Source organism: Asterias amurensis, chromosome 21, assembly GCF_032118995.1.
Source record: "Asterias amurensis chromosome 21, ASM3211899v1".
NCBI classification, from domain to species: Eukaryota; Metazoa; Echinodermata; class Asteroidea; order Forcipulatida; family Asteriidae; genus Asterias; species Asterias amurensis.
The window spans coordinates 11,855,052-11,985,972 of record NC_092668.1 but is presented as its reverse complement, the minus strand read 5'-3'; the positions used below and the strand labels follow the sequence as shown (position 1 = coordinate 11,985,972).

General features: G+C 38.6%; 6 protein-coding genes across 10 annotated transcripts; 5 read left to right on the top strand and 1 right to left on the bottom strand.

Moving 5' to 3' along the window:
* Positions 1-14,449: 14,449 nt before the first annotated feature.
* Positions 14,450-25,208, bottom strand: LOC139952947 (non-selective voltage-gated ion channel VDAC2-like). Its single transcript, XM_071952284.1, has 9 exons — positions 25,089-25,208; positions 23,618-23,718; positions 22,192-22,241; positions 21,447-21,531; positions 19,869-19,989; positions 19,080-19,190; positions 18,347-18,463; positions 17,903-18,111; positions 14,450-17,023 (listed from the first exon to the last, which is right to left on the bottom strand). The coding sequence occupies exons 2-9, from the start codon at positions 23,682-23,684 to the stop codon at positions 16,932-16,934; spliced, it is 852 nt and encodes a 283-aa protein (XP_071808385.1). The 5' UTR covers positions 23,685-23,718; positions 25,089-25,208; the 3' UTR covers positions 14,450-16,931.
* Positions 25,209-27,547: 2,339 nt separating this feature from the next.
* On the top strand, positions 27,548-42,233 carry LOC139953313 (uncharacterized). The gene is made up of 3 exons (XM_071952807.1): positions 27,548-28,305; positions 37,795-38,696; positions 39,097-42,233. The coding sequence occupies exons 1-3, from the start codon at positions 28,017-28,019 to the stop codon at positions 39,283-39,285; spliced, it is 1,380 nt and encodes a 459-aa protein (XP_071808908.1). The 5' UTR covers positions 27,548-28,016; the 3' UTR covers positions 39,286-42,233.
* A 5,283-nt stretch (positions 42,234-47,516) lies between these two features.
* Positions 47,517-69,256, top strand: LOC139953017 (uncharacterized). Of its 3 annotated transcripts, none has more exons than XM_071952406.1 (15): positions 47,517-47,672; positions 47,839-47,913; positions 50,663-50,802; positions 52,852-52,973; positions 54,417-54,575; positions 56,675-56,757; positions 57,486-57,612; positions 59,069-59,176; positions 60,278-60,436; positions 61,032-61,160; positions 61,796-61,966; positions 62,786-62,965; positions 64,103-64,183; positions 65,807-65,961; positions 67,795-69,256. In XM_071952406.1, exons 3-15 carry the CDS (start codon positions 50,730-50,732, stop codon positions 67,859-67,861), a joined length of 1,614 nt encoding a protein of 537 aa, XP_071808507.1. In that variant the 5' UTR covers positions 47,517-47,672; positions 47,839-47,913; positions 50,663-50,729; the 3' UTR covers positions 67,862-69,256. The 3 variants fall into 3 exon arrangements, with proteins under 3 accessions (XP_071808507.1, XP_071808508.1, XP_071808506.1); XM_071952407.1 differs by having other exon boundaries at positions 47,517-47,676; XM_071952405.1 differs by lacking the exons at positions 47,517-47,672; positions 47,839-47,913 and adding an exon at positions 48,714-48,871.
* Positions 69,257-72,369: 3,113 nt separating this feature from the next.
* On the top strand, positions 72,370-83,949 carry LOC139952916 (uncharacterized). 2 transcript variants are annotated; one of them, XM_071952227.1, is made up of 11 exons: positions 72,370-72,573; positions 73,056-73,258; positions 73,445-73,564; positions 74,248-74,789; positions 75,388-75,585; positions 76,433-76,561; positions 77,054-77,458; positions 77,596-77,712; positions 78,606-78,716; positions 79,209-79,411; positions 79,960-83,949. In XM_071952227.1, the coding sequence occupies exons 2-11, from the start codon at positions 73,060-73,062 to the stop codon at positions 80,027-80,029; spliced, it is 2,094 nt and encodes a 697-aa protein (XP_071808328.1). In that variant the 5' UTR covers positions 72,370-72,573; positions 73,056-73,059; the 3' UTR covers positions 80,030-83,949. The 2 variants fall into 2 exon arrangements, with proteins under 2 accessions (XP_071808328.1, XP_071808329.1); XM_071952228.1 differs by having other exon boundaries at positions 72,371-72,573; positions 73,059-73,258.
* A 551-nt stretch (positions 83,950-84,500) lies between these two features.
* Positions 84,501-88,192, top strand: LOC139953267 (uncharacterized). Its single transcript, XM_071952740.1, has 4 exons — positions 84,501-84,646; positions 85,673-85,838; positions 86,678-86,781; positions 87,976-88,192. Exons 2-4 carry the CDS (start codon positions 85,680-85,682, stop codon positions 88,055-88,057), a joined length of 345 nt encoding a protein of 114 aa, XP_071808841.1. The 5' UTR covers positions 84,501-84,646; positions 85,673-85,679; the 3' UTR covers positions 88,058-88,192.
* Positions 88,193-90,599: 2,407 nt separating this feature from the next.
* Positions 90,600-106,114, top strand: LOC139953113 (vesicle transport through interaction with t-SNAREs homolog 1A-like). 2 transcript variants are annotated; one of them, XM_071952527.1, is made up of 8 exons: positions 90,600-91,325; positions 93,139-93,197; positions 94,743-94,853; positions 96,044-96,130; positions 96,727-96,811; positions 101,489-101,559; positions 103,199-103,260; positions 104,055-106,114. In XM_071952527.1, exons 1-8 carry the CDS (start codon positions 91,223-91,225, stop codon positions 104,146-104,148), a joined length of 672 nt encoding a protein of 223 aa, XP_071808628.1. In that variant the 5' UTR covers positions 90,600-91,222; the 3' UTR covers positions 104,149-106,114. The 2 variants fall into 2 exon arrangements, with proteins under 2 accessions (XP_071808628.1, XP_071808629.1); XM_071952528.1 differs by having other exon boundaries at positions 103,199-103,256; positions 104,055-106,113.
* The last annotated feature ends 24,807 nt before the right edge of the window (positions 106,115-130,921 follow it).

Genomic DNA, 130,921 nt, shown 5'->3' with positions numbered 1-130,921 from the left:
GTGGGTTTACAACGGCGTTCTTTTCGGAGTGAATAATGCGACTGCCTTGAGCAAGGCTATATAATGTTTGTATATTAAAGGAACACGTTGCCTTGGATCGGACGAGTTGGTCAAAACAAAAGCGTTTGTAACCGTTTTTTATATAATGCATATGGTTGGAAAGATGTTTTAAAAGTAGAATACAATGATCTACACAAGTTTGCCTCGAAATTGCGTGGTTTCCTTCTACTGTGCGAACTAACACGTTCGGCCATTTATGGGAGTCAAAATTTTGACCCCCATAAATGGCCGACGTGTTAGTCGACGAGGTAAAGGGAAAACCACGCAATTTTGAGGCATGTTTGTGTGGATCATTGTATTCTACTTTTACAAGATCTTTCCAGCCATATGCATTTTATAAAAAACGGTTGCAAACGCTTTCCAAAGACCAACTCCACCGAACCAAGGCAACGTGTTCCTTTAATGCATGAGTGCTCAAGTCACTTTCAAAATGTTGCAATAATACTGTAATGGTCTCCGTAATTATCGCGGGTTTGTTTTCCAGTTGAATTACTCTCTATGTCGATTGTTCTCCCTGTATTAATAATTAAGTATGTTTGAAATTGGGAAGATACGTACATATAGTCACTTGACGTCGAACGACCGTAGTGTGGGCTTAACGGTACTGTATAGCCGATTTCACAAAACTCTAGGATTAATCCTAACTCACGTTAGGACGAATAACCCGTCCTAACTTAGGATGGGTTCAATTCTTCCTACGTATTTGGATGCGGGACTCAACTCATCCTAAGTCCTGAGATTAATCCTAAGTTAAGAAGAGTTTGGTGAAATCGATGGCTGCCCTTTTGGTAATTGTCAAAGACCAGTATTCTCACTTGGTGTATCTCCATATGCATGTGCACCCTTTGCATAAAATAACAACGTTGACTCATTTGTCATTAAAGTTGCATAGGGACAAAACAAAAACAAAAAAACACCCTTGTTGCACAAATTAATGTGCTCTCAGCAGCCCATTAAAACGCTTCAGCTAAAGTCGTTCATTATTCGAGTGAGAAATTACCACTTTCTCAAAAATTATAATACGTCATTTGTTTGTAAACAGATGTTTACAGAATTTGTTCACACAATTTTTGTGGTCATAAAGTATGTCCCTTTTGCTCCTCGCGGAAAAAGTTGTGAGTGTTTCGAGGCTCATCATACTAGCTACTAAAAACCTCTTTCCAAACCCTCCTCCCCACCGCTTTTCCTAACTTAGGACTAGTCCTAGGAGATATTAAAAACTTATGGCTATAGTTTTATAAAAAAGGACGAGTTACTCGTATTAAAGACAGTGGACACTATTGGTAATTGTCAAAGACTAGTCTTCTCCTCACTTGGTGTATCTCAACATATGCATAAAATAACAAACCTGTGAAAATTTGAGCTCAATCGGTCATCAAAGTTGCGAGATAACAATGAAAGAAAAATAACCCTTTTCACACGAAGTTGTGTGCTTTCAGATGCTTGATTTCGATACATCAAATTCTAAACTTGAGGTCTTGAAATCAAATTCTCGGAAAAAAAATTATGTCTCAAAAACTATGTCACTTCAGAGGGAGCCGTTTCTCACAATGTTTTATACTATCAACCTCTCCCCATTACTCATTCACAAGTAAGGTTTTATGCTAATAGTTATTTTGAGTAATTTCCAATAGTGTCCACTGCCTTTAAGGCTAGTCTTAACTCTTTGTGAAATCCATCCCTGACATGTCTTTCATGGGTTGCATATAGTTATTGTATTGAAGTCCGTTGTTATATATAGCGCATACAAATCTTGTCCTTGCTCTATGATAAAGCAGTTGCTTCACTGTAAAATCCGTAAAAAGTAGGGTGCCAGCAGAGTGCAGTAAATTTCACGGTGGAAGTTTTGTAAATTACCCCGTCAATGCACGAAACGAAACTTCCCTTGTGAAATTTACGGCACTTTACCACATAGCACGCGAGCAGCCAGGTAAAGCACCGTAAAGTTTACGGAGGTTTTTTTTGTACAGTGTTGACGCTAAGAGCTTTTACAAAACGACACAATGTGGAACATATATGGTGCACGGGCCCATAGTTACAAAATGCTAAACATGTATCTTTAAAGGGAAGGTACACGTTTGGTAATTACTCAAAAGAAATATAAACTTAAAAACTGACTTGGTAACGAGCCTTTGGGAGCTGTTGGTAGTAAAGCACATTGTGGAAAACGTCTTCGTCTGAAGTAGCATAGTTTTTGAGAAAGAGGTAAATTCTCACTAAACTATTAAAAGACTTCTAGCGAGAAGTCTTTTATTCCTATCTGAAAAAAAGAAACAAAAATCGTCCAATTAACAAGGGTGTTTTTTCGTTGACAAATTGAGCCCAAATTTTCACAGGCTTGTTATTTTATGCTTATGATGGGATACACCAAGTGAGAACACTGGTCTTTGACAATTACCAAACGTGTACAGTGCCTTCAATGTAACTAAACGTCTTCTTTGGGGAGCATTTAGCCAACATCAGGAGAAGGGTTTAATAATCAAATGAAAGAACCTGTTTTTTTTTGTACATTTGCGTGAATGCACTCAACAGGGGCCGACTAAACACTGATCTAATAAGTGCACCTTAAATGCTAAGCAGATCGTGCTATCACGATGCAAATCACCATTAATACTGACAACCCTTCTTGATTAATCTTAGTGCTCTGTGAAATTGATCCCATGGTGACATAATTATTCCATTCAAGGTACATTAGCAGTAACTTGATACTATGTAGCTGAATAACTGAACACTGTGTTCCATCTCCAGGCTGATTGTTCCTTTTTTTCTTATAAAGTGATGTTTAAACCTGTGGGAGTTTAGGTTGACTGTGTAAATTTGTCCTGCTGCATCGCCCATTATGAAGATTAACCGAAAGACGAAATGAGTTTTTCCACAGAGCTAGATGGCACATTTTTTTTTTAAGATAACAAAATATGTATAAAGGTTCTTTCGCTTCGTCAAGCGTAATGATCACGAAAGAAGATGGTCATTATGATAACCGAAAACATAATAATTATTATTACGAACTCGTTCATGCATGCATGCAGCTCAGTTTCCCATCATTTCACTATAAGAGCCATATCAATGGGCTAGTAAGTATGACTTATTTCTGGGTTAGTGTGACTCATTTCTGAGTTAGTATAACCCATTTCTGGGTTAGTATAACCCATTTCTGGGTTAGTATAACCCATTTCTGGGTTAGTATAACCCATTTCTGGGTTAGTACAACCCATTTCTGGGTTAGTATAACCCATTTCTGGGTTAGTATAACCCATTTCTGGGTTAGTGTAACCCATTTCTTGGCTATAGTATGACCCATTTCTGGACAAGTGTGACCCATTTCTGCGGTAGTGTTACCTAAATATGGGTTAGCATGACCATTTTGGGGCTAGTATGACCCATTTATAGGCTAGTATATGACCACTTTCTGGGCTAATGGCCTATTTCTGGGTTTAGTGTGACCCATTTCTGGGTTAAGTGTAACCCATTTTTGGGCTAGTATTATGACCCATTTCTGGGCTAGCATATGACCTATACCTGGGCTATTATGACCCAATTCGTGGCTGGTATATTCTGCTCGGGGGGTCAGATTCGGTTACTTTATTCTGACGTCATTATTTTATGCATATTTTAGGATACATGAAGTGGGAAAACCGGTCTTTGAAAATTACCGAAGGTGCCCAGTGCCTTTATGTTTTTCCGCCATACTTGTATTCCTGCCACGTTCAGGTTCCTTCTTCTCCAGACACAAGATAATTAATTTGCAAACGACGCTCAAGTTTTCTGCAGATTGGGTTCACGTTTTAGCAGTTTGCAAAGGGTCAATTTAATTGCAGGTAAATTGTACCTACAGTAATAGAGTACAGGTTGTGTTTAATGCATGTCGAGGAAACGAGAGCTGTCAGAAAGCCATGGATGTATTCAATTTTAACTTACTTCTTGGTTACGAGCAATGGAGAGCTTTTGATAGTACACCATTGGTGAGAAAACGGATACTTCTGAAGTAACGTAGTTTTTTAGAAAGAAGTAATTTCTCACTAAAATCTTTGAATTGAATGGTGTTTTTCTTTCATCATATTCTCGCATCTTCGACGACCAATGTTGAGCTCTAACTTTCACAGGTTTCTGTTATTTTTTGCATATTATGTTGAGATACACCAAGTGAGAAGACTGGTCTTCGACAATTACCAAAGGTGTCAACACAGTGTTGAGGACACGAAGGAAAAGGTCAAAGTTAGTGTAAAAAAAAAAATCTACACCACTATAAGAAACAAAATAAATAATCAGTTATAACAAAACCATACCTGACGTTTTAAGTGAAAAGAACGCATCGGTAAACAGCTTGGTTTGTAGGATGTTTGCACTGGACTTGGCTTGAGGTCCCAGTAAATTGTGCTCTCGATGTCCCCACAGCCCTATATATGACCATTCCTCTGTGCTTCTTCTACTTATCGTATCCACACACTCTAGATATATTGCGCTTCAGCCCGAATTGGAAACAGCTCCTAGCAACATCGCTGTTCTCCGAAAAGCCCTCAGCTGACGGTCCTCCTACTCTGTGCCGACTCGAAAGTGAAATGCTGCCAGGCAGCAGAGCGACTCTCGTGCCATAAGTGAGACTGTCAATCGGAGCGGGACTTCAACAACTTTCTTGTAGACAAGACTAAGACATCTCACTGTCTCGTATTAACATTTCCTTCAAACCATGTAACTGTCCAGTGAGGTGCTCTGAAGAAATGCGCAGTTAAAAAACATAATCATGAAAAAGCGTTGCCGCTTTGTGTTATACCGACGGAGCACACGTGACTGAGCGGTTCCTGTCTCCTCTAAAAATTATGGATATTATACACTAAGTGGTGTCGGATATACCTTTGTACGTAACGCGATTAAAACATAACTCGACGAGCTAAACCAAAAATAAAAAAAAATAATGCCAAATGAAATGTGCTCCGATGTTCTTTAATTGATATGCGTACTGCCTGTATCTCGAAGTAAACGAAGATAGCTGGATCCGAAATGTTTGTGTTTTTGTCGCTTTTGAGCGGGGCTGGGGGGGGGGTTCTTTCATTAAAATGTGTACTACCCTCAAGTGACGGTTTGACTTGGATTTGAGAGTTTTAAATCTTACACTTTAGGTTTGGAACTTACTTAGAAGTATACTTTTTACTTAGTGTAGACTCCTTCGTGTGGTTTGTTATTGGGTTTTTTATATTTTTTTTATAAAATATTATAATATATATAAACAATATGTAGTTTTGTTTTGCACAAAAAGGACTTAAATTCCTACGTTACGTAACCTTTTTCTACGTGTCTTTCCTATTTGTAACGCTAGAGTCACCATCACAGTATATAAGCATGCCCTCTGGCCACCCCCCTTCACTTCAGGCTCATGCACAACTGTTGCTGATTCGCTGTTCACACCCTTGTTGCTCTTATACTAATAACCTAAATGTACCCACACTTAGCCTGTTAACATCTTCGGTTTTTGTTTGAAGAACCGAGTCCACTTAGAGGTAGATTGGATCCCACGTTCACTCAACGATCAAGCAGATTTCATAAGCAAGTTTGGTAGACATAGATGACGGGGTCTTTCATCAGCAGTGTTTTTTGAGCCTGTCAACACATGGTGGGGTCCCTCACGACAAAATAGACTGTGTTTTGGTACTTATTACAATTCGAAACTGCCTCGTTTTTTCCCTCAAGATTCTGGAATCCCGGCGCTTTAGCCGTGGACGCTTTTGCCCAAGATTGGTCAAAGGAGAACGCATTGCTAGTTCCCCGGTCACATTGATTCCCTCCGTGCTATATTACTTGAAATCATGTTGCGGGACAGGGGTTCTAGTGGTGGCCATCTAGCCCATTTTTGGCCACTACTATGGTCATCATACAGACCCTTCATTCATGATTTGTTCACTATGCCAGGGAGGTCTGCGTTAGTTCAAGGTAGAAACACTAATTCTTTGCTCGGGTCGGCAAGATTTGAAAGTTCCATGGCAGCAGTTAAACTAGATTTTTCTTTATACTTTGTGGGTGGAAGGGCCTTGGGGTGCAAGTAAACAAAATTGCATTTTCAATTCTATATATAGCCCGTTGCCATGGTTACGGCTCATTTTAGTTTTTTGACATTTTAGGTCGATTTTGGGGTCTGAAAAACTGGTTTTTAGCTCATATTTACAACTCCACCCCACCAAAATGCAATATTAACTAAAAAAAACCTTTTATATCACTACAAAGTATCATCCTTGGCCTTCCTTGAGAAAAAAAATTATTGCTTTAAATATCACCCTTGTGCTATTTTTGCATCATGCATTACAGTATGTTTTTAGAACTTGCAAAATCGACATTTTAACCCTATTTTTGGACCCCAAAATGTCAACTTGCCAGGGGTCTCAGAAAATTTTCCTGTCGTCTGTGATTAGGGCCAACATTGGTCTTTCCATATCTGGTGTCAAAAACTTGGGCAATTGTATCCTGTTGGGCCAGTACTGCCTCAAAACTAGACTTTTTTCCCCAAAACATGAAAAATGCCTTTTTAAGGGTCTTTTCACATAATATCGACATACGTGTCCATGGTAAAAGAAAAGGAATATTTTTCCTATACTTTGTGGATGGTAGGGACTTGGGGTGCAAATAAACAACATTAACAATTCAAATCATAATATAACACGTTGCCATGGTAACAGTTCATTTGTGTTTAGGCCACTTTGGGCCGATATTGGGGGAATGAAGAACTGTTTTTTTAAGTTAATATTTACAACTCCTCCCCACCAAAAACCAAAATTATTTCATAAAACCTTTTACATCACTACAAAGTATCATCCTTGGCTTTACTTGAGACAAAAAAATATTGCTATAAATTTCACCCTTGTGCTATTTTAAGAACGTGCATTACAGTAAAAATATTGCTATAAATTTCACCCTTGTGCTATTTTAAGAACGTGCATTACAGTATGTTTTTAGAACTTGCAAAATCAACATTTTTACCATATTTTTTGCCCTCAAAATTCCATTTTTTTCAGGGGTCTCAGAATATTTTCCTTTCGGTTTTGATCAGGGCCATAATTTGTCTTTTTATTTCTGGTAAGAAAAACTCGGGCAATTGTATCCTGATGTAACAGAACTGTCTCAAAAATAGACCCTTTTCCCCGAAAACATAGAGAAATGCATTTTGAAATATTTGCTTCATTTTGAATTTATAACATGAAGAAATTAGCTATAATTCCATCAATCTGGCAGCTTTTATAAGCACTTTGTAGGTTTAGTGCATTACCAAACATTGATCAGGACTTGTTGATGACCTAAATCTTATAATTTGCCCCACCCCGGCCCTGGCCCAATCATATTTCTTGACATTGCATAAAATAAAATAACAGTTTTGTGAACAGCGCCTCTTTTTTGAAAGTCACATTTTTTAATTCCCCTTGCACATCAAGAAAGTTTGTACTGTCTTTAATGTTTTATTGGTTCTCGGAATATTTCCCTTTTTGTTTTGATGGGCTATCATTATGGTTTGCATGTCTACTGGGGAGAAACACTTTGGTTTATTGTATCCTGTTGTGACACTTCTGCCTCAAAAATTGTAATTTTTCCAAAAACAATAAAAATGCATTTTGAAGTTATCCCTTAGTTTGAATTGATAAAAAACAAAAACGAGCATGCTTGTTAAAAGAATATGGCACTGTTTCCATGCTCTTTAAGCCACTGAGTTCTTGTTTTGTCATAACTACTTTACCTAGTTGTACAGGTATGATTCACATTGTAAGACGAGAAGTAGTGCGATGAGCAATCTTTACAGTTCTTGTCTTTACATGGCCTTATAACAGTCTTCTTGGTCCCCTGCCCGCTACCAAACTAAACATTATCATCCTAATCAGAACAAAGAGGCTCTAAAAGTGAGCAAGTACTGTATCCAAAGTATCTAACCATTTAGCCGCCGTACCGCCCAGCCGCATTATAGCGATACACTGTATGCGGTACGAGGAAACCTCGCTAGCTTGTGTTTGTAGAAAAAAGGAACATCAAAAGAAAACTCGATAGTCATTAGTAGGTCTACGCATTTGTTAATATATCTAGTTGTTATAGATCGTTATTAATTCTCCCTTCACAGTTGACTTGTCGAAGCTAATGATGATGAAATAATTTAGCTCTTACGAAAAATAAAACGCTCATTAGTAAACAGGAAACTGTTCATCATTTATGATATTGTCAAAAATTAACGCCTTCGCATTTAATCAGTATGAGCATTGAGCCAGAAAAAAGCCTTGAAACGCTATTGTGTTCATTTTATCCGTGCACAAAAATATTCGCCATAAAAACTACCGTAGCCGTTTAACGAGAGGCATTTATTGTTCCCATGAGAACTTTTATACAAATATTACCGAAAGGGTAAAAAATTGTGCATACACATTAACCATGGCTATCTTTTAAAATTTGAACTATGATTCCAGTAATTTACTGCAAGACTCTTGAGAAATTGGATTTCAGCAAACTCGGGCGGTGCAGGGACTAAAGGGCTAAATGGCCATTCACCTGCTTTGGCCTTCTGTAAGCAGTTCCCCCATCTATGGTGGGGTTCCTTTCAATTGTACTGTTGCAAACAATAAAAGAGTTGGTTTATTTAACGTGATAAACAATTCAATGTTTTTTGTTGATCGTTCTCAGAGACATATATAATAATTATGAATTAGTAAGATAGTGAATGGAAAAAATATCAAACTAGCCTGAATAGACTTTTGTCACTGCAAATGCATCTTACTTATTTATGTTCAGCAGGTGCAAGTTTGTACAACTTCTTTCAATGTTGTTTCATTAAAGGAACACGTTGCCTTGGATCGGTCGAGTTTGTATTTGAAAAGCTTTTGTAAACGTTTGTTAAAAAATGCATATGATTAGTAAGATATTTTAAAAGTAGAATATAATGATCCACACAAGTATCACTCAAAATCATCTTTCTAACCATGCATTTTAAAACAAACCGTTACAAACGCATTTCAAAGACCAACTTAACCGATCCCAGGCAACGTGTTCCTTTTAAATAATCTCTTACGCTCATCTTGCAAATCGTTAGTATCATTGTTTTTAATAAGATCTTGGCAAACTTTTCCAACTCTTTTAAGCGGGCTTTTTAATTTCCCACGTTTGTGTTGGACATGATTGGATGCTCCAAACCATCTGCCGCAAGCACAGAAACTACATTGTTTATGATCTCTATCTCTAAGAAAAGTTTTACATTTGGTAGCAGGCAGGGACCAAGGAGAGTAGGCCCTGTATTAAAGACAACTTGTAAAGAATGCTCATCGCACTCTACTTGCAATGGGAATCATACCTGTACAATAGGTAAAGTAGCCAAATCAAGAACTCTCAGTGGCAAAGCATTGGTTATGGTTTGGTTGGATACCATTATGTTTAAATAAAAACTTTGTATTCATTACTCAAAGGGCATGGAAACAGTGCCAGATTTTTAACAAGCATGCATTGTTTTTGGAAAAATTACTATACTTAAGGCATGATCAGTCACAACAGGATACAATAAACACAGTGTTTCTACCCAGAAGACATGAAAACACCAATAACAACCGAACACTTTCACAAAAAGAGGCGCTATTCACAAAACATTGTTTTATGCAATGTCAAGAAATATGATTGGGGCTGGGCCGGGCAAATTGTAAAATTAAGGTCATCAACAGTTCCTGATCAATGTTGGGTAATCCACTAGTGCTAAGGAAAAGCTGCAAGATTGATAGAATTATTACTTTTTAATGTTAGAAATTCAATATGAAGAAGAAACAATTCAAAATGCATTTTTCTGTTTGAGGAAAAAAGTCTATTTTTGAGACAGTACTGTTAACATCAGGATACACTTGCCAAGTTTTTCTTACCAGAAATAAAAAAGACAAATTTTGGCCCTGATCAAAACCGAAAGGAAAATATTCTGAGACCCCTGAAAAAAATGAAATTTTGAGGGCAAAAAAAATGGTAAAAATGTTGATTTTGCAAGTTCTAAAAGCATACTCTAATGCACGTCCTAAAAATAGCATAAGGGGGAAATTTATAGCAATATTTGTTTGTCTCAAGTAAAGCCAAGGATGATACTTTGTAGTGATGTAAAAGGTTTTATGAAATAATTTTGTTTTTTGGTGGGGTGGAGTTGTAAATATTAACTAAAAAAACAGTTTTTCATTCCCCAAGATCAGCCTAAAGTGGCCTAAACACACATGAACTGTTACCATGGCAACGTGTTATATTATGATTTGAAATGTAAATGTTGTTTATTTGGACCCCAAGTCCCTACCATCCTACCATCCACAAAAAAATGAAAAATATATATATTTTTTTTTTTTACCGTGGACACGTATTTCGATATTATGTGAAAAGACCCTTAAAAAGGCATTTTTCATGTTTTGGGGAAAAAAGTCTAGTTTGAGGCAGTACTGTCACAACAGGATACGATTGCCCAAGTTTTTGACACCAGATATGGAAAGACCACTGTTGGCCCTAATCACAGCCGAAAGGGAAATTTTCTGAGACCCCTGGCAAGTTGACATTTTGGATTTTGAGGTCCAAAAATAGGGTAAAAATGTTGATTTTGCAAGTTCTAAAACATACTGTAATGCATAATGCAAAAATAGCACAAGGGTGTTATTTAAAGCAATAATGTTTTATCTCAAGGAAGGCCAAGGATGATACTTTGTAGTGATATAAAAGGTTTTTTGAAATAATGTTGCATTTTGGTTGGGTGGAGTTGTAAATATGAGCTAAAAACCAGTTTTTCAGACCCCAAAATCGGTCTAAAATGGCCAAAAAACAAAATGAGCTGTAACCATGGCAACGGGCTTTATATAGAATTGAAAATGCGATTTTGTTTACTTGCACCCCAAGGCCCTTCCACCAACAAAGTATAAAATTCATTTTTTGACCGTGAGCAAGTATGTCAACTATTTACCTGAACTGACTCTTAAGCAAACAATTTGTTTAAGCACGAAAATAGCTTGCTTATTTTTACACATGTTACTGGCCAAAATTTCATGCCATATACATTGCTTGTGACTGGTATTTAGCTAATGTTTACTTAGCATAACAATTGAGTGGAGTTTTGGCCGGTAAATTAATTTTACTAGGCATAAAACAAGGATTTGTTTTGCTTAAGCAAAATTTTGTGCTTAAGCAGCTCGTCAATCGCACCCAAAACAACCCCCTTAGCTCTACTTAGGTACAGAGAATTGTTTGTTGATGCTCTCAAGTCAATTGGCGCTGTAGATGTAAAAATCTTTTGGTCTTTACAGTTTGTGATCAGGAGGGGCCACCCGATGGTCCCAAAACAATATATCTGAAGATTTAATACTGCAACATGGTTGTTGGAAGACCGTCAAGGCAAACAATCGGTATGTGAAGAGGGACAATCGGTATGTGAAGAGGAAGTAATACGTCTCGAAGTGTCAAAAGCTGTGATAGGCTGAGTTCAAGTCAATTCCATAGTGGTGATACGATAAGGAATTCAGTAATGTTGTAACAAGACAATAATCTTTGTTAATGTATGAATAAATTTCAAATCAAATCATGTTTTCTGAAGTGCCATGAGGGCAACGTAGGGCTTTCGCTCTGAAGAGCCACTGTGGCTATTGTGTTGTTTGAAGAAAGGGTCTACATTTGACAATTCATAATTCATTATTGTATGAATTTAATTTCAAATCAAATCTTGACGTTTTCTAAAGTGCCATGAGGGCAACGTAGGGCTATCGCCCTGTGGAGAGCCACTGTGGCTATCGTGTTCTTTGAAGAAGAGGTCTAAATTTGACAATTCATAATGTATAATATGTTACGTTAAAGTTATTTCTTGATGTGATTTCTCAGGTAGAACCCTGAGGGGCCAAGACGGCCAAGGATGGGTACTGTGCCCCTGTCAGCCAATGTGGCTATGAGATTGTCAGCTATTAATGTTATTAGTATTATAAGCATATAATTGGGGGGGATGTATGTATGTTCAGCATCCCCGTGTATGCAAGCCTGCATCCCATGCTGTCTGAATGATTAAATAATTAATCAATTCAATGCATCAGAATATTTACTGTACCTTGTGTCATTAATTTAGTGTCTTTGCGTATTAAACCAAACTGTTTTTCATGCGTATGAGCGCAGCGAAGTAGCATGAAAACCTATTATTTATAAGTGCACGAAGGCTTACATCTTTACCATGTAACGATTGTACGCAAGAGGTACACAACCTCGTAAACCATGGGCAGCGCACTGTATCGACCCCTCTCGCGCGTTGCTTCAAGTGAGCAAAACATGGCGGGGTATTGCTTAGTAAAGGACAATCACCCATGGGAACGATGTTAATCTTTTATTGCTTTCCATTGTCCGACTTCTGATTTTAGGCGCTTAGCTCAGCTGTAGTTATGTTTGTATGCTGAAGTAGTTTTAAGGCACTGAACACTATTTGCAATTACTCAAAATAATGGTAAGCACGAAAACCGTTTTTTTTTTTTTCTTTCATTATTTTCTTTAAACTTCGATGACCAATTGATTAAAAAAAAAAAATTATTTTGTGCATATGTTGGGATACACTAACTGGGAGCACTGGTCGTTGACAATATTTCCAAATAAGTCCATGTGCCTTTAAAGCCATTGGACACTTTCGGTAAACAGTATTGTCCAAAGGCCCACACTTCGTGTATCACAACTTATGTATAAAATAACAAACCTGTGAAAATCTAGGCTCAATCGGTCATCGGAGTCGGGAGAAAATAACGGGAAAACCCACCCTTGGTTTCCGCACGTTTCGCCGTGTCATGACATGTGTTTACTATGCTGTCGAGAATTGATAAATGTTTTACTGTTTTCTCAAAAAGTAAAGCATTTCATGGAATAATATTTCAAGAGAAGCCTTTCACCATTACCTTCTGTAAACCCTGTAAGTTATTTGTAAATGTGTGAACTTTTATACGTTCCAAAAGTATATATATGGCTTTAAAGCCACTGTACACCTTTGGTAATCGTCAAAGACCAGTGTTCTCACTGCGTGTATCCCATCGTATTGCATAAGAAATAACAAGCCTGTGAAAATTTGGGCTCAATCGGTCATCGAAGTTCCGAAAAAATGAGGGAAGAAAAGACACCATCGTTAGACGAATTTGTGTGCTTTCAGATCGGAATAAAAGACTTCTAGCAAAAGGTCTTTCATTATTGTTGTGAGAAATTACCCCTTTCTCAAAAACTACGTTACTTCAAAGGGAGTCGTTTCCCACAATGGTTTATATAGATTGCCTCGGTCAAATTCGGCAAATGAGCAGCCAATTTCATTTTCAGGCGCTCGAATTAAAGCTATTTTGCCTCTCCGGTTGTTACTGCGTTTCTAATTCAGATTTCGGTAATTCCATTTCGTTTTGAGGCATTCAAGTTCCTTTTCATGGCACACAATCATCATTCAATTTAGCAAAGCTGGTTCGATTAGAGATTTTGCTGATTTCATTTTTAATTTCAAAAAGAGCCAATCAATTTCGCTCACCGAGGATTCAAATAAGTACGACTACGAAGAAATACGAATAAACAGATAAACTGTAAAAGGCAAACCGTATCGTACCTTTACAGGTTCAAGATGGAATGCTCCCTTCAAAAAGGTTAAGTCGAGTTGAACACTACAATCAATCTTTCAAAAAATAAAAAAATAAAAATCTTTTTTAATTTATGTTTCCAGTAGACTTTTACTTTGGGCCCCGTACGGGTTGTTTTCTTCTTTATTTTTTTCTGGAGACCTTCAATGGTTAACTGACCAAGACCTGACATTTGAATGTTTTTTTGTTTTGTTTTTTTAATGTTTTTCCAGTTGTTGTTTTTTGTAAATATTCCCCAACCATCTGTTGGCGTGCCAGACATCTTGGCATAAAAAATTATAATGTTCAAGAGTGCCAAAACATTAACCGCATGCCTTTAACATTCGTGTAAGGAAACAACAAGTTAACAAGCGTTTTTAAGACTGCACAAATATCAGAATTGACTGCCTAAAAATAAAATTGAATAACTAAACACACGCCTCAAAAACACTCCTGCGAGTTTGAAAGGAGCTTCTATGAATTGTTAAATTGAATGATTATTTTGTTAAATTGCACGACGTAAAAATAGATTTGACTAGTCTTATGAAATCGAATGACCCTTTTTTAGTAGCATTCGATTTCGTGTGAAATAAAATAGGCTGGTCGTTGAATTTGCTGCTCATTTTCCGAAATTGACAGAGAAAACCTATATTATCAACAGTTCTCCAATGCTCGGTACCAAGTCAGTTAATAAGTTAATATTTGTTTTGAGTAATTACCAAACGTGTACCTTCTCTTAAACTATACATGTATTTCTCTGTTGTTCGTCGAAATAAAAAACAAACAAAAAGTTCACAAAATGACACTGAAACAGTTGATAACATTTCTCAACGATTTGTCTTCTTTCCTTATTTTTGCTTAACTTTATAGGATGTACACACATTGTTCATACAATAACCATGAATCAATTACCTATTCAAACTTAACCCTTTTACAACCAAGCCAAAATAACTAATCCAACGGAGCGTGGTGTGCATTCAATTAGAGTTAACGAAAGCAAGACAATCAGAAATACATAAGGAAAAATTGTTTGTGAACCACCGAAATACTGCATGGGAAGCGCAGAAATACAGTAGAGTGTTCCCATGAAACGCTTTTATGACACAGATCACTTAAAGGCAGTGGACACTATTGGTAATTACTCATCATAATTATTAGCATAAAACCTTTCTTGGTGACGAGTAATTGGGAGAGGTTGATGGTATAAAACAGTGTGAGGAACGGCTCCCTCTGAAGTGACATAGTTTTCGAGAAAAAAAAGTAATTTTCCACGAGTTTGATTTTAAAACCGCAAGTTCTAAATCTGAGGTCTCGAGTTCAAACTCGTGTTTTTAGAACTCGAGGTCTCGAAGTCAACCATCTAAACGCACACAAATCCGTGTGACAAGGGTGTTTTATCTCTTCATTATTATCTCGCAATTCCATGACCGATTGAGCTAAAATTTTCACAGGTTTGTTATTTTATGCATATGTTGAGATACACCAACTGTGAAGGCTAGTCTTTGACAATTACCAATAGTTTCCGCTGCCTTTAATGACAAAGATGGCATACAACTTAAGTGGCAGCTCACATGCATTGCAACGCTGATATGCGCACTTACAACTACATGTACACACATCAATCTGTGGGTCATATATTTCTATGGTTTAGACTCAAACACAAATAAGATGAAGACAGCCCAACACATAATTATTAATACCAGCACATTTATGAATATAGTCATTAATATCAGCAGTAGCATTTTGATTAGTCTTAACCAATACACCTGTATCACGATGCAGCCATCTTGATCATGTCTTGCACCTAACAACAGTATTGGATATTACTACCTATCAGGAACAATTGAGGAACCAGACTATTTTTTTCCTCCGAGCCTCGATCAGGTTCAATGAATTGGATTGGAAGAAAATCAAGATGGCCGCACTATGATAAAGGTCGATAGGCTTTTACATCACCTGTAATACTGGTTATATAGGAAGACAGACGCCCCCCCCCCCACCTCTTAAAATGATAAATGATAAGCTTTTTATTTGAAAATGAATTCAAGCAGCATCTACATGTATTGTTCCAAAGTTTAATCAGCGAGTTTAGTTTGTTAGATCCATACAAGAGTACCCAAAAGTAAATCCTTCAGAAAAAAAAATGAAGGCTAGACTTTACCAGCACAACTATATCGATGAGTGAACAAGTTTAAGAAACTTGCTTGTAATTTTATTTCAACAAAATGTTTAGTTAAAGAAAGCTTCACAATGGGGAGAAAGCGTTTGCCACAAACTGGTCACAAGGCCAGGTGCTATGCACTCCCTGCTAGTAACTACAAACAATCACTTCCTGACTGATGCTAGTAACACGCTAAGCAAGAAATTCATGAAAGTTTTTCTGCTAACAACTTTTTGCATGTTGCCAGAGACCAGTGGAATTTTAAGAAACTGTAAACTAAAACAAATTTGATAAGCTTTAAAGAAAGTCAGATAATTTGTAGACACTGCCCCTTAAACGAAATGTCTTTAAGCTGTTTGGCAGAAATGATGCTAAGCAAGTTTTCCTGCGGAGCAAAGTTTAGCAGGCACTCCAGCCACACCCGGTACACAATACATTTTGGCTTTATAAGTATTTCTGCTAAGCAATGTTTTTTCAGGGCCTAACAGCTTTATAATCTTTAGGCAAGTTGAATTTGTTATTTTGGCCGTGTACGATTGCTTCGGCTGTGGCTTTGAGGTGCTTGGCTAACAGTGAACTAGCCTAAGCCACAACAGAAGCCATTCGTGTTGGCCTCGGTCCTTCTTAGTCTTTATTATGAAGTGTCTGGGAATATTTTAGTCCAGGTAATTTCACCACCACCACCCTCAAATTTGGTTACCAATCCTTATTACAAACATGGCCATTGAACATGGCTACACAAAACCAATTTTCTTTTTTACCGCAAACTATAGCTGCACCCAAGCCTTCATAACCATCTCCGATTGCATAGACTTTTTAGACAGGGGTTACTTTCAAACGTCACAACTCACTGAAGAAGTACTCTAAACAGCAAACCATTTCATGCTTTGGTTAAAATTCCTGGGAAGGGGTTGTAGGTTAAGCTTAAGGTTTGGCTATCCGTCGATATAATAGGAATTAATTTAACATTTGTACAGGGGATGAATTGGAACCGCTTCTCTTGCATGTTTTCTCTTGTTGTTAGTGATGTCGGTTTTGTTCCGCTACGGTATGATACCACCATGCTCATAATAGTAAAAGGTACACCACTCACTCCAAAAACTAAAACAATTTGTTAGATTGTGTTTTGGTTTTTGTTTTTAAGATTCTAGCTCCAGACCCAGACCCAGCTTGTGTCCTCCCTGGTTCAAGCTCTTGCCGTCAATGAGGGTGGAGAGGGTCACTTTGACTCCTGTTTGAGGATAGGGGGAAGTAGACAGGGTGGTGTGGAAGAAAAGAAAAAAACAAAAAAATAAATGTTAAATTTGCATCAGGATGAAGAATATTAATTTTGGTTTTACCTATACACCAATGTGTGATAAGTACTGTATACTCAGTACTTTCCCTAGTCCTGTGAAAAAATATCACAGGCATATAACTCGGGTGGGATTCAAAGCCACGACCCTTACAATTCTAAAGCAGTGTCTTACCATGTACACTACTGCCTAACATTTAATATTTCCAAGTAATAACACTGGTTTCTTGTGTATTATTGCACTTTATCATATCCCTATAGGGGCGTATGAAGTGCAAGTACCAGACCCCTTTTCATTGTTTACCCCTCGCTTTGTTATGTGTGCTTTCATGCTCTCTCTCTCTATTCATGTTTTTCATTTCATTGTTTATGTTGTACACTTATTTATCTGTGCTTGTTCTGCTGTAATTTCGTCTTTGAGAAAGACTTTGAAACGTCAGTCCATTAACTATTTGCATGTAGTATTTTATCTTGTATGGTATGTTGAGCCACGCTTCGAAGAAAATGACCGATTCCTTTATAGCACCATGTTATGGTTAACAAGGTGCTGTGGCGCAATGTGCTGCCGATCAGACCAGGAACTGCAGGCAATCCTCACTCTTTGTGATAAGTGCACTGGGTTTTACGTACATTACATGACACACAGGACCAACGGCTTTCCATCCCATACGAAGGACGCATCAATAATTGTCAAGAGTCTTGCTTAAGGACACACGTGTCCAAATGCTGACCAATTTTGGCCCATGTTTGATTTTGAGACTTTGCATGGTAGGAAAACAATCTAGCGACACCATTTTAACGACGCTTCCAACTTACCTGCTCTTAGTGTGTGGGTGAAGCCGATTCCGACCTGACTCGTGTTGCTGACCTTTGCCCTGAGGGAGGAGTCCTCATCCAATGTGTACTTAGCACCAACGGCAAAGCGTGTGGCGTTAGTCCCCGATGTCCAGCCAACATTGATGGCGCTCTCCAGTTTGCTGTTCACCTTCTGGTAGATGGCCCCGCTGAAATCTGTGCCCTCGTTGCTGTGAAATATGACAGAAGATTATAAGACTTGGCTCTCAATTCCTAACAGAGTCTTTCAGTAAAAGAAATGTTGGTACCCTGACTTTGTGGTACTTACATTGCTGTGTGCAGCTGGAAGTCGCCAGTCTTGAAGCCCAACGCGTAACATAGGTTTGTTGTATGCAACTGTTCAATTGGAAAAACCGAGTACTCGGAGTAAAAGAAATGTTGGTACCCTGACTTTGTAATACTTACATTGCTGTGTGGAGCTGGAAGTCGCCAGTCTTGAAGCCCAACGCGAAGTTACTCTTGGTCAACTTGGACTTGGAGGTGTCAAACGACATCTGGTAACCGGCTAGCCAACCTTCATACCTATAGAACAAGCAACCAGTGAATCAATGGGTTAAAGGATCATCTACATAGAGCTGTGTTGAGACATTTGGCCATCTTGTTGTCGTCCTGCTACAACCATTGTTACCAAACTGAGGCTGCAAGGAACCCATCTTGACCCTCTTTCGATCTACTTCTTCCTTTTGAGTGCAGCCTAACGTGCTGTCAGACACACCAACACTAACCCTTTCCTTAGTTATAATGGTGTCTGGGGTGTTTTGCGTGCATTTCTCACTTTTTAACAACACACAGGCACTACTGACTACTTGTTTCATCCCAAAGCATCTTGCTTACAGGTGTCAAGAGCAGTTCTCGCACCCACACTCTGGTGATCAGAAACACCAAAGCTCAAGTCCAGTTGCTCTTAGCCGTCGGCCACAAAACGCCACAACTCACTGAGACTCAGCACTTCTAAACGCTATGGGAAGATACATGACACATGACAAAGTCACCAACATCCCATAGCTAGCTACTTTCAGAACATCTACATCCTTCCTGCCTGCACCCCAACCACTCAAATTCTCCCTGAGCACTCCCCTTGTTTTCTTGGGGGTGTGACGGCTTCAACAACAGTACAATAACGTGTCCCTGGACTTACCCTACAACAGCAGCACCATGGATGGTAGGTCCAGCAAAGTCAAAGTCTACATCTGCGTTGAGGTTGACGTAGTCTCTCTTGTAACAGGTCTTGATACGTCCGTTCTTCTTGCTGTATCAAACAAAGAAAGTCATTGGGAAGTTGAAATATGAAGTTAAATATCACCGATACTTGTTAGGTACACAGTCAGCCTGAAAACACACCAGTCTTAATGTTCTGTATAATTGGACTATTGAGTGATTTACTTTCTATCAATGGTCTGGCACATCAATGGTCTGCTGGCCAGATGCTTATTCTAATATTGAGAAGCATCTCTATCTAATATGGACCAAAGACAAAGCTGGTAGACTAGTGAAACAACAAACTAACTGGCACAGTTCGCTAGTCACTGAAAAAGAAGGCAAACTTTGCTACATAATTTTACCGAGACGAAGCCAAGGTAAATTATCAAGAACCAGGCCTTGGCGGGTTTAAACCACTAGTTGAAAACCAACTCAACACACTTTGATTCCCATTCATAAATACCTTTTTGGTTAAAAGGCGTAATAAACTCACCAACAGCGCCTGCATCGCAAGAAACGTCTTGCATCAAGACTAGCATGGGCAACCAGTTATAAACACTGGTCATTATCAACGGTTTAAACATCCCCACGTGACGCGCTCTCCACAAATAGGAATAGTGAAACTGTTTGTTTGTATTTATAAATACAAAATTGTGTTCATATCGGGTATGAAACATGGACCTTGGAAAAAAGTAGGACCTTTTGAAATATTTCAATAAGTTCATACCCAGTCTGAGGTGAAAAGCTAGTGTCGAAAGAAACCTTCAGTCCCTGAGCAATCTGGTTCTCGATTGTCACTTCGGTGGCCAGTGTATTGTCTGTGTTCCATTTCTCCTTGAAGGACAGACCTGTCGTTAAAAATCAAAACGCTACAATCAGACACCATGGCACCATCATACAAAAACAACATTTTTTTTTTGCAGTATTATGGTGTTCATGCACCTTTCATTGTTGATAAGGCTTTGATTTCTATTTTGTAAATGTTTGCTGGTGTACTTTTTAAAAACATTTATTTTGTGTAATTTTCTTATGGTGTATTTTACTGTTATGCGCCCTCGAAGAGAGCGCCATATAAATTTAATAAATCACACATTATTATTATACTGGTGGCTCCTTATAAAATGCTCAAATCCATCTCTGAGTGAACATTAGGTATTTTCCTGTAAGGTGTCGTGTAGCGAAAAGTTTAAAAAAAAACAATTTCTTTACATAGCACTGTGTAATGGTTAACAAGGTGCTGTGGGGCAGTGTGCTGCTATTAAATCAAACCACGAACACCCAGATGAACCCCCTTCTTTTTCCATTAAAGGAACACGTTGCCTTGGATCGGTCGAGTTGGTCTTTGAAAAGCGTTTGTAACCGTTTTTTATAAAATGCATATGGGTAGAAAGATGTTGTAAAAGTAGAATACAATGATCCACACAAACATGCCTCGAAATTGCGTGGTTTTCCTTTTACCTCGTCGACTAACACGTCGGCCATTTATGGGGGTCAAAATTTTGACTCCCATAAATGGCTGACCATGTTAGTTCGCACAGTAGAAGGAAAACCACGCAATTTCGAGGCAAACTTGTGTGGATCATTGTATTCTACTTTTAAAACATCTTTCCAACCATATGCATTTTATAAAAAACGGTTACAAACGCTTTTGTTTTGACCAACTCGTCTGATCCAAGGCAACGTGTTCCTTTAAGTTTACTGGGGTTTTTTAAGTGCATTTACACAACACACGAGACCAACGGCTGCACGTCCAATCCAAAGGATGCAGCAATAATGGTCAAATGTCTTAATTAAAGGGAAGGTACACGTTTGGTAATTACTCAAAACAAATATTAACTTAAAAACTGACTTGGTAACGAGCATTGAAGAGCTGTTGATAGTATTAAACATTGTGAGAAACGGCTCCCTCTGAGGTAGCAAAGATTTTGAGAAAGAGGTAATTTCTCACTAAAATAATAAAAGACTTCTAGCTAGAAGTCTTTTATTCATGTCTGAAAGCACACAAATTCGTTCAACAAGTGTGTTTTTTCTCTCATCATTTTCTCGCAACTTCGATGACCAATCTAGCTCAAATTTTCACAGGCTTGTTATTTTATGCCTATGTTGGGATACACCACGTGAGAAGACTTGTCTGTGACGATCACCAAACGTGTACCTTCCCTTTAAGGACACAAGTGTCATGACCGGGACTCGAACCCACCCTCTGCCGAACAAAAACATCACAGCTTGAGTCTGGCTATGACATGTTGTCACGAATTGAAGAATTAACGAAAAAATATATTTCACTGTGCATTGCTAGACTTACCATAGTCCTTCCAGCTGTATTTTGTCTCCAGGCTACCATCTACTTTACCGGTGTCGTTATTTGATGTTCCAACAACATTGAAGTCCTGTAATCAAAACACAGAACAACAAAGAAACTTAATGATTACATTCAAGTCTTCGGAAGTCCCCATTCCCAGTTGCAAAAAAACAAAATTATAATAATCAGACTTGTAATGCGCACATATCCACCCTGCTGGGTGTTCAAGGTGCAGAAGAACTTAAAAATTAAGGTGTTTGCTTGCTCTTAAACATTTCTGGTCAAATATTTGTTGATGCAAACATTATAATTATTCACGTTTACATGATAAAAATCTATTGTTCTTTGGTCTTTCCTTAAAGGCAGCATACACTATTGGTAATTACTCAAAATAATTATCAGCATAAAACCGCACTAGGTAACAAGTAATAAGTAGAGGTTGATGGTATAAAACATTGTGAGAAACGGCTCCTCTGAAGTGACGTAGTTTTCGAGAAAGAAGTTATTTTCCACGATTTTGATTTTGAGACCTCAAGTTTAGAATTTGAGGTCTCGAAATCAAGCATCTGAAAGCACACAACTTGGTGTGACAAGGGTGTTTTTCCTTTCATTTTTATCTCGCAACTTCGGACCAATTTTCACGGGTTTGTTATTTTACACATACGTACAGATCCACCAAGTGGGAAGACTCGTCTTTGACAATTACCATTTCCATTGGTGAAAACTTCAACTGAAAAAGTCAACTTACCACGCCTGACTGGGTGGTGGTCTTGGCATCTAGCTTCACGAAACCAAATCCTAGGAACAAAAAAAACAAAGAAAACTTCAACAACAATACAAAACACACAAATTGAATACTCTCCTTTGTTGTTGTGTGTTGAAATATCATTTAGCTGATCAGATTACAAACTTTTTTTTGTGTGTGTATGTCCCTTTTGGTTGGCCTAGGAGCTTGCCACAACTGATTCAATTCCCTTGATTGTTGTTTACTTATCCTTGCAATTGCAGGCCTGATACTTCACGGAGGCAACGAAGGCGATTGCCTCCGTGTCCCCTGGTCATTGCCTTGGTGCCCTTAAAAATGCTCCAGTAGAAATTTGCAATTTCATCATAGGGTGCCCTTTACCAAGAAGAAAATGCCTTGGTGCCCTTGTCCTTTCAAAAACAAAGCATACAGGCCTGCAATTGTTTTGTAACTAACAAATGTATTTCAGAAACATTTATGTTAAACCAAGTGCACCCTGGCCAAGACAGGGTTTACCCAAATAAGTGGTTACTTCTTGGGTACAGTGGCAATTAACCTGGTTGTCGGTGAAGTCTGTCCCCCCAAAAGGAAGTGCAAGCAAAATTCATGTGATAACACCAGGGGGTCACCGCAAGAACGACCCTGTGAAATTAGTTCAGGAAATTGAATCTGCTGGTTCAGATTATGACACACACTCCATGTATTTGTCTTACTATACTGGGGCCCACTTGCATAAAGCTGCTTAAGCAGAAATCAAGCTTAAAAATTGTCTGCTAAGCAAAAGAAAGCAGGATAGAGGTCACAGAATGTACATAAGACATGCTTTTTCGGTTGGTAACCTGATCCAAGTATGAAGCATAATTTTGTTGCGCTTAGCTACTTTTTGTGCCTGAGCAGCTCTATGAAATTGGCCCCCAAGTATGAACGATTTTTCTCCGACTTCTGACCTACATCACTATAAGTTATGTGCAATCTAATCAACATGCAACAAACAAAAGCATCTTTTACCAACTGTTACTGTCAACAAAGAATTATGATAAGCAATAGTCTGGTATTCTTTGATCATTGATTATATTTTTTGTGGCCTTCTACGGGTTAGGGTAGAAAAAGGAAGCGTAGGAAATGGGATTACTTTCAATACCACTGTTTCAATACTGTTGTTTGACTCAGGTCAATTAAAAAAAGAAGGTTTATGGTAAGATCTTTTACAACATCTTACACCCAAAAGTTTAGAAAATTCTTGCTTTTAGAACAGAAACTTGTTACTAACCACAACTCCATCAAGTTTAAATTGTTGCAAATGATGCCCCAATTTATTTTTTTTGCTCATAAACAATATTTTCTACACAGTATTTTCTGCTTTTAAAATAGCGTTTGAATGAATTTGGGCCCTGGTCTTCAAAAGAACAGAGTCAAAGCATATACTTACCATAGCCCTTTCCAAAGATATCTCTGGCTGACTTGCCCAAATCTGCGTAAACTGGTGGGACGGCCATCTCTTTGTTACTGTGATTAAAGCTGGACAAAAGTCTGTAACAAATGTCAAAAGTATTTAAGACACTGGACAGCTTTGGTAATTATCAAAGACGAGTCTTCTCACTCGGTGTACATGCATCTCATCAAATGCACAAACAAACAAACCTGTGAAAATGTGAACTCAATTGGTCGTCGAAGTTGTGAGATAATAATGAAAAAAAAAAACACCCTTGTCACACAAAGTTGTGTTCTTTCAGATGCTTGATTTCACGGCCTCAAAACCAAGTCACGTCATATGTGAATGAGTTTGGGGTTCGTTTTTGTTATAAGCACTGGTTATCAGTAAATAAAACATTCACTTTTTAGGCGAGTTTTTAAAACAGCAAACGTAATTTATGAAGAAAAAGGTTGTGTAAAATATGCCCTCAGCAAGCGTGCCATTCTCCGTCAGACAAGTAAAAAACGGAGCCCATGACTTCATGAGAAAATCGCGTCATTCCAAAGTGAAAAACGATACCTCAGCAATAATAACTAATAACTGGACACTTTTCTCACAAAGATTAATGAGGAATATTTATTCTGATCTTCCTGCAAGTCTTTTTTAATTATCGTGAAATATAATCAATGTCAATGTCCACAAGAAAGAAGATAATGAAGGCTGGCCACTTCTGTCAGATTCAGTCAATTACTGGGGTCAAAGTGACTCGAGTACGAAATGACTTGGGTACGAAAAGTGACTTTGGTACGACAATGAAGCGACTTGGGTACGAAGTGACTTAATTGCGAAAAGGACCGACATCACTTCTAGTTCTAAACTATCTAAACATGCTTTAAACGGATTCCCCCCATCTACAAAAAACTCCCAAAACATCATGCTCTGCATCTCTTACTTAGTCTTAGGTCTTACTCTAGCTAGCTAACATAATTATACATTTTTTATAAGCGCGCTAGCAATCCATTCTGCCCAGCACATTGCATGATCAGATTAGCAGTCATGGCAGTAGAGCCAACCAAGAAAGAAGAGCAAGCCCGCATAATTGTGTTATTTCGTCGCAAACTCTAGCATTCAATTCATTAGCATGCCAAGAAGAAGAGTAAGCTTGCATTCGTTATTTCGTTGCAGATTTCGTTCACACGCCTCTCATAAAGTCTTTCCGACAAATCAAAATATGAACAGCATTTGTCACCATGGGGCGAAATGGTAACTGGGGCGAAGTTTACTTTTTATTGGGAGTTGTTTCACGGACGAGTTGACCATTGACCAATAAAAGGCTAACGTTACGTCATGCACATTACTCAATCCCGTCTCAACCAAATGCAAGCAACATGAAACGCTAGACAGAACAGGTTCACAAATTCAATGAGTTTAGGAATGCTTTATAAAATGTATTCTTTAATGAGCAGCTTTCTTACGTAAGACTCACCTATGCAAAATTCACAGAGTTGGAATGATATCCGTACACACGGTAATATCTGCAGCACACAAAAAGCCGGAAAATGGCGTAAGAGCGGGTTTCACGAGGTTGTCCCAGGGACGAAACGAATTCAACTTCTAACAATGGTGGCGCTCTTCACCAAACTGGTTTATTCGGGGGACGGCGGGGCTGTGTGTTTTGTATCTACTAGAAAACGTTTACACGAAACTGCCGCCTGAAGATACACCCATAACGAGCTGTAAAACAAAGTATAATTTGTGTTCATGAAAAACGTAATATAGGCTGTTTTATACTCGCTTATCTACAGAGTTCCAAACTAATGCCCCACAATGCGACGAATTAAGTGTTATCATCACACACAGGCTCAAAATCTTCAAGTATCCAAGCGAAATGTAAACAGCTCGATACTACGAGATAAAACAAATCCAAGTATTTTAAGTAATTTAATGACTTCGGGGAAATGACGTTTGTTTAAGATGCGAATAAGGTCAGCGCAATAATGTGTCTCCTTATACTCTATGGGGGTCCCTTTTTGTTTCTACGATTCCCATATCTAACCTATTGCCTTCGAACCTCCCTATAAGACATTGATTTTGTTAACGCAGACTCTGCGTCCAAGACCCAACAACAACAAACAATCTTGCAAAACTAAATCAGTCAAAATATGGGGGCACTTTGCTGTAAAGGGAAGGTACACGTTTGGTAATTGTCAAAGACCAGTCTTTTCACTTGGTGTATCCCAACATAAGCATAAAATAACAAGCCTGTGAAAATTTAAGCTAAATTGGTCATCGAAGTTGCGAGAAAATTATGAGAGAAAAAACACCCTAGTTGGACGAATTTGTGTGCTTTCAGCTAGGAATTAAAGACTTCTGGCTAGTATAGTCTTTTATTATTTTAGTGAGAAATTACTTCTTTCTCAAAATCTATGGTACTATAATACAGCAACTATTAAAATTATTGTAGGCTATAGCTGATTCATCTCGCTCTCTCCTTCTCTTTCCTCTCGCTTTAACTTTGTTTTCGCTCACATTTTAGCGAGGGCAGGTGCCCCTGAATCTGCGCATGATTACACACTTCAAACCCACCTCTCAAGGTTTAGCATTGCTAGAACACTCTCTCCTTCATCTTATTATTGCCACCTTCCAGGGTACAGACAACTTTATAGGCATGGGCCTATTTTAATGTATTCGCTTATGGAAACGGTGTACTGTACAGAAAGTTGTATTAAAGGTGCTATGTCAGATTTTTGGCCGATTTGACCCAAAAATTTTGATTTGAAATTCATTAGGTATTTTGATTGGTGTCGAGAAAGTTACAAGCTTTAGTTTGAGCCATTGCTTGAAAAAGCCCGCCAATTATTAGTAGCAGTTAAATAAAGTGCTCAAAATTAGTTTTTGGCGGGATCCCGACAATAAACTATCACACGTGACCAATTCTTATGTGTTTTATAAGAAACGTTTTAAATTTTTGTCATGGTTCCTGACCATTAAAAGTAAAAGTTTAACTTTTTTTTCGTTAGAGAGGGTGACACTCTTTGAAATACCATTCACTCAAAAAAATCAATTATTGTAATGTTTGGGGCAAAAAATCTGACAGAGCATCTTTAAACGTTGTATTCATCGCATTGGAAACAACCAATGTTTCGTTGTCAAACTGAAAGGGTGTAGATTATCAAACCGTTCTCTGAGTCACCAGCATTGCTCAACCCCGTGAGCTGTGCATGCAGGTGTGTGATAAAGGGTGGGTACGTGTCGCATGGCGAGGTGATGGTGTGGAAGGAGTCTATTTGATTATACGGCTAGGCCAAGTCTCGCCAAGTCTCGCCAAGTTTGGACAAGTAAATCTTTTTGCATTTTGGCTTGATGTCAATATTGAAGTCCCAGGCGTCCCGTCGGGGTCACCATTGAGTCCCCCAGGGGTGGTTTTAGTGTTCCTGAACTTATCTGGTTAGTCTAACTGACGCACCGACTTAATGTGCCATGTCACTCCATTTAGGTGAGAATTTAGACTGTAGTTTTACAGTTTGTAATAAAGTGATGTGTATCCCGGCTAAAAGTGTTTTGATTTATCAAAGCCGCATCCCAAACCACAAAACACATAAACAGAAAACATTTTCAAATACAAGTCATCTACATCTATGATGGCACTATGGACACAATATTGCTCCAAGAGCCATTGCCATCCAGTCATGTTTATGTTGACCAATTCATCTTGACACACAGGCAAGTTATTTATTCTGTGTGTTCTCCACCCCCCCCCCCCCCCCCCCCCCCCCCATCAATCTGTCGTATTTGCTCATGACCTTCAGTGCTGTCGTACTGGTTCGTACTGCATAGCTTAACTGAACACCTTCAAAAGAGAATTTGTTTCCCTCACTGCTGCAACCGCAGTCTAATGCACTTATCAGTTCAAGCATAGTTCATTTAGTGAGATAGACGAGTACTTGGTGTTTCTCAGTGCAGGCAGCTCCTATGTAGTCAGAGGTAGTAGAGGACCCTTCACTGCAGGATTGTCAAGTCATAACCAACAAAGAAGGCACTGTTTTTAGTTACTTCGTGACTTCGTGCCGAATTCTGTATATCAAACGACGTGATCGGTATTTTGTTGTTATACTTCAACCTTATAGTCGCATTTGCTCCTATGCCAGTTTTCTTTATTGTTTTGTCAGCGGTTGCGGGACTTACAAGAACTACTGCTTTGTGCTCGAGCTTTTGGGAGGACGTGTATGGTCAGGTGCGATAAAACGACCTCAACAGGAACATCAAATGCTGAGTCACAAATTACCACAGAAATAGAACCTTACTAACGCAACACAAAAACACAACGTTAAAACTACCTGCAAAAGGCGTTAATCATGGTGTGATTTGAAGTAACTTACAACCGAAGAAACGACCCTTATAATTCTAACTATAAATGGCTGGGAGTAGTTCCCGTTATGTTGCGATGGTGTTTATTATCAGCTGCATTGGTGTGATGCTGTGCAGTGGACTGCCATCCACGAAACCTGCTAAGCATGAACGCCACGTAGATTCTTCAAGCTGGTTTGAACTTCCCGGTGAATCTCCGAGAGGTATGGATCCAGTGATTGACGGTGCCGTTCATCCACCAAAGCACATCATGAAAATCATGAAGAAACTCACCGTCAATCATGAGCTTCTGAAAGGTCGTGGAAACACAGTCCGTAGTGTCTTACCAAGACACGGTAAGTTGGAAAACTTAAATCATAATAACAGTAGCAATGCACCTTTGCAAAACATAGTTTGTTTATGTTTAATTAGCCAATTAGTATTATTTCTGGATGGTTTGTTGTGTCGGAATGTCAGATGACAACACCTTCACAAAACGTATTTTAAAGACACTTGACACTATTGATGGTAAACTCAATGTCATTTTTACTTTTTAGCATGAAAACTTACTTGGTATTATGGTAACAAGCTATATGGAGAGCTGTTGATTATAAAACATTGTGAGAAACGGCTCCCTCTCAGTCTCATCTTCCTCTGAATTAACGTAGTTTTTATGAAGGAAGTAATTTCTCACTCAAACTATGCAATTAAAATCACACATCGTTGCAGGGTGTTGTTCTGTCCTTATTTTCTTGTAACTTGGATGAACAATTCAGCCCAATAATGTTGACATGTTTGTTATTTTTGTGATACACCAAGAAATAATACTGGTCTTTGACTATAACCAAAGTTATCCATCAGTGCATTTTATCAACGAACCAGTTTAGCCTTCCAGGTTCTTTAGTTGAATTATTTTGTAGATAATTATCAAAACTCAAACCCTCAAACTATCAGTTGAAGATGCAATGGTATATTTGGCCGTTCATGTAATCTCCAGTAGTTTCTTATGTTGCTTTTTCATGTTGGTGTACGGCCAGTTAATCATAATTATTAGGTCTTCAATATTTACTCTATACACAAATGGACAAATTTTGTATTATGTGTTTCTTTCTGTTCTTTACGAGATGAATAGGTCCTCTTCAAAACGCTTCACACAAAATTATAAAATAAGTCGTATTTTGAATGTCAAGCGGCAGTTAGGCAAGAAGTTTTAGGAAAAACTTTCCTTTTTACATCATACTGCGATGTGACAGTTTGTTAATTTGTCAGCTGTTTAAGGACCTTTCGTTTGAAACTATGACCGTGTTAAGGTGACAAAGTACCTCTCCGTATAGTGCTCCGATATGCCCATGGTCTGCCCATGGTCTGCCCATGTCTGTCAATGGTCTGTCAATGGTCTGCCCATGGTCTGCCCATCTGCCCTATCGCACGCCAGTAATTGTTCAGTCGGAAGGACCAGACTTCGCTGTCTGAAACCACACATCCTTCTTTCAGAAATCTTAGCCTTAAAGGCAGTGGACACTATTGGTAATTACTCAAAATAATTATTATATAAAACCTTTCTTGGTGAAGAGTAATGGGGAGAGGTTGATGGTATAAAACATTGTGCGAAACGGCTCCCTCTGAAGTGACACAGTTTGCGAGAAAGAAGTAATTTTCCACGAATTTGATTTCGAGACCTCAGGTTTAGGACTTGAGGTCTCGAAATCAACCATCTAAACGCACACAACTTCGTGTGACAAGGGTGTTTTCTTCTTTCATTATTATCTCGCAACTTTGATGACCGATTGAGCTCAAATTTTCACATGTTAGTTATTTTATGCATATGTTGAGATACACCAACTGTGAAGGCTAGTCTTTGACAATTACCAATAATGTCCACTGCCTTTAAAGGCACATGGACACTATTGGTAATTGTCAAAGACCAGTCTTGTGAGATAACTTGTGAGTGTCCACTGCCTTTAATTAGGTTAGGAGCTGCAAATAACTCGGCTGATAGGCACGGTCCCGCCTAGACCCACATCACAGCTCAACCCAAACACTTAAACTTTAAATATACAATCAAGATAAGGCGGTTGGAAATAATCGTTTTCCCTCTTCGAACCCATTAGTCTGTAACACATTTTAATTGACTTCAATCACTTGGTACAAGTTGGAGTATGTACACGTTTTCAGACTGTTCTAGAAGCGCACATTGCCATATGCCGTGCATTGTCGAGGCAAGGCAAATGCTATAAGCGAATTTGACTTGAATAGGGCGTCACACTCTACTTTCGCAGGAATATTGGCAAGGGAGTAGAGCAGGGGGCAACTGCTGCGAATTGTGCGTTGCAAATTTGTGACGTCAACATTCGCTTCGCATTCGCTTTCGCAGGAAGTATGAACCGGGCTTAAAGCGAAACGTTCGCAAAGTTACTCACGGTTTGTAGGTCTAACAAGGAGAGAAATTGGACTACCGATGTCCAACCATGGTCAAAGAAACATGTCAAATGGCTTTTGTATGTCCTTGTATGAATTTTTTGTGTAAAAAGTATAGTTTTGAATGTTATTTTTAGTGCACACTGGGAATTTGTTCTCATTTTTTATTTGTAAACTGTTGAATTGAATCGAATATTCCGTAGTATTTATCATATCATTTAAAACATGGACCCAGTAATGTTGATTTTATTTGTCTGGAAATTGAAGACATGACGCAGTAAAGACTGATTGGGATAATGAGTCCCGAATAGACATTGACTAATATTATACAGGACCAATGTTATGATTGCATTGTTTATCTCTGGTTGAGAAATATTAGGGCGTACAGTACAGTGAAATCAGGGTGTTCCATTATCAGGGTGTTCCATTAACACCCAATTCATACAACCCAAGACATACTAGGCCTACCCCCAAAATACTGTGCACAAGACATCTACCTGAGACAAAGGTGGCAATGCCCAATAAATACTGCCCAAGCCATAGTGCCCCAAAAGGTCAGAAGTAATGACCACCAGCTCCACCCTCCCTCACACCATTTGTACGGTGTACAGGTCATCAGTTCGTCCACACATCATCAGTTGAATTAAAGCGATAAATTGACGAAGCGTTCAACAATTTAATGTGTGTCCTGGGACTATCTTAATGGCAACAGATTTATGAAATTCTGGCGATTGAGTCGGTTCATGGAAATCAAACTGATAGGTTGGAGTTACTGTTTCCTTCAGAATCAATAATTACTTGCAGCCACTTGTTCTTGTTGAGTGAATTGAAGTAACAATCTTGCTTCATCGGTCAAAGACTTAACTGCAAAATATAGCTTGCCCATTTCAAAGTGATATCAGAATTCGGGAGACTTCTCCAGTCCAAAAAGAACTGTCCTACTTATAAAAGTACTACCTGGGCGGAAGGATATGAAATCGGCCGGGACTCCTACCTTTCCCTCGTGGATTTAGTGGGCACGTCCCCTGAGTGAGTTCCTAAATTGATCTCATTTAACTTTATCTGTTAAAAACTGCGCATCGATACCAATCGAACTTATTGCCAGTTTTCTATAATAAGAATAGTTTCTGAAGCTGGTGAAGATGCTAGTTTAGTCGTGGCTCCTCTTGAAACATTTACCCCCCCCCCCCGCCTCGTTCGCCATTCTATGATCCTGCTCCACCAGCAGGGTATACCCTAAACATGTCCAACGACGTTATATTATAGTACAGAATGTGGACATCAGTTGTTGTGTCAACACACGACACAATCATTCCTTCATTTTCAACCTGCAAAATCAATCCATTGCCACGTTATAAGGACTAGTATCATGTTACACTTCAAGTTGTTTAAATAAACGTGCCGTGGAAACATGTGATATGCACGCTAGCTGTCATAAATACTTGTTCTAGGCGACAACTTATATAAACACTGGTAGCAGAGCTCAAAATAACAAATTACACATTATGCACATGTACAATTTAACAAAATACGCACATAATTATTTGTGTGTGTGTGTTATATTTCTTCTTATTTATTTATGTCAGTAAAACTTAAATAATCATATTTTTGATTTTCATGAGTCCCAGAGACTCGTAATTAAAACTGGACGTTCAAGGTTCGTGGTTCAGCTCTGGAAATACTGACGTGTAATTTTGCGAAATTCAGAGCCAAGTTTGTAATAGTAAGTAGCACTTACGCAAATGAAACTTTACATCAATATTATTCAGACGTCCTCCAAAATCATGATACCCTATAACAACACAAAGAATAGGGCCTACCATTACTATGTCAATACCAATTTAGCAGCATTGGGTATTAATGTACGTCCAGCAGTGGAAGCGTGCATACAGACATCAATATACCAAATAAATACTGACAGTATAAATTGCACTCAAATTGATACGTCGCCATGACTCAATCAGTACAGAAAGTATGTAGGCATGCACTGGTTAATAAGCCAAGGTCATTACTAAAATCACATGGACAAGGAGATATTCAAAAACTACAGACCGGTTGCAAACTTAAAATATCTTGGAAAAGTCATCGAACGAGTAGTGTCATCACGTATTTCTGATCACATTCATACTTTCAACCTGTCCGACGTGTTCCAGTCAGCATACAAGCCTTTCCATGGGACCGAGGCTGCACTAGTCCGTGTGAGCAACGATATTCTCTCTTCTATGGACAATGGTAACCTTACAGCACTAGTCCTGCTAGACTTGAGTGCTGCTTTTGACACTGTTGATCATAACATCCTTCTCTCTCGGCTCCAGAATCACCTTGGCATAGAGGACACAGCCCTAGCATGGTGCAAATCGTATCTCCACAACAGAACTCAGCATGTATGTATTGGCACTGCGATATCCGACCCTGTTGTTTTGAACTACTCTGTGCCACAGGGGTCGGTACTCGGCCCGCAGTGGTTTACGCTGTACACTTTACCGATTCGTGACATCATCCTCAAGTTTAATCTGAATTACCATGTGTACGCAGACGACACTCAGCTATACATCACGTTTAAATCTTCTCAAGAAAACGCCAATGCATCTATTGCAAGACTTGAGAAATGCATCCAAGAGATTCGACGTTGGACACAACAAAACTTCCTGAAGTTAAATGATGATAAGACAGAGTTCCTTTTATTTGGGTCACGTCAACAGTTAACTAAGGTTTCAGTGCCATACATCTCCATCGGTGATGCTCGGATAGCTCCCTCGCTGAAAGCTCGGAACTTAGGGGTTATTTTTGATTCATCGATGACACTTCAGCCACACATCAACAACATTGTTCGTTTATCATCATATCACATCAGGAATATAGGTAAGATTCGCAAGTACTTGGACAAAAGTGCCACTGAAAAGGTCATTCACGCATTTGTTACTTCTCGTCTTGACAACGGCAATGCTCTTCTCTACAGTCTTCCTAACAACCAGATTTCCCGACTTCAACGGCTCCAAAATACTGCTGCTCGCATTGTGACACTGTCTAGAAAATCCTGTTCTATCACCCCCATTCTAAAACAACTACACTGGCTCCCTATCTCTCAACGAATCATCTTCAAGCTGATGCTCATTGTCCACAAAGCTCTAAATGGCAAGGCTCCCCACTATATTTCTGAACTGCTTCAAGTTTACACTCCTTCAAGGAATCTTCGATCAAGTTCCATGCTTCTCCTCATTGAACCCAAGTCTCGACACTCATGGGGTGACAGGTCTTTTTCTGTAGCCGCGCCACGCATCTGGAACTCTCTACCACTTAATCTTCGATCTTGTCTTTGTACCGCAAAATTCAAGTCTCTTCTCAAAACTTATCTTATGTCACAGGTTTTCAATGACTAATTTTGTTGTGTCTGTTTTTCTTTGTGTTGTGTTTTTGTTTTGTTTTGTTTTGGTTTACTGCGCCTTGAACACCCAGCAGGGTGGATATGTGCGCATTACAAGTCTTATTATTATTATTATTATTATTAAGTCAGACACTCACATGGTCAAAGTTTTCAACTCACTTTCCTATTAACTCGACTCGATGTAAAACATCATTGGCGTTATCAACAAGACCTATAATGATTAGAAATTAGTATTGTTGTTAAAGGCAGTGGACACTATTGGTAATTACTCAAAATAATTGTTAGCATAAAGCATTTTTTGGTGAAGAGTAAAGGGGAGAGGTTGATGGTATAAAACATTGTGAGAAACGGCTCCCTCTGATGTGCCATAGTTTTCGAGAAAGAAGTAATTTTCAGCGCATTTTGATTTCGAGACCTCAGATTTAGAACTTGAGGTCTCGAAATCAACCATCTAAACGCACACAACTTCGTGTGACATGGTTGTTTTATTCTTTCATTATTATCTCCCAAGTTCGATGACCAATTGAGCTCAAATTTTCACAGGTTTGTTATTTTATGCATATGTTGAGATACACCAACTGTAAAGGCTAGTCTTTAACAATTACCAATAGTGTCCACACTGCCTTTAAAACAAAGTTTGTGTAAAGGCTTCTATGTGATAAGGACATCATGAGAATTGCTGTAGTCGCAAATAATGGCAGTATCAACCAAAGAGGGAATCAATCCGGTCTGAAGAATGATACAAAACATCACTAAATTTAACTGTGAACAAATTTAGAATTAGAATAAATCAAAACTGGTTGACCAACACTGAATTGAAGGCCAGCATAAGTGTGTAGGCTTATTAATTTAAAATGCAATCTGTTTGCAACCACAAAGATAGTTATAATTCTCATCATTCAATTTCAATGTGCAATTTTCAATGTGTAAATTTAGGGGAGTGGCTTAACTATTTCACATATTTTTATTTTATTTTTTATTACCGATTTGCCTTCTATTTAATTTCAAATTTTAAATTGATGTAAAACTGTTGTAATTCAGCCTTCGTGCTGCGAGGACAGTTTTTTAATAAACCATCTATCTATCTATCTATCTATCATCATGCTTTTATTTTAGGCAAAAACTAGATCCTCTGATAAATCTGAAATAAATTGCTTTTGCTCCAACCTATATTTCTACTGTTATAAGAGACACTTGTGTTCCGTAAATTTACGGTATGCAAGAAAAGTTGAATATTCTAATAAAACATTTGATTTTGTTTTACTTTGTTTACATGCCAAGCACATATACATCATGAACTCTGTCTTAGGTCTCAACCTTCACTGGTTTTGTTTATTTTGATACTTTTAGCTAGAAGCTCATTGGTTGGGATTGACAATGACACTCGACCACTCCAAAATAATTGTCAGTTGTCGCTCTATAAACATTAATATATCATATGAATATTAACAATACGTTCCAAACTGTTGTAGTTAATCTTAAAGGCAGTGTACACTATTGGTATTTATCAAAGTTACCAAGTGAACTTTTATGCTAACAATTATTTTGAGTAATAACCGATAGAGTCCATGCATTTCAGACTGTTCTAGAAGCGCACATTGCCATATGCCGTGCGTTGTCGAGGCACGGCAGAGCAGATTAAAGAGTCAAGCGAAACCGTAAAGCGAAACGTTCGCAAAGTTACTCGTGGTTTGTAGGTCTAACAAGGAGATAAATTGGACTACCGATGTCCAACCATGGTCAAAGAAACATGTCAAATGGCTTTTGTATGTTATTGTATGAATTTTGTTTTGTAAAATGTTTCAGGTTTGGAATTTGAGGTCTCAAAATCAAGCATCTGAAAGCACACAACTTTCAACTTGTGTGACAAGGGTGTTTTTTTCTGTCATAGTTTCTCGCAACACCGACGACAAATCTAGCTAAAATTTTCACAGCTTTGTTATTTTATGCATATTATGTTGAGATTCGTCAAGTGAGAAGACTGGTCTTTGACAATTTACAATAGTGTCCAGTGTCTTTAACCAGGTAGCGTTATTTAACCTATCTGATGTTATATATAAAGACTGTCTTTACTTGAATGCACGTCTTCTATTTAATAAGTGAACACTACGTAAACAAATTTAGGTACTAGCGATTCCATTAACTAGATTCCAACCCCGTATCTCTAAGTCGGCCAGGGCGAGCCCGATTCAATTTACTCATGACACTAATGGTACTGAAGCTTTTTTAATTTAATTGTGTCTTGTGATGTATTGCCGATGTCTACTTTTAGGCATAGTTTAAATGGTATAAAGTGATTTATGGCTGGCACGATAGCGGGTACGGTACCCCTCTACAGTCACATCTCAGACCTGACATTCAATAATTGCAAGCTTTCCATAACCTGACCAACTGGAGGGGGTGTGCTCGAACGCATGATATGCCGCATCATTCTGCGTCTTTTGAATATTATTATACTCGTTTACCAAGTAAAGTTTTATGCTAAAAAATATGTTTTACTAATACTAATAGTGTACACTGCCTTTAATTTAGGGTCCGAAGCTTAGGTCCAAAGCTCGGATCCGAAGCTAGGGTCCGAAGCTAGCGTCCGAAGTTTGTGTCCAAAGTTTGTGTCAGAAGTTTGGGTCAGAAGCTGGTGTCCGAATGGTTGAAAGCGATGATTGATGCTTCCATGCAACCTGACCACCCAATAGTGGCTGAATTGGGTTTACGTACTATAAGAACGCATTTCTATCCATTGAATACAATCGTTGCATCATTAAGAAGGTTTCATGTTTAAGCGAAATACTTACCCGCCAAGTTCGCTTCTTAACTCACACGATCATATAGGCTCAGCGTCTTTAAACGAATGGTCAGCCCGTGTCGGAAAACGTCAAATGAAGCTTTTAGTGTACAATCAACGAGCCAATAAAGTTGGCATATGTTTATATTGATGGTTGTCAAGAAAACATAACCTTGAATGGGTAATCACACATTACTTACATCTTAGGAGGTATTTTGGTGATGAAATATCTCAAACTAAAATAGTTGCGCATTAAAGGGAAGGTACACGTTTCTCAAAACAAATATTAACTTAAAAACTGACTTGGTTAAGAGCATTGGAGAGCAGTTGATAGTATAAAACATTGTGGGAAACGACTCCCTCTGAAGTAGAGTAGTTTTCGAGAAATAGGCAATTTCTCACTAAAATAATATAAGACTTCTCTGAAAGCACACACATTCGTCCAACAAGGGTGTTTTTTTCTTTCATCTTTTTCTCGCATCTTCGATGACCGATTGAGCCCAAATTTTCACAGGCTTGTTATTTGATGCATAAGATGGGATACACCAAGTGAGAACACTGGTCTTTGGCAGTTACCGATAGTATACCTTCCCTTTAAGTTGGATGTCAATGCAGTCAGGGTCATGATAATAATCGCACATACAATATAGAAAGCCGGCTCATAAACCATTTAGCAGATTTGTCAAGCCATGGTGGCTGGGGTGAATAGTGGTATCTGCTTGAAGGCAGTGGACACTATTGGTAATTACTCAAAACAATTATTTGCATAAAACCTTACTTGGTGGCGAGTAATGTGGAGAGGTTGATAGTATAAAACATTGTGAGAAACAGCTCCCTCTTAAGTAACATAGTTTTCGAGAAAGAAGTAATTTTCCACGAATTTGGTTTCGAGACCTCAGATTTAGAACTTGAGGTCTCGAAATCAACCATCTAAACGCACACAACTTCGTGTGACAAGAGTGTTTTTTTCTTTCATTATTATCTCGCAACTTCGACAACCCATTGAGCTCAAATTTTATCCATCTAAACGCACACAACTTCGTGTGACAAGAGTGTTTTTTCTTTCATTATTATCTCGCAACTTCGACAACCCATTGAGCTCAAATTTTCACAGGTTTGTTATTTTATGCATATGTTGAGATACACCAACTGTGAAGGCTAGTCTTTGACAATTACCATGAGTGTCCACTGCCTTTAAGTTACATTCATCCAGTTATAGACTTTAAACTAATACTTTCCAATCTGTATTGTTTATTTCAGAGTTGGCATGCAGTGAGTTAATGTATGTATTCACAGTGAGACCACATACATCAGAAGATTTTAAAGCAGCTGAGCTTCAATACTTCGCTTCGAAGCAACTCACTACAATGGATTCTAACTCAGTCCTCAGCATTCAAGTTCATTTGATTGAAGACACCCCGACCAGATGTCGATTGATGGGGATTCATCGCCAGCCTTCACCAGGTCGTAGATGGCGCACTTTGGATATCACTTCTCACCTTGTCCACGTCATGAACGCGTCAAAATCAACCACTTCGAAACTAGTTATTGGGGTGTCATTTAAGGTACTCGCCGGGTCACGTAATACACCACATGATCGTGACGTCATTGAGAGGGTTATCTCAAATCATGCGCGCCCATTTCTTCTGATGTACGCGCTTGAAGACGAGAGTAATGATAAAAACTCTGCCTTGCCTTGGGCTAAAGAAGAAGGCATGAAACTGCATTATGAACAAACAGTCCTCTCTAGACACGCAAGGAGCATTGATACTAAAACATACCCAATACTCACCAATGAGTTCCCAGAGGATGGGACAACGAATCTTGCACACCAAGCTACTTTCCAACACTTCACTGAACAAGACAGCAACAGACGCAAGGAGAAGAAACGCACTGGTAAAAAGCGCAAAGGTCACAGCAAAAAGCGAGGCAAAGCACCACTATTGGATCCGACAAGCTCATTATCGGATGATGTTATTAAAGAGCCTGTGCTGAATGACGATGATGCTATGAACACCGTGAATCCCAGTAATGGTGTCTGCTCAAGACATCCAATGTTTGTTAACTTTAGTACAATGAACTGGGATAGGTACGTGATTGCACCATCAGGAGGATTCGAGGCTTATTATTGTGCTGGATCTTGCAGCTTTCCTCTCTCAAAGGTTTGTAATTTTCTCCTAGCTCCGCTATAGTCTCCACAAACATCATAGGTTATCATGTACGAATCGTATTCAACACTATTGCCCTTCACGTGTATATGCACCTGGAGTTCTCCTTTGAAACTCGATCTCGCCAAAGTTAGTTTTTGCATGTTTTTTGTTACACAGTAAGCTCAGCTCAAACAATGCACTCTACACAAGTAAACTTGCACCTAAATGTAGCCCCAAAGTACTACATCGTACTTAGTTTGGGGCTACATTTAGGTCAGGCTACATAGGGCTCGGGCTACATTTAGGTGTCGCACAGACGCCCGTGCATGGTTCTGCATCAGACCATAATATCTTTACCAAAATGATGTTATTCCGATTGATTCTTTTATTATTCTTATTCTTTATGACCCAGACGTCCAACCCGTCAAACCATGCCCATATCCAGAGCGTAATGAGTGCAGTAACATCTCAAGACATACCACCACCGTGCTGTGTTCCACAGAGCATGTCACCGCTCAGTATCCTGTATTTCAACGAAGAGAATGACGTGGCTCTCAAGACGTATCAGAATATGGTGGTCGAGTCGTGTGGTTGCCGCTGAGTTAAAAACAGGGACTTATCGTTTTCGACGACGGATGGTTCTGCGACGGTTGTTCAGCTAAACGTTGTCGTTTTCAGCACAACGAAGATCCATCCCAAGTACAGTCGTAGAAATTGAGGGACGTCCGTCCTCAAAGCCGACGCATGCGCAGATGACGCCAAATGTCATATTTACTGTCGCAGAACCATCCGTCGTCGAAAACGAAAAGTCCCTAGTATTACCATGGAGAACCAACTTCAGTTGTCAATTATTAAAGATATAACATTATGTATATACAAATAGTTATTCCAACTTGATTATTGTAAAAGAGCGTTATATTATTACAATAAAATTGTATAACCTAATTTTTTGAATGTAGTGTTTAAAGGCACTGGACACTATTGGTAATTACTCAAAATATTTGTTAGCTTAAAAACGTACTTGGTAACGAGCAGTGGAGAGCTGTTGATAGTATAATACATTGTTAAACGGCTCCCTCTGAAGGTAGCATAGTCTATGAAAAAGAAGTAATTTTTCACTAAAATATTTGAATTGAATTCGAGACCTCAGCTGAGGTTTTGAATTCAGCATCTGAAAGCACACAACTAGTACGACTGGTGTTTTTTTTTATCAGACTTCCTAAAAATTCTTCTGACAAGTGACTCATTTGTTGAAAAGATTAAATGTAGAATATTTATAAAAAAAAAAATTCACTTCCAAACGGCATGAGAATTGTCATGATGGACAAGGATGGGATCAAACGGAAGCTTTATAATTTTGAAACATTGGGTAGGGCCGGCTATAGGTTGGGAGGTGTCTCAGGGAACTTTACAATTAATAACATTTTGGGGTTGGGGGGGGGGCCTTACGCAAAGAGCCTATAACCGCTCCTTACATTCTGGTCAGTGTATTGTGAGTGGTGTGGTGTTTGGTTTTGAGACAGGCCACATGTTGCTTGGTGAAGGAGGTCGCTTTAGGACCACTTTAGGTTGAAAGTGGGTGGCGACCTCGTACTTACAAAAATCTCCAAACAGAAGTTGTACTATTGATGCAAAACGTATCTTGCTGTTTTTTAAACTATGGACGCTATATTGTGCCAGTAAACTCAAATGAGTACATGAATACTGTTTTAGAATACGGTCTGTTCATGGAGGTAGTTTTGAAGTTTCAGAGTTTACCCCATCACGGAAGTTTGTGAAACTTATACACGTACGACAAAGGCTGTTTTGAAGCTGTAAAAAAGAACTTTGCATTTGGTTAAACTTGTTAAGCAAAACGGCATTAAGTTTCCTTTTGAATAAGTCCATTCACAAAATTGGTTAGAGCAGTGTGTCGGTCTGGTCTCAGAATGTACATTTTGCCAAATCCATTTTGTAGCCTAATTTTATTTTTTTAGCAGTCGGCCCGTTATTAACAAAAGAGACCTCATGCGGCTGAATGGGGTTCATTTTTAGGAGTTTGTCTATTGACTCAAACTGGACGTAACAAACCCTAAAAATAACTTGACATGCTTTCTGAAAGTGAAATAAGTTAGAGAAAATTAAGGAGTGAGGATGAATTTATCATTTTTATTTAGTATGTACGATGTAGGGTTCCAGAGATATGGGATGTATGGAGGTTTGTTCCTAGAGCAGCGTGAACATGAACGCGGTCAGAAATTGTGTGTTTTGTCGTTAAGATTTCGCGAGATGCAATAAGCCCAAAGTGACAATAAACAATACACTTTTTTGACGTTCACGTTTAGTGCTCCCGTAATGTGCAGCCTACTAACCAATTCAGATGAGAATAAACTAAAAAGAGGCCTACGCTCTTACCGCCCCCCGAAAAAAAACCCATAACAGTAGATAAACTAGATTTGTGGCACACAGCATGTTCCGAAAACTCGCTTTACTTATAGTGCTGTAGCAACGCTATGTGTCGTGGGACGTGAAAATGTCATTTTTTGACGATGTTTTTTAAAAAGGAAATGCAAGCATTATGAATGTATATTGAGTGTGTGGGGAAAGTTTTGGTATTGTAGTACAAAAGAAACTTTAGTTATTGCTGGCTAACGGTCAGTTTCACCTATCAACGCTGATTTGAAAAACGTGTAGCGTTAAGGAGGCCCAAAATATTAGACCCCTTTAAGGGCTCACGGGGAGCCTTATAGTTTCTCAGAGATGCCAAGTCCAGAGGCAAGCTATGCGTGAAACTTTTCATAGCTCAACTCCCCCCCCCCCCACCCCCCACCCCGAAAAAATTTCCAGTTTTAGAAGGCCTTTCGAAATCCCCGCCCAACTTTTTTTAAATTCATTTTATTTTTTTTTATAAAAAAAATCAGAAACTTAATTGTGGACAAAAAGTGTTCCAAAATGCATCAAAAACCTCTTAATAATAATTAAAACTAACATGAGGTACACAGGATATGTTGATAGTTAATGTGGAGGTACGATTGTGTCAGATTATTTCCTTCCAAACTAAAAAAGTCAATTGGAAACTACACAACCATACATAAGTCAATAGGAAACTACACAACCATACACAAGTCAATGGGAAACTACACAACCATACACAAGTCAATGGGAAACTACACAACCATACACAAGTCAATGGGAAACTACACAACCATACACAAGTCAAAGGGAATTGACACAACCATTCACCAGTCAATGGGAAACTATACAACCATACACAAGTCAATGGGAAACTATACAACCATACACAAGTCAATGGTAAACTACACAACCGTACACAGGTCAATGGGAATTGACACAACCATACACCAGTCAATGGGAAACTATACAACTATACACAAGTCAATGGGAAACTACACAACCATACACAAGTCAATGGGAATTCACACAACCATACACCAGTCAATGGGAAACTACACAACCATACACAAGTCAATGGGAAACTACACAACCATACACCAGTCAATGGGAAACTACACAACCATACACCAGTCAATGGGAAACTACACAACCATACACCAGTCAATGGGAAACTACACAACCATACACAAGTCAATGGGAAACTACACAACCATACACAAGTCAATGGGAAACTACACAACCATACACCAGTCAATGGGAAACTACACAACCATACACAAGTCAATGGGAAACTACACAACCATACACATGTCAATGGGTAACTACACCACCATACACAAGTCAATGGGAAACTACACAACCATACATAAGTCAATGGGAAACTACACAACCATACACCAGTCCATGGGAAACTACACAACCATACACAAGTCAATGGGAAACTACACAACCATACACCAGTCAATGGGAAAATACACAACCATACACAAGTCAATGGGAATATACACTACCATACACAATTCCAGAGATGCCAAGTCCAGAGGCCAGCTATGCGTGAGATTTTTCAAAGCTCAACCCCCCCCCCCCCGAAAAAAAGTTGCCAGTTTTAGAAGGCCTTTCGAAATCGCCGCCCAACTTTCTTTTTTTTTTTTTTTTTTAATCAGAAATTTAATTATGGACAAAAAAGTGTTCCAAAATGCATCAAAAACCTCTTCATAATAATTAAAACTAACATGAGGTACACAGAATATGTTGGTGGTTAATGTGCAGGTACGATTGTGTCAGATTATTTCCTTCCAAACTAAACAAAATTGACTAAAAATTGATGTCCAAAATCCTCCGCTCACTTCCTCTGCCTCTGCATTTAACGAGTTTGCTAAGTGAATCGGGAAAAACTTGTGCGCAATGAGCGTCTTGCGCTCTGCCGAATTTTAGTTGAACCTGCTGAAAGAGCAAAAGCGTGCGCAATCTGCAAACTTGTGCTCTGTTTGTACAAAGTTTGTACAAACAAATGATGATTCTGATCAACTGCGTGCAATCTAGAAATTGTGCAAACATTGTGGATTGCGTTTTTGTACACACGAGCGCGACTTGGCAATGCATGACGTTAATTTTTATTTTTTTCCCCGGTCTGGCCCCAATGCATGAGAAAATGGTTGCTGTGCGTGTGAGCGTGAGACAGAGCCCAAAATGCGTGAGTCTCACGCCTAATGAGTGAGACTTGGTAGGTCTGGTTTCTAGAAGTATGCGTACGGTACATCGTCTAACCCAAAACGAGGTGGGCGCAGCTACTGCAAGTAGTGGCGGACGTACGAAATAGGTTCATTTTGGGTTAGAATTATGACGCCATGCATAAATATTGAGAGAGGCGTATAACACCCTCACCCACATTACATTTCGAAATATTTGTGTTAAGGATTTTCATCATCTAGCGGGGTGCCGCGCGAAGCACGGCATCCCGCTAGTCTATACTAATTAATAACTCTTATCAATTACGACGTAAACACCAAAGTAAAAGTTGTAAAAAGATAGTAATAATAAAATAAAGCTAATGCTATCAGTATCACGCAGTGATGGGTTATTGTTGCCATGCCACGCACGACACATTACCGCTTGTTATAGTGTTGTATACTTTGTACGTTGTGTCATAATAAAAGGCGCTATTATAAGTATGTACCATAGGCCTAAGCAGAAACATTACGCCATATTTGAAGGCTAGAATTTAACAAAGTCTGGTGGGACAAATTTCTTTATTACTAAAATTAGTTGCCGGTTTAAATTTGAATTCTTTGACTTTAGAGTCTGTTGTTATTTCACATCATCTCGGGAACAATTTTTGCGTATAGTAATGAATGTGTGTGTCAGCATAGGAGGTTTTACATCGCTATGTACTAGCTAATAATTATGGATTTATACTCGCACGTAATCCGACATTTTGATGTACATTTTGTGTGTAGGGTTCTTTTAAATCTTTTAGTCAGTTAAAATGTTTCAGTACGTAATACAATATTAATGAATATCAGATCAGGTGTTGTATTGGGTATTTTGTGAGTTTATGGCCTGAAAATTTAAACAGGTATGATGGTCAAATAATAACTTAAAGGTAGTGGACACTATTGGTAATTACTCAAAATAATTATTTGCATAAAACCTTACTTGGTAACGAGTAATTGGGGAAGATTGATGGTATAAAACATTGTGAGAAACGGTGACGTAGTTTTCGAGAAAGAAGTAATTTTCCACGAATTTGATTTCGAGACCTCGGACTTATAATTTTAGGTCTCGAAATCAAGCACCTGGAAGCACACAACTTTGTGACAACTTGACAAGGGTGTTTTTTCTTTCATTATTATCTCGCAACTTCGACAACCATTGAGCTCAAACTTTCACAGTCTACCCGCAGTACACTCGTTTCCTTTGTGATTTATCTGCGCTGATTATTTTCAAGCGTGACCTCGGTTTGAATATGAATTAGTCCAAAGAGCTTTTGAAATTATTATTATTTATTTGGCAATTCACATTAAAAAAAAATCAAGTCTTTTTCGGCCTTATCTGAAAAGTATTGACAGAAATAATGTAGCAGTATATTGAAATCAAGCATATCTGTCGTTTTTTATGAAACAGATCGGTGCAACTCATTAAAAAGAGAAATTTGTACGTAAAAAATGGCTTCAAAAAGAAAAAAAAACAAGTCACAAAAACACGGCAAATTTTCCCGTTAGGAATGTAGGCAACATTCCCCAATGGATAGATTATTTTAGGGGTCTAGTTTTACACAGTCATCTTTTGATGACAGTTTTTATACTTTTGTTTTAACCTTGACAGCCCCTGTACAACTTGTAACTATTGTGTATGTCTAAAGTAAAGATTTAAAATAAAATAAATAAATAATATAATTATTATTTCCGGAAATGCTATAAAGCGAGACCGGATCGTACCTAGTCCAGTCAGGATACAGCGATTTCCACCGTTAATCAAAAACTCCCATTACGAAAAAAATCAAATATTAGACAGCATGATTTCCTGCACGGTGATTGGCTGACGATGACATCATCGACTGATAGGCAGCATGCTGATTGCTGTTTTTCGTTGGTATGGTACCCCGACCACCAAGCCTAAGTTAGTCAATAACAAAAGCGCCCATCTATACCATGGGCTGGTTCCTCTTTTCTTTTATCGTTAATATGAAATAAAATAAAAATGATCTTTACCGAAACTCCTGATATTTTTCTATTAGATTTCGCAGATTTTCTATTTGATTGCGTGTTCCTCTCCCTCTCTGAAATCCACCTTGCTCGGGTGGCAACTCACTCTCTAGTTTGTGTCTGATTCTCTTAGCGATTTTGTGAAGCATTTAATACCGAGGAAGCAAGCTCAAGCATGCGTTGGTTTTTGCGTTACCAGTGCATGCGGCGTCATCGGGCTGTGCTAAAGGGAGACCGCGAAGTTGTCAAATTCCAGCTGATAAAAAGCTACACCCCTTCAAATCTAGGGTGAAAATAAAGAATTTGCAGCTGAGCTTATTGAAAATATTGGTAGCAAAATCATTATACAACGAGGGCCACAACGCAGTTCGAGAATGGTTTGGGATCACTTTAGGCCGCGATTTAACTTTTAAGAAATTTAATAAGGCAGACGTTTTCAGAAGAGTATACATTTTTGATTATAGCTTATTTTTAGGGGACGAAATTGTTCAAAGTTTTCGCAAAATAAAGTAAAATGTAGGTTGACTCGATTATTCATCTAAATTTGTAACAAAAGTAGGCCAAGTTTTTATTTTTAAACCCCAGGGAGGCTGTGCACCGTAGGTACAAAGAGTTCTACATGAAGCAGACTGGAAGGTCTATAATGTGCAATGGCATACCATGGAGAAAGAATACATACATGTACAACATAATTAGTCCTGGTCTTAGGCCGTGTCCGAATTGGCGACTTTGGCTACAGCTACGTCTAGATCAGCGCGTCTGCCAGTGTTGAAGAATGGCAGACGCGCGCGCCCTAGCCGTAGCTGTAGCCGAAGTCGCCAATTCGGACACGGCCTTCTCTGACTGCTGATCGCAGAGAATGAGAAGGGCGCCCTCATACGATGTATTGAAAAAAGTACTGAACATGTAAAAAACAGTTGAATTAAAACTGAGCCAGCAGCAGGTTCGGCAGACTCAACTAAATTTTGGTGTAAATGATTGTGAACATCTCTATACTCGCGACCTCCGGGGTGGTAACAGCTATCGTCGCGCCTGGATGAAAAGGGAATTTCCCTGGCACGATATTTCACTTGTGCGTTTGACCAGATATATAATGTGTGACAAAAGGCACGCTATGCGTGAAAAACAGCACAAACTGCAGAATATTCTTCAAGGATTTCGAGAAAGAAAATCCTCAAACATACAAATGCACACGTTGATCTAGGCTTAACGTCAAGTGTTAGTTACCCCTCTCATTAGGTCACGTGACGTTGGTCGCCCAATGGTTTAGTTTTGCACATGGTTTTGTAGTCTGGTTCCCCAGACCCAAAAATCTCCGACTAGGCTCTGTCGAATTTAGGATCCGGTATCACCCAAAATCACGTGACCAAAAAGGAGGAATTCCTCCTCTTTCGAAGTTATCCGAAATGTTCCGAACGTGTTGTCGTCAACATTTGGACAGTATCGTTAATGTTCGGTATGATCTCGTAATGTCAGTCCTGTCGGCCGTAGATCCAGGAGTTTTTATGCTACCTATTACCAATGAAGGCGTTGTGCCTGAATAAAGCGTTTGCAAAGCGATGCGACAAGTTCAAAATATATAAACCTGGGAAATCGCTCCGGGATCTGGTAAGTTTTTGTTCAAAAAATATTTTTTCAAAGGTGTTTGACTTGAGTGTTCATTAGACATTGATTGAGGATTAAGTTTCATGATTTTTGAAAGTTGTAAAAATGGGGCAAGTCTGGTGACAAGCTGCCGATTAAAATAATCTGGTAACCCTCCGGCCTGGCGGCCGTCGGGAGGAGGAGGGTTACGTTATCGAACTAGTGCAGACATAGACCCAGTAACTGGGGCGCTGTACTCCTTTTAAACAATTTTTGACTTCATCTGTCGTACTAGCTAGTTACAATTTATTGCATGTATATTACATTTATTGCATTATACTACATTTATTGCATACATCAAATGAATATCGCACGTATGTGACAATTATCGCATATATATGAGAAACATCGCACACTATATTGTACATTATCGAATATTGCAACGTTTGACACGCCATATTCCGTAGTTTCACATTTGGGTGTAGATCATTGATCTCCATTACACTGTAAATCTACACCATTGATCTCCATTATACTGACTGGATAGGACATCGCGTCCAAACGCAGGCCGCGCGCGTATTTTTTCAAACGGGTGAAGACCGTTCGTCACACGAAATGCGTTGTACACTTTTAAACGGAGTTGCTGCAAGCAGAGAGAAGTTTTCGTCCTTTTAATTGCCATTTGGGGATTTAAAATTTTGGAATCGGATCAAACAAACTAAAAATGCTGATGGTGAAGTCGTGCGCGGCTGTCAATCACTGGAGGAGGGAAAACTGAGTCGGCAAAGGGATTGTCTTTCCATAAGTAGGTAGGCCTTTGCATTATATGAGCGATTCATATTATTATTATTATATCTAACGTTACAAATATAAGCCGGAAATTTAAACTATCTTTCATAAAATAATTATTATAGGCCAAGTATTTGTTATTTTTACCGAGCAATACTATTTTTGTTTTCGCTCCGTTACAGATGGTTGTCTGGAATCGACGAGGACGGGAAGCCCGGATTTCAACAGATGTTTGTCATAGCATCAATAATTAAAAGGTTCGGGAAAGCGACAAGTATATGCGAATTATGTACAGACGATACAAGTTCGTTGAGAGGATCAGTCATCTCGGAAATAGCCGACTTTGTTATTTGTGACCAAAATAAAAATATTTATTTCTGGCGGAACAGTAAAACGGTTATGGAAGTTTTGCTGTTGGGATTGTTTTTCAATTAACATGATGAATAGAAGCTTAACAATAAAAAGTTTAAATTTGTTAATGGAGTCAACTCTCAATTATCACATTGTATTTTGTTTTCATCTTTCTTGTTCTTTTCCCTCGATTTTAGCGAGTATGTAGTTCTCACTCTAGTGCCTACTCGAATTGTTTATTGTAGGAGCGACTCTTGTTTTGTCTTTATATGGTTTATTGCCATTTTCTCAATGAACTGAAAGAATAAAAAAAACATGTACCTGAATCCCAATACAGTTTCTCGGCCGAGTGTTTGTTTAGAAATTTAAATATCATTATCATAATACTAATAGGGCATTTGATAGAAACAAATGTAAAGTTAGTTTGCTTTATTGCATTTCAATCAGAAACTTTTTCATACTTCAAACTATCGATCGTCATGTTTTCCCCACATTTCTATTCTCAATTTACAACTTCAACTGACAGACTCAACCCGACCAAGTGCACATTAATTTACCCGTTTGGTGGAATTGCGCCGCCATTGTTGGGCCGCGTGTTTATGCACGCAGCATAGCGCAATGTCCTATCCAGTCAGTATAATGGAGATCAATGATAATATGTACCGCCATGATATGTTGCAATAGCGGCCAGAAATAAAGGGGATTTCCCTCTCATCATCGTCCAGCTCGTCCCCAACGAGTGGTCAAACTCGCACTCGAGGACGAGCACCCCACTTGTACTTTGTACAGCGCGCGCAATGTTGTCATTACATTTCAACAAGAACATAAACGCAGGACATGTATACTCATTGAAGGCAATTTTGGGTGAGCTTTTCAACTGTTTTTACTCAGTTCAAGTCAAATTTTCTTTGATTATAGTATTTATAATAAACTGTACATCATAATATGTCCAAACTTGTTCCCGTTAGGTATGTTACTTGCGATTTTTTTACCATTTGAAGTGAACGAACTGGCGGCCCCTCAACATTTCCATTGCTTTTGATGGCACGGAGACATAGGCCTACATCAGTGCGTGGTTACTTTTGTTAGCGATGGCGGAACACGTATTTTATTAGGATAATTAAGTACCGTGTAGTATGCTATATCCGGTTTCAAAAAGAGGGGACCGCACCCCATGTCGACGGCTAATAGAAGATTAATTAAACACACTGGACACTAGTGGTAATTGTCAAAGACCAGTCTTCTTACTTGCACTTGGTTGGTGACTGTAGTGTGTGTATCTCAAGCTAAACATATCCTTGCTCTTACCAGTTTTCACGGTATTTATGCCCTTTTCTTTGAATTGGGAAAACAATAATGATGCTATATCAACCGATGCCCTCATTATCTTCATTTTTTAATATAAAGTATGCAAACATAAATTAAAACTTGATGGACTTTGAAAATTGCACAACATACACCAATCTACGATGACTTCAATCAACTGGTCCCATTTATTTTGAGTTTTTCCTGTTTTCATGGTAAACAAGAAATAACCGTTTCCCGGTGCAGCCATATGTATGTGGAATAAACATCTGTGTATGACACTAATTAGCCAGCAGTTGTCTTCGTTTTATTCAAAACATTGTTTATAACATTTTGAAAATTACCGTGGTAATTTGCAAAAAATGAAACAAATAAAAAATTAAATAAAAATTATAAATAACTATTGGCTTTCAAATCTGATTATTATTTATTTTTTCATATATTTTTTCCCCATAATATTTTTCAATAAAGCGAAATAAAAAGTGATAATTGAATCACCAAGCTGATGTTTAAACGTTAATATTAATTTTAATACTGATATGAGGGTTAAAAAAAATATTAGAAAATATTATAAGGCACATGGCTTCTTTAAGCTTCTGTATTTTTTTTCCCAGAATGCTCAGCAGAATGTTCCTGTCACTTGATTTGATCATTGTGAATTGTGAATTGAAATAGTTCTTGATAAAACTTTTTCGGTGGGCAATTTTTTTTAATATTTCTTATGGCCTCAACATTATAACATATTTTTGTACTTTGTAGAAATGCCTAAAATACCAAAGTTTTTGCATACAAAATTACAAGTGCAAATAACCAGTGTAGTCTTATCTGTTTCTAAGTTTTGGTCAAGGGAGAGGAGACTAGTCTTTGACAATGACTAATAGTGTCCACTGTCTTTAAAGGAACACGTTGCCTTGGAACGGACGAGTTGGTCTATTAAAAGCATTTGAAAGAATAAGCGTTTGTAAGAATAAGCGTTTGAAACGTATATGGTTAGAAAGATGTTTTAAAAGTCGAATATAATGGTCCACACAAGTATCACTCGAAACTGCATGGTTTTCCTTTTACGCCGCGAACTATCACGGTCGGCCATTTGTGGGAGTCAAAATTTTAAATGGCCGACCATGTTAGTTGTCAGGGTTAAAAGAAAACCATGCAATTTCGATACATATTTGTGTAGATCACTGTATTCTACTTTTAAAATATCTTTCTTACCATTACAGAACGATTTTCAAAGACCAACTCGACCGATCCAAGGCAACGTGTTCCTTTAAGATCAATCATAATTCTTTGTGAAATCGGCAACAGGATTGTTTTGTTTAGAAATAACATGTTTTTGGCTGATTTCAACAGATCCAATCGAGCAACAGAAACAACCAGAGCTTCAACATGAACATGTACTAGAAAACATTCGACAACTATGGCAAGTGCAGAAAAACCTGTGGGTGTCATCATGGCATCCTCATTCAAAGGTCCACCAGGACAACCCTTAGGTAAGACATTGGTGAAAACTGAGCAAAGAGGGCCACATTTGCATCTTTTGGATCTATAGACGATGTGACCTATGTTTACATTCAAACCGCCCTCTGTTGACAAAACACTAAACACGTCATGTTTCGCCGGGCACTGAGTTGCGTAGTCATAGTAAGATTGCGTACACTTTCAAGCTGGCTGCCAAAACACAAAGGTATGCGCGCGAATCATGTTATGGTTTTCGTGTGACGTCAGAGGTCACATCGTCTATAGGCCTGGCACATAAAACATAGCCTGACCATTTGCTGAACTGAATTGCTGCTAATGTTACTTTTTAAAATACTCTAGATGAAACAGTGTTTGGAGAACTTTAAAACAAGAACTTAATTACTGGCATTTTGGGGTATTGTTTTTCTCTGTTGTGACTGTTGTGTTAAAGCCATTATACACTTTCGGCACAGCAAAAAAGAAAAGTTCACAAATTAACAAACAACTTACAGGGTTTACGGAAGGTAATGATGAAAGACTTCTCTTGAAATATTATTTTATGAATGCTTTACTTTTCGAGAAAACATTAAGGCAATTATAATGATGAAAGACTTCTCTTGAAATATTATTTTATGAATGCTTTACTTTTCGAGAAAACATTAAGGCAATTATCAATTCTCGTTGTAGAGAATTACGGATTTATTTTAAACACATCATGACACGGCGAAACGTGCAGAAACAAGGGTGGGTTTTCCCTGTTATTTTCTCCCGACTCTGATGACCGATTGAGCTTAAATTTTCACAGGTTTGTTATTTTTTATACCAGTTGTGATACACGAATTGTGGGCCTTCGGACCATTCTGTTTACGGAAAGTGTCCAATGGCTTTAAACCTTATTTGCCTGTTATGCGCTCCCATGACATGAAAATCTGATTGCAGCAATGGCGACCTTCAAATGATGCAATCCAATTTTAGAGAGCCAGTCCAGTTGAAAAATTGCCCTGTAATATAATTTATTATCTGATATGAACTAACCGCTCATAGATGACACTTTTAAATCTTAACTCAATCATATAAGAATGCTACTGGAAAATGCATCAACATGAGGCCTATCACAATAAATCACAGGGATGATGTTATTTGCCAGTCCTCCTCTTCATAGTGCTTGTAAGAGTGGCATGTGGGTGTTATCAGACTTAATACTTCACGGAGGCAACGAAGGCGATTGCCTCCGTGTCCCCTGGTCACTGCCTTGGTGCCCTTGAAATGCTCCAGTACAAATTTGAAATTTCATCATAGGGTGCCCTTTACCCAGAAAAAAATGCCTCGGTGCCCTTACCCTTTCAAAAACGAAGCATACAGGCCTGTGTTATTATTATTATTATTATTATTATTATTATTTATTTGACCTCAACAAAGTACATAAAAAAGCACAGCAAAAGTTAAACGTAACACAACAAACCAATCAAAATAATAACGAATACAATAACTATTCAAGCAAAAAGCACACAATAAATATTTAAAAAAAAACAGAAAAGAACATGACTGGAGGGCAACTAGATTAGCAAAAAAAAGGAATGAATTGAAGAGGAGGTGTTTCGAAATGCTAACTTTTTCCAAAGCGTTCTATTTTTCAATTGACTGCAGTGTTGATATTCTTTTCCATAATTCTTATGTTTTTAAATATATGAGAGCTTTAACTTCCCAGCGATGTTCCCATTATAACCAGAGAATTCCCATTCCTCATCTGTTATGGTCACACTCAGGATCCACTGTGGTAACTGTATAACAATCCTAGAGTGAATTGTGTTTTAAAGCACTCTCACAATGAATCAAAGCTTATTGTCAAATCTTTGCTTTGTGTCTTTTTTGGAGGAAAAGTTAACAAAGATGAATATAGACCCATTGCACAACGTGATCGCACATTGCTCAAAAGGATGGTACAGTACGTGTTAATGCACATTGGTGCGTTTACACGTGGGATACTATCCTTTTGTGCGGCACATTTTGACCCAAAATGGCAGACAGGAGACGCAGTGTGCAATAGGTGTGTAGAGAAAATGTTTTATTTTATTAAACAGGTGACAACAATGATATAGGCAAGGGACATGAACTATCCTCTTCCATTGGCGCCATATCTGAAGACTTTGAGCATGTAATTCCTGGATATCTTATTGGTGATAGACCATCACATGATCACCAAGTAAGTATAGACGCTGTGACCTATGTTTACATTCAAACCGCCCTCTGTTGAAAAAACACTGTATACGTCATATTTCGCCAGGCGCAAAGACACGTAGTCATGGCAAGATTGCATACACTTTCTAGCTGGCTGCCAAAACACCAAGGTTTTGCCCGATCACCAAGTAAGTGTAGACGATGTGACCTATGTTTACATTCAAACCGCCCTCTGTTGAAAAAACACTGTATACATGTACGTCATATTTCGCCGGGCGAAACGACACGTAGTCATGGCAAGATTGCATACACTTTCTAGCTGGCTGCCAAAACACAAAGGTTTTGCCCGGCGGTATGCGCGCGAATCATGTTATGGTTTTCGTGTGACGTCAGAGGTCACATCGTCTTATTATGTAACACCCAAGCAGATCCTTGCCATTTGGTTGGAGGATTGTCCGTCACGTGTTAGCAAAAGATGGCGTTACCGCAGCTCTTTACACTTTTTGGATTTGAGAATGCATGTTAAAGAGTAGAGTCCAGGGTAACACCAAGGTTTTTAGCCGATGTTGATGTCGTCGCTATTGACATACTAGGAAAAAGCAATAATACGTGACTGTCGGTTTGGTCGCATTTGCGGACCGTGTTAGTTTGCACAGTAAATGGAAAACCATGCAATTTCGAGGCAAATTTGTGTGGATTGTGTTATACTTTTAAAACATCTTTCCAACCATGCATTTTATAAAAAAACCGATTACAAATGCTTTTTATAGACCAACTGGTCCGATCCAAGGTAATGTGTCCCTTTAAGGCAAATTTGATTATCAGTATGTTTTCTATGTTTGCTACTGTAAGTGAATGAAAGTTTTGTTTTATTCATGATGTTAAAGGAACACGTTGCCTTGGATCGGACGAGTTGGTCAAAACAAAAGCGTTTGTAACCGTTTTTTATAAAATGCATATGGTTGGAAAGATGTTTTAAAAGTAGAATACAATGATCCACACAAGTTTGCCTCGAAATTGCGTGGTTATCCTTCTACTGTGCGAACTAACATGGTCGGCCATTTATGGGAGTCAACATTTTGACCCCCATAAATGGCCGACGTGTTAGTCGACAAGGTAAAAGGAAAACCACGCAATTTCGAGGCATGTTTGTGTAGATCATTGTATTCTACTTTTACAACATCTTTCTACCCATATGCATTTTATAACAAACGGTTACAAACGCTTTTCAAAGACCAACTCGACCGATCCAAGGCAACGTGTTCCTTTAAGGTGTTTTTTTTTATACAGCGATCTTTTTGTGAGTTCATCTTATTCTACAACACACCCTGAGCTTTGATATTAACCAAATACCTTTTGAAATAGTACCAAATAGCTATGTATGTTAGTTACTATGGTTTCTTCATCCAGTAATGAATCCTGTAATTTATTCAGTGGATACTTTTAATATTTGTTTCCATTCTACCAGATCAAAGCCGATCGTCCAGAGATTTCTATGCAGATTCGTAACGTCGAGCACGCTCTTCAGAGTTTGGTTGAAGATGAGAGAACATCTGAGATTACTGCTCACTTATCAAAACTGGTACCCAAGATCATTCGACTAGAACGCACAGTTAAAATGCAAACGGTAGGCTCAACTTGTTTTTTTCTTAATACTGTTAAAGGCAGTGGACACTATTGGTAATTACTCAAAATAATTATTAGCATCAAACCTTACTTGGTGATGAGTAATAGGGAGAGGTTGATGGTATAAAACATTGTGAGAAACGGCTCCCTCTGAAGTGCCGTAGTTTTCGAGAAAGAAGTAATTTTCCACGAATTTGATTTCGAGACCTCAGATTTAGAACTTGAGGTCTCGAAATCAACCATCTAAACGCTGACAACATTGTGTGACAAGGGTGTTTTTTCTTGCATTATTATCTCGCAACTTCGATGACTGATTGAGCTCAAATTTTCACAGGTTTGTTATTTAAGTATATGATGAGATACACCAAGTGAGAAGACTGGTTTTTGACAGTTACCAATAGTGTCCACTGTCTTTAATACTGCTGGACACTATTGTTAATTACTCAAAATAATTGATAGCATAAACATTGTACTTGTTAATGGGCAATGAAAAGCTGTTCATATAGTATAAAACATTGTGAGGAATTGGCCAGATTAAAGTGGGAAAACCATTTGGAAGAGTAAACTTGATATTCATTGGAAGATAAAATAAAAACCCTAAAGTTGCTGGATAACTCAATCAGTAAAGGTTTGATCAAACGCAGAACACTTTGAACTCATACGCAAAGAGTTAACAAATTAACATCGGATGCATCGTTATACAGTAAATATTTTGTTAAATTAACCACATCGAATGTACATTTCACATCAGGGAATTCCCCTTTGTGTGTAACCTAAAAGTGGAATGTAACAGTGATGCATTAAAATCCTTTATAGGAACACGTTGCCTTGGATCGGTTGAGTTGGTCTTTGAAAAGCGTTTGTTATAATATGCATATGGGTAGAAAGATGCTGTAAAAGTAGAATACAATGATCCACACAAACATGCCTTGAAATTGCACGGTTTTCCTTTTACCTCGTCGGCTGACACGGTCGGCCATTTATGGGAGTCAAACTTTTGACTCCCATAAATGGCCGACCGTGTTAGTTTGCACAGTAAAAGGAAAACCACGCAATTTCGAGGCAAACTTGTGTGGATCATTGTATTCTACTGTTAAATTATCTTTCCAACCATATTCATTTTATAACAAACGGTTACAAGTGTTTTTTTATAGACCAACTCGTCCGATCCAAGGCAACGTGTTCCTTTAAGATGCTCAAGACGTGCTGGGGATCTTAAAGTTCGTCTCATACATGAATGATTGGAGGTGACACACGCCTTTTAGGTTACACACAAAGGGGAATTCCCTGATGTGAAATGTACATCTCTCAGCCTAGGCAACAAGTGAACTTCACTACCAAAAAAGTAGTGCTTCAATTAGAGTGGACTGAACATAGCAAACAATAGTCCCAACTTTTACACAAGGTGAAACTACTTTTTTAGATGTCAGGACTTGGCATGTAGCAATAGTCTTGCCTTTGACGCTTGGTCCTGCTAGTCACCCATGCCTTGTGGATTCTATTTTGTTAAATAATCTCTTGAATCTCTTAAAATATTGGTGGCATTGTACATTTCTTTCCTGCCTGAGGTCATTTTACAGATTGGATTTTATCTTCAATAGTGCACAACTCTATGGCGTTTGCCAACCAACAGGGTCTGTACGCATGCGTGAGAGTGATTAGCATATTTCATGGGAAGGGTCCACTGCACGGGGAGCTATTTCTGCTGCATGTACATAGTAATTTTGCAGATATTAACATACCTGCATTGTTTACAGATCCCCTTTTCAAATAAAATACTGTTAAATTAAGGGTATATTTTGTCCTATTCAGTTGGGGTCCCATGGGGTGTTAGATGTCATGGAATAATTTCCCTCCAGTGCCATTCTGTTTTTCTTTAAAAACTCAAATTTACATTCAGAATTTTTCCTGATTTGCTTCTACCGTTTTCATTTCTTACACTTGAACTTCCTAGCTCGTTACACTGTTAAACAAGAGAGGGGGAGGGGTGTGGAAATTTAGTGAACCTTGAACCTCGATTGTTTTGAAATTCACAACTAATCTACAGATTTTGTTTGAAGTTAAGTTTTACTTAATAGTTCAGTATTTGTATTTGACTAGACTCTGCGGACAGTGTTTGAAGAAGAAAACCAAAATCTGAAGAGTGAAGCTGAGGAAAGGAAACAGGAGATCAACCAGTTGAGGTAATCTAGTTTTCCTACTAATGCCTGCCTCCACTCTACCAGCCGTCGATTTCACAAAACTCTTCCTAACTTAAGACTAATCTTAGGACTTGGGACGAGTCCCAACCCTGCACTGTAGCATGCAGACCTTAAGATTAATCCTAAGTTAAGACGAGTTACTCGTCCTAACTCGAGATAAGAACTTTTTGTGAAATCTATCTGTTCCCTCGAGGGACAATGAGTAACCCGGCCTCGAGAAATAGGCCCCTCTTGTGGTCACTCACAGGCCCGAAGGGGAATAGACCTACACTAGTTTTCAAATTATTCCAGTCAATATGTGTTTTATAACACACCTCTGTCTTAAATGTGAGATAAAAACAGAAATCATGAAAAGAAAGGAAGTTTTGTAGTTCAAGTCAAGATAGGGCGCTGTTTTCAAAGACTAGTTCCCGGCGGGCACTCTTCCCCAAAAGCACGCGCGCGCGATCACTAGACTATTAGTTCAACCCACGTGACCATGTTTCAGCCAACCAGAATACAGAACAAGCAAGAGGTGTGTTACAGTTCCTTGTACTGCCTCCACCCCACTGTGGTGTACCAGTCAATATGTCCTAATAATGCCTCAATCCCACCTTTGTGCACCAGTCAATATATCCTTACCCACATTTTAACCTGATGTTGTGGTATACAATTTTCATGTAACTAAATTACATTTTGTTGATTGTTGATGATTTTGATTGATTTATCAGGGAAGAGATGAGGCAGTTGGAGGAGGAGATTTCAGAGATGCGAAAAGCTAAGGAAGAGGAACAGTGTGGAGGGTTTGACTTTGTGACTACCAAGGAAGCAAGAGAAATCAAAGAGGCTCAGAAACAGGTAGGCTTGTAAATAGTCTTTTGTTTCAAACAAAGTATCAAACTCTCACTTCTACCCCTAGGTGAAGAGAACCGATTGTAGGGAAGTGTCTTGCTCAAGGACACAAGTGTCATGACCGGGATTCTAACCCATCACACATCTATGACTATAAAGGGAGCATGGATAAGTTATGTCACTGGCACGCCTCGTTCCAAATGTAAGACAAAAGAAAACCTGCATGCCCTGCGTTTTTTTCCGCAATCGCCAGGTCTTAAGGGAGAACCACTGTACAAAGGACCAATGGTGTCAGTCAACCTATCACTGGAGCACTTTAATAAACCACCAGAACTTGAACTTTATGGTCTAAACCACTCGTCCATGACACCCAATGCTTCCAGCACCTGTGGCCCATAGTCCAGTTGGAATGCAGCAGTCTACCTGTAGCCGTGTTCGCACTGGTCTTAATTTGGGCAAGCTGACCGAGCCAATGGATAACTCACCCATTTTAAGTCCAGTGCGAACAGCCTGGGTAGTTTTCCTGACAGGTACTTAACCCACGCTGCGCGGTTAGTTTAACCGAGCCAAAGGTGCCCAGTGTGAACACGGCTTATGACAGACAGAGTTCACCATCTCATTTTTAAAGGGAAGGTACACGTTTGGTAATTACTCAAAACAAATATTACCTTAAAAACTGTCTTGGTAACAAGGATTGAAGAGCTCTTTATAGTATAAAACATTGTGGGAAACGACTCCCTCTGAAGTAATGTAGTTTTTGAGAAAGAGGTAATTTCTCACTAAAATAATAAAAGACTTCTAGCTAGAAGTCTTTTATTCCAATTTGAAAGAACACAAATTCGACCAACATGGGTGTTTTTTCTTTCATCATTTTCTCGCAACTTCGATTACCGATTGAGCCCAAATTTTCACAGGCTTGTTATTTTATGCATATAATGGGATACACCAAGTGAGAAGACTGGTCTTTGACAATTACCAAAGGTGTACCTTCCCTTTAAGTACTGGTGCGCTCTTTCCGTAAACACTTTTATTTTTAATTTTCTATATCTTGCAAAGCTTCAACGCTTTTATTTAAGGTTGTTGGCATTGGATGTTGTATTCTAGACTGGTTTTACATGGTTTAATTGGTAAAATGGAGACTGTACTTAATCAATGGTACAGTCATTGACTTCACTGCCTGTTCACAGTTTTTGTAGAATTTAGTAACCAATTGAATTCAGGTTTACTGATATTTGGCCATGGTGTACTATGGTTGTCAAATGGAGTCAGAAAATTTGTCGATTCGTAGCTCTTTTCTTTCATTACAATTAAAATGTTTCATTTGTCAATTTACAGTGGTAACACACACATTAATATTCTTTATCCCCGATGGCTGCAAATTTAACATATATTATTTGTCAATCTTGTAATGATATTTTGATATTAATTAATTGCACTGACATCATTGTTTCTATCATGGTAGAAAACGGCCATACAGCAACCTGTGACAGCAGCAACCACTGGAGTCAGTGAAGAGGTTCATTTCATGCTTCAGCGCAAGTACCAGTCATTGAAGAAACAGATGGAAGAGGTATAATACTTCATTTTATCAAATCAATGATCAATAATAGGTCCATAGCAATGAAGTGCAGATTATGTGTGGAAAGTTGTATACACAAGTTTTCTAAACTGTACCGTCGTCTGACAGGTAAACAAAGCTACAAAGGTGATTGAAAATAATCACATCATACCTTAAGAAATGAAAATGAATGCCTCTATCACCCACAGTTAACTTCTGTACCTAAAACCTTATGTTAAATCCTTTCAAATCTGTCTGTAAAAAGACCAGTAAGTTGCAAAACAAGTGGGAGATGGCCATTACTGTGTAAATGCGCGTGTGGTACTTGGTATACATGTGTTCCCAATACCGTCCGCTGCCAACAGACAAAACGGGCAGCTCCGAACAGAGAAAACGCACCTACACCTGCGTGCATTGTTGATTGTGAAAGGACTTCTGACCTTTGAATTATACGTTATTTTTTCTTATGTTGACCAAGTGCTATTTTTAGACTTTTGTCATCTTGAGATCACGCTCTATGTACGGCTATTTGCTGCATTTTGATGGCATCTTTATAACTCAAAGTACACCGTGTAAACCTTCATGGGTGCAAGCAGACAGTATGCGGTGTAACTCGCAGGGCGGTTGCGTGTTAAAGGGTTAAGGTTAAATGATATAGAGGGGTCTGCGATAACACCATGTAATGACTACTATATAGAAAGGTGTGCGGTAACACCATATAATGACTATTACTAATAATAATAATAATTTGGGGGGCTAATCGTCCTTACTCGCAGCTAGGGCTGAATTGAGAAGGACGCGGCTACAACGTGTTAAAGAAGCAGGCATGTAAGGGCACATTCAGCTGCCAGCCACATCAACCCATTATGACCACGGAGCACAGCCAAGATCGAAAGTGTTTGATTTTTTCCTGAGGGAGGAAAACCGGATAGTCTGGAAAACCCTCGTGGCACAGCAGAGAACCAACGCACAACTCAACTCACATATGGCCCCGACCGGGGAATCGACCCGGGGTCACCTTGGTGAGAGGCAAGCGCTTTACCCACAAACCAACCCAGCCATCCGAGCCACTAATGTTAAATGAATTGCATTGTTCTACATTGTTCTATGCAGATTGTGAAGGTCAACCACTCATGGGACGAGCACTACCACAACATGAAGACACAGATGCAGAATCAAATAGAAGATCTTCAAAGGAAGCTTACTGATGCCAAGACCATGGCGGAGAGCAATGGAGATCAACTCACTAACATCGGACTGGACAAAGTGGAGGTAAAGTATCATAACAGTTATTACAGTTACAATCCCTAGGAGCTCATCAAGGATGGTTTATGGTTTATGGTTTACCATCGCAGCATACCGCTGGATTGCGACATAATTTACAAACATTAAAAATAATTGTTAAAAAGCTTTACAATAGAAAATAGATAGTGAACATTTGATAACAAAAATCACAAAACAAGGGCCTGCCAGAAATGTACATACAGTTTGACTACATTTATATACATTTAAGACCAGGAAATTTATCAATATAGGCCCTATTAAAATGATTTTAGATAAGAGCTTTTAATGTATTTGTTGTCTTGACAAAGATTTGTAGAGCATTTTACTGGTAGCACTCACTATGCCAAAGACTTTAACAGTAGTTGTATACCAATGCATGCATTTTAACATTCAACTATAGATATTGCAAATACTGTTTAACTGTAATTAGTGTAGGTAAGCAAGGAGTGTCAACTGATCTTTGAATAAAGAAAACACCAGTCTTATACACCTTCATTATGTCTGTACATGTAGCTTTGAGACTGTTGATGCAATGTTATCTATTGCTCTGTCAGGATTGACTCAATCGGGTTTATATTTGCAGAAAGAAAAAGCTGAAGCTGTTGCAGAGGTAGTTGCTCTGAAACAGAAATGTGACAAACTGGAACGTTATGCACGTACACTTACTGGACAACGCAAGGAAATGGACAAAGAAATCCAACGTTTGAACGAGGTAAACATTCATCACTCAAATCTGTGTCCCTTTCTTATCTTACCCCAAGTGTTTAGGGAGCTCTCTTGATTGTGTTATACAGGAACGGTGTTCTATATTTTTTTGCGAATTGATTGTCAAAGTTTCAAATTGATGTAAAGGTATCGAACTAGAGATATGTACAAGGATCACTCTGTAAACATCGGATTCAGGGCAGGCATCCCCTCTTTCTTTTCTTTTATGCTTTTTTTTCCAAGTAAAGTGCAGACATCATGGTTAAAAATAATGCACTGTGAGGTTGGTTCACGCACTGTCCAAATTTGTGCGCAGACAAACAAAAGCAGAAAATATATTCAGTGTAGAGCGGTTAAAAACAGTGCCTGCAAGCTAGGTAGATCCTTCCCTCCTCAATGCCGCCTTAAATGCTCTGAGTGTTGTGAACTCTCCAGGATCTTTCTGTAAGGAGTTCCACTCTTAGCTGGTGCTAGGGAAGAAGAGGAAGGAGGAAGGGTACACTTTTGAGCTGCAGTAGGAAGTCTAGAAGAAGCTGGAGCCGTGACCTCTGGTGTTTAGATTTCTCTATCAGTCAGATGTATCTTCAAATGTATCTCAGTTGAATTATTAGCGTTTTTACTTTACTTACTCTTATTTTGTAGGCACTTTCTCAAAATCTGAGAATTGGTAAAGAGCAGTCTGGAAACGTACAAAGTGCAAATCATACTGCACAGATCGATCCAACACCAAGTTCTTCGTCTATTCATGTGAAGGGAGTCAATGAGATGACCGAGAGTGAATTGAAGGAGGAGTTGGAGCTACTGAGACAACAGGTAACTAATAATAATAATAATAAATAATAATAATAATAACCGTATTTATAACGCGCTTTTTGCCAAAGGATACAAAGCGCCAGGTATTATTCCTGCAAGGAGTGGGACGAAGTTTGAGATATAAGACCTAATCCTTAGCACAATGTAATGGTTTACAAGGTGCTGTGGCGCAATATGCTGCCAATCCGGCCAGAAACACCGGGGCGAACTCCTTTTCTTTATGATAAGTGCACTGGATTCTTTAACATGCGTTTACACAACACACTGGACCAACAGCTTTCTGTCCCATTCGAAGGCAAAGCAATGGTTAAGTGTCTTGCTTAGTGACACAAGTGTCATCCAAGCAATCAGGTTGGCATCCTCACAGCGCTAATTGTAGTACGGAAGCAGAGATGGTTTATGTGAACTGAATGATAAGCTTGGAGTGTGGTAACTCGCAGCACCGTCTGTATACTCGGCAAGGAGCTGAGATGGTTTAAGGAATGAAACATATGGCCCAGTGACCAGGGGTAGTTGAGTCAGAAGAGCTTTGATACGCCCTTTGGGCAGTGAGAAAGTTTATATGAAAATTCATTATTATTATTAATCTAAAAAAAGGACCATAAACAGTACCCTGTAGTGTCAAAGCAACTAAATTGGAGATTATTTCCATCCCTCCTGGACATGTTTCCTTGAAATAATTTCCGCCCCAACTTTGTCGGATTGAATATTTTTGTTATAAACTCTTTGGCAAAATATCAAAAATGTCATTCACAAGTTATTTTATGGGTTTATTTGAGAAAGATGTATTAAATCTAGAATGCTTTATATGATTGATAGACTGAGGTTTTCCAATCGGATTTCTTCAATGAGCGTCAAGATCGTCAGCGTGTCATGGGAGAGCTAGATGCTTTGCAGAAAGAACTGAAGCGAGCTAAAAGACAGATTCAACAGCAAGATACCTACACGAAAGGGGAGCAACGTCTGTATTATCAGCAGAACAGACCCTACTCAACATCCGTATGTTCACATTACTGAATCCTATTGTCGAAACTATTATCGACAGTGTATTATTACCATTGAAACTATAATCTGTAGATTCCTGCAGTAGTCATGGTGTATAGAAACCATGTGACAGGGTGTAAAGTTGTTTGAGAGGTGGGTGGGGCGGTGTCATGAAAATACAATTTGACATGCTAAAATAGTTTTCGTCTCACCATCACTGTTTTACTTGTTTCTCGGGAGCTGCAGCGCTGTCTTCGGACGGTGTGGGTTTGGTGTGAATCTGTGGTCATTGTTGTTGATGTTTTTTGTCCTACATAAGGTACATAGACCCTTTAATGTGCTGTTTCTTGTGCTTTTTATGTGTGTGCATAAATTTGCTTTCTATTGTATTTTATTTCAATTTTTATTGTAAAGCGCATCGGTCTATTTTGGAAAGGCGCTATATAAATCTTTTTAATAATAATAATAAAAGTAAAATAATAGCATGTGCAGAGTGTGTTAGGTTGCTCTGGTGCTTCGGTACAGGGAATGCTGAATTAGGGACATCTTTTGCTGATTGTTTAAAGGGAAGGTACACTATTGGTAATTGTCAAAGACCAGTCTTCCCACTTTGTGTATCCAACATAAGCATAAAAATAACAAGCCTGTGAAAATTTGGGCTCAATCGGTCATCGAAGGTGCGAGAAAATGATGTAACAAAAAACACCCTTGTTAGACGAATTTGTGTGCTTTCAGATAGGAATAAAAGACTTGTAGCTAGAAGTCTTTCATTATTGTTGTGAGAAATTACCTCTTTCTCAAAAACTACGTTACTTCAGAGGGAGTCGTTTTCCACAATGTTTTATACTATCAACAGCTTTCCAATGCTATAGTTACCAAGTTTTTAGATATTGCCAAAAGTCCGGAGCGAATTTGTCTACACAAATAGAATAATTTCTGATAGGAAGACACAATCTGAAAGATGTTTGTCTCAGATTGAAAATTGTGGGCAAAAAACCTGATCTTTTTGCATAACTACATTATCTCGCAGTGAAATGTTTTTTCAGAATGCTTTATACTATCCAAAAGCTGCTTTAATGCTCAAAATGACACCAATCACGGCCTTCTCTTTAATAAAGGAAGGAAATCAATTTGCTTTTACTTCTCTTTCAGGCTCCACAACCAAGATACAACCAGGTGTCTGCTCCCCCTAGAGCTGGATATGCCATACCAACCAGAAGACATGACGTACCTGTAAGTGTAGTTCTTTCTACTCATAGCCTTAATTCAATTCAATTCAATTCAATTAAAGACAGTGGACAATATTGGTAATTGTCAAAGTATAGTCTTCACACTTGGTGTATCTCAACTCAACATATGCCTAAAATAACAAACCTGTGAAAATTTGAGCTCAATTGGTCGTCGAAGTTGCGAGATTATAATGAAAGAAAAAACACCCTTGTCACACGAAGTTGTGTGCTTTCTGATGCTTGTTTTCGAGACCTCAAATTCTAAACTTGAGGTGTCGAAATCAAATTTGTGGAATATTACTTCTTTCTCGAAAACTACATTACTTCACAGGGAGCTGTTTCTCATAATGTTTTATACTATTGTGATGGACAGTGCTGGGTGTATGTTATAAATTATTTGGTTATGAGCATGCGCGAGGTTATGCACGATCTGCGCATGCGTTGGCTTGCGGAGCACGCTGGTAATTCTGGGACCAGGCGTGCATCGTCAGTCGGCAGCGAGCATTCAAGGAAGAAACAGGTACGTTCTTTTACTCTGATTATTACCCAAGTGTTATTGTTGTGCAATCTGCGCTAGCGTGCGTGAGTTACTGCAAGTTATATGCAGCGAATTCTAGGTCTCACTGATTAGCTGAAAGGCTTTGTGCTGTTGATCGTGAGAATATCTCTGGGTGAGAGGATTGACGGAAGCTGAGTGCTTGTCGATCTTTTGGGGTAGCAGTCCGTCGCTGAGTTAGCCAACGTTAGTTTTGTGGTTGACTAGCAGGATTGTGGTTCAGGGTATCTGTGTGAATGTCTCAGGGGGTACACGTGAGTTGAAGCAGGGAAGACTGTGCTTTGTGCTAGTCCACTTCTCCTCAAACGTGGCGGCTGCGGGACTCGTGTAGGTAATTGCTGGTGCTTTACCTGTGGTTGTCGATATAGCTGGGCTATATTGAGGTGTGGGTGATTGCTTTGTGCTTTAACCTGCGGTGTGGGTGACTGCTGTGTTGCGGTTTACCTGCGGAGTGGGTGACTGCTGTGTTGTGGTTTACCTGCGGTGTGGTTGACTGCTGTGTTGTGGTTTACCTGCGGTGTAGTTGACGTTTTTGGTGCTTTATACCGGATGTGTGGTTGGCACTGCTGCAGCGCGTGCTTGTTAACGCGTTGCGTTTGGACCTTTATTTAGGAGGTTGACTAGGCGATTGCTGGTGCTGCTTAGGCGCGAGAATCACGGGTAATAGTTGAGTAGAACGTATGTGTCTTTTGCAAGTAACTGGTACTTTATTATTTAATGTTCTGTAGCTCTGTATTGGTCATTGATTGTGGTGGATACTGCAGAGGTTGACACTCAAACCACATTGACTGATGCTTGTCTCTCATTGTTTATTGGATACTGAAGAGGTTGACAATTAAACCACATTAAACGTGTATTTCATATTCAACGCGCGTGCAGAACGTTGCGATTGTCATCTTGCGGTCCCGTGGCGTTTGTGCATGAAGCATCACTCGTGCGCCCTCTAGTTCTTATATACAACTCTATGAGCAGAACACAGTATAACAGTCCAGTCTTTGTTATGTTAGTGTCTTTATTCCATTTATGTACCTTATATGTAATCAATATGTTATCAACATTATTGTCCTACAGCCAGGCCGCTTGATTGCACATGGCAGAGGAAACTATGTGTTCAACACTGCTGGCAATGATGTCTACATTGATGGTATCGAAGAAGATGGAAATCAACCAGAGAGTTTGGAATCCAATCCAAATGGCTCTCAAGACAACATGTTGGTCTGCCCGAGGTAAGCTACATCCAAAGTCAAGTTCAGACTTGCAGTTTACGGATTCATTATACAATTGTTGCACGCTGTGACGGAGTCCATGGCGTTTTGTACACTCAAGGGGGGAAATGGTCCCGAGACGAAGCCGAGGGTGCCATTTCCCCTCGAGGTCTATCATGTATACTAGTCTATCATGTATCATTTCCTCAAGGGCTGAACCAAATTCACAGTATTCTGCAATGCTACACAGATCAGTGGCTACTCACCACTACACTGTTAAGTGGCAAAGTTCTTGAAATGCTTCTGTTAATCGTGATTTCTCTTGCCTCAGTACTATCCAAAATTCTGTGTAGATAAAGAATAGATATCGTTCGGGTTGGATTTGGACCCTTGACCTTTGCATTGTTAGCGCAGATGTCTTACCTCTAGATCACTGAGCTAGCCTGGTGGCTAGAGGCAGAGCTTGGGTTCTTTGAAGAAACACATTCTCCATTTACTCAGTAATTTATTTAAAACCTTTGCCATGCACAATCCTTTCAGCGTTCAACTGCACACATAATACAATTTAAGCACTGTAAAACGTGAAGTTAAGTTTGAGATAAGCAAAAGCAAATTGAGTGCAGGTGGATTTGAACGAGGAATGCCAGGAATGAATGTTGAGGTGCTGCACAAACTGAGCTTTCTATGTTTATTTTGGGTACCCGTTTGCATTAAACACCCTGGACATTGCTCTTTAAATCAGCATTCATAAGTACCTCAGACAGTTTCGCTATTCCTATTGGTGGAGAGCGCATCACGTGGGGGTGTTTAAACCGCTGATAATGACCAGTGTTTATAAACGATTGTGAGCGGAGACTTCGCGCTAGTCTTGATGCAAGACGTTTCTTGTTAAGGGCGATGCAGGCGCTGTCGGTGAGTTAGCCGCGCTGTGTGTGAAAGGAAAACCAGCGAATGTGCACCAAGACTATACGCGCATGCGCACTAACGGAACCGGAAAACACACACGTACGGACGTCGTACGTATGAACATACCATGGAGGTGGAAATATACAGAGCTCAAGCACTCGGAAGGAAACGGATAAGTGTTACAGAGTTTCCTACTTTATTACGCCTTTTAACCAAAAAGATATTTATGAATGGGAGTCAAAGTGTGTTGAATCGGTTTTAAACTCGTGGCCTGGTTCTTGATAATTTACATCGACTTCGTCTCGGTAAAATTATCAAGAACCTGGGATTGATTTCACAAAGAGTTAGGACTCGTCTTATCTCGAGTTAGGATTAATCTTAAGGTCTGCATGCTACAGTGCAGGGTTGGGACTCGTCCTAAGTCCTAAGATTAGTCTTAAGTTAGGAACAGTTTTGTGAAATCGACGGCAGGCCTCCAAGGGATTAAACCACTAGTTGAAAACCTCTTCACCACACATTGATTCCCTTAAAGACAGTGGACACTATTGGTATTGTCAAAGACTAGTCTTCACAGTTGGTGTACCTCAACATATGCATAAAATAACAAACCTGTGAAAATTTTAGCTCAATCGGTCGTCGAAGTTGCGAGATAATAATGAAAGAAAAAACACCCTCGTCATACGAAATTGTGTGCTTTCTGATGCTTGATTTCGAGACCTCAAATTCTAAACTTGAGGTCTCGAAATCAAATTTGTGGAAAATTACTTCTTTCTCGAAAACTACGTCACTTCAGAGGGAGCTGTTTCTCACATTGTTTTATACTATCAACCTCTCCCCATTACTGGTAATCAAGAAAGGTTTTATGATGATAATTATTTTGAGTAATTACCAATAGTGTCCACTGCCTTAATATTATTTTTGTTTTATTTGCTTCTTATCTAAACTTAGATGTGAGAGAGGATTCGATGACGATAGCAGCTTCCACATTCACATCAGTGAGTGTATGAATGCTTGAGATCCATAAAGTTACTAGAGAACTAGAGGGCGCTCTGGCTTATACATGCACCCCGACATGCGCGCAGGCGGCCATTTTCTAAGTTGAACAAACAGGCATTGCTTAGCGTCAGCGTTCAATAAACACAAACTCCAACGTGTACTTCATATTCAACGCGCGTGCTGAATGGTGCGTGTGTTTTCTCGCGGTCCCGTTGCGTTTGTGCAAGAAGCATCACCAGTGCGCCCTCTAGTTCTTTTATGTATTACTCCATGTTGAGATCCCCCAGCGATGTATGAAGCCATGTGAGACAACACCAACCTTTAATCAGCTGATCTTACTGGAGTTTTAAAGGGCCATATTGCCTTCAAATATCTCAACACTTTGCCGTTTGGAATTAATTGCTTCTACGTTGCACTTTAAATTCACTTTAAAAATAACTCTCCAAGCTATTGTAGAAAATATTATTCATATCTTTGATATTTTATTACCTAAAAAGGGATGATGCAGGAACTCTTCGTGATAATGTTTTTAAAAAAAATAGTTGTTCCTCAAAAGTTGTTTGAGAATACTTAAAAAAAAAAACTTTCAATCAAAAACGAATTCTGGCAATTATAAGAGGTTTCTTTATTTATTTGTTTTTATTGTTCACATGATTGATCATTATTTTGCAGGGGAATTAATTAACATTTTACTTGTTCTGAACTCTCTCAATGACTTTTATATCAAAGATCACACTGCTGTGCAGGTGACCTTTGGTATTACAATGAAATTACTTTAGTTTCTTGTTCATTTTTGTGGTAGGTTAACTTTGTATTGATGGCAGACAGTCAACTTTATCACAGTAGCTTATTATAATATTAGGCAGAAATTTTGATTAATCTATCATTATCACTTAATTGTTACCTTTAAATTTTGTGGTTTCTGTATTGGGACTTAGTCAGCAATTAATTTGTTTGCTCATTGTTAATCTATGGTTCTAAACCATCTTAGAATGTGTTGTGCCACAGATGCCCTTATATGTGCGGCATGATGTAAATCTTAAAAATGACAATCTATTCTTCTTAGCGTTTGACATAAACATCTCAAGAAGCTGTAGAAGACTATAAACCAGTTAATCAGTAAATATGACTGATTAGGTATTCCATAGAGTCAAGTACTACGGAACTCTGGAGGTGCCATCCAAATTGTCAGGATGTTGACATCCTAAAAGTAGTATGTCATCTGTCTATCACAGGAAGACGACATACTACTTTTAGGATATAGGAGGATTTGCGGCAACACCGTGTTATGACTATCTCTAAATGAATGGGGTGGTTCTGTAAAGAACCGTTAGTAACTCGACGTTTCGATCAGTATGCTCTGATAGTCTTCTGGAGAATGCTGGACACTGATGCTGCATGCTGCTTAAGTACTGGGCGGCGGATTAGCTTGGTGATGCACGAAGGCGGGAAATACAGGCGGGACGTTGAACTCGATGATGCGTGGTGAAACCTGCTGTGGAGCCTTGGGCAGTGTGTGGGGTGGGTGTGCTCACTGAACTGTGTCAGTAGGAACAAGCACAGGGGACAGTGAGGGTGTGTGGCCTAGGTGACTGAGGGTATAGATGACCCAAAGCAGTCTAATGGTTGGGGCCTAGGGGGTGACCGTGGATATAGAAGATCCATTGGTCGGGAGGACCTCCCGACCGAAGGATCTTCTATATCTATCCAGTTCTTCTTGGCCCCCAACCATTAGACTGCTTTGGGTCATCTATACCCTCCGTCACCTAGGTCCCACACCCTCACCATCCCCTGTGCTTGTTCCTACTGACACGGTTCAGTGAGCACACACCCCCCACACACTGCCCAAGGCTCCACAACAGGTTTCACCACGCATCATCGAGTTCTACTTCCCGCCTGTATTTCCCGCCTTCGTGCATCACCAAGCTAATCCGCCGCCCAGTACTTAAGCAGCATGCAGCATCAGTGTCCAGCATTCTCCAGAAGACGATCAGAGCATACTGGTCGAGTTAACCAACGGTTCCTTTCAGGACCACCCCAACTCATTTAGAGATAGTCATTACATGGTGTTACCGCAAACCCTTCTATATCTTATTTCCACCATGCAAAGTTTCAAATCCTACTTACTTTTAGGATGTTAACAAACTTTACATAATCCTAAACTCAAAGAAGTCGACAACCGAGATAATAATGTCAGATGTCGACATGTCAGATGGCTTCTCCAGAGCTCTATAAAGTAACAATTTCAAACTTGCTATACATTTTGTAATTCACAAAACATTACACTCAGTTAAAAAGATAGAGAAAACAAGTTTATTACAATTCAGATTGAGGAGTAGTGACTCTTTATTAAGAAGTGTCTTTTAAAATGCTCCAAATAACACAAGAACTACTCCATTTGCAATCTCACAAATCTAGATGTACCCTTGCAACAGATTTCGGGTCTCGGGTTCCATTCCAAATAATATTAGACCCTTATAGGTGTTTTTTTCTGAAGGACTCTGAAAAAAACTAAGCTTTGAAGTCCAGCATTGGTGAAGAACTAAGATAAATTAATTGCTGACTGTTTGAGTTTTTAATTCTTCTTAAGTACTTGTTTCTTCAAATAAATGATAATAAATATATTATGATAGTTATGATAGTTTGCTTTCGCTTTTAACTTACTAGCACATGTATCGATAGTTTACTTTTCATGATAAAGGATTATATTTTAGTGTGTTAATTTAAATAAAGTTGCACATCGGAAGAAACAAAAGATTTACATTTTAATTGCGATTTATGATCAAACGGAACCATTATAGACGGTACTGCAGATGGCAACTTGTGACTGCGACGTTTGGTTATGCTTAACATACTACTCATGTGCATGGCTCATGTGGTATGCCTAAGTGGGAAGAGGTCATAGGACATACCTTTCATGACAACAAATCAGCGCAAGATTTTGAATCAGTTGTTTAACTCTTCAGCAGTTATTCCCTTAAATTGATTTCTGTCTGACAAATACAGCTTTATTTGCGGGTGATTCATAACTATGTGAAATTGTACACGCAGCAGGGTTGGGACTGACCATTTAAGCTCGAGCAGAAGTGTGCAGAACTCCCATAATATCACTTGGCCATGGCCAGACCACATTGCAAACAGAGCCCCATGTCAGTTCGTACACCAGTTAACAAATAAATTGATGTATAACCACATCAACTTATTGTTCACTGTGGTACTAATTGCCATGGAGCTTCGTTTGTAATGTGGTCTGGTCCTGGTTAGTGGCACTCAAGGGAGTGCTTCACTCCTCAGCTGGAGCTTCATGGTCAGTCCCAGTCCCTATTGCATGTACAGTTTCACATAATTATGAATCACCAGAAATAAAGCTGTATTTGTCAGAAAGAAATCATTTTCAGGGGAGCAACCTAATGAAGAGACACAAACAATACCAACTCATACTTTGGAGAAAGAATAATTATACACATTGCATCTCGCCTACAAACTCTGTTAGAATCGTGGATGTCACATTCATCTTAATACAACAATATTGCAACATTATAGCCCCTTACTTTATTTGTTTATTTAGTTAATCAAGACATTAAATAAAGTTGATGTTTGGTGAAATCATTGTCTGAATTTAAGACAAGAGCCTACGATAATGAGTGTTTGGTTTGATCCAAATGAATGTTTGGTAACATTATTGGGTGAAATGTTAGAAAAAGACATTCCTCCACGTTACGTTTGGCTGTTAGCCTTCAGCTCTTTGATCATTTTGTACGCCCTTTCACCAAACATGGCTTTTATTGGTTTATTTAACTGCTTTTAGATTATTAGCGTTTCAGATGTGTACTTGCAAAGTGCAGAACGAACGCCAACTTGTTTGGAAATTCGGTTTGAATATAGAAATAATGGTTTCAACAGATGTTGCTTTGGTAAGGATGCACTTGTGGGTATGTGGCTGGTATTTGTAGCTAGCTCTATATTTACGTAGATGTAATTAGCTGTAAACATTGTAATACTGTAATGTATAGAAAGGTTCAGCATTGACTGTTATTGAGTCCCGTGTAAGTTCAATGAATACACTTGAGATGTTTAAGATTTTGTAGTAAGATGAGAAGACAAAATCAATTACATTTTAATTATGATCGTTAAAATGACTCAATGAAACATTTTATGATTATGATGATGTAGCTCCTCGTGAATGATACTCATTGCTGTTCCCATTGTCAGATTGTTAACAGAATAAATGTTGCATAATAAACTTCAAATTGAAACTGCTCGATTATGATCACTTTTATTGTTGTATTCAACGAATGAAGGACATTGAGCGGTTCTAAGAAACCTGTACTATCTTGCACATAGACCTTATGCATTGACGTCATCCAGCCGCCATCTTTGAGGTCAAACGGTGACAAAACAATCGAAACGCACCTAGATTGGCCAATGAACAACCTCCTTTTTACCTCAATGCGGGGGGCGCCGTACTGAAATGACGTCATATGCACTATTACATTTGTATAGACCGGGGTTTCCCCTGACGTCACTGGATTGCCCAATCGGGTTTACACTGAAAGGGAATTCCCCCTTGCATCATGCTTTGTGTTCCGCAATCCAGCCAGTAATATCCCGTTCCCGCCCGTTATGTCGATTACAATTATTTCCATGGAACCGGACTGGAAAGACCTACACTCGAACGCAAGGGCTACTTTTGTGGCAGGAATTTCTCGATATATTTAAAAGATCCACACGGTACGTAGTTTTCATATCTTATAGAAGTTTTTATTTCAGTTTGACGTAGTTCATTGCAGTTGAACAGAAGATTTTACAACAAAACGAGCTTCAACTGCAAAACATCGTTAGCGAAATATTGTGTAACCTTAAAACATTTTCCCACATAATCATGTACTGGTAAATGTTAACATGTTCGTAACAATAATGGTAAAATGAATATTATGTGTTAGATCTCCTTACAAATACAACATAGGAAACCGGTAGCTGGACACATTTTTTTGAAATGCCGTATCAGTATAGACTTTATGCATTGACGTCATCCAGCCACCATCTTTGAGGTCAATCGAAACACACATAGATTGGCCAATGAACAACATCCTTTGACCTCAAGGCGAGGGCGCCGTACTGAAATGACGTCATGTGCATAAGGTCTATACCCTTAAGTTGTAGGCTTTTAAATGTCCAGTCACTAATTGTTTTGTATTTATTTGCGGAAATAGCAGAATGGAGACAGTTGATAATAAGCCATCGGCAGCAAACGGTATTGAGGATGACGCCATAAAAGTTAACCAACTACCCACAATGACGTCAGTTGATTGGGAAAGGATGGCCAATGCATATGCGGATGAGCTGGAAGACCTACGACCACTCAGAGTGGAGAACAGACGATTGAGACGGTGTGTGGGAGGCGTTCGGGTACTCGGTTAGTCTACATATCTCTTTTATAACACCATAACTAAAACACACGTATATAGCTCCGTTACGTATGATAATAAATGGCAACAAAACAGCTTGCACATTGAAATCATTAACTACGTTGAAACTCGTGATATTTGTGGCAAAAATATAGTTGAGTCAATTACATGTTTTTTTTCCTACGAAATGCTAGGTCGTGCTCTAAAAGACACAAAAGAGGAAGTTCACCGACTGCGTGGTTTGCTAGCAGATAAAGACTTGCACCCTGACGACACGGATGATAAACACGCGACATCCACAGACAAACCCCAAGGTAACAATCATTGCAACATTGGGTGCGTTCGTTAAGCTTCCCTGGGTCGGACCCGGTGTGTGGCGGGTTTTTTTTTCCAGGACGAACGTGGGTAATTATCCGCACACGTTCGTCCTGGAAAAAAAAACACGCCACACACCGGGGTCGACCCGGGAAGCTAAACGAACGCACCCATGATATTGTGCCGGTGTCACAGGGAATTCTGTCCCCCCGCACAACGGTCGGGGGAGGGGGGGGGGACAGAACTCCTAGGGGACTCCTGTGCCCCCTAGGGTTTTCTGTCAGCCAGGGGAATTCGCCACCCTCTAATTTTTAGACATAATTAAATATAGTTATATTTTCATATCATATATTTTCCTGTGTGCGACCCATGTAATCTTTGTACACAGTAAAATAAGACATTTTGTGTTGTTCCTTTTCTTTAAAGGTTCTAAATTTTATGTGCAGCGTAGGCTGTCTGCAAATGTGCGCAGTATTATTATTTTGTGTGAGCTTAAATACCGACTTGATTCCAAGACTGGGAAGGGGGGGGGGCACAGAATCTCTGTCCACCCCGGGCTAACAAACATTTGGGGTTTTTCGGTTTTTTTGTGTGTTTTTTTTTCATTGTTTTATATGATTAATTATAGTAAATTAAAAAAAAGTTTAATTAATTTGATATTAATGTTTGTGGTTGAATGTAGTAACGTTGGATGATGAAACATTGGGCGATACAGAAGATGACATAGAGGGCGCCATAGAGGCGGAATATGTAATGACGTCACCAATAGACGAGGATGGAGGTGCTGGTGAGCGAGATGATGCAGAGGGTGCCATTGAAGAGATGGAACTTCTTGGAGAACTTTCAAAATTAGAGGGCGTTGGTCAAACTGAATATTATACGACTACATTGGTAAATCAATCCAAGTTGACTCAACCTCTTGATAGAACTCCATTGGAACGCCAAGTAAGAAACAGAGAGAGCGAACTTACCAAGGATAACTCAAATGGAGATATCAGTCAAACAGGATTTGAAGCAAATGAGTGCAAAGTGGACACCGTCAACACAGAGGATCCAGAGACCTATATGGACGCTCTGATTTCACCAGACACTTTAGGCAAGGTTCTACCACATAAAGAGATAGTATCAGAAAACTGTAGATCAGTGGCGACTATTACCAATAGCTTCGCTAGTACGTACCTGCAACAACAAGAGTTATCCAGCCTTAAAATTCAAGTACAGGAGGTTTGTACATTTGCAGTTAAAGCCATTGGGCACTTTCGGTAAACAGTATTGTCCAAAGGCCCACACTTCGTGTATCACAACTTATATATAAAATAACAAACCTGTGAAAATTTAGGCTCAACCGGTCATCGGAGTCGGGAGAAAATATAAAGGGAAAACCCACCCTTGTTCCCGTACGTTTCGCCGTGTCGTGACATATAAATCCGTAATTCTCGTTGTCGAGAATTGATAATTGTTTCAATGTTTTCTCAAAAAGTAAAGCATTTCATTGAATAATATTTCAAGAGAAGTCTTTTACCTTTACCTTCTGTAAACCCTGTTAGTTATTTGAAAATCTGTCAACTTTTTTGTTTCTTTTCCGAAAGTGTATAATGGCTCTAATAGATTAAAACTATCGAGATAGTATATAGTAATGTTCTCTTGTGGAACTTGGACGTCACTTCTAACTAGTAGACCTCGCCCTCATGTGAATTCAATCGGTTTGTCCATAGACCTTTTGTTATCGCTTATAATTATTTTGAACCAAGATATACACCGGCATTTCAAACTCTGCATAAAAAAATGGTTTTTAACTCAGATAATTCATATTGTTTTGCAGCTTAAGAAAGCCAACACCGAATGGAAGAATCATTTGAAACAGAAGGAATCGGATGTAATTGCTGAACTCTCGAAAAAAAATGAGACAATTGGAGGACTTCAAACCCAGCTTAATGACGCTGTTAAAGAGGCAGATATAAAGGCAAATCATTATGAGCAGACTCTTCTCACAGCCAAAACACGTATTGAACTGATTGAGGTAAACCAGATTAACAATAATGGACCAATTGTTTCTTTAACTATGGCTTTATCTCCGATGCAAATTTAACATCTATCGTTGCTGTACCCGCTGCCAAAGCATAGGTTTCGAACTGCCTCTAGCTACCGGGCAATCTCGGTAGTCTAGTTGGTGAGACAGTGCTCTACCAACACGGGTTCGAATCCCACCCGTGTAATATTCTTGTGATATTTTTTTCATAGAACTCGGGGAAAGTACTGAGAATAAAGTGAACACACATCGGTGTGCGGGTAAAAAAAAAAATAATAATATTATTTATCCCCGATGTAAATTTAACATGTATTATAATTATTATGTCACATAATATAGGTTTTCTCGGTCAAATTCGGAAAATGAGCAGCCAATTTCATTTTCATGCGTTCGAGTTAAAGCTGTTTTAACTCTCCAGTTGTTACTGCGTTTCAAATTTAGAATTCGGCCATTCAATTTCGTTTAGAGTCGAGTCAAATTCCTTTAGCACTATGTTCAATTTAGTGTGTATCGTCAGTCTTTTTCGAGACACACACGCCTCAAGAAGCGACTGCGAATTTGAATGCTGCTTTGATGAATTGTTAAATTGAATGATTATTTTGTTAAATCGAATGACGCAACATTACATTTGACTAACCATAAAACGAAATCGAATGACCCTTTTCAGTAGCATTCGATTTCGCGCGAAATTGAATAGCTTGATGGTTAAATTGGCTGCTCATTTTCCGAAATTGGCCGAGAAAACCTGTATTATAATAATTATAATTAATCACATAATATTCAGCAATAATGCTTTTAATGATGATGACAAAACAAACATTTTCTGTCTTCTTGTTAGGACGAAAATCAACGGCTGAAGAAAGCTGTGTCTGAAGAACGACAGAAGAATGACAAATCTGAAATGCTTAATCGAACTTTGAGCAAACAGAATCTGAGTATGACGGAAGAGATCGTGCGCCTTAAGCAGGTAACAATGGGGAGTATATTGTTTTGGGAAAGCATTATAATTTGTAATATTTTTATCTTAAGTTCACTTCTGTAGTTTGTTATTAGCTGGGATCCATGGGAGATCAGTGAGTTTTTCTTACTGAATGGATTTCCCAGGATAAACAGAAATAAATAAAATAAAATAAATAAATAAAATGAAGACCTAAATTATCCCTACCCAATCCCGCAAACAGAAACCTACGGTCTCTTGTGGCTGATTTGTTATAAATTTTCAAACATTTAAAACACAACACCTTTAAGATGTCGTCACGTGACTTGTGATGATGTCATAATGACACCCTTGTTTTGCAATGATCATTGCCCCAATACCTTTCAACCCTGAAATTTGAAAATTTTATTAACGAAACAGCTCTGCATTTGTGCACGAATGCAATCATGTCTAGTTATTGTTATTATTATTATTATTTTTATAAAGTTCTGACAATGAACCTATTTTCCGATGAACAATCAGGCACTGGAGAAAAAGTACCATCAGCATGTACATGTTAATCAGTCACCATCTACAGAGACAGCAGCAACGTTTTTAAAGCAGTCTACAGGATCAACGGAGTCATCTAGGACGGGTCGTAACCATGACTCGCAACAAGAACCAAACATTGTTGAAAGAAAGACCCCCATGCATCTCCCTAGCACCGCCCCAATGCCAATTAAAACTCCCAAGAACCTCCCTACCACCGCCCCAATGCCACTCAAGGCACCGGCAGATGAAGAAAAACAAGATGATTGTCTTACTGCCTCCCAACATCAGGCAGTGACGGAGAAGAGAAAGCAACCGCAGGAAAACGTACCCAAAGTGACTGACAAGAGTCTAAGCAAACAAGAGATTATGGAGCAAGTTGAATTATTGAGGCATCAGGTACATACAAGATTCTGGTCCTATATAATACAGATCCATTATGTTTAATTATTTTTTTATGGTTTACTTTAAAAAGTTATGAGTTGTACAAGTTTCTACATCTTAGTTTTGACAACTGATTTTGTCGTTTTGCACAGAATCAAATGTACGAGTCGGACTTTAAGAAGGAACGAGCCGACAGACAGAAAGCCCGGAACGAAATACAAACATTACGTCATCAAATAAGCAAACAGAAAAAACAAACAAAGGATCAGGTATGTCTCAATAGGTTCAATTCATTATTTTGTATAACTCTAAACAACACAATATAAAGAATAAAACCAAGTTCAGATTACATAAAAGTGTAAACCCTATTAAAATTAAGAAATTTTTGATAAAAACGTATGGAAAAGGTAAACCAGTGGAATGTCTATGTTTGTGCAAGCAATGGGAGACTGTTGGGACGCTTGGTGGCAGCAGACTTACCAGGTAAAATCATCCAATGTTTTCGGTCATGTGCGCACGCTCAGAACTACGCAAACAATGGAAATTTACCTGGTAAGCCTGCTGCCACCCAGCGTCTCAAAGTCTCCCATTAAAGTGAATCAGTATTGTTCGCCTTAAAAACATTGTTGTATTCCCAATATTGGTACAAAAAATAAGGTGGGATAATTTCCCAGAGTTTTAAAACGCTTGGCATGCAACACAAGTGCCCAAACTATCAAATCAATTAAACATGAGAGCTGCTGAGAGAAAATCCAGCTGTGCAGAGTGCACTCTTAAAACTAAAGAGTTGAATCCAACAGTTGCATGAGTTCGGTGAGTGACTACACTTTGAAAGTGTTGAAGCCAGCGTTTTGTTTGTTAAAACTAGCATTTTAAACTTTTGATCCAACACAAAAAAGGTTAATTCAACAATTTAAGTGTTATTTCAACATTTCTAAAATAAAATCCTTTGAATTGTTGAATCAGATTTTAAAAAGTTAAACCGAGTTAATTGTCGACCGAATACCTTAAAATGCTGGATTTAACATATAAAATGCTGGATCCAACACTTTCAAAGTGTAGTCACTCACCGAACTCATGCAAGTGTTGGGTTCAACTCTTTAGTTTTTAGAGTGTGGAAATACATGAAAAGGAAGTTCTAATGTTTATATTTTGATTTCAGATTAAAGACGATATAAAGACTACACAAGGACCACCAAAGCATGGTGCTTACAGGCCTTCAGATCAGAAAATAGAAGCAGAGCCATCACGAAGGGATCACAACAAATTAAAGGTAATTATAAGGACATGACAGCGAAAGTCGCCACAGGGGCTCAGTCTTCAATGTTAATAAATGACGTCTGACTTAAAGACAGTGGACACTATTGGTAATTGTCAAAGACCAGTCTTCACAGTTGGTGTATCTCAACATATGCATAAAATAACAAACCTGTGAAAATTTGAGCTCCATTGGTTATCGAAGTTGCGAGATAATAAATGAAAGAAAAAACACCCTTGTCACACGAAGTTGTGTGCGTTTAGATGGTTGATTTCGAAACCCCAAGTTCTGAATCTGAGGTCTCGAAATCAAATTCGTGGAAAATTACTTCTTTCTCGAAAACTATGGCACTTCAGAGGGAGCCGTTTCTCACAATGTTTTATACCATCAACCTCTCCCCATTACTCGTCACCAAGAACAATTTTATGCTAATAAATATTTGAGTAATTACCAATAGTGTCCACTGCCTTTCAATTAATACATTGTTTGACCATTTCATCTTCACAGGTAAAGTCGAGCAGGACTCCTTATAAAGATGTTGTAAAACCCAGTCACAAGGCAACGTCTAAGGTGTCAACTGGCTCACAAGTCATCATGTTACAGCCTGGTCCGGAAGGTCGTTGGTTACAAATTAATCTCCATGCTGAATCAGATACAGTCAGGGGTAGAAGCGGGGTACCAGCTCGTCAAGACCCATTCGTATGCCCAAGGTAAGATGTCATTCGCTTCAACATCATGACGTGGAATTCATTTAAGAGGTATTTCTTTTTTTAAAGACTATTGGTAATTGTCAAAGGCCAGTCTTCTCACTTGGTGTGTACCAACATATACATCGAAATAACAAACCTGTGAAAATTTGAGCTCAATTGGTCGTCGGAAATGCGAGATAACTATGAACGAAAAAACACCCTCGTCACACGAAGTTGTGAAGTTGTGTACTTTCAGATGGTTGATTTCGTGACCTCAAATTCTAAACTTGAGGTCTCGAAATCAAATTCGTTGAAAATTACTCCTTTCTCCAAAAGTAGGTTACTTCAGAGGGAGCCGTTTCTCACAATGTTTTATACTATCAACCTCCCCCCATTACTCGTTACCAATTGAGGTTTTATGCTGATAATTATTTTGAGTAATTACCAATAGTGTCCACTGCCTTTAAGATGATGTTTCGTTTAGTTTGAAGGGGAAATTGCCGATGTCCACACAGCACGAGACTTTTTACAATGAAGGTGTTTATCGTTCTTTGTTTTTTGCTCCACAGGTGCCAGAAAATGTTTACAGAAAGTGAATGGGACTCGTTTGAACATCACGTGACATTATGTAGGCGATAATTTTATACCGCAGAATATTATTTTTGTTAGACGGCGTAAGTTTGTGTGCAGGCCTTCGTTTGTTAACAGTACGACCCGTGTCAAACATGATTTTTAGTTTCATAGTTTGTTATTATTAGGCAATACTATTAATGGAAGTACGGTGTTAACATTATCAAGTTAAATCCCACATAGTCACTTATAACAATTATTTGTATATAACAAAATTAAGTTCATTTATTTAGCTACAAATGCTTTAACTAAGCGATTTTTACTGTTACCTTATCTCAATGCACCGTTCTATCTGTAATTCCGCAGTTTCGTAATTTTGTTTAGCAAAATATTGGCCTATATCATAATCGCAAAATAGTGTATTGTATTGCTAATGAAAATGACAAGAAAGGGGTGAAAATTTGCCAGAAAAACTTTATAGGAACACGTTGCCTTGGATCGGTCGAGTTGGTCTTTGAAAAGCATTTGCAGCCGTTTGTTATGAAATGCATAAATTATGTGTGGAAAGATGTTGTAAAAGTAGAATACAATGATCCACACAAAAAATAACATGCCTCGAAATTGTGCGGTTTTCCTTTTACCTCGTCGACTAACACGGTCGGCCATTTATGGTAGTCAACTTTTTGACTCCCATAAATGGCCGACCGTGTTAGTTCGCTAAGGAAAACCACGCAATTTCGAGGCAATGTTGAGTGGATCATTGTATTCTACTTTTAAAACATCTTTGTAAACATGCATTTTATAAAAAACGGTTACAAATGCTTTTTATATACCAACTCGCCCGATCCAGGGCAACGTGTTCCTTTAAGTTGCGTGACCAAAAGCAATCATCATTGTATATCGGTTTGGTGGAAAGTCAAACTGCACTAGCAGGAGCTTGTATTTACACAGCAATGGTTTAGAAGGGCCCGATTAAGGACTAGTTTCATGATCTTAGAGACTACTGGAAAGAGTGCAATCGGTATGTAGTTTTTCAGATCGCTTGATGTGCCCGGTTTGGAAACAGTTGTAAAATTTGCGTGCTTCCAGACTGAGGGTACAAAGCAGATATAAATCAAGAGATTTACGAAAATGATGTGTATATATTAGGAACAGCCAGTTCAGGAGCTGCAATCTAAAGCACTCTTGGAGGAATGGCATCGGGACCACTGGCTTTATAAATATGATCCGCTCTGCAGAAAAGGGTATTTAGGGACGATATGCTAATTACATTTAAAGAGGCGTTAAATGTTGAGATCCTGAAAATATTTTCAACGCATAGATTTGTCTTTCTTGGTTTATTGGCTTCTATTGCATTAATACTTCTATATTTTATTCACAGAAATATCATTTTTATTTTTCAGTTGAAAAAACAAAGGTTTTTGTATCAATTTTAGGTACTTCCCTTAAAGTTTGCTAATAATAATGATAATAATGAAAACTTATAAAGCGCACAAATCCACAGAAGTGCTCATGGCGCTAAAATACAAACAATAGCATTAATTAATATACAATAACAACAACAAAAATTAAAATGTAAACCTAAGTTGAGAGAAATCTAGAACATGTGGTATAGAATACAATAATACAAATGCAATTTTTAAGAAAAAACATCCTAAAAGGTAACAAAAATAACAATAATCAACCTCTCCCCATTACTTGTTACCAAGTGAGGTTTTATGATGATAATTATTTTGAGTAATTACCAATAGTGTACACTGCCTTGAAGGAGCACTTTCATTAAATTGTAAAATATGAATTTGCAAATATCAGTATATCTCCAGAAGGCAAAATGCCACAGGGTTCAAACCTACGCCAAAATAAAGCTTATACTAACCCCAATTCAGCTGTGTATGTAACTTATTTTGTCCCTTAATACCCAATTTTGTAGAGCCGATCACAAATTATCAATATTACGGAGTTCTTTAAGTGTCACTTAAGTTGTGAAAGTGAAGACTGAGATAGTCATCACTGCAGTGGCAGTAATGTGCAGTGGAAGGGATGGTTGGAACTGGTTCGTTCAGATGATAATAGGGGTTTCACCAAATGAATGTTTGATTGAGCATTGCAGCTTTGGTTTAATCATCAGTGTTGTCTGGTCGTTAGTTGTTTAAAAAAAGAGATTTCTAGCCTGTAGTTTGGTCTTATAATGACCATTGTTTCAACTTTGGCCAACCCATTTCACTCTGTATTTTTCATGCCAACGACACAAACCGTGTTTATAATTTTATATAGCCATATTTTGTGTAGATCATTGTATTCTACTTTTAAAACATCTTTCTAACCATTATGCATTTAATACAAATTGGTTACAAACACTTTTCAAAGACCAACTCGACCGATCTAAGGCAACGTGTTCCTTTAAGATGAAGAGTGCTCAATGTTATGTTTATGCCAATACAAAGTGACTTGCCCGATGTCTATGACGTCACTCGGGCGGCACTTTTGTATTAAAGGCATTGGACACTATTGGTAATATACTCAAAATAGTTATAGCAAAGGTTTTATAAAACCTTTACCTATAAACGAGTAATGGGGAGAGGTTGATAAAGAGTATAAAACATTGTGAGAAACGGCGTCCTCTCTGAAGTGAAATAGTTTTCGAGAAAGAAGGAATTTTTCACGATTTTTTTTTCTTCTAGATGCTCTGTGCCCTGTGGTGCAATCTTTTGCCATTTAGAGACCCAATTATGGCAAATCAAACAGAACAATAAGCCTTCAAAATTTGAGCAGTAGAATTTGGGCCTTTTCGGTAAATTTCCACGAATTTGATTTCGAGACCTAAGATTTAGAATTTTCAGGTCTCGAAATCAAGCATCTTAAAGCAAACAACTTCGTGTAACAAAGGTGTTTTTTTCTTTCGAATAAATAATATCGCAACTTCGACGACCACTTGAGCTGAAATTTTCACAGGTTTGTTATATTATTATGTTGAGATACACCAAGTGAGAAGACTGGTCTTTGACAATTACTTATAGTGTCCAATGTCTTTAAAGACACTGGACACAATTGGTATTGTCAAAGACTGGTCTCACAGTTGGTGTATTTCAACATTAATATATGTAATGAATATAGGGTAGGTGGCCTTAGCATTCGATCCAAACCGGACCTTCTTCAGAGGCATAAAACAAGTACAAACAAATGCATATCCATTTATAGATAAAGAGAGGGGAAAGGGATTAAGGAAAGGATCCAGAAAGAAGCGGGAAAATAACAGCCAATCAAAGTTTCTATTTCAGAAACAATATTGATGGCTAAGAACCAATAGGAGTGAAGTGGTAAATGTATTGTTCGACAGCAATTCAGGGAAACATGAAAGGGTAGGATTAGAGAGCAAGTTGCATCATGATGCAACTAACAATGGTCATTATAAGAATAGCATTAATGTATAATAACATTAATATATGCATATAATAACAAACCTGTGAAAATTTGAGCTCAATTGGTCGCTGAAGTCGGGAGATAATTAATGAATCAAAGATAATATATAAAAAAAACTTGTCGCTCCACGGTCACACTTCAGATGGTTGATTTCGTGACCTCAAAATATTCTTAATCTGAGGTCTCGAAATCAAATTCGTTGAAAATTACTTCTTTCTCGAAATCGAATTCGTGGAAAACTACTTCTTTCTCGAAATCAAATTCGTGGAAAATAACTTCTTTCTCGACAAACTACGTTACTCCAGAGGGAGCTGTTTCTCACAATGTTTTATACCTCTCCCCATTACCTGTGATCAAAAGAAAGGTTTTATGATAATAGAATGGTAGTAATTACCAATAGTGTCCACTACCTTTAACCCTCAAAAACACCATTTATTTCTTTGGCCATGTCAAAAAGGGCCGTCACACACAATTCTATGGAATTTGCCTTCGTCTGCTGGGAAAAAAACCCGGACCCTGAGCAGGGTTAATTATTTCCTGGGAGTAATTAAAGTTATATTTAAATTTTATCCCAGGAAATTCCCGGGAGTTTTTTTTTTTGTAGTGTGAAAAGATCGTCATTTCATGTCCCGGGAATTGCCCGGAAAATAATTTTAGTGTTATTCGTCCTAATTTAGGATGGGTTCAATGCGTCCTAACGTGTAAGGATACGGAACTGAACTCGTCCTAAGTCCTACGATTGTTTGGTGAAATCGACGGCTGATGTCATAATTGAGAAGCCAGGAGGCCCCCTAGGCGGTTTTGAAGATAATGGTTGTGTGTCCTTTTGGTTAATATTTTTTGTATATTATTATGAGAGTCGTCATAGAATAAATGGTGACTTCGAGGGTTATTACAAAAAGTATTTGCACGGGGCGCTAGTACGGCGTACACCGAAAATTACAAGTTAATTTCGAAACAATGAAGTACAGCGCCCCAGTGTCCCCTTAACACGTGACCATGACATGACGCACTATGTCGACATTCTGTACCTGTCCGCCTTGACGATAGGCTAGGGTTGTGTCCCCCCCCCCCCCCCCCCCCCCCCCCCCCCCCACCACCACCACCACACACACCTCTTCGCCTCTATGTGTGTGTACTGCTCATTGATATCGGTACTGCTGCTTCTCCAGCGCGTGACGTGCATCAGTGGGACGCCCTCTTGCGGTTAGATTTATCTGCCTTTTCTTCTACTGGCTGAAACAGGCTGCTCGTTGCCTGAAAAGAGTAAGAAATAAATCAACAATCATCTCCTTGTTAATGTTTAGTTTTTAGAAATACTTGTTATTTTTAATAGAAGTACTTATCAGTGATTTTATTTCTTGCATTTTGCATGGTTAAATTTATTCACTTTTTGAGTAATTCGTAATTACTTAACGTTATGTCAGATCTTGTTAATGGAACCCAAAATGTATGCAATGTAGCGTGTTAGACCACAATTGTCCAGATTACGGACATGCTTTGCCGTTTTTTATTTGTTTCAGTTTTTGTATAATCCATACACGGATTTGGTATGAACATTTCTGTATTCTGCCACCACTTTTCTGTTCATTATGATGTAATTATGTGTGGTATTTACTCAAAATGATTGATTAGTGAAAAAAAGTGGTGGCGCAGTTATTTTTAGCCCCACTTGACTTGTGTGGCCACACGTCCACCCCATTTCCTCATGCAGCTAAGAAATAAAAAAATTCTGGCGCCTTATCTCGAGCTACCTGGCAGTATAAACCGGCTGAATGTGTTTCACCTAACTCTTAGCTTGCTTTGTGTGTATTGAAAAGAGAAACAAATAAAACATTTAAAAGAAATTTTTAATGATAAATAACTTTGCTACCTTTCGCCGACTCTAATTTTATCGTTTCGTACACGGCGCAGCCATCTTGGAATATGCGAATCAACATGACGTCATCGGCCTGCCGAGCTGTGGGCCCGTGAGGGCGCGAATACAAATCAACGGCTGTTTTATGTGAATTAAGCTTGTGTACTTTTTACGTGCACGTGCTACGTAGTTCGTAGACCAAAATTTCTTCAGCAAACTCAGATGTCCTGTCTTTGACTCGGGTATGTAAACAATGTTTTGCATTTGGCGCAGAACCCCCTACGTCATCGGTAACGCATGCCGTACAGGGTGACTTCCTCTATCAGTTCAATCATCCGATGAGGGCAACATTAGGAAACCATGTTTTTCAGAACCCAGTTAGATCAAATAAAATAGAATTTTAGTTTAAATTTATTTTTGAATTTTTATTTCAGAGTCAGTATGGTTCAGCGACTTCATTACAGGCGTAGGCATTCCTACAACACCAAATCCAACAAGGTGAAGATCGTGAAAACACCAGGTGGCAAGCTTGTATACCATTATCCCAAGAAGAAGCCCTCTCCTGCAAGATGTGGAGATACTGGAGTTAAGCTCATGGGGGTAAGAATCTACAGTTGGATCTACGTGTATTTAATTAATTCTATTCAGGCCTGCCTGGAATATTCAATGTTCAAAAGGCACTTCCATTGGACAATTTTGTGAAGTCTATGGGAAACTTATAAAATGTTTGAAAGCTAATGGACCATATTCATAAAAAAATAGCAATTGCTTTTTCTAGGCTTTTGCTTACATCTTTATACATACATATCTGTATAAAGATGTAAGCAAAAGCCTAGAAAAAGCAATTGCTATTTTTTTATGAATGCGGCCCATTGTCATGGGCTGTCAATCTGTAGGATCCGGACAAGTTTGTTTCTTCTTTTTTTTCCATGACCCACTCGCAACTGCCTTTCTTCTGCACATTGTCACATTATGCCCCAATGCAACTTGGGAATTAAAAATTAGTCGTCCAGCCAGAGTTCTCCGCAGGGTTAAATTTTGTTTGGGCGCTTAAGCAATCCTGCACTAACGTCCAATTGCGCAAACCATTTCTGCACTGTTGTCAGATACATCATGCCCTATCGCCAAACTGCGCAAATTATTCCTGCCCTAACGCCATATTAAAGGAACATGTTGCCCTGGATCGGACGCATTGGTCTATCAAAGCGTTTGTAACCGTATTTTTAAAATAAAATGCATATGGTTTGAAAGATGTCTTTAAAGTAGAATACAGTGATCCACACACCTTTGCCTCTAAATTGCATGGTTTTCCTTAAACTGTGCGAACTAACGCGGTCGGCCATTTATGGGAGTCTGCAGCAATCAGGTGGGCCTTGCTTGCAATCAACTTTTGAATTATTGTTGTTTTGTATTCATGTCATGTTGGTCTATTTTTTCAGGTGTTAGCTGCCCGTCCAAAGAAGTTGATGTCAGTTCCAAGACCCAGAAAGCGTGTCACCAGAGCTTATGGAGGCTGTTTGAGTGCTGGAGCAGTTAAACAGAGGTACGATGTTAGAGTGTTTAAAGGGAAGGTACAGTACTTGCTGTAAGCTTGGGCGATATCACGATATTATCGAATATCGCGATATTAATTTGGACAAGATTTCGATATCGGATGGATTTGATTTTAATCGAAATATCGATATATCGCGATATATCGTGATAATCGCGATATATCTATATATCGATTAAATATAGCGATGTATTTGCTAGCTGAGACATCTTGCACCCCATAGGTTTGGAGTAAAAGCAGAAGAATAGGTCATTAGAACACTTCTCTTATGCTAGGACTGTCTCTTCTACAACTTTCACTTGGGTTTTAAGACTGATGATGTCAAATTTCATTAATCGCGATTATATCGAATATCGCAATATATATTATTGTCGGCGATATATCGTGAATAAAATAAATCGATATCGCCCAAGCTTAACTTGCTGTACAGGAATCTATCGTTGTTGAGCTGCAGTATGAATGAAAACTACTCAAAATAAAGAGAAGATCAAACAAATTAAGCAAGTATCTCTCCCCATGCATAAAACATCAAATCCGTGACAATTTGAGCTCGATTGGTCGTCGGAGTCGAGAGATAGCTTTGAGCTGCTTGATTTCGAAACCTCAAATTCTAAACTTGAGTTCTCAAAATCAAAATCGTGAAAAATTGTCGGAGTTGCGAGATAACTATGAAAGAAAAAAACACCCTTGTCACCCCTGTGACAGTCACACGATGGTGTGTGCTTTCAAATGCTTGATTTCAAGACCTCAAATTCTAAACTTGAGGTTTCAAAATCAATTTGGGAAAATTTCTTCTCTTAAAAACAATGTTGATCAGAGAATAATTAAATATTGATGTATATAGTAAATTAGAAGTGTTTCTTTCACTGTTCATTTATTTCATGAGTGCATGGCTTGTTGGTCTTTCTTACATTTGTTAATTGGAGCCACCTCCCGTGGTTATGTGACAGAGCCGTTCTCGCAATGTTTTATACCAACAGCCTGCAAAATCGAAAATGACAGATAAAGAAAAGCTATATTCAGAGTCCAGCATTCTCCAGAAGACGATCAGAGCATACTGATCGAAACCAACAGTTCTTTTTAGAACCACCCAAACTCATTTAGAGATAGTCATTACATGATGTTACCGCAAACTCTTCTATATAAAGCTACATTCATTGTATGTTTTTATTTTGTGTTTTACAGGATCATCAGGGCTTTCCTGATTGAAGAGCAGAAGATTGTACGCAGAGTTCTCAAGGCACAGCAACAGTCTAAGAAACCATAAACAGAAGCAGCAGTTTAGTTATACCCATCCGTAAAAAACATGGTTTTTAACAAGAATTGACTCTAAAGCCACCACTGGAACAAGATGTACAAGAGCTTACATGTATAAATAAACAACAAAGTGATTTCAAATCGACCTGTGTGTTCTTGTTGGATTTATTTGTATTCTTCATTCTGGATTTTGTTTTAGCCAAGTATTTATGTCTGGACAGTAACTGACTGTCCCTGTCTAAAAAAGATGCTCAACTTATAGCACGGGGTCAACATAAGTAATAGACCCTTCCCATGAAATATGTAAATTGCACATAGCGCATGCGCACTAACGTTTTGGTGGCCAAATTGAGGGAACATCGCGCTGTTTTGTACACGGGTAATGGGTGCGTGACGCAGACACGATTGCGCGTCTGCTTAGTGCACAACTCTATGGCGTTTGCCAACCAACAGGGTCTGTACGCATGCGTGAATGTGATTAGCATATTTCATGGGAAGGGTCCATTGTCAAAGACCAGTGTACAAACTTGATGTGCCCTATATGCATGAAACAACTAAACTGCCCAGAAAAAGTTGGGCAACTTTTTTAAAACAAGTATGTTTTTTACCATTTATCACTTTGTGTTATATATAAATGCACAGCTGAAGTGTTCCTCTTAAAAATGATACCATTTGCAATGATGACATGTTGCTGAAATTGGCAACTTGAATGACAATGAGGCAAAGTCGCAAATCAAAATGTGCAAAAATTATTGTTATCTGTACTAAACAGTCAATAGGTAATGATCAATAATCCAACCGGTCTATCTTAAAGGGAAGGTACACGTTTGGTAATTGTCAATAGACCAGTCTTCTCACTTAGTGCATCCCATTATAACCATAAAATAACAAGCCTTTGAAAATTTGGGCTCAATCGTTCATCGAAGTTGCGAGAAAATGATGAAAGAAAAAAAACACCCTTATTGGACGAATTTGTGTGCTTTCAGATAGGAATAAACGACTTCTAGCTAGAAGTATTTTATTGTTTTAGTGAGAAATTAACCCTTTCTCAAAAACTACGTTACTTTTAGAGGGAGTCGTTTCCCACAATGTTTAATACTATCAACAGCTCTCCAATGCTCGTTACCAAGTCGGTTTTTAAGTTAATATCTGTTTTGAGTAATTACCAAACGTGTACCTTCCCTTTAAGAACCATGAATGGTTTTCTCAAAGATTTGCACCAGTGAGAACACCGCACAAATTTACCCCCAATTTCTTGAAAAACTCCTCGCTTGGGCATTTGCAAGGCTCATATTATTACTGAACTTGTCTCAATACAAAGTGGATTAAGATCACTAAAGTTGCCTTGCTTGCTTGAAATGCAGTGTCAATTGTTTGTTCATACATAAACACAAATTGTTAATTTTGGCACATTTGATTTGTGACCTTTTTCTCTTTCTCACTCGTGTGGCCAAATCCAGCAACATGTAATCACTAAAACTGTGGTATCGGAGAGTAATAAATAAAAAAATATATACTTGATTGAAAAAAGTTTGCTAACTTTTTGTGAGCAGTTTAGCTTGTGAATGTTATAGCTGGTTGGGGTTTTGGACTCAATTGTGCCTCACGGCCGTTTTTGTGACATGGCCAAAGAAATAATAATGGTGTTTTTGAGGGTTAAAGGTAGTGGACACTATTGGTAACTACTCACGATAACTATTTTCATAAAACCTTTCTTTTGATTACGAGTAACGGGGAGAGATATAAAACGTGAGAAACAGCTCCCTCTGAAGTAACGTAGATTATACATGTAGATGGTTTGGGTTTTGGACTCCAAGGAATGGAATTGTGCCCCACGGCCGTTTTTGTGACATGGCCAAAGAAATAATAATGGTGTTTTTGAGGGTTAAAGGTAGTGGACACTATTGGTAACTACTCACGATAACTATTTTCATAAAACTTTTTTTTGATTACGAGTAACGGGGAGAGATATAAAACGTTGTGAGAAACAGCTCCCTCTGAAGTAACGTAGTTTTTCAAGAAAGAAGTCATTTTCCCAGAATTGATTTCGAGACCTCAGATTTAAAATATTTTGAGGTGTGACCACAAGGTATTTTTTTCTCTTTCATTAATATCTCCCGACTTCAACGACCGATTGAGCTCAAATTTTCAGAGGTTTGTTATTATGCATTAATGTTGAGACCACACCAACTGGAAAGACCAGTCTTTGACAATACCAATAGTGTACCAGTGCCTGGAGGAGGGTTACGTTATCCATGGAGGTCTACCTCCATACGTTATCGCAACTAGCATTACCACTGCAAAATGGCGGACGATCTCTCCCAACGTAAGACTACCAAAACTTTTAAGATTTCAACACACGATGAAGTGCAAGTGTCTTTCAAAAAGGTTGTGTGATTAAAAAAAACAAAGAGGTTTTTGATTATCCCACTTGAAACCCATGACACGTCTCCACACCCCTCGTTTGGTTTTCGACATAATTAAATTAGCACTTGTTTTTTTTTCGCATTACACGTCAATAGGTGGCGTCCTCCGAGCCGGTGAAAATTCATCACTGAATCGATTAAACGTACACGACTGATGGGGTACTCATTTTCCTACTTTTCTATATACATATGGAACCGTTAATGTCGAATGATGAGCAGTTGTTTTCATTACAATAAAAGGAAGCAATTGTTCGACATGTTCGTGTGTTCCAATTAAAGAAGGTTTTCACGGACGGGATATTGTAACCTCCATGTTGATGTTGTGGACTTGACAGTCGTACATCTATCTACAGTACAGTACTCGTTCTGGAATTCGCTCGTTCTGAACGTGGGTCGTGCATGATGGTCTACTCAAATCAGTCTCATCATTGACAGTCGTCGGATGTCACTGGACACTGCCAGGCTTGCTTGGATGGTCCAGCTAGCTTCAAACCGTACAGAAAGGAACTGTGCTACTTCTTTGTATTGATTGTACAACTACATTAACATTAAACTGTAACCTGGTGACAGGAACTCCCTGAATTCTGATGATTTCTTTGTTAATTGGGTCGTCAGTGAGCTGAATATCCGCATACACATTCTGTTCTACAATACAATCTACACAGCTACATGAACCCCTTCCCTTGTACGACTGTTCTTCTCTCTGGACCAGATTTAACCAACCATTGACTGACCATTCTTCTTGTGAAATGGCTTTAGCTGCGAGTGCCATGGAGGAATTTGAACATCAGTTTGCTTCCATCTCAGCTGAAATAACTACTAAAATCAACAAAATACCACAGTTGAGTGGAAGTAAGTTTTAAAAAAGTGTTTATTTTTATAATCATAATAGATGTTAGGATTAAGATCTGCTAGTTGCCACAACATAATCCTCCTACTCTCTCGGGGAGGAGGGTTACATTATCGCAACTAGAGTATTGCTTGAATTTCCATTGGGAAAAGTTTCTGTATGGCGCCACGACTTTTTCATTCGATATGAAATAATATAGGAACTTATTTACCTGATTGATAATGATATATCCCTTTTTGTAAAAATGAGTGAAAAAGTGGTGGCGCTATACCGAAAGTTATCCTTCCATTGTTCAATTGGCTACCTACAAATTGCCTTAACTAAGTCATAACACTGTAGTTAGCATGGTTAGTATCTGCTTCTAATTTTTTATTATTTTGTGAGCAAGTACCGTTTGATGCCTCCTCCACTTTTTGATCATGTCCCCCCTAACATTTTCTGAGCTAAAAAAACTACAAGCTCAAGAATCTTGTTAAAAAAAAAAGAATGTTTATGAGTGCAATGGTGTGTATATGTTCTTGAGTTGAAAGTCGTTATGTTCCATTCAACGAGGCGGAGCAGATGCAGATGCAGATGCAGATGAGCCGAGTTGAATGTAGACTTGATGACAAGTCGTTAGGCGCTGCCTATTTGTCTGCCTTTCATGCAACAGTCACAGTGTGATGTTACACATGCAACAGTCGTAGGTAGTGCGAGGCATCTCTAATTGTGACTGACCCACACACATATACTGGGATCGAGGGTGTGTGTTTTGGGCCCGTAGCTACACCGCGCTGTAACTACACACCCCGCTGTAACTACACACCCCGCTTCACAATTACCGTCTTGACTTCAAGACTAAGTTAAAAGAACAGTGCACAATTTCCTTTCCAAAGACACCAACTTCAACCAATTTGACCCAAAGGTTACTGATTTATGGTCAGTTGAATGTCACAGGTCAGGCGCATTTTGACCGAAATCAACAAGAAAGAGCATGCCGCAGCGCGAAAATCGTTTGTCGGATGGAGCTGAAATTTAAAATTTGAGCTTGTTGAGCCACGATTACCCCATCAACCAAATATGAGCAAATTTGAAGAGGGTAGGGTTTAAAATTGCCTTTTTTTGGGTGATTTGACATGGAATGACCCTATTTGTTTAAATTGTTTTACATAACATCCAAGTAGATCTTTTTGTTCATTAGACTAGAGAGTACAACTTTCACAACACAAACAAAGCGTAGGCTTACAATTTCTAATTGTGGAACTACACCCGTTTCCAGGCCTGTATGTATGCTTCGTTTTTGAAAGGGTAAGGGCACCAAGGCATTTTCTCTTTGGCAAAGGGCACCCTATGAGGAAATTGTAAATTTTTACTGGAACATTTCAAGGGCACCAAGGCAATGGCAAGGGGCAACGGAGGCAATCGCCTCCGTTGCCTCTGTGAAGTATCAGGCCTACGTTTCGTTTGGGTCGGCCTGTTTGACAATGTCAGTTCTGTACAGCTATTTTGAGACACGCGGTTGCCGAATGCATACATGTACATGTATGTTCCTTGCAGTACCACTGCTGTGCTACCAAAGACACGCACAAGCAGTGATGTTTTTTGCTCAGCGTGTAAAAGTACTTTTCGGATGGAACGAAAAATGCACAATGAGTGACTCGCCGTGCAATAGTACTTTTATTTGCTAACACGTGATGGACAATCCTCTAATCAAATGGGAACTTGGGAAGGATCTGCTTGGGTGTTATATAAATGACCCCAATACCATAGTACATAATACCCTTTTCTTTTACAAATGATAAATATGATGATTTTCTTTTTTGTATTCCTTTCTAGATGAGAAAAAACAGCAGAGTAGTTCAGCAGAAAGGCAGCTTGATGAGGCAAGGGAACTGGTAAGTATCAAGGTTGTGGAAATGTGTCAATTTTTACTGTCAATTGAGAAATAGGGCATCCATATTACTCACTTAAATTACAAAATACTCTGAAGTGTTTTGAAATATTACTAGTATACTCCCCATTACTATACCTTAATACCCCATTTACACAGCCCTAAGATGTTACGAAGACCATGCCGATCACCGCGATCTTGAAGATGTATTGAGATGGGACACAATCGCCGTAAAAATCAAGCAATAATGCAAAATAAAGATGCTATGTCAGATTTGTGGCCGATTTGACCCAAAAATGTGGATTTCGATGATTTAGGTATTTTGATGGGGGTCAAGAAAGTAACAAGCTTTCATTCGAGCCATTGCTTGAAAAAGTCCGCCAATAGCAATGTTAAAAAGTGCTCAAAATTATTTTTTGTTGGGATCACGACAATGTATCACGTGACCAATTCTTATGTGTTTTATAAGAAACGTTTTAAATTTTTGTCAGTGTTCCTGACAATTAAAAGTAAAAGTTAAACTTTTTTTTGTTAAAACGGATTATACTCTTTGAAATACCATTCATTAAAAAAAAATCTATTATTAATGTTTGGGACCAAAAATCTGACATAGCATCTCTAAAGACTGCATGCAGCAACATTTTTATTTCAATGCATTTATTTTGTACAAAAGTACTGCTCCACATGTCAACTCTGTTACTCGCTGTCACTAAGATTGCAAGAGGTACATGCGTAGTGTACTCAGTGAACTATGCAATGCACTCCAACATACACTTTTAAAACACATATTTTGTGTCTGTTGCCATATTATGTATTATTATTTATATCGGCAAAAATAATTAGCGTATTGAACGCTTTTGTAAAAAGTACCCGGATGACAGCAATATTGTGTCAGTAAAAGTTCCCGGATGGAGCAATATTGCTTCAATATTGCTCCATCTGGGCATTTTAACAAGTTTCGCTGGTTCCCATATAGTCAAGAGCGCGCGCTCACTGTTGTTAACCAGTGAACGGAGCTGCAGATAATCAACACCAATGACTGCTTCTACTAGACTAGCGGCGCGAGATTCGCTTCGGATTTCCGATGAGGATTTTGAAAAACTTTTGAAGAACAAAGCCGCAGGAAACACAAGGCTACAAAACAAGCAGTTCATGTTTTGAGAGCTTACCTGACGGAAAGTAATCTTCCAACGAATTTAGAGTAGATAAGCTGGTGTTTTGTCAAAAATTTTTAATTCAATTTGAAAATCTGGAATCAGGTGAGCCAAAATAGGTAGTGTTGCTTTGATCAAGTTCTCAGCCAGATATAAATAATAATAATATTGGATAGCTTTTTTCGGGGGACATAAGAATATATTGCACGAGCTACATGTATGACCATGCTGCACTTGTCTTCGACTTGTGCAATATTGTCATAGCTTGTGCAATATATTATTGTATCCCCCTCAAAGCCATCCAATATTATATAATTATCCCGTCTCCTGTTATCACTTCTTAACTGTGCTTACAAATCTATCTGAACATCAATATTTGTTTCTTTATGACACAGTTAGAGCAGATGGACCTCGAGATTCGAAGCATTCCATCAACAGATCGTCAGAGATACAGTACACGATTGCGAAGCTATGAGACTGAACTCACCAGACTAGAAAAAGATCTGGTAATATGCTTAATTAATATCAGACTTGTATGCTAAGCTTGGGCGATATCAATTTATTATATTCACGATATATCGCTGACAATATATCGCGATATTTGATATAATCGCGATTAATTAAATTTGACATCATCAGTCTTCAAACTCCCAGTGAAAGTTGTAGAAGAGACAGTCGTATCATAAGAGAGGTGTTCTAATGACCTATTCTTCTCGTTTTACTCCAAACCTATGGGGTGCAAGATGTCTCAGCTAGGAAATACATCGCGATATTGTGCTTGATCGATATTGCGATTTCGATTAAAACCAAATCGATCCGATATCGAAATCGTTTCCAAATTAATATCGCGATATTCGATAATATCGTGGTACCGCCCAAGCTTATTGTACATGTATGCAAACCCCTGACAACAAAACATGACAGTTTAGTGTGCCACTCTAAGTTGCTCTTAATATTTTTTTCTTTGTATGGTCGAGTAGACACCACAGATAGCAGTTAACATTGTTAATAACAATTTTACTCTTACAAAAAGAGAATTGTAGTCCAGAATGCACTGCTTCACATGTCTTTAAAAAAAAGGCTAATATTTAAGTGATATTTAGCGACCTGTTAATATCACTGGTTGCTAGAATGGCTAGTATGGTAGAGTTTTACACAATTACATTTAAACAGCCAATAAAGGATGATCTCAAATCGTCCTAAGTCTCAAGATTAAAGGCAGTGGATACTATTGGTAATTGTCAAAGACCAGTCTTCTCACTTGGTGTATCTCAACATATGCATAAAATAACAAACCTGTGAAAATCTGAGCTCGATTGGTCGTCGGAGTAAGTTGCGAGATAACTATAATAATGGAAGAAAAAACACTCTTGTCACACGAAGTTGTGTGCTTTAAGATGCTTGATTTCGAGACCTCAAATTCTTAACTTGAGGAAAACTACGTCACTTCACAGGGAGCTGTTTCTCACAATGTTTTATACTACAGTGTATCAACCTCTTTCCATAACTCGTCAAAAAGACCGGTTTTATGCTAATAATTATTTTGACTCATTACCAATAGTGTCCACTGCCTTTAATCCCAAGTTAGGAAGAGTTTGGTGAAATCGACGGCTGAGCACTAAAAACTTAAGAAATCGTAGCACTGAGTGGTTAATGAAGCGTAGCCTTTGTCAAGTGGTTTTGTTTATTTACGCAGAGGAAAGCCAAGATTGCATTCCGAGATGGAGAAGCATCGAGAGATGAGCTTCTTGGACTTGATGATGGGAGACAATCAGAAGATCAGGTCAGTACATGTAAATGAGGTTAAACAATTAATTTATTTTGGCTAAGTATGAAAACAACTTAATGCCTTTTCACACCATCAGCCTTCGATGGATCCCTGTCTAACCTTATCCGGATAGGGTCCGTGCCGGTTCGGTAAAATTTTAACACGGATACAAACAGCTTCGCTTTCACACTAGCTCTGCGCAAAATCAGCTTTTTGGTTACATGGTAACTTTCAATCCTGTTGTGTTCACGAGATATTCAGTCTAATTTGAACTGGTTTTAATATGAATAACTACTTGCATTCCTAAGATACTATTAACAAACAGTAAACTGCAGGAACAACCAAGTGAAAATCTCTTTTGTGGGAGTGTTTGCTCTGACAAAGAGCCAGTGTTGTCTTTGAACAGTATACTCTGCTCGTCTTCAGGAGAACGGAGCAAACATAGTAAACACTCTCTCAAAAGAGATTGTCACGTAGTTGTTCCCTCGAGTTGACTTTTTATACTTTCATCTACTTTTCAACATCATGCAAAGCTTCAAACAAAACTTGCTTTCATCCTTGTTTTTAGAGACTTGTTTATCTTTTTTTGTCCCTTTTCGTTTTATATTTAGAGAGCAAGATTACTGGATAACACTGAGAGGTTAGAGCGTTCAGGCAAGAAGCTGGACGCTGGTTACAAGATGACTGTAGAAACAGGTATGTCACGCCACAACTGTTTACAAGACTGCGACAAAGCAAGGGTTCAAATTGTGTATCTGTCCTTGTTCTATAAGATCCATCTATCTAGGAGTGGGAAGGGTTCAACGACCAGTGTAGGTGTATGTCCTTGTTCCATAAGATCCATCTATCTAGGAGTGGGAAGGGTTCAACTCCAGTGTAGGTGTATGTCCTTGTTCCATAAGATCCATCTATCTAGGAGTAGGAAAGGTTCAACTCCAGTGTGGGTGTATGTCCTTGTTCCATAAGATCCATCTATCTAGGAGTGGGAAAGGTTCAACTCTAGTGTGGGTGTATGTCCTTGTTCCATAAGATCCATCTATCTAGGAGTGGGAAAGGTTCAACTCCAGTGTAGGTGTATGTCCTTGTTACATAAGATCCATCTATCTAGGAATGGAAAAGGTTCAACTCCAGTGTAGAGATATGTCCTTGTTCCATAAGATCCATCTATCTAGGAGTGGGAAAGGTTCAACTCCAGTGTAGGTGTATGTCCTTGTTCCAGAAGATCCATCTACCTAGGAGTGGGAAGGGTTCAACTCCAGTGTAGGTGTATGTCCTTGTTCCATAAGACCCATCTACCTAGGAGTAGGAAAGGTTCAACTTCAGTGAAGGTGTATGTCCTTGTTCCATAAGATCCATCTATCTAGGAGTGGGAAAGGTTCAACTCCAGTGTAGGTGTATGTCCTTGTTCCATTAGATCCATCTATCTAGGAGTGGGAAAGGTTCAACTTCAGTGTAGGTGTATGTCCTTGTTCTATAAGATCCATCTATCTAGGAATGGGAAAGGTTCAACTCCAATGTAGGTGTATGTCCTTGTTTCATAAGATCCATCTATCTAGGAGTAGGAAAGGTTCAACTCCAATGTAGGTGTATGTCCTTGTTTCATAAGATCCATCTATCTAGGAGTAGGAAAGGTTCAACTCCAATGTAGGTGTATGTCCTTGTTTCATAAGATCCATCTATCTATCTAGGAGTAGGAAAGGTTCAACTCCAATGTAGGTGTATGCCTTGTTCCATAAGATCCATCTATCTAGGAGTGGGAAGGGTTCAACTCCAGTGTAGGTGTATGTCCTTGTTTCATAAGATCCATCTATCTAGGAGTGGGAAAGGTTCAACTCCAGTGTAGGTGTATGTCCTTGTTCCATTAGATCCATCTATCTAGGAGTGGGAAGGGTTCAACCCCAGTGTAGGTGTATGTCCTTGTTCCATAAGATCCATCTATCTAGGAGTGGGAAAGGTTCAACTCCAGTGTAGGTGTATGTCCTTGTTCCATTAGATCCATCTATCTAGGAGTGGGAAGGGTTCAACTCCAGTGTAGGTGTATGTCCTTGTTCCATAAGATCCATCTATCTAGGAGTGGGAAAGGTTCAACTCCAGTATAGGTGTATGTCCTTGTTCCATAAGATCCATCTATCTAGGAGTGGGAAGGGTTCAACTCCAATGTAGGTGTATGTCCTTGTTCCATAAGATCCATCTATCTAGGAGTGGGAAAGGTTCAACTTCAGTGTAGGTGTATGTGTTTGTTCCATAAGATCCATCTATCTAGGACTGGGAAAGGTTCAACTCCAGTGTAGGTGTATGTCCTTGTTCCATAAGATCCATCTATCTAGGGGTGGGAAGGGTTCAACTCCAGTGTAGGTGTATGTCCTTGTTCCATAAGATCCATCTATCTAGGAGTGGGAAAGGTTCAACTTCAGTGTAGGTGTATGTGTTTGTTCCATAAGATCCATCTATCTAGGACTGGGAAAGGTTCAACTCCAGTGTAGGTGTATGTCCTTGTTCCATAAGATCCATCTATCTAGGAGTGGGAAAGGTTCAACTTCAGTGTAGGTGTATGTCCTTGTTCCATTAGATCCATCTATCTAGGAGTAGGAAAGGTTCAACTCCAGTGTGGGTGCATGTCCTTGTTCCATAAGATCCATCTATCTAGGAGTGGGAAAGGTTCAACTCCAGTGTAGGTGTATGTCCTTGTTACATAAGATCCATCTATCTAGGAATGGAAAAGGTTCAACTCCAGTGTAGAGATATGTCCTTGTTCCATAAGATCCATCTATCTAGGAGTGGGAAAGGTTCAACTCCAGTGTAGGTGTATGTCCTTGTTCCAGAAGATCCATCTACCTAGGAGTGGGAAGGGTTCAACTCCAGTGTAGGTGTATGTCCTTGTTCCATAAGACCCATCTACCTAGGAGTAGGAAAGGTTCAACTTCAGTGAAGGTGTATGTCCTTGTTCCATAAGATCCATCTATCTAGGAGTGGGAAAGGTTCAACTCCAGTGTAGGTGTATGTCCTTGTTCCATTAGATCCATCTATCTAGGAGTGGGAAAGGTTCAACTCCAGTGTAGGTGTATGTCCTTGTTCCATAAGACCCATCTACCTAGGAGTAGGAAAGGTTCAACTCCAGTGTAGGTGTATGTCCTTGTTCTATAAGATCCATCTATCTAGGAATGGGAAAGGTTCAACTCCAGTGCAGATGTATGTCCTTGTTCCATAAGATCCATCTATCTAGGAGTGGGAAAGGTTCAACTCCAGTGTAGGTGTATGTCCTTGTTCCATAAGATCCATCTATCTAGGAGTGGGAAAGGTTTAACTCCAATGTAAGTGTATGTCCTTGTTCCATAAGATCCATCTATCTAGGAGTGGGAAAGGTTCAACTCCAGTGTAGGTGTATTTCCTTGTTCCATAAGATCCATCTTTCTAGGAGTGGGAAAGGTTCCTTTCCCAGGAGTGGGAAAGGTTCAACTCTAGTGTAGGTGTATGTCCTTGTTCCATAAGATCCATCTATCTAGGAGTGGGAAAGGTTCAACTCCAGTGTAGGTATATGTCCTTGTTTCATAAGACCCATCTATCTAGGAGTGGGAAAGGTTCAACTCCAGTGTAGGTGTATGTCCTTGTTCCATAAGATCCATCTATCTAGGAGTAGGAAAGGTTCAACTCCAATGTAGGTGTATGTCCTTGTTTCATAAGATCCATCTATCTAGGAGTAGGAAAGGTTCAACTCCAATGTAGGTGTATGTCCTTGTTTCATAAGATCCATCTATCTAGGAGTAGGAAAGGTTCAACTCCAATGTAGGTGTATGTCCTTGTTTCATAAGATCCATCTATCTAGGAGTAGGAAAGGTTCAACTCCAATGTAGGTGTATGTCCTTGTTTCATAAGATCCATCTATCTAGGAGTAGGAAAGGTTCAACTCCAATGTAGGTGTATGCCTTGTTCCATAAGATCCATCTATCTAGGAGTGGGAAGGGTTCAACTCCAGTGTAGGTGTATGTCCTTGTTTCATAAGATCCATCTATCTAGGAGTGGGAAGGGTTCAACTCCAATGTAGGTGTATGTCCTTGTTCCATAAGATCCATCTATCTAGGAGTGGGGAAGGTTCAACTCCAGTATAGGTGTATGTCCTTGTTCCATAAGATCCATCTATCTAGGAGTGGGAAGGGTTCAACTCCAATGTAGGTGTATGTCCTTGTTCCATAAGATCCATCTATCTAGGAGTGGGAAAGGTTCAACTCCAGTATAGGTGTGTCTGTCTGTCTTCCTCCATGGTTTGTCCTATTTATGAGTTAGGAATGGTTTATTTTAAAGCAAATATCTGGTATTGTGGAAACTTCATGCAGTAGATCCTATTCATTTTTGTTTCTCTGTTTGTTCAGGGCAATTGATCCTTAAAGGCAGTGGACACTATTGGTAATTGTCAAAGACTAGCCTTCACAGTTGGTGTATCTCAACTTATGCATTAAAATAACAAACCTGTGAAGATTTGAGCTCAATCGGTCATCGAACTTGCGAGATAATAATGAAAGAAAAAAACATCCTTTTTGCATACATTTAGATGGTTGATTATGAGACCTCAAGTTCTAAATTTGAGGTCTCGAAATAAAATCTGTGGAAAATTACTTCTTTCTCGAAAACTACGTCACTTCAGAGGGAGCCATTTCTCACAATGTTTTATACCATCAACCTCTCCCCATTACTCGTCACCAAGAAAGGTTTTATGCTAATAGTTATTTTGAGTAAATACCAACTGCCGTAAAAGCTTTGAATGTGTGTGCAGTGCCTCGTTCACAGTTGGACATCTGAGCTTTTTCAATTAATACGTCACCAAAGTCCTGTAGGCCTACGTGTCTACCGACAGCTTGCAACATTTACAACCTTCAAACTTATTACCAGGCATCTGATATCTGGTTTATGAAAGGTTTGCAGTTCAACTCCCAGTTGAAGATGCTATGTCAGATTTTGGGCCCCAAGCATTAAAAAATAGATTTTTTGGGAGTGAATGGTATTTCAAAGAGTATAACCCGCTCTAACGAAAAAAAGTTAAACTTTTACTTTTAATGGTCAGGAACCATGACAAAAATGTTAAACTTTTCTTATAAAAAACATAAGAATTGGTCACGTGATATATTGTCTGGATCCCGACAAAAACTAATTTTAAGCACTTTATTTCACTGCTACTAATAATTGGCGGACTTACTCGAGCAATGGCTCAAATGCAAGCTTGTAACTTTCTCGACCCCCATCAAAATTGAATGTTAAATCAAAATTTTGGGGTCAAATCGGCCACAAATCTAACACAGCATTTTTAAAACTATTAGCTAACTACTTGTTCATTGTACTACATATTTTACAATGATTTGTCTTATTTATTTTGCCTCTTAGAGCAACTTGGACAAGGCATCCTTGACAATCTACAACGAGACCGTGAAAAAATACAAAGATCAAGAGCCAGAGTAAGTGAGAAGGAAATTGCCTGTAAATGTGACAACATCAGGGCCCAATTTCATAGAGCTGCTAAGCACAAAAATTTGCTTAGAATGAAATTTCTTCCTTGATGAAAACAGGATTACCAACCAAATTTCCATGTGATTTTAAGGATAAGCAAACAAAAGCTGAATACCAGTAACAAGCACTATGTACCAAATGGAAACTTGGCTAGTAATCCTGTTTTTATCAGGGAAGAACTTTCATGCTTAGCAAACTTTTGTGCTTAGCAGCTCTATGAAATTGGGCCCTGTTCTCTCGCCATAATCCACCAATCAGATGCTCCAACTGGAGGGTGGTATAAAAACCTACATACTACTTCCTCTGTTTTTATTGCAGAGTGCGTCTTGTGAGTGTCAATGCTTCACACTCCGTATAGGAACAGTACAAAATAACACTCTAAACTTTGTGTGTGTACATGCTGTTTTTCGCAAAATAACGTTAGGAAATTTTAAATTTTGCACGTTGCGCGAGAGACTGGAAGATAAATTCATTATAACATACGCTCTCATGGAATATAAAATATAATAGCGTCCAGTTCTCATATGGGACGCAGAAGCGCCATATTTTTCCGTATTCCACTCGTGCTTGTGTGATACCTTATGTTAAAACACCCCTTTTAAACATTCTGCCTTTTCATTGGTTTAGAGCGCATCACATGATATGTCTTAGTTTTATTAGACGATGGCCATGTGATAGTGCATCGTTTGCCGTTTGATAGTGCAGGGAGGCGTAGTTTTAACGATAGCACTCGAAGCAGTCAATGTTTGTATAATATGTCATTTTGGTTCCCTTTTTGTAATGGCCTTTGTTTGTATAAAGTAGGAGATGTTATTGGTCAATTCCAGCTGATCAATCCTGTAAGGGTAAAAGATTTTTGAAGATTTTCACACTTCTAATCCATCCTTTTCATTAACGGATTTGGGTACTTTTTCAAAATGTCCATAGATTTACATTAAACTTACAGGGTTTGAAGATAATGATAGTGGAAAGCTACCCTTCAAATCTTACTTACTGAGATGCTGTAGTTTTTGAAAAATTAGTAAAACAATGTCATGAAAATATGTTTGTATAGGATTAAAGGCAGTGGACACTTTTGTACAATGTAGTTACTTAAAATAATTATTAGCATAAAACCTTTCCTGGTGACGAGTGATGGGGAGAGGTTGATGGTATAAAAAATTGTGAGAAACGGCTCCCTCTGAAGTGCCATAGTTTTTGAGAATAAACAGTTTTTCACGAATTTGGTTGCAGAACCTCAGATTTAGAACTTGAGGTCTCGAAATCAACCATCTAAACGCACACAACTTCGTGTGACAAGGGTGTTTTTTTCTTTCATTATTATATCGCAACTTTGATGACCGATTGAGCTCAAATTTTCACAGGTTTGTTATTTTATGCATTTGTTGAGATACAACAACTGTGAAGGCTAGTCTTTGACAATTACCAATAGTGTCCACTGCCTTTAACAGTAAATGTGCTGATCTAATTTGTAAAAACAAAAAAGTAAACAAATAATTCTCATCAACAATGTCATTCAAGCAATGAGGTAGTGAAATTGCTACTGACATGACTAATGGCCGAAATGTTTGTCTACTTTCTTCACAGTTACGAGAGACTGATGCTGGTGTTGGGCAAAGCTCCAGAGTTTTGAGTGCAATGATGCGTAGGTAATTTTTAGTTGTTCCTTTTTCCTGATTCAACCAGGGTCCAATTTCATAGCGCTGCTTAACAGTAAGCAAATCTTCGTGCTTACTGTAGCAGAAAAATTTGCTTAAGCCTTGGTGTATTTTACAGGAAAGCAGAACAATTGTGCGACCATATTGCAGGTTTACCGTGGATTTGCATTGTGATGACATTTTTTTTTGTGCGGTAAGCACCGGAAGGTTAGCATGCCTTTCCGTGTGCTTACGGTTAGCAGCGCTATGAAATAGAAATCGCACAGTAAGCACAAAATCAGCCGCTAAGCAGCGATATGAAATTGGGCCCAGTTGTTTGTTATCTATTGTTACTGGTAGGCAAGAATTCAAATGTTACACTATCAATTGCAACTAAAAGTGTTCATTTATGAATTTAGATACTCCCTTTGGTCATTGTTTGAATAAACAATTACATCACTGCAGTGATGAAAAATAGTCAGCTCATGTATTAATATCATGAGGCAAAAATATTTGTTTCTGACGCCCTTTCAGATATGATCTTTCGCTGTCACTTCCTTAAAGGTCAAGTAACCCACGCCACGTACAACAAATTTCCCTTGTTTTATGTAGGTCTATTGTCAAGGACATATATGACTACAAAGTATTTTTTATTTATTTTTTATTTGAACAATCATCTGGAAAAAAATTGTTCAGATAAAGAAAAATGTTTTAATGAAATGTAAACAAATATATTGAAAAACAATCAGGCCTTGCATCTTTGATAAAACCCTTATTTTGATTTTTGTGTGTTTGTGATTTTGCAGGATAATTCAGAATCGTATTTTGATGGTGTTCCTGGCTGTCATCTTCCTGGTTGTTATTGTCCTCGTTATTTATTTCATCGCAACCAAGAAATAGTTTCCCGATGGTCTACAGAGATTCTCCACAATCCCACCAGAAAACAATGACTTGTGCGTCACATTGTAATCAAATATGCATGTCTTGGGCATATTTGAGAATTGGACAAGGTAAAGTACCTAGTTTTTGAATGAGTTGACAGAGAGCAGGCTATTTGAAGCATGCCTTGTAGTGCAATTTACTGCACCCAGGGTCAGTGCGAGTATTCATGCACAGTGGAGTTTTCTATTTCTTTCTAAAATAGAAGCTCCAGTGGTAACCAAACAAGGTTAGTTTTACTGTGAAACAAGTGATATCCATTAAAGACACTGGACACTATTGGTAATTGTCAAAGACTAGTCTTCACAGTTGGTGTATCTCAACATATGCATAAAATAACAAACCTGTGAAAATTTGAGCTCAATCGGTCATCAAAGTTCCGAGATAGCAATGAAAGAAAAAAATACCCTTGTCACACGAAGTTGTGTACGTTTAGATGGTTGATTTCGAGACCTCAAGTTCTAAATCTGAAGTCTCGAAATCAAATTCGTGGAAAATTACTTCTTTCTCAAAAACTATGTCAGTTCAGAGGGAGCTGTTTCTCACAATGTATTATACCATCAACATCTCCCCATTACTCGTCACCAAGAAAGGTTTATGCTAATAATCATTTTGAGTAATTACCGATAGTGTCCACTGCCTTTAACAATACATTAGGACAATAACCTTAGATAATGTATAGAATTCAAACATACATGTATGATTAGGACCAGAGCTTTGTAGTAACCATGCGAGTCGCGTGCGTATTTGAACATGAGACCTTTTAAAATGCACAAGTTTGTTTCCTTCACGTAGTAAAGCAATATAAATTGAACCAAAGTCCCAAAAGTTATTGAATTATGCGTGAGACTTGCAGGGTCTCTTCCGATATTATGGCTCTGACTCTGACTAATCCAATAGTTTGTTTATGTAGAATTGTGAAGTCAGTGTGGAAAGCAATCAAAATTCTTGGGTTAAAAGTGTTTGGTTTTTGTAATCGTTCGATTGTTTTAGTTCACCGAAATGAAGATGTAAAATTGACCTGTACAAATATTATTTCACAAAGTTGTAGCTTTTTTGAACGGTTATGTCTACGCATGAAGAAAAATCAGTATTTGAAAAACACAATTTGAGAAATGTTTTGTGCATGAATTGTTTCTCAGATTGACCATTAACTTGTTGAATCCCTTCTCTCTTACCAAAATGATCAACAACAGTGTACATTTTGTAGGTGTTCTTGACAATTAAGTGCATCCAGGAACCAATATTATTTTTCCTATGAACTTCTTGATACCTGCGCATGCGCAATCAATGATTTATTCTAAGCCATGCCTACCATGCGTGTGGCCTGTAAGTGTCTTGAAATGTTTGAGGCGAAACATAAACAAATCTACTGACTGGCCCAATAAAAATGTCACAAAACTTATGCAAATATAATGTTACATTTTCATGGGACAATCTTGCAGTAGAAAGGCCACACATTCTAAAAATAAAACAAGAAAAGTGGAGGTAATACTGTCAGAAAAACCTATATAATATAACCTGGTATAAACATGAACTCTTATAAAAGCGTAGACCATAGATACATCGGCTCATCAGTACATATAGTGATTATTTTTTAATGAGCATTGGAACTTAAGTAATATTGTCTGAAGAACCTATATAACGTACATGGTTAACAAATTTAAAGGCAGTGAAAATAAGTAAAATTGTCAGATAGCTTTGAAGGCAGTGGACACTATTGGTAATTACTCAAAATAGTTATTAGCATAAAACCTATCTTGGTGATGGGTAATGGGGAGATGTTGATGGTATAAAACAATGTGAACTTGTCAATTTTTGCTTGAAAAAGTCTTGTGATGTTTTCAGTTTTTGTTTGAAAAAGTCTACAAGGCTATAGCCTTGTGAACTTGTCAAATTTTGCTTGAAAAAGTCTACAAGGCTTTAGCCTTGTGAAACTTGTCAATTTTTGCTTGAAAAAGTCTGCCTTGTGAACTTGTCAAATTTTGCTTGAAAAAGTCTACAAGGCTATAGCCTTGTGAACTTGTCAATTTTTGCTTGAAAAAGTCTTGTGATGTTTTCGGTTTTTGTTTGAAAAAGTCTACAAGGTGAAGCCTTGTGATTTTATCAGTTTTTGCTTGAAAAAGTCAACAAGGCTTTTAGCCTTGTGAACTTGTCAATTTTTGCTTGAAAAAGTCTACAAGGCTATAGCCTTGTGAACTTTTCAAATTTTGCTTGAAAAAGTCTACAAGGCTATAGCCTTGTGAACTTGTCAATTTTTGCTTGAAAAGGTCTACAAGGCTATAGCCTTGTGAACTTGTCAATTTTTGCTTGAAAAAGTCTACAAGGCTATAGCCTTGTGAACTTGTCAATTTTTGCTTGAAAAAGTCTTGTGATGTTTTCGGTTTTTGTTTGAAAAAGTCTACAAGGCTATAGCCTTGTGATTTTATCAGTTTTTGCTTGAAAAAGTCTACAAGGCTATAGCCTTGTGAACTTGTCAATTTTTGCTTGAAAAGGTCTACAAGGCTATAGCCTTGTGAACTTGTCAATTTTTGCTTGAAAAAGTCTACAAGGCTATAGCCTTGTGAACTTGTCAATTTTTGCTTGAAAAAGTCTTGTGATGTTTTCGGTTTTTGTTTGAAAAAGTCTACAAGGCTATAGCCTTGTGATTTTATCAGTTTTTGCTTAAAAAGGTCAACAAGGCTTTAGCCTTGTGAACTTGTCAATTTTTGCTTGAAAAAGTCTACAAGGCTATAGCCTTGTGAACTTTTCAAATTTTGCTTGAAAAAGTCTACAAGGCTATAGCCTTGTGAACTTGTCAATTTTTGCTTGAAAAGGTCTACAAGGCTATAGCCTTGTGAACTTGTCAATTTTTGCTTGAAAAAGTCTACAAGGCTATAGCCTTGTGAACTTGTCAATTTTTGCTTGAAAAAGTCTTGTGATGTTTTCGGTTTTTGTTTGAAAAAGTCTACAAGGCTATAGCCTTGTGATTTTATCAGTTTTTGCTTGAAAAAGTCTACAAGGCTATAGCCTTGTGAACTTGTCAATTTTTGCTTGAAAAGGTCTACAAGGCTATAGCCTTGTGAACTTGTCAATTTTTGCTTGAAAAAGTCTACAAGGCTATAGCCTTGTGAACTTGTCAATTTTTGCTTGAAAAGGTCTACAAGGCTATAGCCTTGTGAACTTGTCAATTTTTGCTTGAAAAAGTCTTGTGATGTTTTCGGTTTTTGTTTGAAAAAGTCTACAAGGCTATAGCCTTGTGATTTTATCAGTTTTTGCTTGAAAAAGTCAACAAGGCTATAGCCTTGTGAACTTGTCAAATTTTGCTTGAAAAAGTCTACAAGGCTATAGCCTTGTGAACTTGTCAATTTTTGCTTGAAAAAGTCTACAAGGCTATAGCCTTGTGAACTTGTCAATTTTTGCTTGAAAAAGTCTAATTTACTTCTCTTCATATGTCTGACACCTTCTCTACTTCGCTTCTTACGTCTATTTTTACTTGAATGTTACAGTTAATTTTTAATGTTTAACTTATCTAAACAGTTGTAATAAAGTACATTTTATTGTATTTGCTTAATGAGAGTAAGAAATAAAGAAATATAACAGAAACAACTTGTTTTAAAGAGTCCTTTATTTGAGTCTATATTTTAAATAGAATAAACCATATAGAGACGGTACAAACGTGAGATAAACGTTTTTTTAGAGGGGTCAAAGGTCAAAGTTCAGGGGTGAGGGGTTAGGGGTCTAAGTCCTTTGCCAACTCTCCTTTGCCCACTCTCCTTTGCCCACTCTCCTTTGCCAACTCTCCTTTGCCAACTGTCCTTTGCCCACTCTCCTTTGCCAACGGTCCTTTGCCCACTCTCCTTTGCCAACTGTCCTTTGCCCACTCTCCTTTGCCAATGGTCCTTTGCCCACTCTCCTTTGCCAACTCTCCTTTGCCAATGGTCCTTTGCCCACTCTCCTTTGCCAACTGTCCTTTGCCCACTCTCCTTTGCCAACTGTCCTTTGCCAACTGTCCTTTGCCCACTCTCCTTTGCCAACGGTCCTTTGCCCACTCTCCTTTGCCAATTGTCCTTTGCCAGCTGTCCTTTACCCACTCTCCTTTGCCAACTGTCCTTTGCCCACTCTCCTTTGCCAACTGTCCTTTGCCAACTGTCCTTTGCCCACTCTCTTTGCCAACTGTCCGTTGCCCACTCTCCTTTGCCAACTGTCCTTTGCCAACTGTCCTTTGTCCACTCTCCTTTGCCAGTTGGCAAAGGAGAGTTGAGGAGAGTTGGCAAAGGACTTTGAGGGATGGGGGGTTAGGGGTCTAAGTCCTTTGCCAACTGTCCTTTGCCCACTCTCCTTTGCCAACGGTCCTTTGCCCACTCTCCTTTGCCAACTGTCCTTTGCCCACTCTCCTTTGCCAACTGTCCTTTGCCAACTGTCCTTTGCCCACTCTCCTTTGCCAATGGTCCTTTGCCCACTCTCCTTTGCCAAATGTCCTTTGCCCACTCTCCTTTGCCAAATGTCCTTTGCCCACTCTCCTTTGCCAACTGTCCGTTGCCCACTCTCCCTTGCCAACTGTCCTTTGCCAACTGTCCTTTGCCCACTCTCCCTTGCCAGTTGGCAAAGGAGAGTTGAGGAGAGTTGGCAAAGGACTTTGACCCCTAACCCCTCACCCCTGAACTTTGACCTTTGACCCCTCTAAAAAAACGTTTATCTCACGTTTGTACTGTCTATATGGTTTATTCTATTTAAAATATAGACTCAAATAAAGGACTCTTTATTACAAGTTGTTTCTGTTATATTTCTTTATTTCTTACTCTCATTAAGCAAATACAATAAAATGTACTTTATTACAACTGTTTAGATAAGTTAAACATTAAAAATTAACTGTAACAGTTAAGTAAAAATAGACGTAAGAAGCGAAGTTGTTAGACGTATGTAGAGAAGTTGTCAGACCAGACATATGAAGAGAAGTAAATTAGACGTATGGAGAGAAGTTGTTAGACGTATGAAGAGAAGTTGTCAGACATATGGAGAGAGACGTATGGAGAGAAGTTGTTAGACGTATGAAGAGAAGTAACTTAGATGTATATATGAAGAGAAGTTGTTAGACGTATGAAGAGAAGTTGTTAGACGTATGGAGAGAAGTTGTTAGACGTATGGAGAGAAGTTGTTAGACGTATGAAGAGAAGTTGTCAGACGTATGAAGAGAAGTAAATTAGCTGTATGAAGAGAAGTTGTTAGACGTATGAAGAGAAGTTGTTTAGACGTATGGAGAGAAGTTGTCAGACGTATGAAGAGAAGATGTCAGACGTAAGAAGAGAAGTTGTTAGACAAATGAAGAGAAGTCAATTAGATGTAAGAAGGGAAGTTGTTAGACGTATGGAGAGAAGTTGTCAGATGTAAGGAGAGAATTTGTTGGACGTATGAAGGGAAGTGAATTAGATGTATGGAGAGAAGATATCAGATGAAAGGAGAGAAGTTGTTAGACGTATGAAGGGAAGTGAATTACCATGAGAAGGGAAATTGAAGTTTGAATACAACAGCTACCTGAGCGGAATGTTTTTAACAGAAATTGTATTTTTACTTGTTTATAGTGAACTTGTTCACCATTTTAATGTAATTTTGATATGTGTACACTTCTGAACTTTTCGTAATTATCGATTAAAAATTCAGGCCCCTACCTAAAGGTTTTTTGAAAAACTAAAAACACTTCTGCCGTTGAGAGCAGGCGTCAAAGGACAATGCCGCTGACGTCATTTGTGGGAGTTTGCTTTCTTATACATCCACGCTGCAACAAAGCGGCTTTATCTACTTATGACGTTTTGAGAGTGATTACGTAACGGGGCTTTTCGCAAATCTCGCAGAAAAGCTGTGGACAAGGGCATACAAAATGATTGTTTTTTTACACAATTGAAACCTATTTATAATCATATGACTCAATTTCCTTATTCATCAAAAACATTTTAAGTGGAATTCAGCAAAGTTCACAACTTGACATTATCGTTCAAGCAGGTCTTTAAGCATTTGAGCATGATAAAGTGAAAGCAGTCTTTTCATTACAAGAATCTGTACAAGATGACTCCATTAATCCGTGGTCTTCTCAGTTATTAATGTAAGCTCCATGACGGCGCATAAAGATTGTACCCATGGTCCTGTAAAGACAAAAGACAACGATTTATGGTTACAAAAAATCAACTTTGAATCAAGATCAAATAGTATGTCTTACTCAAGTGTACTACTTGACACAAGGGAAGTGATAAATAAACGTATAAAGAAAATTGAATAAGACTGTTGACATATGGAGAAAAATGGTACTTAGACTTATGGAGAGAAGTTGTTAGACTTGTTAAGAGAAGCGAATTAGATGTACGGAGACAAGTTGTCAGACAGATGGAGAGAAGTAGTTAATAGATGTACGAAGAGACGTGAATAAGACGTACGAAGAGACCTGAATTAGACGTAAGAAAAGAAGTTGTTAGACGTAAGGAGAGAAGTTGTTAGAGGCTTGAAGAGAATTAAATTAGATGAAGGAGAGAAGTTGTTAGACATATCGAGAGAAGTTGTCAGACGTAAGGAGAGAAGTCGATAGATGTACAGAGAGAGTTGTCAGATGTATGAAGAAACGTGAATAAGATATAAGAAGAGAAGTTGTCAAATGTAAGGAGAGAAGTTATTAGAAGTATAAAGAGAAGTGAATTAGAAGTAAGGAGAGAAGTTGTCAGACGTATGGAGAGAAGTTGTCAGACGTAAGGAGAGAAGTTGTCAGACACTCACAGTATGGGTCTTCGCAATGCTTCTAAATATATGGTGCCTAAACATAGGACTAAGCGTTATGGCAACAGTGCAATTCCATTCCTTACTAAACTTTTAAACCAATCCTCTTAAACTGGAGCTTCCATATTTGCTTTTGTTTTATTGGTGTGCGTGTGGGCTGTAAATTTTATTTTCAATGGTTTGGTATGGCCTCATAAATGAGGGTCTCCCACATCCTGTAACTGTTTGTTAATCTTTTCTGTTTTATCAAATTTGTTTTCCCTTTTTTTGCTATCATTGTTTTTGTCATCTGTTCCGTTTTTAACTGCTAGGGTTTCTCTTTTTTAGCTGGTTTATTCCATAGTGGGTTTTCAATGTATAAGAGGGTTCCCCCAACACCCTGTGCATTTTTAAAAGTGTCTTTTAGTGGTTTATCTAATATTTATTTTTACTTATTGTCGTCTTCTTATATAATGTTCCTTTGTACCCCGCGGTGGTGCAATTTTTTTTCTATGCTATTTTTATCAATATTGTTATCTTGTAATGCCACATTATTCAGCTTCGTGCTGCCAGTTGGTTCTTTAATAAAAATGAATGAACGAATGAAAATGAACGTATGGAGAGAAGTGAATGTTAGATGTATGGAGGGAAGTGAGTTAGATATATAGAGAGAAGTGGTTGTTGGACATAAATTTAAAGGGAAGTTGAAGATTACTATGAGGAGGGAAGTTGTAGTTTGACGTTAAGAATTTGTCCACGATAAAGTGAAAGCAGTCTTTTCATTACAAGAATCTGTGCAAGATGACTCCATTAATCCGAGTTAGCCAATTAGACGAATGGTGAGAAGTTGTCAGACGTATGAAGAGAAGCGAATTAGATGTTGTTAGATAAGTTGTTAACGCATGAAGATAAGCTGTTAGCATATGGAAAGAAGTTGTTAGAAGCATGGAGAATGTTGTTAGAAGATGGAGAGAAGTTGTTAGACATATGAAGAGAAGTTGTCAGACATATGGAAAGATGTTGTTAGGGCATGAAGAATGTTGTTACACGTATGGAGAGGAGTTGTTAGACTCATTGAGAGAAGTTGTTAGACGTATGGGGAGAAGTGGTTGTTAAGATGAATAGAGAGAAGTTGTTAGATGTATGGAGGGAAGTGGTTGTTAGACGTATATAGACGTATGGAAAGAGATGGTCAGACAGATGAAGAGAAGTGAATTAGTCGCAAGGAGAGTAGTTGTTGGACGTATGGAGGGAAGTGGTTTGGAGGGAAGTGATTAAGATATACAGAGAAAAGTGGTAGTTAGATGCATGGAGAGCAGTTGTTAGACGTAAGGAGAGAAGTGGTTGCTTCACTTTGTAGAGAGAAAGGAATTAGAAGGATGGAGAGAAGTTGTCAGACAGATGAAGAGAAGAGAATTAGACATAAGGAGAGTAATTGTTAGGGTTAGGAATGTAAAGAGAGAAGTGGTTATAGATGTATAGAGAGAAGCGAATTAGACCAATGGAGAGAAGTTGTCAGACAGATGGAGAGAAGTTGTTAGACGTATAGAGAGAATTTGTTAGACGTGTGGAGGGAAGTGAAATAGACGTATGGAGAAGTGGAAGTTAGATGTATGGAGAGAAGTGATTTAGATGTACAGAGAAAAGTGGTTGTTTGACTTTTGGAGAAAAGTTGTCAGACCGATGAGAGGTGAATGAGATGTAAGGAGAGAAGTTTTCAGACGTATGGAGAGATCTGTAAGATGTAAAGAGAGAAGTGGTTCAGGCGTATGGAGGGAAGTGAAATAGACGTATGGAGAGAAGATGTTAGGCGTAAGGAAAGAAGTGGTAGGTTAGACGTATGAGGGAAGTGGTTGTTAGACATATAGAGAGAAGTTCTTAGACAAGGGACAGAAGTGAATGTTAGACTGGTGGAAGGAAGTGGTATTTAGATTAAGAGAGAAGTGATTTAGACATATGGAGTGAAGTGGTTGTCAGACATAAATTTAAAGGCAAGTTGGAGATTACCATGCGGAGGGAAGTGGTAGTTTGACTGTAGACCACAAAACCACAAAAAAGTGAAAGCAGTCTTTTCATTAGAAGAATCTGTACAAGATGACTCTCTTGATCCTTGGTCTTCTCTGTTCTTTAGGGTCAAGAAGATTGTACCCATGGTCCTGTAAAGACAAAAGATAAAGATATATGTACGGTTACAAAAAACAGACGTTGAAATCAAGATTAGATAGTATGTGTACCCGAGTGTATTACATGAAATGTTGATGTAGAACTCAAGCTTTTTAAAAAACTTGTTTGATAAGTTCCAGTACAGTGTCTTTTGTACACTTTAGGTTTCAAAAACAACTCCAAGATATGATAACATTTGTGTCTTCCACCTACAAGCTTTGTGAGATGACTGTCATCTTAGTGTAAAAGTGAAAAAAAATGTTGTGAGCTTTTTGTTAGGCTGCTAACAAGCCCAGCCTCTTGAAGAGTTGAAAAGTTGCTTTTGAAGAGTTGAAAATCATTGCACGGGGCTTCAACCCTAAGAAGAATTCACAGAGTTAACATACCTTAGAAAAGGAAAGAGAGATGCAAAGCTGTCCCAAATATGACAATCCAAGTTGAGCTTGATAAAAACATCTTCTCATGAAGGAAGCTTTTGTCCAAGATAGATACTGCTCTTCAACCAGTGAATAACCTGCAAACAAAATAATAAACACTGTCATGAAAATTTCATCAAACGTCATCATGTTTTGGGAAAACTTAATAAACAGTACAACATTGGTTTGTTAACAATTTAAGAGTTCAAATATCATTAGGCCCAAAACATTCAGGGACTAGACTACATGAGCCTCAAGGATTAGAGTTTAAAAAACAACTAGGTTGGCAACATTTGTGGGACTGGCGAACAAGTGTTGAACAAATGAAGTCACTGCACAGCAACACTTTCAAGTGTTGAGAAAGCATTGAGACGGCTTAGAATCCACTGGGGTTGAGTTTGAGAGTCCAAAAAACATTAGACTTGCAAGTTTTTAGGGACTGGAAAACAAGTTTTGGGAAACTTTAGCAGACAAGGCAAGATTGGTGCAAGACTAAATTTTACATTGAATTATAATTAAGTTTGAATTTTTTACGGGACTGCGCCATTCGTGGGCACTGAACAGCAACACTTTCAAGCGTTGAGACGGCACAGAATCCTCTTGGGCTTAGTTTCAGAATTCAAATAAAAATAAGGGACCACTTCGTGGGGGCAATCCAACCCTTGAGAGAGCGTCGGCTGTGACATTCTCTACGCCCGGAATGTGGACTGCTGATAGTGCTGTTCCCTGCTGTGTGCACCAGTGGATATGAGATCCCAGGCCAGTGCACACAGGCGTCCCGACCGGGTGCCCCCCAGGTGATTGATGTAGGCCACGACTGTGGCGTTGTCGCATCTCACCAGGACTGCACGGCCCCTGACGTCCGACTGGAAATGCCGTAGTGCGTTGGAGACGCAACATTTCCAGGACCTTGATGTGGGCCGATCGGTGTTCGGAACTCCACACACCTGCGATTTGACGCGGGTGGAGGGTTGCCCCCCAGCCAAGGAGTGACGCGTCGGTCACCGACGGCGGGGGCGGACGAAAAGCCCGGCCCTGCTATATAGCCTTGTGATTTTTTCAGTTTTTGTTTGAAAAAGTCTACAAGCCTTGTGAACTTGTCACTTTTTGCTTGAAAAAGTCTACAAGGCTATAGCCTTTTGAACTTGTCACTTTTTGCTTGAAAAAGTCTACAAGGCTATAGCCTTGTAGACTTGTCACTTTTTGCTTGAAAAAGTCTACAAGGCTATAGCCTTGTAGACTTGTCACTTTTTGCTTGAAAAAGTCTACAAGGCTACTTGTCACTTTTTGCTTGAAAAAGTCTACAAGGCTATAGCCTTGTAGACTTGTCACTTTTTGCTTGAAAAAGTCTACAAGGCTATAGCCTTGTGAACTTGTCACTTTTTGCTTGAAAAAGTCTACAAGGCTATAGCCTTGTAGACTTGTCACTTTTTGCTTGAAAAAGTCTACAAGGCTATAGCCTTGTAGACTTGTCACTTTTTCCTTGAAAAAGTCTACAAGGCTATAGCCTTGTAGACTTGTCACTTTTTGCTTGAAAAAGTCTACAAGGCTATAGCCTTGTGAACTTGTCACTTTTTGCTTGAAATATCTACAAGGCTATAGCCTTGTAGACTTGTCACTTTTTGCTTGAAAAAGTCTACAAGGCTATAGCCTTGTAGACTTGTCACTTTTTGCTTGAAAAAGTCTACAAGGCTATAGCCTTGTGAACTTGTCACTTTTTGCTTGAAAAAGTCTACAAGGCTATAGCCTTGTAGACTTGTCACTTTTTGCTTGAAAAAGTCTACAAGGCTATAGCCTTGTGAACTTGTCACTTTTTGCTTGAAAAAGTCTACAAGGCTATAGCCTTGTAGACTTGTCACTTTTTGCTTGAAAAAGTCTACAAGGCTAACGCCTTGTAGACTTGTCACTTTTTGCTTCACTTTTTGCTTGAAAAAGTCTACAAGGCTTTAGCCTTGTGAACTTGTCACTTTTTGCTTGAAAAAGTCTACAAGGCTATAGCCTTGTGAACTTGTCACTTTTTGCTTGAAAAAGTCTCCAAGGCTATAGCCTTGTGAACTTGTCACTTTTTGCTTGAAAAAGTCTACAAGGCTATAGCCTTGTGAACTTTTCAAATTTTGCTTGAAAAAGTCTACAAGGCTATAGCCTTGTAGACTTGTCACTTTTTGCTTGAAAAAGTCTACAAGGCTATAGACTTGTGAACTTGTCACTTTTTGCTTGAAAAAGTCTACAAGGCTATAGCCTTGTAGACTTGTCACTTTTTGCTTGAAAAAGTCTACAAGGCTATAGCCTTGTGAACTTGTCACTTTTTGCTTGAAAAAGTCTACAAGGCCTTGTAGACTTGTCACTTTTTGCTTGAAAAAGTCTACAAGGCTATAGGCTTGTGAACTTGTCACTTTTTGCTTGAAAAAGTCTACAAGGCTATAGCCTTGTAGACTTGTCACTTTTTGCTTGAAAAAGTCTACAAGGCTATAGCCTTGTGAACTTGTCACTTTTTGCTTGAAAAAGTCTACAAGGCCTTGTAGACTTGTCACTTTTTGCTTGAAAAAGTCTACAAGGCTATAGCCTTGTGAACTTGTCACTTTTTGCTTGAAAAAGTCTACAAGGCTATAGCCTTGTAGACTTGTCACTTTTTGCTTGAAAAAGTCTACAAGGCTATAGCCTTGTGAACTTGTCACTTTTTGCTTGAAAAAGTCTACAAGGCTATAGACTTGTGAACTTGTCACTTTTTGCTTGAAAAAGTCTACAAGGCTATAGCCTTGTAGACTTGTCACTTTTTGCTTGAAAAAGTCTACAAGGCTATAGCCTTGTGAACTTGTCACTTTTTGCTTGAAAAAGTCTACAAGGCCTTGTAGACTTGTCACTTTTTGCTTGAAAAAGTCTACAAGGCTATAGACTTGTGAACTTGTCACTTTTTGCTTGAAAAAGTCTACAAGGCTATAGCCTTGTAGACTTGTCACTTTTTGCTTGAAAAAGTCTACAAGGCTATAGCCTTGTGAACTTGTCACTTTTTGCTTGAAAAAGTCTACAAGGCCTTGTAGACTTGTCACTTTTTGCTTGAAAAATTCTACAAGGCTATAGCCTTGTGAACTTGTCACTTTTTGCTTGAAAAAGTCTACAAGGCTATAGCCTTGTAGACTTGTCACTTTTTGCTTGAAAAAGTCTACAAGGCTATAGCCTTGTAGACTTGTCACTTTTTGCTTGAAAAAGTCTACAAGGCTATAGCCTTGTGAACTTGTCACTTTTTGCTTGAAAAAGTCTACAAGGCTATAGCCTTGTGAACTTGTCACTTTTTGCTTGAAAAAGTCTACAAGGCTATAGGCTACAAGGCTTATAGCCTTGTGAACTTGTCACTTTTTGCTTGAAAAAGTCTACAAGGCTTGTGAATTCGTTTTTTTGCTTGAAAAGGTTTACAAGGCTTATAGTCTTGTGTTATTGTCAACTTTAGAAAGAAAAAGTCTACAAGGCTATAGTCTTGTGAACATGTCAAATTTTGCTTGAAAAAGTCTAAAAGGCCTTGTGAACTTGTTAATTTTTGCTTGAAAAAGTCTACAAGGCTATAGCCTTGTGAACTTGTAATGTTTGCTTAAAAATCTACAAGGCTATAGCCTTGTGAACTTGTCAATTTTTGCTTGAAAAAGTCTACAAGGGTCATAGCCTTGTGAACTTGTCAATTTTTGCTTGAAAAAGTCTACAAGGCTTGTGAATTCGTTTTTTTGCTTGAAAAGGTTTACAAGGCTTATAGTCTTGTGTTATTGTCAACTTTTGCCAGAAAAAGTCTACAAGGCCGTGTGAAATTGTCAAATTTTGCTTGAAAAAGTCTACAAGGCTTGAGAACTTGTTATTTTTTGCTTGAAAAAGCCTTGTAGACCTTTTCAAGCAAAATTTGACAGTGTCACGTTCACAAGACTAGCCTTGTAAAAGGCTCTTACAAAAGCTGAGACCATAGACACATCGGCGCATCAGTACAGAGACACATCGGCACATTTGGCATCTCAAGCACTGCCAGTTGCAACCGTGTAGATAACTCGTCTCATTGCCGGATCATCAACTGGGATGAAATTCCATGAAGATAGGCCATGCTTCTTCACTACCAGGTATTGGTGTTTACATGGTCCACCTGATAAGATATCCATCAAACTTGTGGTTAGGACGTAATTAAAGGAACAAAACTTCAACGGTTAACCAAACAATGGACGCTACTGGTAATTGTCAAATACCAGTCTTGTCACTTGCTGTATCTCAAAATATGCATAAAATAATTAACCTGTGAAAAATTGAGCTCAATCGGTCATCGAAGTTGCGAGATAATAATGAAAGAAAAATAACCCTTGTCACACGAAGTTGTGTGCGTTTAGTTGGTTGATTTCAAGACCTCAAGTTCTATGTAAATCTGAGGTCTCGAAATCAAATTCGTGGAAAATTACTTTGTCGGAAACTAGGTCACTTCAGAGGGAGCCGTTTCTCACAATGTTTTAAACCATCAACCTCTCCCCATGACTCGTCACCAAGAAAGATTTTATGCCACTAATTATTTTGAGTAATTACCAATAGTGTCCACTGTCTTTTACGATGGACATGTGCATCCTGGCCTTGCAGTCCGTATGCTTGTTGCCATTATGGTCTTTTGCGCTTGAGGCCCTTTGCAGTGTGTTATGCTGACAGCGTAAATCAACCTGTAAAAAGAATTGAACAATTATCAGATATAGCAAAATTCTCAGCACATTATAATGACAAAAATCGACATATTTTGACAGTTTTGTTAGAACAAGAAAATACCAGAACAATTTTGATAATTATTGGAACAATGATTTGAAATTCCTCCACCAGCCAAAACGGGCCACACCCCTGGTGCAGCATGCATATTGTGAAACAATAGACCTTATGCACATGACGTCATTTCAGTTTGGCACCCTCGCCTTGAGGTCAAAAGGAGGTTGTTCATTGGCCAATCTATGTGCGTTTTGATTATTTCGTCACCGTTTGACCTCAAAGATGGCGGCTGGATGGCGTCAATGCATAAGGTCTATCGAGAGGTCTGATCACATGAAAAGATATTTCCACTCGAGTTTTATTGAAATTTGTTTTAAAATTTAACTCATTCAGACTGTTGCCCTGATTAATTTATTGCGCCAACAACTTTTCTGGATGAAAGACGAATAGTGCACTGCTATAAACATGTAGTACCTGGAGAATTATTTTAGTTCCCCTCTTTGTGGTCCCTTCATTAAAGCCATTATACACTTTCGGTACAGGAAAAAAAAGTTCACAGATTTACAAATACAGGGTTTACAGAAGGTAATGGTGAAAGACTTTTCTTGAAATATTGTTCCATGAGTTGCTTTACTTTTTGAGAAAACATTAAAACAGTGTAAATTCTTGTTAGCGAGAATTTCAGAATTTATTTTTTAACACATGTCATGACACGGCGAAACGCGTGGAAACAAGAATGGGTTCTCCCAACTCCCATGACCGATTGAACCTAAATTTTCACAGGTTTGTTGTTTTATATATAAGTTGTGATACACAAAGTGTGGGACTTGGACAATACTGCTTACCGGAAGTGTATAATGGCTTTATAATCGCTTGGAATTTAATAGGCGCATTTTTTAATAGGCTTATTGACTGGCCCGCAATTAAATGAGAAAGTTATTTACGGTCTTGTGACTGACCAGAAATTACATTGTTGATGATATTAGATACAGAATTGCCCATTTCTCAACCCAGCCATGCCTGAACCCACCTTGTATTCTATCTTTCCATTCTTGTCTGCTATGTTCGGATATGTGTGTGCCGATCTGAAGGTGGTGAAACTTGATTCTTGAGAGTCCTCCAACCATTTCTTCGCCTCATTTTCAGTAGAAAGCTCCAATCGAAATGCGACTTCATACGATCATCTCCCATCAATGTCATCATTCTGTTGAAATTTGCAGACATGGTGGTCATTATTAGTCGGAAGAATGTAATTGCAAAATTATTCTAAGGCATGCCTAACAAATTTGTCATCCATCTTGAATCGACTACCCTCAATAGTATTCACAGCTTATGTAAGTGCGCATGCGTGGGTGTCAAAAAGTTCGTAAGAAAAATAATCTTGCATCCAGTAACTGGAGAGGATGTTCTAATAACCCAAAACCAAGGTTGGGAAAAAGGTTGAATCAGTTTCAACTAGTGGTTTAAACCCACCGAGGCCGGGTTCTTTATAATTTACCTCAACTTTGTCTCTGTAAAATTATCAAGAACCAGGCCTCGTTGGGTTTAAATCAATACTTGAAAACCTCTTCACCACACATTGATTCCCTTATTATAATAAGTAACCTATGAAGCTTGGCTGGATTTGGTTAACAGTGAAAGAACTGGTATATTTTATAAATGAAATGACTTATTAACAATTACAATATTTGGCATTCAATTCCTAGTATAACAAAAAATGTAGGCAAGTTCCTATAAGATAAACCTTGCCACATTGGACTGTATTCTATACACAATGTCTAGTACCTTGTTCAGCATTATTTTGAGTTCCTTCTTGCACATAAAATGCAATGTACATTAGTCGGTATTTAATAATCATTTTTAACATCTCCTCAATAGCTGTCAAATAAAAGGAAACTATTAGTTTGCACTGGCTTTAAAGACCTGGACACTATTGGTAATTGTCAAAGACCAGTCTTCTCACTTAGTGTATCTTAACATTATGCATAAAATAACAAACCTGTGAAAATGTGAGCTCAATTTGTCAGTGAAGTTGCGAGATAACAATGAAATAAAAACACCCTTGTCACACAAAGTTGTGTGCTTTCAGATGCTTGATTTAGGACCTCAAATTCTGAATCTGAGGTCTCAAAATAAAATTCAAGGAAAATTACTTCTTTCTCGAAACTACATCACTTCAGAGGGAGCCGTTTCTCACAATGTTTTATACTATCAACCTCTCCCTATTACTCGTAATCAAGAAAGGTTTTATGTTAGAGATGCTGTGGAGATGCTTTGAAAATATTAAAAACACACAAACTAGAGGCTTAGAGAAAAGGAGTCCGTTACTCGTATGTCAGAAGTCCCCACAACTCTGCCCCTAAGGGATACATGTAGGTCAGGCGACAATTAGGGGCCGCACACACTCGACTGACTGAGAACAGTGCACTAGACTTCTATTATTTTTAAACGTGTGGAAACAACTATGATGAGAAAAGGTTACTAAAAACTACCCATCTGGTGAATGACTAGTCATATACCATGTTGATCTATTATTCACACCCTTGTAAATTAATAATTGAAATTGAAGCATTCCTTTTTTTATCATATCTGATGAAAACTTTTACCTGCTTATTGCAAGAGTTAAAAAATATGTTCATATTAAACCAAGGATGTTGGTTCGGGGGGTCAACCAGGCTCCAAGTCACAGGTTGAGAAACCTAATGTTATCCGCAAGGTAGTAGCGTTTATTATTCACGATGTTGTGCACTTCCTTACAGTGAAGGAACTAGGAGTTGTATTTGTTTGTGTATAGGATTTGAGGCATTGCATGGTGAGGTATAAATGTATATTTGGTTCGCAGTAACACCATGTGTGTATCTACTTGCCAGGTAGACTTCGTTCTTAGAGAACTGTCTTGCTTTAATTGTTTATGTGTGTGTGTGTAATGGGGGGGGGGGTGGCTTCAACAGTGTTCATTTGTCTACTTTGACAATATTTCAGACTGATAATATTTGTATTGTGAAGTTGATAATTAGATAGCCTGTTGATTGAACTAAAATGAATTTGTCTCAATCCCAATCATGTATTTTTTTTTTTTACAATTCCACTGTTTTCAGGAAATTATACCATAGAATATGTATCAATAAGCATATTATTAAAACAAAGTAACAATAAACTAAATACTAAAGACTATAGACTATGTGACCCTTGTTTACAATAAGTGTGACCTTGTACATTCTTTAAAGGCAGTGGACACTATTGGTAATTTTCAAAGACTAGCCTTCACAGTTGGGGTATCTCAACTATGCATAAAATAAAAACCTGTGAAAATTTGAGATTAATCGGTCATCGAAGTTGCGAGATAATAATGAAAGGAAAAAACACCATTGTCACACAAAGTTGTGTGCGTTTAGATGGTTGATTTTGAGACCTCGAGTTCTAAATTTGAGGTCTCGAAATCAAATTCGTGGAAAATTACTTCTGTCTCAAAAACTATGGCACTAATTCAGAGGGAGCTGTTTCTCACAATGTTTTATACCATCAACCTAGTCCCCAGTACTCGTCACCAAGAAAGGTTTTATGATAATAATTATTTTGAGTAATTACCGATAGTGCCACTGCCTTTAAAACAAAGTAACAATAAACTAAATACTAAAGACTATTAGACCATGTGACCCTTGTTTACAATAAGTGTGACCTTGTACATTTGTTCAGTGTTCTGGCAGGCAAGATACTACACTGGTCCTATGGGAAAGTTGACATTTTGTGTCATAATTGTCCAATAAAACCAAGAGTTATGAAAGTAAAAGCTGGTCAAGTTTTCAGATGTGCCCCCTTTCATCATATCAATAGTTGATAAGAATTAGACAGTGCAATCGCCATAAAATATAAGATTTGATGTTTTCTTCCCTTGAGCTGTGTACAAATCATGCCTGCAGGAAGTCCAGGCTCTGTGGCTCTTTTTGTAAACATGTGATGTCACAGGTCACATCGTCTATACACACATAATTAACAGGGGCACTAGGGCACATGAATGTTATATATAAATTGTACATGTATTTTGTAAATGATGTACATGTATAGCCTATAGTTGTACATAAATTGTGACTAATAAATATAGTGTTCCATTTGTTTAAAACATAATCTTAACGTTTCCAAATGTCAGATGTTGTGTAATGTATAAGTCGTGTAAAATCTAGCCCTGAGTAGTGTTGGGCCTGTTTGTGACATTGAATATAATGGGGTACTGCCTCTACGAAAACTGAACCTTAATTTCATATTTAATTTCATCCAATCATGTAGCAATTGATATACTATTATAGTGAGACTAAGTAAAGGATTTTGTTTATTTCTTCTATTGAAACAATGAAAAGGGACTATCATGATATGGGGCATGGAACAGGAAAATATTAACCTGAATGGGGGAATCAAGCCCATGAGACGGGAAAGAACCACAAACAGGACCAGCGCGAAACTGGGAAATATGAGTTATGGGCAAACAGTGGCAAGCAAAGAACAATGCCAATGCAGGGGATCGCGGAGACGACGGGAGGTACGGAGGCGTGGGTTAGATATGGGACGGATAGGGAAGGGGCACACGGTTGGACAGGGAAGTGGGGGGAAATGAACGGGGCTGGTGAGGGGGAAAAAGTAAGGGGACTTGAAAACAATACAGGACAGGAAATAATAAACTGAACGGAACAAAATAAAAGAAATGGGATATAAACCGGACTGGGAAAGAACCACTACCCGGACCCGCTGGAAACTGGAAACGATCGGGGAAAAACAGACAAGGGTTAGTGTATGATTTCACAAAGCGCTAAGATTAGTCTTTACTTTGGATGGGTGGTTTGCCAGAGTGATTTGTATTGTGACCCTGCCCAGCCACTTAATAACCCTCCCCTGTATACAACGCTACACTTGCAGCAATCTATAGTAGAGTTTTCTCGCCGGGTTGCCGCTAGTCATTATTAAAGTCTAAATCACTGGAACAGTAACTTTACTGGCAGGTAAACTATGAATGACAGCAACTGGATTATGAATAGGCCTTATATAGAACAAATACAGCACTGGCAACCTGTAAGATAGCCAACAATTTGATAAAGTACTCAGGAACTTCTGTAAAGTACCTGTGAACTTCTGTAACTACGGTAAAAACACTACCATATCGTAACTGGTAAATAACAATATTAACTTTCCTCGAGCAGGCCATGTGACTTATAAACAAGCCCCTACCCTAACTTCTCCCAATATCCCATCTTTAGATATAACAAAATTAGTAAAGTCCAACTCACTTTTATACTGCACGCACGGGGCTGGAATTAACTGGTTGATGGATGAAGATTAATCTGTGATTTTAGGTGATTTTCGTGGAATTATTGGAGAACTTTGATGAAGAACATAGCGATTTATAAAGTGATTGGAATCAGGCTGTCAACAGAGGGCGCTATTTACATTTCTGCTAGAGACTTTTTCACAGCATCCAAGTAAGACCCCGCCAGCGTCTAGGTCCAAACGTCACGCTACTTTCTATTTTCTTTTTATATTAAAATTTAAATCACTGTGCTGAGAAGCTTTCAATTCCACACGAAACCATAGTTCCGTGATGTGAAGACGCCACTTTTGGCCAACGATTTGTGAAAACCGATAGCTGGCGCGATGGAGCGATAATACCGAGCGATTTTGTGGCCGTTCATAATGTAATACACACATCATAATTTCGCTCATTTTAGGTCAAAACATTCTCAAGTCCTTTGTTTCCCCCCCCCCAAAAAAAAAAAAAAAAAAAACCATACCCAAACCACAACCGTCACTTGATGTCGGGAAGGACTCTTTGCTACCCGAGCACCACCACACCCTTAGACTTACCACTGATATTCCAGGGAAGGTTTTGTATAAATACAAAATAAAAACAATGGAATCATTCACCCCACTTCTCCTTTCAATTAGTAGATTGTCCAATATCAAGAGATGTTTGTTCTTTATAATTGGTGAGTGCTTTCAAGAGTTGGATAACTTTGACTAGCAGGGAGTGTGTCGTCAATAGCCTGAATAGAGCCTTAAAGCTCCTCCTCTCATTAGTGGGTGTACGTCCGGCACGGTGTGAGTGGAGGGTAGGGGCGTAGGAAGGGTTAGTCCAAGCCAAGCTTTGACGCGCCCGGAACTTATTCAACCCTGATGGCGAACAGTACAAAAGGTTGTGCCCGTGATGGGCCTGGCTGGGTAATATTTAGTGAATGTTCAAAGCGCTGATGAGCCATTAAAATGTGACTCTGCTCGGCAGTGCGTGATGGCACTAAGAAAAAAGAATCTCCAAAATTAGGATGTGCTTACATAAACATCGACTGGATTAACATGAACTAATAAACGCTAGAGTCAGATTTACATGATTGCTGCTTTATATATGTGTTGCTTCTTTATAAAACTAACATGGGCCAACCCAACATGAAAGAACGTCTGAACAGACTGATCTACACTACTACTTTGCCCATTGTTACCCACTCAATAGTGAGTGTGTTTGATTTCAAGGCAATAAAGTACAGTTTTGTTTCAAAAGAATTATTATTAACGAGTAGAATTGCTGCAGTGTCACGTCGTCAATGATACAACTCTCTAAAATGCAAATGGGTGAAAAGGCACTCTTTAAAGAGCCATAACAATGACAGACAACTCTATTTCGAGCGGGTTTCCACTCTTTTAGATTGAAGTTTGCATTCTATTTAGTGATTTTTTCACTCCGTCCTGGAGTGAAACCCCTCTCAGAGAGTGAAATAACCACCTCTCTTTTTGAAGAGCCGTATGGAGGACAGCTCGAAATGTAAAGAGTGGTGTTTTTCACTCTTATAACATTTTGAGGGGGAGGGGGGCATTTGATATGTGTCCACCACCCTTCAAAACATTGTGCCACATCATTTGCCCCCAAGATTAATGCCCATGGCGGTACACGGGGTTGGGTCTTACACAGTGCATTACTCGGGCTTCATGATAAAGGTGGTCAAAAATATGGAGGGGGGGGGGACACATTTGATATTGTGTTCCCCACCCTCCAAAAGATGGGGGGACATGTCCCCCTGCCCAGTCCCGATAAACGCCCATGGTCTATATAGGGTATTTATACGCGTTCTCTCCCTTCTAAATACTCCGGTGCCGCCCCTGCGTCTTGCCATATTGATACCAAGGAAATTATTGAAAACAATACCAATTTGTTTTTTTCAAGTGAAATAAATAAATAAATAACAGATAACATTTTTCCAAAACTGTACATGGACCGTAACTGTAAGGTGATTATAAACGTGTTAATATAAAACTTGCCGATCTGGTAATCCGATCTCCAATGCTAACCTGGCCAGCTCGTGATAAACTTGTGTCGAGTTTTATTACTAAACTGTTCTTTGGGGGAAGGTTGGCTTGTGCGTAAAGCACTCGCCTCTCACCAAGGTGACCCCGGTTCGATACCCAGCAAGGGTCAACGTGGGTTGAGTTGTGCGTTGGTTCTCTGCTGTGCCACGAGGGTTTTCCTGACTATCCGTTTTTTCTTCCCTCGGGAAAAAATCAAACACTTTCGATCTTTGGTTGTGCTCCGTGGTCATAATGGGTTGATGTGTGTTGCCAACGGCACCCTTGCATGCCTGACATGTTGTCGCGGCATGCTTCGCGATTCAGCTCCTAGCTGCGAGTAAGGATGGCGTTGAATATGTTGAATATAAACTTTCCCGTCAGCTTTGCAACTGACAAACTTTTGTAAGAATCGACTATCTAGTTTTCCCAAAAGTTGTTGAATGAAACTGCTCTTTTATAAGTCATTCCTTGCCAACCTCCAGCCGCAGATGGGTGACCTTCTTTTTGGACAGCGCCCGAAGAACAAGGCAGTATTAATCTAGTGCATCCCAACTCCGAATAGACTCCACCTGTCATTATTCCCATCCTATTAGCAAAATAAATCCTCCTTTTTGCGTCTAGCCTGAATCGCTTTTACGAGCGTCAACGAGTGCCCGTCACATTCATATAAACCACATATCACTGTGTTGTGCGTAATTGGGGGAGACACGGCACGCTGCATGGTGTCGACTAAAGCCAAATGAACATTGCCCTGGGCACTTCAATGGGAAATAAAAATTAATCTGTGCTTAGTGGGATTAGCTTTACGTGCCCTAGAGGCAAAGACGCTCCCATCGTTGTTTCTTGTCTCATTCAACTCGTCATAATTCTGTCCCTATATTATTCTACAATGACACAGGATTAAAGTGGGCCGAGACATTAAGGCCCATGTGGCAGTACGTACCCCCCCCCCCACACCCTCAAATTATGTCTTCATTGTGTTATGTAGCCTCGTGTCAAGACCTTCGTTGCTTATACAGCTTCGTAGAGCCCAATCCCAAACGACTGGAAGTGGAGACCACTCGAGGGAATCGAGCGGCTAAGCCATAAGTCTTTTTAAAGATAAAGTTTGTATATACGAAGCGTGCATTATTCATAACTTGTACCCAACGCGCTGAACAAATACACCAATCAAAACGCATAATTTGATGACCCGCTGACCCTCGCCGCTTCTGACTGGTTTAAAGTTAAGATTGTAAAAGGCTCCCGTGCTGCACCACTCGGTGCGTGGTCTCCCATTCAAGACGCTTAAGATATCAGCTCTGTAAAAAGCTCTCCAAGCCAAGAAAGTCATGACAAAATGAGTTGTTCTGGTGGGTAATCTTAGAGATTCTTAACAGGTTTTGGGGGAGGATTTCGCAAGAGGAGGAGTGTGCTATTTATAGAACCACAAACACCTTCTGCCAATCAGTCATGGGCTGCAGGTGAACGATTGTTAGACATGGGCCCAATTTCATAGAGCTGCCAATCACAAAAATATGCTTAGCATGAAATTTCTAACTATACATTCTACAACAAACGGTTTCAAACGCTTTTCATGGACCAACTCGACCGATCAAAGGCAACGTATTCCTTGGTAATTGCTCCACCCCCTAAAGATCGAACTCTTGCAAACTGGGCCAAAAATTAAGAATAATGTGTAAACAAAATCACGATTTATGCCTGAAATCGCTTAAAGGTAGTGGACACTATTGAGTAATTACTCAAAATAAGTATTACCATAAAACCTCTCTTGATTACGAGTATTGGGGAGAGGTTGATAGTATAAAACATTGTGAGAAACAGCTTCCTCTAAAGTGACGTAGTTTTCGAGAAAGAAGTAATTTTCCACGAATTTGATTTCGAGACCTTGGATTTAGAATTTGAGATCAGGCATCTGAAAGTACACAACTTCGTATCACAATTAAGGGTGTTTTTTATTCCATTCCGTAACTTCTACGACCGATTGAGCTCAAATGTTCCCAGGTTTGTTATTTTATGCATATTGTTTAGATACACCAAGTGAAAAGACTGGTCTTAGACAATTCATATCAATAGTGTCCAATGTCTTTAAACCATCTTAAAACATGTCTCCATCCGTGAAACAATATTGTTTGCAACTCAACCAAATTTGGTTAGAAGAATTTTGCGGTGATCGGTTTATATTGTTTAGCTACAATGTTATTGGTATACTCGAATCGTTCACGAACAGAGGGTCACCGAGGTTCTTAAGTCGATGGGAAGGCGATATGATCGAGCTGACTTGATATGATGAACGATGGTCCAATGACTATTGAGACGACATGGAAAACCATAGAAACCACCTAAAATAAAAACGCGCACATTCTGACGCATGTCAGAGTGATGTAACCTCACCCGGTCATTTGCTGGTATGATAGAAAATGCATTTAACTGTATTGCATTTAACGAATTTTGGTTATATTTACACTAAATGGAGTAATTCACATCGTTATTATTTGTCTTTGTTGGTGCTTTTTATGTAACAGCATAGTGCATTCGTTGTGTGATGTGGGAATGGATGCCACGCCTGGATTTACACACGCTAAAGCTCTGTTATTATCAGTACAAAACTGAGCTCTACTTGATATCGGGTTTAAATTTATTTACGTTTAAAGTAATGACTAATTGTTAGTATGGAACCTGGTTACAGCATTTAAACGATCCCCCTCACTAATAATAAAGCATGATAAGAAAGTTCATGGTGATTTACAACTAGTTTATTCTCAAACATTGTCCTAAAATCAAGTCACATATAGTATGGAATGAATGTGAATTGCACGTGTTGAGTATAATATGGAGATGGTTATTCCCCAATAATCGCATTCTCTTATCGCTGTTTCCCATCACAGTGACTGCCCGATGCCAATTATGACATAAAAGAAGTGGATCCGGGTTGAATGACGACGTCAAGCGGCCGTCAAAAATCAAAATCAAGAACGAGTTTTCTAAACATACCACATTCAACCTTCTCAATTTCATCGATTAACCCTCCTGTTGTACAAATCAGGAAACATCGTGCTTAGAATCCAGACTTTCTCATGCTCCCCTGATTCTTGAATCCGGGTTAAGGATGTGCTAGTCATTAGCATACAGCTGGATTATAAGGCGTTATATCCACTGTCATTTTTCTTTAAAATGTGGAGGGTTTGGGATGGGTCGGCCCGAGTGGGGGCTTTGCTTGACTATCTCCGCACGTGCCTAAATCAAGTGTTGACTGAACACGTGGTCTGCAGCACGTGGGAACTACTGCACTATCTTTACGAGTTATGTACGTCGTCTTGGCGAGATATTTTTTTACATGGAGCAGACAAACCAGTGTATAACATACCATCATGCAGGAACAGTAAAACAGCACAAAAAGTTCCCCCTCCGAATTAGTTACAGAGAAAGTTATATTCATCAAAAACACACAACATAACTTGGTTTGGCAACCGATATAGGGATAGGGGGGGGGTCTATAGTGAGGAGTATTATGGTGCAAAGTATTTTGCATCGGGAATAAAAAAAAACTAAAAGTATTGTTTGTTTTACAATGCACCATGTGTGGTAATCACGGTACACTGCTTCCCTGGTACTGCAGAAACAACCCAGAGCAACACGATCATCTCTATTATTAAATCACTGTCTGTGTTAAAGACAGTGGACACTATTAGTAATTGTCAAAGACTAGCCTTCACAGTTGGTGTATCTCAACATGTGCATAAAATAACAAACCTGTGAAAATTTGAGCTCAATCGGTCATCGAAGTTGCGAGATAATAATGAAAGAAAAATAACCCTTGTCACACGAAGTTGTGTGCGTTTAGTTGGTTGATTTCGAGACCTCAAGTTCTAAATCTGAGGTCTCGAAATCAAATTCGTGGAAAATTACTTCTTTCTCTAAAACTATGTCACTTCAGAGGGAGCCGTTTCTCACAATGTTTTATACTATCAACCTCTCCCCATTACTCGTTACCAAGAAAGGTTTTATGCCAATAATTTTTTTGAGTAATTACCAATAGTGTCCACTGCCTTTAAGAGGAAGGAACTTAAGCAACAGTTATAAAAACTCAGGTTTCACAAGCAAACGACTTTAGATAAATTACAATAATTGTGTAGCGAAAAGCAAAAAAAAACAAAAAAAAAAAACAACTATTTTATGTCTTTGTTCGAATGAATATACGCCTTCATGCAAATGAAGTAGGTGGGTATATCTCTCTTTCAAAAGAGACTTAATTTCGTTCGAACGAATATTATATGTTTCTGCTATTCATTTTCGTATAATTTCAATTTGGCAGCAAAAATTATATTTGTTTGTTCAACATCGCTTTACTTGTATCATGTATATAGGGACGCTAAATTAGTTTTAAAATTAACTGGGCCCAATTTCGTGGCTCTGCTTACCGCCAAATTCTGCGCTTACGATCGCGATTCCCTGCTTACGTGCAAGCGCCGAATTTCTGCACTAGCCTTGTAAGCGTAGAATGCCTAGTAACGTGAAGTACGCACGCGCAGAAGCCCAAATTCGCCACTAACCCGTGAAATACGCTTGCCGTAAGCACAGAATTCCCTGCTTCCGTAAGCGCCGATTCTGTGCTTACGGTAAGCAGAGCCATGAAATTGGGCCCTGGTCAATACGAATCAGGAAGCACATTCCATATAGATGACTATTGATAGTCATCGTGGAAGATGCTTGCTCACTGAGCGATAAACCCAGAACGGGAAATTAGTATATTGATTTCATCAAATTATGACATTTCAAACAAAAATATTTCAAGGGATGTTTTCAGGCTATTATCATCATCATTAGACCGTGTACATTTTATGTAAATTTTGTGGTCTTCACTATTTTTTTTTTTTACCAATTCTGTAATTTTCCGTTATATATTAAGGTCGTTAATTAAGTTAGTATACATTTTTTTCTAGAACGAGCAGGGCAGTGTCGATATGCCAGTTATATATAAATATAACTGTTTAGAGGGCCAGTGAAGTATTATTAAATACGTCTTTATAAGTCATCATGTCTGAATTCAATAAACACTTCTGAGGATGACTAGTGAAACAACTAGTCGAAACGTAAACAAAATTACGTGAGTATGTGGCTGTGTTTCTTAGAAAGTTCATTTATTAAGTTGATATTTTTACCAGCCTGATGAACTTCTTTCATGAAACAAAACATTGTTAAAAGATTTCACTCAATGTGTCAACGAATTAGTCATCAGGTAGATACAAACGTAGTGTCCATCACAGGTAGCAACCAAGACACGTAGTCCACTCCAAGTGATTCCAAACATTGACCGAATGAAACAAAGACTACTTGATCAAAGTCCACGATATGGCAATTACTACACTATTCTAAAGTTATGATAGTATAATCATCCTGCAGAA

Coding starts and splice junctions, on each gene's coding strand:
- LOC139952947 (XM_071952284.1), bottom strand. CDS start 23,684: ATGGCCGTCCCACCAGTTTACGCAGATTTGGGCAAGTCAGCCAGAGAT. Junction 22,242..23,617: donor TATCTTTGGAAAGGGCTATG/GTAAGTATATGC, acceptor TTTTGTTCCTAG/GATTTGGTTTCGTGAAGCTA. Junction 21,532..22,191: donor CCACCACCCAGTCAGGCGTG/GTAAGTTGACTT, acceptor TTTTGATTACAG/GACTTCAATGTTGTTGGAAC.
- LOC139953313 (XM_071952807.1), top strand. CDS start 28,017: ATGGCTGGGAGTAGTTCCCGTTATGTTGCGATGGTGTTTATTATCAGC. Junction 28,306..37,794: donor TAGTGTCTTACCAAGACACG/GTAAGTTGGAAA, acceptor TGTTTATTTCAG/AGTTGGCATGCAGTGAGTTA. Junction 38,697..39,096: donor GCAGCTTTCCTCTCTCAAAG/GTTTGTAATTTT, acceptor TTTATGACCCAG/ACGTCCAACCCGTCAAACCA.
- LOC139953017 (XM_071952406.1), top strand. CDS start 50,730: ATGGCAAGTGCAGAAAAACCTGTGGGTGTCATCATGGCATCCTCATTC. Junction 56,758..57,485: donor CAGGAGATCAACCAGTTGAG/GTAATCTAGTTT, acceptor TTGATTTATCAG/GGAAGAGATGAGGCAGTTGG. Junction 59,177..60,277: donor TGAAGAAACAGATGGAAGAG/GTATAATACTTC, acceptor TGTTCTATGCAG/ATTGTGAAGGTCAACCACTC.
- LOC139952916 (XM_071952227.1), top strand. CDS start 73,060: ATGGAGACAGTTGATAATAAGCCATCGGCAGCAAACGGTATTGAGGAT. Junction 74,790..75,387: donor TTAAAATTCAAGTACAGGAG/GTTTGTACATTT, acceptor ATTGTTTTGCAG/CTTAAGAAAGCCAACACCGA. Junction 75,586..76,432: donor CACGTATTGAACTGATTGAG/GTAAACCAGATT, acceptor TCTTCTTGTTAG/GACGAAAATCAACGGCTGAA.
- LOC139953267 (XM_071952740.1), top strand. CDS start 85,680: ATGGTTCAGCGACTTCATTACAGGCGTAGGCATTCCTACAACACCAAA. Junction 85,839..86,677: donor CTGGAGTTAAGCTCATGGGG/GTAAGAATCTAC, acceptor CTATTTTTTCAG/GTGTTAGCTGCCCGTCCAAA. Junction 86,782..87,975: donor GCTGGAGCAGTTAAACAGAG/GTACGATGTTAG, acceptor TGTGTTTTACAG/GATCATCAGGGCTTTCCTGA.
- LOC139953113 (XM_071952527.1), top strand. CDS start 91,223: ATGGCTTTAGCTGCGAGTGCCATGGAGGAATTTGAACATCAGTTTGCT. Junction 91,326..93,138: donor AATACCACAGTTGAGTGGAA/GTAAGTTTTAAA, acceptor ATTCCTTTCTAG/ATGAGAAAAAACAGCAGAGT. Junction 103,261..104,054: donor TTGAGTGCAATGATGCGTAG/GTAATTTTTAGT, acceptor GTGATTTTGCAG/GATAATTCAGAATCGTATTT.